The following is a 136,380-nucleotide window of genomic DNA, read 5'->3' as shown; positions in this document are numbered from 1 at the left end:
TCTTCCTTTGCTTTCCTCTCAACTTCTTGAGCTTCTTTTAACTTTAGGGCTCCTATCTCTGCGTACATGCATTCAAGAAACTTTGCAGGCTCCTCTGCTTCTTTCCTTGTAGGGTTCTTGGTTCTGGGGTCCCCTTGTCTCTCTTGGAACCCACCTTTTCGGGTCCTCACCTGCAGCTTGGTGGCTTCTTTCATAAGTTTGTTTTTCCCTTTCAAACCTCGCCTTCTTTTGGTGAGGTTCTTCTTGATATGCAGCTACTGCTTTCATCTTCATCTCCTCAATTCTGGCCCTTCTTTCCTCATTGTGTGAACTCTCACTGCTATGAGCTTCATGAGAGTCTTCTGCAGATTCTTCGTCTGACTTATACACTCTTTTGGATGAACGTGTGGTTCGTAGAGAAGGTTGTGCAGATACAATCCATGTGTTCTGATCTGGGACTGGTGGAAAAGTTTTGGTCATGCCAATAGTATGATATGCTATTCTTGTCAGTACTTCAAGTGCGCCTAGATAGGTGATTTTTCCTTCTTTCTTGGTGCCCTTCAGCGTTGTCAGGACATACTGTGCATGATCAATTGGCTGCCTAGTTGTTGACTTCAACACTTGGGTGAAGGTGGTTGCAACCACATGGTTTGGGGTGGTGTATCATGGCGGTCTCTTTGCTAAAAAGCGAAATTGCTGATGGTATAGGTGTGCTAGTTCTTCCACTTGCCTTTGGATGAGGTTGGCAAAAGTTGCAGCAGTAGTCTCTTTGGTGAATGTGTTTGCTGTCTTTCTGTCTCGGACCCGCATTTTCATCCCTTCAGTCGACAGCTTCAGTGCCTCGATCGCAATCTCTTTGGTGATTACTACTTTGACTTTCTATCCTTGTTGGTCGGTGATTTGGGCTGACCCATCCTCTTTGATAGTAGACAATAACTCATAGGCTTTTTGGAAATCTATGCCTCATGGTTCCTGGTCGTAGAAGTCCTTGAGGCCCAACCTTCTGTTGGCTTCTTTTGTTTGGCTTAGTAGCTACATTATAGATCTCATTTGGTAGCATCTGCAGCTCTACTTGGTGTCCTTCTTCACTCTTGAACCTACCTGTGAAAATCGTGGTGTTGTTTTCTTCGAGCTGTTCTCTTGACAAGTAAGTTGCTTTGGCCGTCTTTACTGAACTTGGGTCCAGTTGGTAGGGTGGTAGTTCTTGCAACTTTTTCTTCTAAGACACCCTTTTCTTGGCCTTCTCGACAGCTTGCATTGCTCCTATTAGGGGAATATAGTGCCAAAGTTAATTTTTTTTGCAAATTCTGCTCTAAAATGCCCCTGAGTCTGAATTGCTGACAAATTGAGTCCAATTTGCTTCACATCAATTTTGGAGCATGCATAGATGCATAAAAACATGTAAAGATCAAAATCATACAGTTCAAGCAAAAATTTGCAACAAAAGTAAATAATCACGATTATTTATAACTGGGATTTTTTTCCAACTTTTTGCATTTTTGAATGATAGGCTTGAAATATATAGCATTTAGGTGCTCTGTGTGAAGTGTGGACTCAATTGAGTGCACTGGGAGGAAATGGTGCCATATCTAGGCTTTTAGTCTCTGAAAATATAGATATAAAGGGATTTTGAGATTTTGAGATCCAAACTTGCTCAGACTTGGTCAATGGGCTTGGGACATGTTTTGCTTTGGTCCCATAAAGTCAAAGTTGCAATTTTCTCCCATTTTGGCAAGAAAATAAATAACCGCAATTATTAACTTTTGCATCAAAATGTGCATTTTTTGGTGCAACTTGGTTCTAGGCATGATATAGACTCTATGTATGAGATATGAGCTGATTTGGATCAAAAAATGTGACAGATAACTCAAAAATTGGATTGGACAGACTTCTTTGTGTTTTTTTGACAATTTTCGAAGTTTTTCTTGATTATTTTGGCTCATACTTGAAATGTGACATGTAATAGATGTGTACAAGTGATAGGTGAAGTGAAGGTACCATTTTCAAGCCAAAAAAGTACAAAAGTAAATAATCGTGACTATTTACAACAGTCATTTTTTTTGCAAAACTTGACAATTTATGACCTAAACATATTCAATACATCTATAACAAGTCCTAAAGTGAATTTGGTAAATTTTTGTTGTGTCGGCATCACTTCGTACTTTGTGGACTCTAAAATCACTGATTTTTGTGACTAGATGGCCTGTGGAGTTGGTTAGTCACTTTTTGAAGCTATAAACTTGTCCCCTACATAGTCCTAAAGCTACCCATCCAGTTTTGGCCCATTTGGAGTCAATCTGACTTCATATGTCAAAAATGACGCTTTGCAGCCTTTGAGCTGTTTTCTCTTGTTCAAGAGATTGCCTTGACTATTTTCATGAAACCATCCATGTACATTGTGTATAGACCCAAGCTATAAGCTGTTTGTGGAATCAGAATGCAATTTTGGCATCTGGTAAAAACCTAGAATTTCTACTTGGGACCCCCATTGACCCTTGTCAAATGGCCATTTGGTGATATAGAAGTGTTCTATTATATAGGGGCATGCTACAGTTCAAGCCTTGTCCAATTTGGTTGAGCTAACAGGCTGCTATGGTCAATTTTTGGTCGTAGGACTTCGTGCACTGCTCGATTTCTATGGTTTTTTTCTTGAGCCTAGACTTGCTACCGGCCATTTAGAATTGATCATTCATAAGCTTAGAACTTATCCCTCATGTCTCATGTGAGACGACGTTGTAAATGGGCAATTAATGAAAATGAGACCATTTTTTGATAGTATATACACTATTTACACTCATTAGGGAGATGTTATTAGTTAAATTAGGGAGACTTACCTCTCTATTGGTTTATTGGTTTTACAATTTGTGGAGAAGATAAGTGCTCCTTTTTTTTCCAAATCCATTTTGTTTTAGGTTCTCTGCTCGAAGATACTCCTCTTTGTGTTTTGAACCTTGGAACCATCTTTGGTATAGTAGATGATGTTTTGGGCACCCAAATTTGAATCGGCTTGTCCTTAAGCTGTGCTTTTGGTACCCAAATTTTCTTGACTCTTTGTATGCTACTTGTAGCATTTTCTTGTCGATAGGATAGAGAAGATTGATTGCTTCGTGGTTTGCTCTGTTACTGGTAGCCTCCTTTTCATTCCTCCTTGCTTGGTGCAATTGGAATAATGAGTTGTCCGCCTTTAGGTGATAGCTTGAGCTGATTGGTATCCCAATCTGGTACTACCTTGTAAGTCCGCATCCATGAGATTCCAAGAATCATTGTTTCATTCATGTGTTCATCTGGTAAGCATACAAATTGATGTGGACATGAACATCCATGTACTATCACATTTAAGTTGACTACTCCTAGTGTCGGTGTTGGGTTCTTGTTGCATCCTTTAAAAGTCGATATTTGTGTTGTCAAAGACTGACTTGTTGCTCTTGTACGTGGAATAACTGACTGCATTTACTCGAGCTCCTGTATCAACCAATGCATTGTGCTATGATTGTTCAGTTGTATTTTGATGCAAAGGTCCATTCCATCTAACCATTCATCATCTGTCGACACTGCATCCTTCTGTAATTCCCATAGTCGTTCATCTAATTCCAAAGTGTTGATGGAAATAGGCATTTGTTGATTTTTGAGAGCAGCTTTCCTTTTGAGTACTCGAAGCTGAGCTTCCTCTTGGGCTTCATCAATAACCTGTTGTCGTTTTATCTTTCTTTGCTTTGCTGCATGCATCTTTTCTAGCAATTCATTGGTTAGTGGCAAATTGTACTTTTTTAAACAACATCCACTAATCCAATTAACCATTGGTTCACCATCTAGGATGGAAAACTTAACTGCTCTACTTGGAGATACATCTTCAATGATAAACGGTCTGTTTTCCTTTTTCTCAAACTTGGAAATGTGTTGCTTAAGGGAATAGACTAAAACTAAGTCCCCTTTTTTGAAGATTTTTGTGACTAGATGGGAATCAAAAAATTGTTTTTGCTTTTGCTTTTGTGCATAGATGTGAGCTACAGCAGTTAGTCTTTGCTCATCACGCTTTCTAAATCTTCAAGCCTCTGTGACAGTTCATGTCCATTCCACTCAAGATTCTTAGCTACCCTTAGTGTAGGCAATAGAAAGTCTATCAGCAGTATGGCATCAAGACCATAAACAAGGCAGCATGTGCTTGTTTTGTAATGGAAATATACTCGTATTCATTTGCACAAATACGCAAATGTTGTTTTTTTTCTCTTCAATACAATTGGTTTCAATAAGAGCATAGTCTCTTGCTTCAGTTTCAATTGCCCTTTGGCGGCATTTACTCATATCCTCAGGAAATGTTCGTCTTGATAAGTAAGTAACTAGATAGTTACTCCACTTAGGAATAAGTGATATTTGGAACAATGTCACATCAGGTATGGGTGATTGTTTTTGGCATTGAGGACATTTTTTTACAAATGAGTGAACATCACTCCTCATTGTTGGCCAAAATACTCCAAGTCTCAAGATCCGTTGCATAGTTTGATCTTCCGCAAAGTGAAGTCTTGCTATGGTAATATGTGCTTGACTTAGGTATTGGGTTTTCTCCTCAGGATTAAAGCATAAAAGCAATATTCCATCTCGATTTCTTTTGTACAACCTTTCAGCTAGTAATTGATACATAGCCGATTTCTCAATTAATCCAGTTGTAATAGGAAGTGATATTTGTGAATCCGCTTGAGCTATGGTCATCAAGGACACCATATTTTTCGACCATCGAGGTATCATTTCCACGTAGAACAGATATGCATCCGATAGATCATTGTCTACTCCCTTTGGTGGTTCTCTTGATATAATCCTTGACAAATGATCTGCTCTTTTGTGAGCGGTGCCCTTTTTCACAACTACAGTGAAATCAATTTCCAAAACAATGATGAACCATCTCACTATTCTTCCAGTGTTGCATAACTTGTTGACCGAGTACAATAAGGCTTGGTGGTCCAAAAAGAACACAAATTGTTCGCTAATAGGTAATGTCTACACTTTTTTACGGCATAGATCATTACTAATCCTTCCCTTTCAATGGTTGCATAGTTTTTCTTTGCCATATTCAAGTTTGCTAGCATAGAAATAGGAAAATCAATTTTCTTGTCTCCTGGTTGAGCTAGGATATACCCAATGGCAAAATTGGAAGCATCTACATGTATGTGGAATATCTTATTCCAATCTGGTCCACAAAGAACACAAATTTGTTTGCTAATATGTAATGTCTATAATATTTTTACAACATAGATCATTCCTAATCCTTCCCTTTTGGTGGTTGCATAGTTTTTCTCTGCCATATTCAATTGTTTGCTAGCATAAAGAAATAGAAAATTCAATTTTCTCATCTTCTGGTTGAGCTAGGATACACCCAATGGCAAAATTGGAAGCATCTACATGTATGTGGAATATCTTATTCCAATCTGGTGCTTTCAATATTGGAGCTGAAGTGAGAGCTTGATTAAGCTTCATGAAGGATTCTTCACACACATCAGTCCATTCAAAGAGTGTAATCAAGCTATACATGGGTTTTGCAATTATAGCGTACGTGTAAATAATCGTCTGTAATATCCACAATGTCCCATGAAAGCTTGAACCCCTTTGACTGTTGTCGGTCTATGCAACTTAGAAAGAACATGAATTTTATCCATATTAGTAGCTATGCCATTTTTAGACACTATATGTCCAAGAACTTTTCCTTGTATGCCCATGAATGTGCACTTTTCAGGATTTAAGAAAATCATATAAAGTCTACATTTTTTGAATACCTTTTTGAGATGTTCAAAATGATCAGCTCGGATTGATGAATGTACACATAAATCATTCATATATACTTCCAAGAAATTCCGAAGGTATTCTTTAAAAGCATGGCTCATCAATCTTTAAAAGGTGGTAGGAGCATTAGTTAACCCAAAAGGCATAACCCGATAGGCAAAAATACCCCATTCAGCTGCAAAGGCAGTTTCATGTTGATCTTTGGGGTCAACCAAAAGTTGATTGTATCCCAAAAAGACATCTAAAAAGCTGTAAGCTTATTTTATTGCAACTCATTCTAAAACATGCTCAGTGATTGGAAGATAAAATTTGTCTCTAATGATAGCTGCATTCACTTTCTTGAGATTGACACACATTCTTAATTTTCCATTTTTCTTGGGTACTACCACAATTGAAGACACCAAATCTGTGTGTTCAATTTCATAAATGAATTGGGTCTCCTTTAGCTTTTCAATCTCTTATTTGATCTTCCTGGCAAAGGTTTCATTATATGTGTATGGCCTTTGTCTACTTGGTTTTGCATCATCTCTCATAGGTATGGTATGTTGACAGATTTTCTGGATCAACACCCTTGAGATCCTTATAAGTCCAAGCAAAGATATCTTGGTATTCTTTCAGTAAGCTTTAAAAAATATCTTCTTCTTCTTCCGTAAGGTCATTTGCAATGTAGGTAGGTCTAGGCTCTTCTCCTGGTTCGGCCAGATCTTTTTTTTTTTGGGTTTTCATTGTTCCCTGTTTTTTGACTTGCCTTGTTTTCATTGTTCCCTGACAGGTTGTTCGACTATGATTTTTTGGTCTTGGAGAGTATATTTTTGTTAATGGGATGGAACACTCATTACATTTTTACCTTCCTCCTCAGTGGTTTCCATTTCAGTTGTATATATCTCCTTTAGAGCTTTTTTCAACTCTTGATATTTCTTTCTTCGTTCGACTCGTGTCATGGTTGAATCCTTGTCCCGGTATTTAGGTTTTGCTTGAGTTTTCTTTCTTGTTTTTCTCAATATTTTTGATATTTCCTGCTTTTCGTTTAAAGGATATCTACCAGTGATTTTGTCTTTGACATAATCATGTGCATCTATATGCATCAGAAACTATGTTCTATTGGAGATTGATGGCATAGGTCTAGCTTTCAAATTTCTTGTGTCTCTTTTTCTTCTATACCATTTTTGTCTTCTCGGTTTCTGGTTTGGGAAGTAAAAAAACTTCTCCTCCCCTCCTTTCATGAGTATTTTAGCTCTCACATGTTCTTTTTCTGACCCCGAATCATTTGAGGTAGCTAAATGCTCTTCTAACTCATTTGTTGCATCATATAGAGGTATGAAAAGACTTGTTGAGCTTTCATTAAGTCCTTGGATTCTTGAAGTTTTTCTTCAATGTGAAGGGTTGAGATCATTTGTATGGAAATTATGTCATAGTCATCTTCATTGCAAAATTGAGTAGGCATAGACGTATTTACACATACATCCATTGTTGCTAGAATTTGAGTCCACTCAAATGGCTCAAACAAATGCTCTGGAAAGGGTTCAGGTACATAGGCTTTGTCTGTGCAATCCCTTTCTAAGATACATTCTTCTTGTTTTAAGCTCTCGTCCGCACATACAAATAAGTGTGTCTTTGTTCAACCAAGATGAAAGCTTAGTTTCATCCCAAGAGACTGAGTCAAATTCTTGTATGGGTGTTTTCATGACATCTCGATAAGTGTGATCTTCTAGATTAACCCTTATTTTTTATCCCACTTGCTTCAAGTACAGATAGTTGTTTTCCCAATCTTGGATAAGTTGTACTTGTCGCATGAAAGGTCTTCCCAAGATGATTTCATAATCGAGTTTCCAAATTCCACTATTGCAAAAGTGTGTTGATATTCAATTCCACAAGAATTAACTATCACTTTTTTAAACAGTCCTAAGGGTCTTTCGATGTGTCCATCAGCCAATTGCAATTTCATTTGAGTTTGTCTAATGGTTGGTTGTCCCCATGATTTCCATACTGTTTTTGTGGCTATGGCTATGCATGCCCCTCTATCCACTACTGCCATGGTTTCTATATCATTATATCTCACTGGAAGGGTTGCATTTCCTTCTTCTCCTTCGTAGTATTCTTCGCCTTTGTTCATTGGAACAGATCGAATCTCTTTGTTATCCAATTCATGTTTCAATTTTCCCAAATTTTTTGCGATTAGCCCTGTTATCATCACCTTCTCTAGAGTTTTTTGTAGATCATTTCATAAATATAGTCTGATTTTTTAAAGTTCTCCTAAAATAAGAGTGCATTGAATGGGTGTAGACATGATTGAATGGATGTTGTCTACCTCTAGGGTCTATTCCTCTCTCTTTACCTGAGTGGTTTTACACACTATGGATTCATCTTCGTTTAGACATTCTTGAAGCTTCAGAGCCGCAATCCCCATACAGGGATTGTACATCCATGTCCATATCATGAGGTAGATTGTTTAACCAAACTTCCTCTATAGGAGCTGACTTCAGAGTTAGGCTCCCATCATTAATCTCTCCAACTTTTTTCCATAAGTGTCCTGGCCAGTCTTCTTCTACTAATGGAATTCCATCTAAGGCATCTTTGGTGTCAGGCACTATGAGTTCTGGCTCTTTTGTTTCAAGGTGGGGTTCTACCACCACTTTTGATTTCTCTTTATTGGTTCCTACCACAAGCTCCTCAAGTTTTGCTATACTCCCGAGCTTGGGTTTTCGTTTTTTTAGCATCTCTTGAGTAATTCTTACCAAATTTTGATAAGCTTCAAGCTTAGCTACTTCCATATCCGGAGAAGGATAGTTTTTCCCATTTGTTTTTAATGTTTTGGTCTGCTTTAAGTCCCGCTTGGTAAGCTTCCAAGGCTACATTGATTGGCTCAAAAATTTTGTCTACCAAATTTGATCCTCCAGACTTCACTATGGTTTGCTTGATTCATTTCCAGTTTCTTTTTTTTCTTGGAATAGTTTCTTTGCTTTCTCTTTGATTTCAGCCCTTTGTTTCCGTTTTCTCATCTCACACCTTTTGCTTCTACTTCTTTTGGTCTTTTGAGAGAAAATTTTTGTATTCTCCAAATAATCAGAGGAGTTATGTTTCTTTTTCTTAGCCTGGACTCTGGTGATTACCTTGATCGAAACAATCGATTCACTCTTGAATGAGCTACTAGGTATCACTTGGACTACGTTCACTACTATTTTATCCTTGTTTAAAGGATTTTTTTTGACAATCTTCAGGGAATTATCCTCCCTTTTTGCAACATTGTATGCAATAAGCTTCAACTCGCTTAAGGTTCTTGTCAGGATCTGGTCATCCATTTTTCCAATGATCATCTGCACCACAATTATGACAGTTTCCAGTTCTCGGCTTAATCATGGGTCTTATTATCGGAGGTCTAACACCTTGATTAGCTACATAGTACATCGGTGCAAGCTCTGGTGTAGTATAAGTCACACGTTCTTCCATTGGTGGGGGGATGTGAATTATACCAATCTCCTTCTACCATTACTGTAGATGGACTAGGCTCAGCATAGGGTGTAACAGACACTAGTGCTTGTTCATCTATAACTCCCTCTGAATGCATGTAGTTTACAGGCACTGCATTATGTCCAAGATATGGAGGTTGTTGACCCAACACAGGTTAAGGTCTTTCCATACCCATCGGTGGTCTTTGAGCTGGGGCCATATTAGGCTGATATCTGTACATGGGTTGTCCTTGTGGCCTCATAGGCACGTATTGAACATTTCCATCATAATTTGGTTGGTAATAGCACTCATTAGTCTCATGGTTGGTCCAGTTTCCCTCAATTGCACACCATTTTTGTGGCCTAACTGGTTGTCCCTGTTGAGGTATCCCTTGCCATGTTCCCCTCATAGGTGCTTTTTGCATGTTATTCATCATTTCATTCATCCTTTTGAGCATGTCTTCTATGGCTGAAAGCGATGCTGCAACAACCATCCCTACTTGTGTCGGTTTGGTGGATGTTGTTTTCTCACTTTGGGTATCCTTAGGGACATCTTTTTTATTAAAAATATCACAATTGTCTCCTAAGTCAATAGCATCTGACGCACACTCTTCTAGGGTCATATACTTCACTCGTTTTCTTCTGTCTTTTATGTTTTTGAGAGCCTTGATCTTAAGACTTGTCTTGTCTACCAATCATTCTCCAAATCCTAATCTAAATTTACAATCCTGCAATCCTAAAGGCACTCGACAAGTACGATTACTTCCAAGCTACCTCTCCACAGAAAAAGATGACAATCTTAAGCTATGCGGTTTCTAAACGAAAGTTTTACCCTAGGTGAACCTAGAGGAAGTTAACGGACAAGTACACAAGACGCTCATGTTTTCCCTAGTTTAGGTCTTTCGTCCCCGATAACAGCGCCAAATGTGGGACGCATGTCTAACCTCACCATCCTATCTTATTGCAGTATTAGTGAGAACCACGATTAATTTGTCAAACCATGAGACGAAGCTGACTTGACTAGTGCATAGATGCTACAAGAGGTTGTCAATCTCTTGGAAAACAACTAACAACTCGCATCTAAGTCAAGCTACACTCAAGTGACTCAAATCACCAAAAGCCAATCGCTCATCGGTAAAGCAAATCACATCCGTTACAGCATCAAATGACATCCAAACGTAACGAAACTTCTAGGACAAGTTTATAAGACCTAATTGGTCATATGGATCCCTAGATCCACTTTATTTTTTGACCCATTTTTGAAAATCAGCTGGTCTGACACGTCTATTTGGTTCAACTCTCGGTCTCCTGACAGTTGGTCTTGTTCCGAGTCCTTCAAACCAGTTTGTTGGAAATAGTGACTCATGTAGCACTGGACTGGCTTTAGTGTTACCCAGTTTTCTTCGTGATGAGGCAGTTTTTGGTTTCTTAACACTGATCTCATAAGATCTCTCGTGGAGTTCATCTCTTGGAATAGTTTCTGGTCCTTGGCCCAATATCCAATCTCTTATGGAGTACCCTTGGTATTTGGTTTGTTCCACCTCTTCAAGAGTCATCATAAAAAAATTATTGTGATAACAATCCCTAAACAAATAGGTTGGTAGATTTTTTGAACACTTGTGTTTGATTTTAAAGATATAGATGATCTTCATAGGCGTTAACTGTCCTGATTTGGCATGAGAAGTCCATAGAAGATCTTTGACGTTTCTATCCTCCCAATAATAGACTCCGATCTTAGGATTATCCGTGCTAATCCGTTTCAGAGGTTTCAAATCAACTTGATCGTATCCCTCAAATTCTAAAGTCGATGATCCTTCTTTTGCTGCTATATTTGGAATTATGGTATTTACTTCTAACCCCCAGTTGTCTATCATGTCAGGGTTTTCAACTTGTAAATATTGAGTTCCATTTTTATCCAAATACATTTTTCCTTGTTCTTTTGCCCTGATTTCCTCTTCGAACTCTATGTCATGGTCATCAATGCGAATGGCATACTCTTCATTAGGATACAGGTAAACCTGAGCTCCATGGCGATTAGTTTTATAAAAATATAAAAAGAGAGTATGTGCTTATATTGCACTGTCGTTCTGGTTTTTGAATGAGCTGAATAGGAAGACATTTCAGATGTTGATTTTGAAAAAGTGTCTCAAACTTCTTCAAAGATAGTGTCCAAGTGATCGTCTTGATTCACACTCTCTTTGGTGGATACTCTACTAGTAGTCTCCCCAAATATACCTTGATTTGCTAGTATACGACCAGATCTAACGTTCATATAGACTTGTGAAGCCTTAGATAGAGTACTTATCATCGGATTGACTTGTTGTCAACTTCGTCCACTTGGCTTGATTGCAACTTCTCTCAAGCTTTCAATTCCTTGTGTGCAACGTGATCCTGTATCAGTTTTAATCAAGTTAGCTAATCTTTCACAAAGACTATACAGTTCTTGCTAACTATTGTGACTGGTCTATGTGTATCACTTCAATTTGAGCTAAGTGAGTCAGCAATTGAGATTTTTAGATTCTACTTTTGCAAAAAGCCCAAAGAACTAATCTGCCACTTGGAAATTGAGTGAACATGTACTAATTTGGATCCGATTGAACCCACAATTGCCCCGTGGCCTTGTATTATGATGATCTAACACTGTACAAGTTCAAAAGTCAAAAAGTCTATCTCTGTGTATCAGTAGTAAATAATAGCGATTATTTACTTTCCTCAATTTCACACTTTTTGGCTTGATTTGCCAAGTATGCAACTTGTTAAGGTCTCTCGACAAGTTTCACTAAGTTTGAACAAAATTTGTTCAAGTTATCCCAACTATTTCGTATCCGCAAACTCAATTTTTGAGAATCTGACTTAAGTCTCACTTTTATGATCCAAATTTCACCAAAATTAATTTGTGTGGTCTACTTGACATGCTTTACCTTGGGGTATACTCAAATAAGCAAAATATCAAATTTTGTAGTAGATGTAAATAATCGTAATTATTTACTCCTGCTATTTTTATGCAATTTTTTACCACAATCTTGACAAAGATCAGTTAAACAACTCAACTTAAGCTCCCCAACCAAGTTTGGATAGTTTTCTGCTCAAATGGTCAACAATTTTGTGTCTACAAATTGACTTTGCAAATTTGGCCACAATTTTCAATCCAATGATCCAAATCTTGCCAAATTTGGTTTGTGGGCTTAATATAACATGTTAAAACTAGTGGTATGCTGGTTTGGTAAAAAAAATAAAAAATGGGACAAAAGTAAATAATCGTGATTATTTACTATTGGCAAATTTTTGCATCTTTTTGGTTAACTGAGCATGTACACTTGTTTAACACATCAATATAAGCCTATAAGTCAAGTTTCACTGAGTTTGAATTTTTTTTTCCCAATTTATACTCAAGTTCTCCACAGTTAGTATAGAATTTAGTTTTTGCCAAGTTTTTGGTCAGTTTGGTGATCCAAATTCTATGGGCCTTTACAAAAGATATTTGTACACATGCACAGAGTCTCTGGTGTCAACCTTGGTCACTTTTGAGCTGAAAGTAAATAATTGTGATTATTTACTTTAGGCCTAAAATGAGCACTTTTTTCAATTTTTTCATTGGACAGTCTTTACATGAGCTATTTTAAGCCTCTGAGTCAAGTCAAAACTTAATATGGCCTAATATGTCAAGGAAAAGTAAATAATCTGAGTTTTTACAATCTCTTGAAATTTTTACCTCAATGCGTCCTTAAGCTTACCCACTGGTTCATACAACTTTTAAAGCATACTCTCCAGTTGGATTCAATGGTTGACAACCTTCTGGTGCTATTTCTAGCCGTAGACCTGAAATTCTGCAACTTCACATAAACAACTCACAATTAATTCTTTCGGAGAGAACAATGTTTTGAAATCCCACCTAAGATTCTACTTACCCTACTCCTAGATTATACTAAAATGGGGTTGTGGAAAGTGTCCACAAATACTCGTTTTCTTGTTTTTTTGGGTTTTTTGAGCCTTGATCTTAAGACTTGTCTCGTCCATCAATCATTCTCAAAATCCTAATCTAATCTTACAATCCTACATTCCTAAAAGGTACTTAGCAAGTACAACCTACTTCCAAGCTACCTCTACATAGCAAAAGACGACAATCTCAAGCTATGCGGTTTTGAAAAGAAGTTTTGACTCTAGGTGATCCTAGAAGAAGTTAAAGGATAACTTCACAAGACGCTCGTGTTTTTCCCTAGTTTAGGTCTCTTCGTCCTCGATAGCGGCGCCAAATGTTGGACGGGTGTCTAACCTCACTCCTATCTTATTGCAGACATAGCGAGAACCACCAATATAATTGTCAATCCATGGGACGAAGCTAACTTGACTAGTGCATAGAGGCTACAAGAGGTTGTCAATCTCTTGGAAAACAACAAACAACTCGCATCTAACTCAAGCTACACTCAAATGATTGAAATCACCAAAAGCTAATTGCTCATCGGCAAACAAATCACATCTATTACAGCATCAAACGACATCCAAACGTCACGAAACTTCTAGGACATGTTTATAAAACCTAAGCACACATGCTTATGGTCTCAAATTTCACTTTAGGTGAAGTGCAAAAATTGCAATTATTAATAGCAGTGAGTTTTTGACCTAGTCGTTTTTGACACAGAATGCATCTAAATGCTTAGCAATGATGCCCCAATACCCGGCCTATAAATAGTTTTTTAATTTAAAGCTTAAATTTCTACTTATGATGAAATTAGGCCGTGGGTCGGCGACGCCAAAAGCTACAGATTATCATGAAATGCTTACGTCGATGCGTAGAGCTCTTACTTGTGGTTGCAACGCAACAAATTGCACTACAAATGTGACAACCGGGAAGGGAGTAGGAAGCACGAGAAGGAGAGAAGTGAGCACCGTTAGCTCACGCTGTGTTTCTATTATCCAAAATTTATAAAAAACTTACAAAAATTGGCTTTTATACCTTAGCCAATCTTTTTGTGGTCAAAACTAATAATCTGGGAGCTCTAACTAAAGACAGGTTGATACAATTTGGAAGCTTGTAGCTCCGGCTCATCAATTATATTTTTTATATGGAAAGTAGGAGTTACAATATTCTCGAATCATCAAAATAATTAGTGCTTTTACAATGAAAGCTCCAAAAAATGTTATTCGAGTTAGCTTGCTGCCAACAAGGAGAAACAAAGCAAGAACAACACGTGCTATATAGCACAAACTGTAGAAGACTATAAGGGACCTGTTATGCAAAAAAAGGCATTGACAAAAAAATTGCACAAAATGAAAAAATAGCCTGTGTAGTACTGTTTGTAGTGGAAACGGAGGCCGAAATGAGTCCAAAACAAAATTTTGAGAAGACCGAGCTCTTTGAGCCTTCCCAAAAAATCTGTTGACCTGCAAATACTTGCCAAAGCTCACTGAACTCAGAGAAAGTGAGCAGGCACGTGTTAGAGCTGCTGGCAACTGAGCCCGAGAGGACGCAACCTGATCTGATACCAATTGTTGGAACTAGGGCTGCAAGAAAACACACATAGCTTAGAGAAGATAGAGAAAATTCAAGGCACACAACAGAGAGTGTATTACTTAGTGTGCGATGGAAAAATAGATAGCCCTAGAATGATGGACGTATATACGATGCATGGGGAAAGAAACCTCCTAAAGAGGGAAAAAATGCCTCAGTGGACCTAAGTGTGTTCACACACATCACTACCACATGTATATGGTAACAAAACTCTCCATGGAAGATTCTTCTCCCTTAGTCTACATCAAAAAGTCACAAAACTTGTGGGAAGCTTAATTTTCTTGTGTAACACTAGGTCGGATACTTCTTTTGTAGTACGTGTTTTAAGCAAGTTTTCCAACCAACCAAGGGAATCTCACTAGAAGGTAGGTATGTATGTTCTTAAGTACATCAAAGGTACTTTGGGCCACAACATTGTCTATGGCATTGGCACAAATACTCTTAGTGGATATTATGGATCTGATTGGGCAGGAGATTGTGATTCTAGAAATTCAGTCTTTGGATTTTGTTTCTCACTTGGTTGGAGTGTTTTCTTGGATCAATAAGAAGCAGATAACCGTCACTCTTTCTTCAACGAAATCAGAGTGCAAAGCTACTTGTTTTATATCTTATGAAGTAGTTTGGCTCAAGCAAGCTCTCATGGACTTAGGTGTTTCTTTTGATTTAGCAACAACATTTCAATGCGACAACTAGAGTTGCATGGCGATTGATTGTGTAGATATCTTCACCAAAGCTCTAGGGAAAGACCAGCTACTTCAAATCTTCATCAACTTGGAGTTGGCACACATCCAACATAGAGCAGCTTTGGGTGCTCATGGAGGGGGGTGTTGGTATACTTGCATTGTTCACCTCTCTCAAATTTTCCACCTCAATATATGTTGCACAATTTCTAAGGCCCCCATATGAGGAGAAGCCAATAGTGCACACATATTTGGTGGATTCCAGGTTTGCATGCTAATGAGATCTTTATTTGTGATCATGGATGGTACGGAGCAAATTTAGGGCCAAAATATTTCATTTGTTGGAAAATCTTGACCGGATGGTGACCAAAAGACAATCAGAAAATGATTGTCCGGTGGGCGGTTGTCTGTGGTCTTTGGCAGGTGGCCGAGTTCTAGGTGGACTTGTCTACCCAAAATCAGCTACACATGGGTGCATGGTAGATTCCTACTTAGACTTGGTTACATAAGGGCAACCACACACATGGATGCATGTCCAATTGCTACTTGGACTTGGCTATCTAAGGGAGGATATATATGGGTGTTTAGAAGCTCCTTTACATTTATATAAGGAGGCCTTCTCCATGAATATTTTGAGCACTATACATTAGAGTTGTGAACACTTGACATACACATGCACATCCTTGTTGAAGGATTGTTAGCCCCTTGTTTTTCCTACTTGCTCTAGTTGTCTAAATCGCCATCTAAGCTCTATCTTGAGAGCACATGCGTGGATGCTGCCATCACTTTGTAATTATGTGTTAATCTAAAGTTTTTAATTTGCCACTAATCTACTTTTCATCGTATCTCTCTCTACTCTCCTTGCTACTAAATCCTTATTGTATTCCACATTTCTTACAAAAAAGGTGTTGACACATGCAACAAAAATATGTCTTTGCAGGTAGGTATAAAATAATGAATGTTATGGTACGCCATTATCAAGTTCAGTTTGAGATCTAATGATACAGAAACTATTTCAAATGGTTAGATAAACATAAATTCAACATTAAATGTGTCAAAATTTTATGTATGTTTCTAGATGAGAAGAATCTAGATAGCATTTTCACTCCTATGCAGCTTGTAACTTCAAGAAAACCTTATACACAACTCTATTGTGGTTCTTGGAGTCATCAGGAAGAGGATGGGATCTAGTAGGGCCTCTTTATCTACCATGAGATTATGGAGGTGATTAACATATGGATGAATAGATACATTCCATGTGTGCAAGAATGGTGGGTGTGTAAGAGAGGTGTAAGAGTGGTCAAAGGATGCACTTCCCCCCTTAAAAGGGGGAGGAGGACAAAATTATGATTTTTAGCCTTCCATAACTCCCACATATGATCTCCGATTTGAGCAGAGATTATAGATCTAGAATCTACACGTCGAGCTCTTTCCATCAATATGTTACTTGATATACTTTTTCTCGCTAGATTTTAAATTTCATTTTGGGGGGAAAATTTGAATTCAAATAAACTAGCCGTTTTACCTATTTGAATTCAAAAGTTGTCCTTTGATTTGTTTCTTAATACCAAAGGTTTGACTCCCTTAAACTGCCAAATAAAGAGTCCCTCCTAGACTCCATTCTCTTCCTAATGGAGGGTACCTTTCCTCCAAGCAATGAAATGACACATAACAATGCTGTGAAGGAAAGGGGGGATTGTGCTCGATAGGCATCATAGCATGTACCTCCCTCAACAACCTCACAGTTTATTGTAGCTCAAGAAACCCTTGCAAAGCCAACAATTGTTGAGACTAGTGTGCAGGTTTCAAAAAGAGATGATATAGCCACTATATTACAGGTATGTAAGTGATGAGCATATCCAAACATACTCTTGGTTTACTACTCGTCACATAATTTACTTGCATTTTGTTTCAATGTAGCTTGAGGGAAATGCACAGGCTGGAGGTTCACAGCCGCATGTTTGCACAAAGGAGAATAGTAGGTTATAGTGCAGTTTATTGTTGTGAAGATTCTTTGAAAACGAGACGGGACTTTGAAAGGGGTTTCATTGCTTTTTGGTACTTTGTATATTGAAGAGAGAGGAGTTTGGATTGACTTCAATGGAAATTATCGATTTTGCAAATGAGTCTAGAAATAGAGATAATGGATGTGTTGGATCGGGCAATAGTGATGTGCTCATCATCTAGTAAGTCTCCTAGTATCAGAGTTGATATATCTGTTGAATTGCATACTTGATTTTGACTGTGGTGTATGTTGAATGATACCTAGTTGAACAAAGTGTGATGTTTGTAAAGTTTCAGGTACTAATGGTGATCGTGTTCAAATTGCACAGTATAATTTTGGCAAGGCAAAGGAAGAGACAAAGAATGCTAGTATTAAGTATCGTTGATCCACATATAGTCGAGAAAGGCCTCTGTCCACTTCGTGAAGAGATGTCAATAGTAGGTTCCATGGTTCATAAATTATGCTTTGATTTTATTCCTTCTCACCAATACTCTTGTGCAGTTTACAAAAAGGACAACAAAATTATGTGTTCATTGCTCATCTCCATAATAATGAAGAGTCATTCACCGTCAACTATGTCCATTGGATGACCATGAGAGGACGACTCGTTTGATCCACTCAAGGAAGGTAAATGGACAAAACAAGAAGATGGCACACCATTGAGAGGTAAACTGGAGCATTGTAAACAAGTAGAAATGAGGTTTGATATTATTTTCTGAGCAAGTTTGATTTTGTAGGAGGTATGGAATGCGGGCATGGACTTATGTGATAACTTCTTACTCGGTACACAAGCAAACAAGGAGTAGGGGATTGGAGGAAGCTTCTCGAGGGAGCTTTTTAGAAAGCTTTTCTTAAAAAAATAGAAAAATTTATTATTTTTCTGAAACAGCTTTCTCTATAGTTGTTTTAGGGGATTGAGTCAAAAAGACAAAAAAGCTCTCTCTCTTATCCATGTAGCACCTACTTAGGACAACCATAGTGATTAATTGTGCTTACAAAATAGCCAAAAATACACGTAGTATCCAAGAAACCAAAAACAAACAAGTTTTTACATCCTCTTTCATTGTACATGATCTGGTTTATGACAACAAGTAAACTCCATCTTTACAAGTATTTGTGAGCAAACAAAACACATCTATTTATTCACAGAATGTTCAAAGCATGCGTATATAGACGCAGACCACAAACATCATCGTCTACAAAATGTGAAGTATCTTGTTGTTAGTCTACACTATTGGATGGGCTAGTGGATCCAATTCCACAATGTTTAGATGCGGCTCCACAAGAGATGTTGCCTTCAGGGAACGCTCCACCTCATCTGCTAGTCTCTTGTCTTGCTCCTGAATCTTTGGTAGTTGATGGGCTTGCATCTCCAAAACATTGTTTAGTCTACTAAAGACATCCTCATTGCTCTCAAACATTGTCATCATACGGCCCATATGGCTATCCAGTAAGGCCAATGCACCGCAGTCACCCCTGTATTGAATGAAAATGTTGTTCTTATTTGTGTATTGTGCTAGCAACAACCAAAGTAACCAATGCCCACGTTCCATAACCCCTACACAAAAAATATTTGTCAAAGGATTTAATAATAGTACATAGGTAAACTATACATATAGCCAATGAATGACGGATTGTACCTCGCATTAGTGTCCCATCCTCCTCTCGCGTCCATCATCCTCTTACAACGAATCGTACTAAGCATCGTCTGATGGAATGTCAATGGCCTCTAAAGTCCAAGTCTGCTCTTTTCTCATTGATGACACCAACAATATGTTCACGGTTCTACTTTTTGTCTTGCACAGAGGTGTCTTACACAAAACCACATTCAAGTGATATTCTCGCCAACCAACAGTGATGCCATATCATGCACCATTCCATAATTATCTAACGGACAAACAACCACGATCATAAATTTGTCATCGGTTGTTTCCAATGCAAGCCCTGCTAGTCGTCCAAAATGGCATGCTTCCATCTTGTTCCAATCAGGGACTTCTGTTTCAGACAACCCATACACATGCATGTTTGATGGTAGGAAAAGAATAGATGCGTTCATCAATGAATCAACACAGCCGACCCAACTTGCAATGGCAATAACACTTCTCCACCACGTGAGGCTTGACATTGCTCAATAACGCATTTTTCTTGTCTTGTTACAGTCAAGATGCAAAATCTAGACACCGTCACCACAGCTAGATGCAAAACAAAAACATGAACTGAGCAAACAAGCTCTTGAATCATTCCTAAAAAACCATTCACTCGAGATTAGAAATTACCAATAGACGGTATTGTAACTAGTGGCAAGTCCGAGACATGCAATATTTCTATTTCCAGAATCGTGGAAAAGTCTACCACCTCCTCTGCAGACATCTCACTTCTTTTTTATGAACAACAAGACCATATTAATAAGCTAAACAATCAAGAATATGATGCTTACGAACATCAAGAGAACTCATGTTTTTCTTTCATTCTAGCCTCTTGTTGTGAGCTGGAAGAGCGATTGGAATGTTCGATCTGCATAACGAAGTCGAATTGCTTAGTGAAAATGAAATGCCACCATGTTGACCATGCTTATAAGTGAAGAGTTTTAAATCATGGAATGATGGTACTTGTGAAGTCGTATCAAATCCTCCCCTCGAGGACATTTCACACTAGACTCTACTACTGTGGAATTTTTTTTCCCTGCATGTGCTTTTTCTTCTCTTTCCCTCATTGAATCGTTGTGTGCTTTTTCCTCACCTATAGGGAAATATCCCTCATCATACTCCAAGAACCAAGGTAGGTCTTGGTAAACTCTCCCCTTGAAGTTACAGGCCACTTGCAAAGGGTTGAACACTTGCTCTGGTTTACTAATTTCAAGGACTTTTTGCAAGCTTGGAACACCTCTGATGTTGAACTTACACTTTCGCAACCATCTAGTCAGGTTACAAAATCACAAGTACTCAAAAATATATTTTGTTTCTTGTAGGCAATAATATATATTGATATAACCTGCAAAGACATCTTTTCCCTACGTTCGCCAACGCTTTGACCACCTCTGATTGAGTTCCCTTTTTCATTAGAGCCAGGTTATAAGCGAAGCTCTTTCCTCTATGAGTAAGCTTGGCATCATCAAGGAAGGAATAAAGGTCAAGACCAGGCATGGATGTCAAATTTATACTCTGGATGCTTCTTTGTATATTCCCTACTTCTCTTGCAATCAACGACCAAAAAACCTCAACCCACAGCCACTCCCTAAACACAGCTGACTCTCTTGGGGGGTTGTGAAACCATCTGCCATGATAATTGGATTCCATGCCAATCTGGAGAGGTAGATTGTTAAGGCAATGGCCAAATGTGCTCACCTGTATGCGGTATGTCCAAACTCTTAATGTATGACTGGTCAGTAGAAGCCATTGCACGGAGAGAGAATGTTTTCTTCACAGGTAGAAGATCCGCACATGCCAACCCATACATTTTTTCCTTAGTTAGCCACTTTGGTCGACTGGTCCTAAATTGAAGCCAACAAGGATCGATTCCATATTTTTTAGCACATGGGAGGTCAAAACAATATACCTCCACCAATCATCTCTCAAAGTTGGATCAACAATGGCCAATGTGTTTCTTGTTATCTTTTTAATTGGTGCATCTGTTTCAAAGAATGCCTCTTTATAATTTCTTTGAAACTCCAAAGGAAACATTCTATCCTTTGCGGTGACGATCGTTTTCAATGCAAGAGTGTACTTTTCCTGCATGTATGGTATTATTGATAAATACATGTTGCAAGATGCAAAATCTTATGCAAACTCTTGTAAAAAAACTACAGTGGCACTCACTAGATGTAGAAGTTGAGACATCAAAGACACAAACACATTATACCATGCTTTTCTCCCTACCCTCTTGTCAATGTTTGCCTGCATTTAGCTGTAGACCACACATGTTAATTTCTTCATGATTGCCTCCTTCAAAGCAAGCCCCATCGCCCACACCATCCATAACATATCATTGTAGGATGTTGCAATGTATCCCGTCTCATTCAATCTAAATTGGATTGACAATCATATAATGATAGTATTATTTGATTGTAAAAGCAGCACTTGAATTGAACCTGCCTAAAGGTACTTACTTGTTTATACGCATCACAATTTTCAACATGTCAGCCTCATTTGAATAGCCTACCTCCACAAGCTCGACACAAACCCTTGGATGAAAATCGCTATCTTTTTCATAGGCTACGCCTACAATCATACGAAAGATCACAAAGTAGTAAACCCAAAAATGTGCATTCAAGTTAACCACATAGAGAACAAAACTTACCATGTTTAAGAACTTCCATCCAAACGGCTAATCCATTGTTCCCATCCCACATATATAACATATTTCCACAAAGTTCACCCCAACATGTATCTTTGATTTTGGCCTCAAACTCTTCATTGACCATTTTCCACAATGGATCCCACGTTTGCGTGATAGCATCGTCAACACATGATGACGTTGAGGGAGAGAGAGAGAGAGAGAGAGAGAGAGAGAGAGAGAGAGAGAGAGAGAGAGAGAGAGAGAGAGAGAGAGAGAGAGAGAGAGAGAGGGAATAGAGGAGGGTAATAAAGGGAGCAAGTATTAGTTTCAAGGGGATCATTACCAAATAATCACGTGCTCAATGTTACCTAATCTTGCGACTCTCAACATATCCATGATGAACCCCTATATATAGGCATTTTCCATTGCTCTATGACCATATCCTCTTGTGTATATCTACCTCTCTCTCTCTCACCCTATTTCTCATCATGATGTCTGAACGCAAGGGAAAATATCACAAATATGGAATTGAAGGATAACCTGGAAAAATAATCATTGACTCCCTTTGCTTGCGAGCGGCCTTCAACTCCCCTTGCGAGCAATTTCTCTCTTCAGATTCACTGACTAGTGTTTTTGGTGCAATCTTTATGATAAGTTTTAGTGAGAGAAAGAGAGGGTGATCTTTGCATGAATAGAGTGTTATAGAGGGAGGGAGAAAATAAAGGGGAATTCATCACAAACAAAACCTATATCATAATCCATTTCACCTTAATTTCTCTCGCTCTATCCCCATCAAGCTCTAAACTTATCCCTTTCAAAATCTAGCGCTCAGCCCACATGAAGATTGTGATGGGGAGAGACAGAGAGATTTTGAAAGTGAGAAGTATAGAGGGATCATGTTTGATTGCAAGCACAATCACTCTTAAGCCTTGCCAGCATAAAAGTACTTGCATGAAGGACAATTGCTAGATATAGTTATAAAACATGCATAATTAACAGTACCAATATCTCCCTCTCTCTCCCTCAAACTCATCATGAAGTCTGAGCGCTAGCGCTCAGACTTCATTATGAGTTTGAGAGAGAGAGAGAGAGAGAGAGAGAGAGAGAGAGAGAGAGAGAGAGAGAGAGAGAGAGGGGGGGGGGAGATATTTGCAAGAGTTTACTGTGATAGAGGGAGTGAGAAAGACTTTAAATTGGAAGTAAATAAATTTGAATTGGCTCTTTTGTTTTCTTTGGCTACACCACTATCTAGTTGTATTTATATATCACTAGCTCCCTAGGCCCGAAATTCTATCAAACATGTCAATGAAGCACTTTCTCCCTCCCTCTTTCACCCTACTCTCTTCCTTATCAACCTTCATGAGATGACCTTGAGGGAGAGAGAGAGAGAGAGAGAGAGAGAGAGAGAGAGAGAGAGAGAGAGAGAGAGAGAGAGAGAGAGAGAGAGATTTGTCCATCTTAAAAATTGTTTAAGCAATCAAGTCAAGTATCTCTCTCTCTCAAAGACTTTCACCTTAAGCTCTTGCATCCTAATCTCTTGCTTATCTCTCTCTCTCTCTCTCTCTCTCTCTCTCTCTCTCTCTCCATCACTCTATACAACAACATGCAATTGTAAGCTCTCCTACGTGAAGACATACACATATACTAATTGAATGATTGATAATATCTTCTCAGCACTAATCAAACCATAAAAGAGTGGTGAAAGAGAGAGAGGGTTGTGGAGTGTGGACGAGAGAAATTTCATTTGTTGAAAAAAAGAGAAGAGATATTTGTGAAAAATTTGACTTTTGGTAAAATAAAGAATAGAGAGGAGTCAGTTATAAAGATTGAGGGAAAAATTTAACGAGAGGGCTAGATAATAGAGTATATTGTGAAGAGAAATAGATAGAGATCAACAAGTAGGAGTGTTAGATATATAGAGTTAGGGTGGAAAATAGTGAGAGGTAGAAGAAAATGATAGACAAAGTGACGGAGATAGATAGAGAGAAAGTAAAGGATGGTTGAAGTAGAAGGAGGAGAGTTAATGAGCACTAGATGGATACAGACATAAAACTTAGAGAAAAAGGGAAGAGGTGTCTGAGATAGAAATTTAGGGGTAGAGGAAATGGGAGATAGGGAAAGGGTGTAGAAAAAGTGGATAAGAGAGTAAGAGGGAAATGGGAGTAGGGGAAATGAAAGATACAGAATGGGTGTAGAAAAATGGGATGAATGAAGAATTGGAGTTAGAGAGATTGAGATAAAATTTAGGAGACTGAGGTTAAGAGAGTAGGAAAGAGGGAGAAAAAACCAGAATATAGGTGGGGGTAGAGTAACTTATATGTATACGGGAGTAATTGATACTAATATGGTCTCTGATTTCCACATCTAATTTATGATATGATAGATTGAGATTCCTCATCTTTGATTGAGTAACTCATATTCCTATAAATATATGGTAAGGGGGAAGCTTGGACATTCACAGAAATCCATTTGCATCTACTAGATTTGTTGAGCAATGGCTTCATCCTCGCGGGGGTTGTTGGAAATTTCCATTGCTACTTGATTTCCCAACAAGATATTTGATGGTGAATCCTAGGGACTACTATGGGGGTTGTAGTGACAGTGAGTTGTTTGCCATCATTTAAACTCCGGAGGGTGACATTCAAAACAGAGGTAATGCAAATAGGTCAATAGTTTCAATTTGTGTTAGATTCAACCTTACCTTCAAAGTTTCATAATTTTGGTAAAGCAAAGAATAGAGAGGAGTTAGTTATAAAGATTGAGGGCAAAATTTAACGAGAGGGCCAGATAATAGAGTATATTATGAAGAGAAATAGATAGAGATCAACAAGTAGGAGTGTTAGATATATAGAGTTAGGTGGAAAATAGTGAAAGGTAGAAGAAAATGATAGACAGAGTGAGGGAGATAGATAGAGAGAAAGTAAAGGATGGTTGAAGACAGAGTGAGGGAGATAGATGGAGGGAAAGTAAAGGATGGTTGAAGTAGAGGGAGGAGAGTTAATGAGCACTAGATGGATACAAACATAAAACTTAGAGAAAAAGGGAAGAGGTGTCTGAGATAAAAATTTAGGGGTAGGGGAAATGGGAGATAGGGAAAGGGTGTAGAAAAAGTGGATAAGAGGGTAAGAGGGAAATGGAAGATAGAGAACGGGTGTAGAAAAATGGGATGAATGAAGGATTGAAGTTGGAGAGATTGAGATAAAATTTAGGAGACTGAGGTTAAGAGAGTAGGAAAGAAGAAGAAAAAAACCATAATATAGGTGGGGGTAGACTAACTTATATGTATATGGGAGTAATTGATACTAATATGGTGTCTGATTTACACATCTAATTTATGATATGATAGATTGAGATTCCTCATCTTTGATTGAGTAACTCAAATTCCTATAAATATATGGTAAGGGGGAAGCTTGGACATTCACAAAAATCCATTTGCATTTACTAGATTTGTTGATCAATGGCTTCATCCTTGTTGAGCAAGGTGAGTTTGTTTTTGAATAATGTTGGCGATGTCCATTGCTACTTGACTGCGCAACAAGATATTGAATGGTGAATCCTCGGGACTACTACGGGGGTTGTAGTGATAGTGAGATGTTTGCCATCATTTCAACTTCAGATGGTGACATTCAGATAGAGGTGAAAGATGGTGTGCAAGTAGGTCAACAGTTTCAATTTGTATTACATTCAACCTTGTCTTCAAAGTTTTAGAATTTTGGTAAAACAGAGAATAGAGAGGAGTCAGTTATAAAGATTGAGGGCAAACTTTAACAAGACGGCCAGGATAATAGAGTATAAAGTGAAGAGAAATAGATAGAGATCAACAAGTAGGAGTGTTAGATATATAGAGTTAGGGTGAAAAATAGTGAGAGGTAGAAGAAAATGATAGACAAAGTGAGGGAAATAGATAGAGAGAAAGTAAAGGATGGTTGAAGTAGAAGGAGGAGAGTTTATGAGCACTAGATGGATACAAACATAAAACTTAGAGAAAAAGGGAAGAGGTGTCTGAGATAGAAATTTAGGGGTAGGGGAAATGGGAGATAGGGAAAGGGTGTAGAAAAAGTGGATAAGAAAGTAAGAGGGAAATGGGAGTAGGGGAAATGGAAGATAGAGGACGGGTGTAAAAGAATGGGATGAATGAAGAATTGGAGTTGGAGAGATTGAGATAAAATTTAGGAGACTAAGGTTAAGAGAGTAGGAAAGAGGGAGAAAAAACTATAATATAGGTGGGGGTAGACTAACTTATATGTAAATGGGAGTAATTGATACTAATATGGTCTCTGACTTCCACATCTAATTTATGATATGATAGATTGAGATTCCTCATCTCTGATTGAGTAACTCAAATTCCTATAAATATATGGTACGGGGGGATCTTGGACATTCACAGAAATCCATTTGCATCTACTAGATTTGTTGAGCAATGGCTTCATCCTTGTCAAGCAAGGTGAGTTTGCTTTTGAATAATGTTAACGATTTCCATTGCTGCTTGATAGCCCAACAAGATATTCAATGGTGAATCCTAGGGACTACTACGGAGGTTGTACTGACAGTAAGATGTTTGCCATCATTTCAACTCCGGATGGTGAAATTCAAAAAAAGGTGAAAGATGGTGTGCAAGTAGGTCAACAGTTTCAATTTGTGTTAGATACAACCTTGTCTTCAAAGTTTCTGTTGGTCACGCACAACAGCATGAAAATGTCCTCAACACCAAAGGTGGCAATAGTAGAGTTGCCTGACAGCTCCATTGTAGAGCAAGGAGAAAGGTCCGCCGAAATTTCATTTTGTAAGACTAAAGATTCCTTTTATGACTATAATGAAGGAACGGCAGGAAAAATTAGGGAGGATAAAACAAAAAACAAAAGAAAATGGGGCAGGTTTTGACCATGTGGAAAAAACCCATAGTACATTAGATTATATTGCATTAAATAGCCACACGTACCCCAAGTTAAGCCGAATGATATTTAAATGTTCAATTAAGAAGCATGTTGATGATGTTCCTCAAATATACAATGGGGACTGCGTTTATGAGCTCGGTGTTGTTCCGGATGGCATTCCCAAAATGTTGGGGATGGATCAAAAGTATGAATTGCCATTGTTTGGTTAAGCCCGTCCATTGTAGAATGAGGTATCTAGCTTTGATCAAGAGAAGTAATGTGGTGGGTAACACATTTGTAAGAATAGATCATGCGCAATAAATACAATGAATGGGCTACCAAACGAGACTTCTTGGATGGGGAAATTGCTAACATCAAATGCTTTGGTTGGTATATTTAGCTCAAAAAATGGAACACTATGTTGCTTTCATTGTGGTAGCTGTCCAGTTCTTCTTCAAGAGTGTCCATGCATTGTTTATTACCTACTAGCTAATTACAACTAGACTTGGTTATTTATCCACATCAGAAGGCATAATCATACCGTAGCAAAGGGAGTTTTGCAATCAGCAATCAGACAGACTAGGAACTTGTGTCACGTGTGTTGTCTAAAAGCCCAGTGTGACTGGCCCTAGGCATTTGCAATGAAATATTGCAAAGCAGATGGTTATGGGGGCGGTGGTAGGAGAAAATGGGGAGTAGTTGAATAGCAATGATCTCATCTATATATTAGAGGAGATGCAGCCATTGATTCATACACAGAGGTATTGAATTTCTATCTGATATATGTATCAATTTTGCTCCCTCTGCGAGCTCTTACTTGCATCTTTGTTGTTTGTAACTTAGATTCAAACATTGGATGCAAGAAGCTACAACTGCACGGATTGGTGTTGGTGTAGAGTCCCAATTGATTCGACTAAGAAAAAGTTGCGGCTACAAGTATTTCCATGGTTTTCTTTTTCCGAGACAATCCACAGATCATAGCAAAAGATGTCATGTGTTCAAAATGTCAGTCAATGGCCCAGGATTTGGTGTCAAGCTTGTAAACAAAATGCGACAAGACGATAGTGGAGACCTCCATAATAGTTGGGTTTGCTTTGATCACATTCATAGTGTAGCAGGGTGGACAACAATGGTAGCCCATGTCTACGACCCTGCGTAAGACCTACTAACATATCATCCCTCTTCTTTTGCTTTTTTTGAGACAATGCATAATCAATGCACTTTGCAGGATCCAAGAAATGCAGACAATAGCCATCTTCAAGATGAAGGAAGAGGACACACATGTGCAAACCATGTTTTGGGAAATGATGAATTCTGTGCTTTTGGAAAGTGGGCACCTTCTAGCAGATTTTAGAGGATTCATGGAAGATGAGGTTGGGGCAAATTGGAGAGCTGTTTATTGTATTCAATGGAGGGCCTGACAATATTTATGGAGGGAAGAGAACGTTCTTGCTTGTTTCATTGGGAGCAAAGCTTGCACATTCACATCATGCAATACGTGCATAAAAATTTCCAAGATGAGCACAAGCGTCTGTGTAAACTTTGGCAATGTGCAAGGAGCGAGGAGGAGGCAACAAGTTTGTACAGGACTATTCGAGCTTGGTGGGCAACTGAAAAAGTATTTGACAATAACTTGTCGTAGATGGATTGTTGGCTCAATTGGTGGCATGTGCATTACCCTCATTGGAGAAAGCACTTTTTTGGGGTAAAACTATGTGGGATGCTATCTTGATGGCATGTATAATTATTTGCTTCAATGCATTTACAAGATTTTTTTTTGTTGCAGGAAGTAGATGATTTGTCATACATTCCAACTACAAACCTTGCAGAAATAAAGCACGCAAGTTGGCTTGCTAGCGAGGGAAACAAAGAAATGTTGAGCTTGTACGATGCATGCGTTTTTGATATATCAAACATGTTGTTGCAAAGTTGAAGATGCTTACTTTATCGAGGGTAGATATCAGAAGCAGGCAGGAGCAGGCCCTTCAGTCGAAAAACTTGGTCTCGGCGTGCACAACAAGAAAGAGCACCGAGTGTAGCAACTATTGCTAAAGAGATTAAATATGGGCTAGGAGGTACACCCCTCTAAGCAATGGAGGGAGATAATATTATAGTAGCTAGAAGGCCCAATAGTGTGGATCACACATGGAAAATCTGTAACACAATCACTCAATGTCTTGCAAGAGTACCCAAAAGTTGTTCTGTGGAGAAGGGAACAAGCATAAATGCCTGGAGCTATTGGATTTGGAGACAAGGGCCTTCACCATAAACAAGATCGCAGCAAGGGAGACCAACAATGTGCGTTATCGACCAGGAGTATCAATTCAGGCCTCTAAGATAATTGAATTGGTCGTAACCATGGAGGCACATGTTGTTCAACACACTATTGTAAAGGCAAGCATGCATGAAAAATTCATGGTGGAGACATCTTCTTCTCAAGTTCAAGGAGAGAGGCATAAAGTTCATGTTACCCAATAAAGTGATGTGTAGCTAGGAGACTTTTTAGAACAAGTGGCACAAAGTAAACCATATATGGCCTGCAAGCATATTTACTATATATTCCTTCGCTATTTTGTCTTGGATTTGAACCACAATATGTTCGTCCATCAGAGCAAGATGACAAATGAAGATTTGCTACATGTGTTCAATTGTTGACATGCAACATAATTGCCCTTGAGTGCTTTTAATTTTGTATGTAATTGTGGGTTGATTTGGTATTGAAACTCTTTTAATGAGAATTCTTGATTCGGGATGATGTAATGTCTTTTGTTTTTAAAATCATCGACTATGTGCATAACATATTTCTTTGTTAATGGATGCAATATGCTGAGTCAAAATTGTTTTGCAGTGTCTACTTTGAGCATATCATATTTCTTTGTTTGTTGATGCTATGTGCTGGGTTGAAATTGTTTTATAGTTTGTCTACTTTGTGCATAACATATTTCTTTGTTAGTGGATGCTATGTGCTGAGTTAAAAGTGTGGTTTGTGTTGGGGCTCACATGTCCTAAAAGTGTGGATTGTATCTTATTGTCCTTCAAATATGTTTCAAGCATAATTTTTATCAAAGAAAATGGTAGTTTGAATATTCTAAGGGATTGATAAATAACAAAAAAACCTCCCTCCAACAAGTTCTCTTCAGCCACCACAACATGGAGAGCTTTTGGCTAGAAAAGATTGCCCAAGTAGAGGAACAGAAAGAAGCTCCCTCAAAAGCTTCCTTCAAAAGCTATCTCAATACCCGTCCCCAAAAACATGACATTGTTGAGCTCTAGGACTGGGCATTGGGGTGGTGGAGAAGAGTAAAATGCAGATTATGCTCACTACAAGTTCAAGATTTTGAGTAGCACACACTATTTGAGCTATCAACTTTTGGTCACATCCAAACTTGCTTCCCTCACATTTTCACCCATGACTTAGACCTACACACTTTCCTCTCCCAGCCATAGTGTGGGCTCTCCATTGTGACTCTCATCACCACAATTTTGGAGAATCGAGAATCACTCATCACTTGCACAAATACTACATCACATGTAACTTTGGTCCCGTAGGTCATATTTGAATGAGGATGATAACAAAATACATATATCTATCTATCTCTATGCATTGCACAATGCATAGAGAGAGAGAAAGAAAGAAAGAAGAAGAAGAAGAAGAAGAAGAAGAAGAAGAAGAAGAGGGGGAAACTATCAGAAAGCTAGATAGGAAAGAAAGAGGTAGAGAGACAAGATTGCAAAAAGCAACTCAAAAAGAGTGATTATAGCTTTTTCTTAAATCTATATAAGAGTAGTGGGGGGTCTTTTTTACAAAGGTTTTTTTTGTGTTGATGCAAACAAAAGATAAGTGCTACATCAAGGTATTTTTCTGTTTTGTTTTTTTGAAACACCTCTCTCTCTCTCTCTCTCTCTCTCTCTCTCTCTCTCTCTCTCTCTCTCTCTCTCTCTCTCTCTCTCTCTCTCTCTCTCTCTCTCTCTCTCACTCACACACACACACACACACACACACACACACACACACTGTGGTAATACTATGGAGTTAATTTTGTCCTCCTCCTATGGGGTTTTTTCCATAAAAAACCCCCTTCCCCCCCCCCCCCCCCCCCCCCCCCCCCCCCCCCTATTGGCAAAATAGGGCCCTCATTATTTCACTGTGCCACCGACTCTTTTTGATATGGGATAAAATATATAAGGACTCTTTTGTAAAAGAGCAAGAGGAAATCCTCAGCTATCATCACAAAGGGAAGGCGGCTCCTTCCACCCTCGGACCATGTACTGGCGCTCTCTCCCCAGGCAATAATATCTTCTGACGCCTGAGGGGATCTCACAGCAAAGGGCGGCTCTGCTCTTTCACTTCGGGCGCTCAGGAGGCGTGCAAACCAACCTATAAATACTAAGGTGAGGCCACTCCTTAGCCCTCACTTAGCTTGAGATTTAGTTTCTGGTTGTAGTTATCCCGCTCTGTGTTGTTACTACTTGAACTTCCTAAAGCTATGGAGCTTGCAGCTCAAACTCCTCAGGTACTGTGGTCTACCTAAACTCTCGTTTGCTTCCTCTATGATTTACTATCAGAGACTGACTGTCTTTACATAATGGGATTGATTGGCTCCTCTTGATCCGGGCAATGAAAAGAAATAGAGGTAATACCATGGCATATATTGGTGATTAATGGTTGTTCTGCTGCTTGGTGTGGAAAGTAACTAAGAACTGTCGAACTCATTAATTGCTTATGATCATAGGAAAGGATGTTTTGTTAATCCATGTGCAGGAGAATTCCATATACAGGTTTTTTCTCCACTGTTTTTTTCTGCATAATAGCCGGGTCTTGCCACAGGATTTTTTGAAAATGGCTCTATAAAAAGCAGCCGAAGTACTTCACCTATGCTTAAATGAATAGGTTTTTATATGAGGCAGGATGTATGTGTATATAGGGGTATATGGATTGAAGCATGATGGGTGGTTTGGCTTATTGGCTGCTCTTAAACATCAGCGACATCAAGATATTTGCATAGGAGTTGGTTGCTAAAAGTAGTTGATATCCACTGTTGGATTACAGTCGAGGGGTTTCTGCCTACTGGTTTTCTGGAAAGAGACTGCATGCAACACATACATCTCTCTACTATGAATTTTTTTTGGTAAAACAGCGATGCTGATTAATTTGGTAAACTGTCGGGGCCTATCGGCTCTTCATACTATTTATAGTTGGCACCTCTTAGGCCAGTAAAAGAGGAATTGGCTGGAATGATTTGTCATACATTGGTAGATAGGTTTTTTCTGCTATTCTTTTGGAAAGGCACTATGTGCAGCAGGGCTGAAAAGCTGCAATATGATATTATAGATGGGTTTCCTTTTAAACCACTGCAGGGCATCACCATCTGCATGCTGTACCTAATTTCGGCATGACTGGGTTTTTTTTTCTCAAAAAAATGGGGTTCTAATAACTAAGGCGCTGTTTAAATTTGCTTTACTGTGGGTTCTCACATTCCCTAGTATCGGCATAACTGGTTTTTTTTAAAAAATGAGGTGACTCCTAGATTTTATAGCAAAACTGAGGCACTAAGTACTTGTTATCACGGTGCTTGCTCACATTCTAAGGAAAGGATCATCATCTATATTTGAAAATAAAGTTGGATATAACCCAACGTTTTGGGTTTGCTTATGGTTTATGAAATGGTTCTCTATTCAAACGGTTGGTGAAGGTAAGTATATGGCAGTTTTTGGCTTCAACAGAAGCTCGAAAAAGAGTATACCTAGCAGTCTTGCTAACCGGTTATGCTAGCATCTTATTGGTGGTTTGTTTAAAAAAAGTGAGGTAGGTATCACCCTCATTTGGTACCATTGGTAGACAAAAAGTAAGTCGGATTTCACATCTCCTTAGCTAAAGGAGTACCTTTGATACCATTTGTTTTAATTCTGAAGGTAAGTATATGGTTACTGAGCTATGGATCTTGAAATAGTTTTGACTCTTAATGGACTTCACCATGTAAAAAAGTACATTATAAACACTCGTTTTTGAAAGAATAAGAAAAGATTGCTAAAAATACTAATTTCTAAATAACCTAGCTTGTCTAAAGTAACTAAAACTGATAAGATGGACATGGATAAAACCTAATATGGTCCATTAATACCTATAAAACACATCCAATGCTAACTGAATTGTTGTCTTGTTTGGATGGATGCAGGTAAGGACTCTATCTTATCTTGGAGGGTTTCTTTTCTTTGGCAAGCAACATTACTGTTATGAAATATCCACTGAAGAATGGGGAAGTTTTTTTTTACTACCAACCCCACTGAAAGAGGACCTCTTTCTTACAATCATTGTACTTAGATAATTCTGATACTGAGTTATTTTTGTACAAATCAGTGCATTGTTCCTTGGCCAGTTGTCTTTTGAATGTAGAAGTTCAATTATGTCTTATTAAGTAAGATTTAAACAACTACACACACACAGGGAGGGGTAGTGCCCACCTCTCTCTCTCTCTCTCTCTCTCTCTCTCTCTCTCTCTCTCTCTCTCTCTCTCTCTCACACACACACACACACACACACACACACACACACACACACACACACACACACACGCACACACACACAGGGAGGGGTAGTGCCCACTTGCTCTATGCATGAAGAGAGAGAGAGAGAGAGAGAGAGAGAGAGAGATAGAGATAGAGAGAGAGAGAGAGAGAGAGAGAGAGAGAGAGAGATAATTATCATCCTCGGAGGTCAAATATGACCTATGGGACCAAAGTTACATGTGATGTAGTATGTGTGCAGATGATGAGTGTTGTAAGTCTAAGTCATGACTAAACATGTGAGGGAATCAAGTTTGGATGTGACCAAAATTTGAGCACTCTAGTAATGTGTGGTACTCAGACTCTTGAACTGCACCAAGCATAATGTACAGAATCAATTTGACTCTTCCCCATTGCCCCAACACTCTATCTTGCATCAAAGGGAGTGGGACCTAAGCCAAATTGCTACGCTAGTCCATATCAGTGAGAAGGGAATAGGCTCAAGCATATAAAGGTGAGTATGGTTTCCTCTTTCGCAAAGAACGTGGTTTTGTAGTTGATGGCAATATGGGTGGTATAATGTATAAAGTGTAAATCCACCGGATTCCTCCCAAGCCATAATACATTGGCATTGTAGAAAAGCTTCATCCACTTGAGAGTCTATTTAGGCATCATGTAGCAAGTGTAATGCATCCCATCTCCCAAACCACTTCTTCATGTCTTGCATCCATCTCGTGCTCAAGATCTTGCTTTTATGCATCTTTTGATTTTTTTTTCTTGCTTCCCATGAAATTGTAGGAAGTTGATGTCATGGGTTTTGATGCATCTTTATCAAATACTCCACAACCCTTTCCATGCCCATAACCTCAATTGGAAGAGATCCTGACTCAAGAAGTAGGAGCATATATGGTGTTTGTGTCTTAACTTGGAGAAATTTTGTAAGAAAACAGTTTTGGACATTCTCAAACTCTTTCCAAGTAGACTTTGAGATTCTCCCACCCCACACTTCAACTCCATAAAGAAGAACCGGTGTCACCAATGTGTCAAAAATGTACTTCTTGAGAACCCAACACTTGATGTTTCCTGCATTACACATGTTCTCAAATGCATAGTACGCTCTCTTTCCAGCTTCCAAAAGACACATAGCACATTCATTCATGCCACTTGTAATTGGTCGGAACCTCATGACCAAGGTACTTATAGCTCTCACACACTTCAAGGGTCTCATTGTTGTAAACAATGCATGCCTTCTCCATATGGTTGGTTTTCACAAGCATAACCTTTGTTTTGAATTCATTCACAAGCGACCCACTATTCAAGCCAAAGTTCTCAAGGATAGCCATAAGCTTTTGTGCATCGTCTAAAGTGTGTGCTAAATGTTGGGGTATAAAGCCCAATGTGGTCGCCCAGGTAAGTGGGCGGGCCGCCAGGTATGTACACATATTCTTTTGTAAAAACCTAATAAGAACTCACTATGCTCTACACATTACAGTAGAGCGAGTTCACCATATCGTCGTGCTCTTCTTCTCGCACTCTCTCTCGCGTCGCACTTCCGCTCGTACTCCTTCAACTGGTATCAGAGCTCAGATCGAGGCTCGGGGCAGCACTGTAGGAGGCTAGAGTCACCAACTCAGATTGGAGTGAAATTTGACAGGTGAAGACATGGCCCCAAATCCTGTCAGAATTTCATTCTGAGGTCATCTCGGCCACCGTTCGGCTTCGACAAAGGTCTGCGCAGGCCATTTTCGACTATGTGGTCTCGACGGGTGCAGATCCGACTCTGCAAATTTGGGGTTTTCGGCCTACGACTACAGGTGCTGAGGATATCGACACTCCCAGAGTGTTGATTTGTGGCTGTCTACACATCGAAGGACGGCTCACAGTTCTTGGAGGCGTGTCACATATGACACGGGCGCATCTACACACAGAATGTAGGCGACATCCATTAGTTCATCAGGTAGCTTGTGTTTGCTGCTTGATATTCCAGATTTCATCCTGACATTGCAGATACTTCCACATGGGATGTATTGTCAGAGATGATGTATGTCTGTTGAGGGTTTGCTGGCTGTGAGTCACGAAGCAAACAACCGCCGCAGCGGTTACAGCATATAGTGGGAAATTTGTGGATGTATGACTTTGTGGGAAGTCTATGTACTGTCAGATTTACTGCAGCCTTTGTTGAGGGTCGAGTGAGGTTTTATTGAGCTGGGGGATTCTCGAATGTTAAGATCCTTTCAGTGATACAGGTCTTGGAGCGATCCCTCGAGCACCCTTAGATAGGCAGCTAGGATGTATTGACTGTGAGTTAGACAGTTGGGATTGCATCTTTGCTTTACTGCCGTTGAGGCATTGTCGCAGTCTATGCTTATAGGACAGTGACAAGACAGTGAGAGACAGTACAGGTGCAGGACAGGTTTACCCGCATCTTACAGTGTCAGAGAGACAGTGTTTTTTGAGCTGTTTTTTGGTCTGTTTTTTGAGTACACCAGAGCCATTTTACAAAGGAGACTCTGCCGAAATTTATGCAGAATCTGAAGCTTTCTTGGTTCATTTGACAGGTTGATATTGGTTCAGAGGTCAGTTTACAGGGGAAACTCTGCCGAATTTTTCCCAGGAAAGTAAACCACTGTGAAGCGTAGCTATGGCTGGATCACAGGACACTGCTCTTTACAATATCAAGAAGCTGGATGGAACCAATTTCCCATTGTGGAAGAAGCAGATTTGGCACGTGTAGGTACAAAAGAAGCAGATAAAACCTATAAAGCTCAAGGGGATAAAACCAGAAGATATGGACGAAGATGAATGGAGCGAAATAGATGAATTGGCACTTTCTACCATTATGCTGACTTTGGCAGAAAGCGTTTACTTCAATGTAGCAGACGAGATGTCGGCTTATCAAGCATGGTTAAAGCTGAGTGATCTTTATGAGAAGCAGAGTGCAGCTTCACAGGTATACTGGCTTAAGAAGCTTGTTGACTTGAAGATGAAAGAAGGGACACCTATGTCCAATCATCTGAATGAATTCAACACAATCTATAGTCAGTTGTCAGCTCAAGGTGTCAAGTTTGATGAACCTGTTAGAGCTATGTTCCTGTTGATCACATTGCCGGAAAGTTGGGACACTTTTCGCACAGCTTTGAGTAATTCTGCACCTCCAGATGGTTTGAACATAGCAGGTGTAGAAGGAAGTCTGCTTACTGAAGAAACCAATAGAAAGACAATGGACAAAGGCAAAGGAACAACCTTAGTTGTCAGGGGAAGGACCAAAGAAAAGTACAAAGGTGGAAAGAGGAATCAGTCTCGTAGCAAGTCCCGCAGTGCTAAAGGCAAGAGTGACATAGAATGCTACCATTGTGGCAAGAAGGGTCACATGAAAAGAGACTGCAGAGAATGGAAAGCAGAAAAAGGCAAAGAGAAAGCTGAAGACCATGGTGAGAAGAACAAGTCCTCAGTGAAGATTCAAGAAATAAATGTGACAAACACTGTTGCAGAGGATGACAGTCTAGTGTCAGGAGACATCTACTTCTTGAAGAATACAATGGACTCAGCTCTTCTTACAGCATCTGATGGAAATGCACTGAGTGGCTGGATTATAGACTCAGGGGCATCACTTCATGTGTCTCCAAACAAGGAGTGGTTTACCTCTTATGTGACCACTAAAGATCATGTTCGGCTAGGCAATGGGCAGACATGTGAGATCTTAGGTGTTGGAGATGTTCAATTGAAGTTTCAGAATGGCTCTTCTTTCACGCTGAAGAATGTGAGACATGTTTCCGCAATTACAAAGAGCTTGATCAGCACAGGTTTACTTGATGATGCTGGCTACGTCACCACTTTTGAACAGAACATGTGGAAGATATCCAAGGGTTCTATGACAGTAGCACATGGAGTAAAGTCTGGAGGACTTTACATGATTTATCTCTCAAATGTCTCTAAAAATGTAATCAATGTAACCGAGCAGCCGAACGTTTCTTTGTGGCATAGCCGGTTAGGACATATGTCCAAGAAGGGAATGGAAATCTTGTCTCATTCTGGTTATTTGCCTGGCTTTTCATTTAATGATTTTGAATTCTGTGAACATTGTCTGTATGGTAAGCAAACACAACAGCCACATAAGCATAGAAGCAGTAGAAGAGATACACAGTTGGCACTTGTTCATAGTGATTTGTGTGGACCTATGCCTAACCTATCTCTAGGGGGAGCTTCTTACTTTATGACATTTATAGATGATTACTCGAGGAAAGTATGGGTTTACTTTCTCAAGCACAAGGATGAAGCGTTTAGTGTTTTCAAAACGTTTGTGACACTTGTGGAGAATCAGAGTGGCAAGAAGCTTAAATGCTTACGCACTGACAATGGTGGAGAGTATGTTTCAAAGGCCTTTCAGGACTTTTGTGAGTCAAAAGGTATAAAACGTGAACTTACTGCTCCTTACAATCCTCCTCAAAATGGTGTTGCTGAGAGGATGAATAGGACCATACAAGAAAAGGTCAGAAGTATGTTGTCTAATGCACAGCTGCCAAATGGGTTTTGGGCTGAAGCTGTATCAACAGCTGTTCATCTTGTAAATAGATCTCCTAGCAAGGTTTTGCAGAAGGATTCAGTGCCAGAGATGGTATGGTCAGGCAAAATGCCCTCATACAAGCATCTCAGAGTCTTTGGCTGTGAGGCATATACTCACGTTCCAAAGGAATTTAGGAACAAACTTGAGCCAAAGAGTAGAAAGTGCATCTTTCTAGGCTATGGTAATTCTGGTGAGATGGGGTACAGACTTTGGGATCCCGAATCCAGAAAGGTTGTCCGCAGCAATGATGTCACTTTAATGAATCCAAATATCATTCTAAACCAGAGAGGGTTGAGGAGATTAGAAGAGTTGTCTTCCAAGAAGATGGACCTGCACGTGCAAGACAAAATGTCAGGGCTCAAGAGGAGCAAGGACAGGATAGAGTGGAACCACAGGTTGTGGCTGAGCCTGAGCCACCTATTGTGCATAGATCTGGACGTGTCACGCGACCTCCTGATAGGTTTGTTCCATCTATGAACTATGTCATGTTGACTGATTGCAATGAGCCTTCATGTTACAAGGAAGCAGTGCAAATGAAGGACTCCAGGAATTGGCAATTGGCCATGCCGTCAGAGATGACAGATCTGCATAAAAACCAGACATGGAAGCTAGTTAAATTACCATGGGGCAAAAAGGCTCTACCTTGTAAATGGGTTTACAGGTATAAGATCACCGCTCATGATAGTCAGCCAAAGTACAAAGCAAGGCTTGTTGCCAAGGGCTTTAAGCAAGAACAAGGCATTGACTTTGATGAAGTCTTCTCTCCGGTGGTCAAGATGACTACATTGAGATGCTTTCTTGCATTGGTTGCCATATTAGATTTGGTGTTGCACCAAATGGATGTCAAGACAGCGTTCTTGCATGGTGATTTAGATGTGGAAATTTACATGCAGCAGCCATAAGGATTTGTTGAGAAAGGCAAGGAAGATTGGGTATGCCAGTTGTTAAAGAGTCTTTATGGCTTAAAACCATCACCGAGGGCATGGTACCATAAATTCCACAAGTTTATGCTTTCTCAAGGCTACAAACGTAGTGAGTTCGATCACTGTCTATATACAAAGAAGGCTAAGGATGCCAGCTGGCTGATCCTTATTTTGTATGTGGATGACATGTTGATTGCTGGCAAGCACTTGGAAGAAATTTCAGCTTTGAAGTCAAAGATGGCAAAATCGTTTGACATGAAAGACATGGGTGAGGCAAGTCATATACTTGGTATGCGCATTGAGAGAGACAGATCAAAGAAGTTGATTTGGTTATCTCAAACAGAGTATATTGACAAGATTTTGCAACGTTTCAATATGGAGAAGGGAAAGGCATTGAGTGTTCCATTGCCACCATATGTGAAACTTAGCAAACAAGATTGTCCTGTGTCTGAGGAAGAACATGCTGAAATGGATAAGATTCCATATGCGTCTGCAGTGGGTAGTTTGATGTATGCAATGATTGCTACTCGCCCAGACATTGCATTTGCAGTGGGAGTAGTAAGTCGATACATGTCAAACCCAGGCAAGAAACATTGGGAGGCAGTGAAAGGAATATTGAGATACCTGAAAGCTACAAAGAGTATGCGTATATGCTATGGGAGTCAGGAGCTAAGTGTAAAGGCTTTTACAGACTCAGATTATGTAGGTGACTTAGACAACCGAAGGTCTACGTCAGGGTATGTCTTTACATTGGCTGGTGGAGCAGTATCATGGCGTTCTAGATTACAAGATTGTGTTACTCAGTCTACTACAGAGGCTGAATATGTTGCAGCATCAGAGGCATGCAAAGAATCAATTTGGCTTAATCGACTAGTAACAGATTTGGGAATCAAAGAAGAGATGCCTGTGTTATATTGTGATAGTCAAAGTGCTATACAATTGGCTCGCAATCCAGTTTATCACTCAAAGACAAAGCATGTGGATGTGAAGTATCATTTCATCAGGGAAATGCTCGAGGATAAGCAACTTCAGCTTGTCAAAGTTCACACCACAGAAAATCCTGCTGATCTACTTACAAAAGGACTTCCCTCAGAGAGCTTTGCGCATTTTCGCAAGCAGATAGGTGTAGGGTAGTACATCACTTCTCTACATCTCTTGTATATTAGCTTGTATAGTAGCTTCTCTCACACTTAAAGTACCACATTGGACTTTAAGTGGGAGGTTGTTGGGGTATAAAGCCCAATGTGGTCGCCCAGGTAAGTGGGCGGGCCGCCAGGTATGTACACATATTCTTTTGTAAAAACCTAATAAGAACTCACTATGCTCTACACATTACAGTAGAGCGAGTTCACCATATCGTCGTGCTCTTCTTCTCGCACTCTCTCTCGCGTTGCACTTTCGCTCGTACTCCTTCACTAAAATCACTACAGCATCCGCATAGAACAAAAGCATGATTACCGCATTGCCAATAGTGACTTCTTCAATGCCTTCTTCTTGCATAAAGTTAAGTAACATTTGTTCCAATCAATCGATGCATAGATCAAAGAGAGTTGGTGACAACAGACATCCTTGTTTGACCCTAATGTGTGTGATAATGAGACTCAAACTTGTAGTGAGCATAATGTGCACAATGGATTTGACTCTTCTCCATTGCCCTCTTCAATGCCTTATTCTTGCATAAATTCAAGTACCATTTGTTCCAATTGATTGATGCATATAACAAAGAGAGTCTGCGACAATAGACATCCTTGTTTATCCCCAAAAGTCCTTGCAAAAATTTCTAAAATTCCATGCAAAATTGACATGTCACCTTTTCATAGATTCAAGAAACCGCAAGCATAAACTCACTTGGCACTTGGATTTCTTCCATCCTCCACAAATTGTTATGTGGAATCACATCAAAGGTTTTTTTTTGAAGTAGAGAGAGAGGTAGAGAGTGCGGAAGAGAAAGAAATAGGGAAAGCGGGAGGGCAGAGAGAAAAAGAGACAGAGATAGAGAGAGGGGGGTGAGAGAAAGAGGAAGAAAAAGAGAGAGAGAGAGAGAGAGAGAGAGAGAGAGAGAGAGAGAGAGAGAGAGAGAGCTTTTGCTATTAAGCAAAAGCTTGGTGTATGAAGCTTCCATCTTCATACCGCCAAAGAGGTCTCAAGGAACACAAAGATTGTATTCTACCAAGTCTCTCTTAATGAGAGAATCTATAATACGAATGCCTTTTGGAGGGGGGACCGGCTCCACATAAATCCGGTCCTCATCTGTTGTCATATTCTCTAAACTCTCTCTCTTGCAAAAGTATTGCTCATGCCTAGTTAATTAAGTGCTATGATTAAGTTGCTACTACCAATTAAGTTCACCTTCTATGCTCTCAAAGTTGCTCACCTAATTCTCTCAATTCCGCTTTTCTCTAAGTTCATAGGCCATTTCCATTACATGGTATTAGTTTTTTCTTATTTTGTTATTGTAATCCCATAAACATCATATTAAAAAGCCTCCTTGTTGCTAGAAAATTGAGTATCCATATACAAATTCAATTTTCTCAATTTTTGAGTTCTCATTCTTGGGCCCTCAACCAAATACCTTATTTTCATGTCTGCACTAAGAGGATGCTAGATTAAATGGTCACTCATTAACATCATCTCCAAGACTGGTAATCTAGTACATTCCTTGCAAAGTAAAAAGAAACTTGACAAGTGAAATGCACCTCAAAACAAGACATACGTTCAAGTTTTTGTGATTGGTGATGTTCACTTGGATTTCAAGAGTGAAGCAACACCTGCAAATTTTTTTGCAAGAGTAAATCAAGCTACTATATAAGATCATAGTGTGTTTCTTTTCTTACTTAGGAAGGGAAAAGAACTCTTCTTTGCATGGGAATTTTTCCTTCTTATATGCATGCCACTGTGAGACCTCACCTTGTTTAATAGTAGCGAAAAGTAGCTTGATGATCGTTCAAAGCCTCCACTGCAAGACAACATTCAAGGAGCGAGTCCTAGTAGTAGCTACTATATTGAAAGTGATCGGCACCAATGGAAGCAGCGTCCACCCAAGCAAAAGAAAGGTGGAATCATAAGAGAAGCATGCGGCACATGGCAAGACAAGAAAATGACATGCGATGAGCAAGGTTTCCTTTCACTACCTAGAATGTCACATAGGGGCCTCCAAACTTCACTCGGCTCCTGACAAAAGGTCTTCTTTGGTGAAAGGTTGGATAGCACTCCACGTGGCCCTCATGTATAGAAATTGGCATTGTTGTGAATCGACAGAGCAAAAGCTTGCATTGGCATGTTGCTGAGAGAGAGAGAGAGAGAGAGAGAGAGAGAGAGAGAGAGGCTTCCACAATTAATGGTAGCTACTACCCATAATAGCTTTGCACCAGGGATAATTAAGGGACTCACATAGCAAAAGAAATGTAGGACCATGAAAAAGGGGGCGAATATAGAAGGGAGTGTAGCTACATAGATAATGATATAAGAACTCATAGAGAGCATGATGATCGTAGGGATAGATAGAACAAAGTCATAGAAGAGATGATGATGGAGATCAGGATAGACATAATCGACACAATCATGGAGAATGCGGTAGACATGATCAACATGAAAGAAGGTATGAAAGACAACGAGACCATGACATGGAGGATGAATATAGAAGGGATTGTAGACCCATGAATAATGATCAAAGGAATCATAGAGCGAGAGCAATGTAGGACCACGATAAAGAGGATGAATATAGAAGGGATCATAGGACCAAGATAATGATTGAAGGACTCACATAGAGCATGATGATCACCGGGATCCCGGGGAGGTCACCTAATAAAAATGTAACATATTACGTGAGTTCAACAGAAGGGTATTTAAAGTTCTTGAAACTTACAGAAATATATATACAGAAGGGCATTATATTTTTTTCAAATTCAAAAAAAACTTACAGATTTTAGAAGAAAAGGGTACATCATATTCTTCACAAAATTCACAGATAAGGGGTTTTACAAACATGTCTTGAACGCACGTGATATGGTAGTTTTACACATAGTGAACCCCCCGAGACCGGGATAGATACAATGAAGTTGTAGAAGAGATGATGATGGAGGTCGTGGTAGACATGGTTGACACAAATGATGGAGATTGTGGTAGGTATGATCGACATGAGAGAAGGTATGTTTTTCATGTCGCATACATCACGACTCATGGTGTCAAATTTCTTCTCTTTCAATACATGGTCATACTCCACTTTGCTCATGGAATGCTTCAAAGCATTCAAGTACACAAGAGAGAGTTTACATTCTTTGACTTCCTCTTTCAAATTTCTTCTTTCAATACATGGTCATACTCCACTTTGCTCATGCACTGCTTCAAAGCATTCAAGTCCACAAGGGAGAGTTTACATTCTTTGACTTCCTCTTCAAGTTGTATCACACGTATTGCTTGCCTCTCAATGTTCTCTGAGATGCTCATTCTCAATAACAAGAACCCTTAGCATGCCATTCTCCATTGCAAGTTCCCTTAAGTCTTCACCTTGCTTGTATATGGTCTCTTGCAACGATATTAAGTATGTCATAATCATGGTTTTTGATGTTATTGGTGGAGTGGTTGTGTTGCTATCTCCATTCTTAGGAGATTTTGGATCATTTTCTACAATTATTATGGACCTTGTTGAAGAACAAGAACTCTTATGAGTGCTGGAAGACATTGTATACAAAATAAGAGATGAGAATCAACTTCTTTGAACTTGTTCACTTCAAAAATGCTGATGTAAAAAAGCCTTCCAGTGGTTTTTTTTTTTTTAACATTAATGTGTAGAGGCCGTTGTTCTCTTTGATTGAAGCTATATATGACTTGAATATGAGTTTGGATGAAGAAGTTATAATCAAAAGAGTGAAATTGCTATCTACTGGGGGGGGGGGGGGGGGGGGGGGGAGAGAGAGAGAGAGAGAGAGAGAGATTGAATTATCGTCCACGGAGGTCAGATATGACCCATGGGACCAAAAACAAACATCACAATGGCTTCTTCTAAGTGAATGCATCAGGTACATATCAGTTTAGGACTGAGAGTCCATCGAGAAGGTAAACAAAAAGAAAAGAAAACCTAAGGGGGATCAAGTGCGGAGAGGCCTAGTTTGGGATTTCAAAATTCTTGGATGATGGCTTTCCCGCCGCGATAGACTGCCCATTTCCCTTGCTTGCGAGCTTCATGCATCTCCTTGAGTTCGCTTGATTTTATCTTGAGTTGAGCCATGGTCAATTCCTTGGCAATCCAAAGCTTTGTGCCCTTCAAGATTCGGGATTGGCGTAGCAACTTCGTCCGTTCTCTTTATCCTTGCAAGTGAGGATACATTGCTTGGGTGGCGCCTGCTTGTGTGTGTTGTTGATCCAGGACACAATTTTGGGTTTAATGTTGATTGGTTGAAGAATGTCATTAAGCTTGATGATTGCTTCTTCTAAACTGTGCTCGTCGGTGCACCATGGTGGATCAAGCCCCCTACTCCTGACTTTGAGCCCAAAAGACTCTTGAAGTCGGCATTCTTGAATGGCTGCTTATATCTTAGTGTTAATCTTTTGATGTGCTACCTCGTGGGCTCCTTCCTCAATGGACATGACAATCTCGGTGAGGGAAACCTTGGCTTTGTCTACTTCAGCCAGACTCTGTGATTCCTTCCCATCTTCAAGTTTGCGCAGGCGCTTCTTTAGTTTTTCATTCTCCTCGATGAGCTCTTGAACTTTGGCCTTCAAATCTGTAATCCTTGCTTCTTGTCGAGTGCTTGGGTCTTTCCTTGGCGCAGCTGCCACCGCAAGAGAACTCTTGCGGGTGTTGGAAGCCGGAGTACCAAAAGAGGACATTGCATTGAGGCGTGAACAAGTTATTAAGCTTAATGAAAAATTACTTTGAAGGTTTAAAATAAAGAAGGTAAACGTTTGGGCAAATGAAGTAGAAGCAAACGCAGGGGCTACTGGCGATGAGTAGATGAGGTGGAAGCAAACGCAGGGGCTGCTGTGTACTATACCCGTAGGGCGCCTGGCTATTGTTTCTGCTGCACCCACAGGGAATTGCGTCGGATGATGCAGGGAGAGAAGGATGGAGGAGCTTGCGGCTGCTGTACCCGCTAGGGTTGAGAGAGAGAGAGAGAGAGATTTGGACACTTTGGTGATGATTTTAGATCTACATATCTATACATTAAGGTTGTCCATCTATGGAAGAGGGAAAAAAAGTAGGCGCTCATGCTTGCAATACCTGTAAGGTTGTAGTGGAAAAATGAGGCAACTTCACCCATAAGCAACATTACTCACCATATTTAGCAATCAATGAGCAAGGTTTGATCCAATTTTGTCTCAGCAAAGTGGTGTGCAATGGCCTCTACTTCAGCAGAGCAGGTGCCATGGTGATGACCCCATAACACTAGATGGTGTTGAATCCATTCATAGGAAGAACCCTTCCATTGCTCTCTCTCTCTCTCTCTCTCTCTCTCTCTCTCTATATATATATATATATATATATATATATATATATATATATATATAGATATATATATATATATATATATATATATATATATATATTTATTTATTTATTTATTTATTTATTTATATTTCTCTATTGCTCTGACTGTGTTGCCCACTGTGCACTGGCCTGAAGTGGGATATGAGGACACGTGTTTGTCAAAATCACTCCCCCATTATATCTAGTATACTCGCAAAAATGGCATCACAAAATCATGGTAAAAACAAGAAGATAACATAGATTATTTTCTTTACAACATCAATCCTGCATTTCCATATATATTTTTATATGTGTATTTCTATAAATAATTTCTTTTATAATGTTAATGGCAATCAATTTTATTTTAGCTAGTACGTGTGCACCACCTTACGCGCACATGAGGCGTTCATGGTTCGGTCGTTGGCACCATGAATGTGCTTGGATTGACTGCTGCTTTGCGCACATGATGTCAACCGTTCGTGCAAAGCTGGAGATGACTTATTGATGACCTTCAAGGCACAAGGCAGGCAAGGAACTAGCGAGCTCCACGTCAGCCGTGTCATAGCTTTTGCAGGCCTCCCATATCCCTATGTGCATACGAGGAATCAAGTCGGTCGAATCACATGTTGAAGAAATTACGATCACTCCCTCCTCTATGCAAGCATAAAAGTCCATGCGACATGAATGTAAGGCATTTTATTGTCTGGACAAACATCAAATGCAATGTTGCACAAAGTGTTATAGAAGTTATGCAGCATTGAGTCAAACCATCATGAGCTTATGTTTGATACCAATAAAAATGTGCAAGAAATGTAAATTCAATATATATACTACTCATGTGTGTTGTTGATCATGTGTTCTGCAAAATACATGCTAAAAATTAAATATGGCAAAATTATATGTATCTATGTAAAAGGGCTCAAGCTTATCTCTTTGCTCATGTTGGAGGAGCATTCCATATGCATGTGCTTTCCCTATCATCATCATGAGAGGGGACATGGGCTACACATGACCTTGCATTGAGAAACTGACAAAACTACTACAAACGTACTGAAGAGTACCTTAGCTCGATGAGTTGCCTGGAATCATGAATGATGCCGTGGTGAGGGCTTGGCAGAATGGATCGAATGCGCAAGCATTGAGGAAAGGTGAGAGGGGCGATACACCCATCAAATAGCTTTCAATTTACCCCTAGAAAGCAAAATAATATTCGGCAGATAAGTGAACGGTGATGCTAGTGTCGAAGCAGCAACAGAAGATATGCAAGCAATCTCTACGGATGTGTTGCTTATAGTAAGACCCATGTATCAACATGATAGTCTTCCCCTTTGCCGATTTCCCTCTTGCTCTTTCTCTAGCCTTGGCCTGTGACTCTGCATGAGCTCCACTCCCAGCAGCTTCAGCCAGTCTCTATTCCACATCTTTTACCTTCACAAAGGGCATATGAAGATCATGGTCCATTTTTTGGTCATGCATATGTTTATGGGCAATCTCGTCCCCGACCATCACTCCCTTTATGGGAGCTTCATCAATGGAAACCTTTGCATTCTTGATCAACCAGGTCATAGCTTTGCCCATTTTTTGTTCATGCATAAGTTTATTGGAAATCTCGTCCCTGACCATCACTCCCTTTGTGGGAGCTTCATCAATGGCAACCCTTGCATTCTTGATCAACCAGTCCATAGCTTTGCTAGGCCGATCACATCCAAGCTTGTCCGAAATACGTACATCAAAAAATTGAAGCTTGTCCTGTATATGTACATCCAAGCTTTTCTTGTATACGTACATCAAAAAATTGAATAGGCGCGGTTGGGGCCAACAGTCTTTCCCACCAGTCACGAAGCCCCTTGTACCTGTCCGCTGTTGCAAACAATCAAAGCCGACAAAGAACTTGAGAAGAATTGCGTACGAGGAGGTCGACCTCTACAGGCTTTGCGCTCCAAACTTAGCTTTACGAGTTTGCTTGTGTAGAGAGTATTGATGCCTCTCAAATCAACGCATGCCAAATACTACAAAAATCGATATTACAAGTAGAGGAACTAGAGTGCTTCGTTAGCCGCATTTGTATTGGATTGAAGGGAGTCCAAGAGTAAGAGAAAGCAAGAACCTAGAAGAGAAGCTTGAGAGAGAGAGAGAGAGAGAGAGAGAGAGAGAGAGAGAGAGAGAGAGAGAGAGCTTGTGCTTTGTTTTCCACAAATCTTGTTATCTCAAGTTGAGATGGTCTTGTGTTCACAATGCCATGATCTACATGCCCCAACTTTGATATGTCTAAATTTGTCCTTAGTTTTTAGATTGTATTGAATTTTTAATTCAATCTCGCCCTATTGTATGCATTGTTGTCATTTGTGTAAGTGTGGTTGTGTAATATGAAGATTCAACAAGAGAGTATGTCCTTGAAGAAGAAAATGGAAGAAAGAAAGAGCTTGTTACCTTTCATCAAAGCATGTTTCCTTGTTTTTTGATTGATACCTTCCTTAATACAATACGGAAGCCCCAATTTTGGTCAATGTACCTCGCAAAAGAACCATGCAAATGCTATAATTTTTACTGTGGATTCTCATCTGTGTGAAGGTCTTGTGTAAGACCACAAGCTTTCAAAGAGCTGACCAAGCAGAAGGATGATCAGATGATGACGTCAAGGCTGCATTTCGAGAAAGACCTTCCCTTCCCTTCCTTTCCATAGCCACGTTGGACATATCTTGAAATCAACACGCTTTGGGAGACGGTATCACAGAGATGCCCATCATGAAATTCTTGCGCTTTTGTGAGGGAACCACATTTGGCATACATAGCGAGCAAAGATTCAACAAGAATGACATCCTTCTCCATCAATGCGTTCCAATGGAACAGTCGGAGGATAGGAAGTCCTTCAAGCAATGCGCCCTCTGTTTCAATGGCACCAATGCACCCTACCTTAAACTACAATTTTCAGACAGATGCAAGTCCTTAAAGAGTAGTGGATCCCACCATTTGTCTCACAAAGAGTCGGCATGTCTTTGTCTTGTCATAAGTTCTCTCCCACATGTGAGTGTCTTGCATTAGGCCATATGCCTTCATGGTGCAAGCATAGGTGATTGAATTAGGAGAAAAGTACTCTTCCCTTTACATTTGGTTAAAGCCACTTAGAGCTTCCTTGCCATAGCCATGTTGGACATATCATGTGGTCAATACACTCCAAGTGATAAAAGTCTAGAGAGAACAAACCACAGTGTCACCAAGCATGTCATTTTTCATATGGAAAAAGGCCTTCCCTTCGCATCCGGTGTGCGTCTTTTCCACAACTGTGTTGGGCATGTAAACCATGAAATTCAAGAAGCCCATCGAGAACGAACTTGTGCTTTCGTGAGGGTACCATATTTGGCATACATACTCACTAATGTGCTTCTTAAATATGTGTCTTTTTTAAGTAACCCGTTGTTGAGGAGCTCACTGTTTATCCTCTTGACTTGGTACAAATCCATCCTCTGAACACTTGCATGTACTGCAATGATCAATCAATACTCTCCATGAAGAAATGACTCAATAAACAATGTTGATGAGGTGACCTTGTGTTACATCAAAGAAAGAGTTCACAGCTTTCTTAATAAGATCGAGTTGGGTATCAAACTTCTATAAGAGTACTCCAAGAGCTTTCGCCTAACAAGAAACCATCAAGATGAAAGTATAGGTGACTAAATTTTAAGAGGTATACTTGCTTTGCATCCGCTAAACACAACCTAGAGCTTTTTATCCCTGCTCTTGTCGTGCATATCCCCCAATCAGTGCATTCCAAGAGGGGACATTCCGGACGGGAGCTCCTCAAGCATTTTTTGTGCTTTCTCAAGTACCCCACATTTGGCATACATATTGACAAAGGAGTTGCCAAGCACGACATCTTTTTTTAACAACAGCCCCTGACTAACATTATTAGCCTGAATTTTTGTGCCCATATCAGCATCTTGTGTAGAGCCATATGCTTTCAAGATGCATGCATAGGTGTTTGTATCTGCTAACATAGACAAGAGCTTTCTGCCGTGGAGAAAATCGTGCAGACATTGCATTCCAAGAGTCCACACTCTAGCTAGGAAGCTGAAAACAACCTAGAGCTTTTTGGCCCTGCTCCTGATGTGTGTATCCCGCAACCCGTACATTTCGATGCTTTGCATCCGCTGGAAACAGCCTAGAGCTTTCTAGCCCTGATCTTGTTGTGCGGAAACCGCAATCATTGCATTCCAAGAGGCGACATTCCGGACAGGAAGCTCCTCAAGCACTTTTTGTGCTTTCTCAAGTGCACCACCTTTGGATTACATATCGACCAAGGCATTGCCAAGCATGAAACCCTTTTTCACCGACAGCCCCTGACTAACAATATCAGGCTGAATTTTTATTGCTATATGAGCATCTTGCATAGAGCCACATGCCTTCAAGATGTGCACAGACTAGAGCTTTCTCCTATGGAAAATCTTGCAATGGGTGCATTCCACAAGTCCACATCTAAAGAGGAAGCTGAAAATAGCATAGAGCTTTTTGGCCCTGCTCCTATTGTGTGTATCTTTCTACCAGTGCACTTCGATGCTTTGCATCCACTGAAAACAGCCTAGATTTTCTAGCCCTGCTCTTGTTGCGCACATCCTGCAATCAGTGCATTCGAAGAGGCAACATTCCCGATAGACCTTCTTGTGAAACGTGCACTACATCTGGCATACATATTGACCAAGGCATTGCCAAACACAACATCCTTTTTCATCAACAGCCCGTAATAACAATATCAGGCTCAATTTTGTGCCCATACAAGCATCTTGTGTTGCGATTGAAATGATGCATGCTTTCCTGGCCAGCCGATGGAAGTGGTGGAGAGTCGTTTCCAGTCCTTGACCCTGGTAATATCTTGGATCACCCAAGGCTCCTTAATGAGATTCAGAGTCAGCTTCAGAGCTGTAGAGATGAACATAACCACTTACCTAAGAGAAGCACTTCAGAAGTTCATATCACAAAATGATCTGGCAACTGATTTGCATGCATGTGTCCTTTGCGAATCTTGCACAATCTAATCAATTTTTTAAAATTTAATGAAACCTCCTAATTCCACCCGGGATGCCATTATTTTGGCCCAGGCCTGACAATTAGAGAGAGGCCTTTCCTTCACATCTGGTAAAAACAGCCCAGAGCTTTCTTGCCAGAGCCAGGTTCGGTATATCTTGCAATGAGTCTGGTCAGAAAAGAAAAACCCGTTCCTTCTAACTCCTCATCATGTTCTGCTTGTCTATTTTTCAACAGCCTCTGACCAACAATATAATTGTGAAAGATGTAAGCATAGACTTCAAGACGAGAGTGTAGGTGACTAAATTTGCATTTGCTGAAAATAGCCTAGGTCTTTCTGGTCTTGCTCTTGCTGCGCATATCCCGCAATCAGTGCATTCCAAGAGGCAACATTCTGGACAAGAAGCAGCTCAAGCACTTTTTGTGCTTTCTCAAACGCACCACATTTGGCATACATGTCGACCAAAACAGTGCTAAGCATGACATCTCACCCATTGAAAATAGGTGAGAGCTTTCTGGCCCTGCTATTGTTGCGCTCATCTTGCAATCAATGCATTCCAAGAGGCGACATTCGGAACAGGGAGCACCTCAAGAACTTTTTGTGCTTTCTCAAGCGCATCATATGTGGCATACATATCAACCAAGACAGTGCCAAGCACGACATCTCACCCACTGAAAATAGCCTAGAGCTTTCTGGCCCTGCTCTTGTTGCACATCCTGCAATCAGTGCATTCCAAGAGGCGACATTCTGGACAGGAAGCACTTGTGCTTTCTCAAGCGTACCACATTTGGCATACATGTCGACCAACACAATGCCAAACAGGGGGGAAATTCTTGCAATCAGTGCATTCCAAGAGTCCACACTCTAGACAGGAAGCTCCTCGAGCACTTGCATAGAGCCACATGGCTTCAAGATGTAAGCATAGCCTTCAAGACAAAAGTGTAGGTGATTGAATTTGGAGAAATACACTTGCTTGGCACCCGCTGAAAACAACCTAGAGCTTTCTGGCCCTGCTCTTGTTGCACACATCCCACAATTAGTGCATTCCAAGAGGCAACATTCCGGACAGGAATCTCCTCAAGCACTTTTTGTGCTTATTCCGCACAAGAAGCACCTCAAGCAGTTTTGCCAAGCATGACATCTTGTCAGTTGAAAATAGCCTAGATCTTCCCCGCTCTTGTTGCGCACATCATGCAATCAATGCATTCCAAGAGGTGACATTCTAGACAGGAAGGATCTCAAGCATTTTTCATGCTTTCTCAAGCGCACTATTCATATCGGCCAAGAAGTGCCAAGTACAACATCTCACCCGTCAAAAATAACGTAGAGCTCTCTGGCCTTGCTCTTGTTGCGCACATCCTGAAATCAATGCATTCCAAGAGGCGACATTCTGCTTGTGCTTTCTCAAGCGCACCACATTTGGCATACATATCGACCAAGACAGTGCCAAGCACAACATCTTTTTCCAGTAGCCTCTGACTAACAATATAATTGTGAATTTTGGTGCCTATATCAGCATCTTGCATCCACTTGAAGCTTTTGCCAAAGGCCACATGGAGAAAGGTCTTCCCTTCATATCAGGGTGAAATAGCTTCCTTAATGCCAAAGCCATGTTGGGCATATCCTACAATCAACGCATTCAAAATGACGACCTTCTAGAGAGGATGCCAATTAGAATTTTTTGTGACGCACCACATTTGGCATACATATCAAACCAAGCATCGTCAAGCACATTTTTCTGCAACGATGGCCCCTAAGTAGAAATCTGATAGTGAATTATCTTACACGTATGAAAATCTTGTGTATGCCCACATGCCTGGAGGTGGAAACATAAATGATTTTATTTCGAGAGAGTCCGCCCTCCTTTTGGTATTGGTGAAAAGAACCTAGAGCCTCCTTGCCGCATCCATGGTGGGGCATATCCTACAATCAATGTTGTCCAAATAATGAGATCCTGAATAGAATGTGCATCGAGACCATTCTTTCTTTCGTGAGGCACTTGCATTTGAAATACATATCAACCAATGCATTGTTACACACGACATCTTCATACAGCAAACCCTGACTAGCAAACCCTGACTGGCAATCTCATTCTGAATAGTCTCACCCATGTGAAGGTTTTGCCACATCTTTAAGGTGAACAACCATAGCTTCATTTTTCCTAGCCATGTTGGGCATTTCTTGCATTTGACTGCATTAGTATCGACCAAAGCACTGCCATTGGACATCTTCCTTCAATAGCCCTTGACTACAAATCTCATCATGAAATCTCTTGCCCATGTGAAGAAGGCCCGCAAGGAAAAGTGATTGCATCTAGAGGGAGGCCTTGCCCTTGGAGTTGGTGGAAAAGCCCAAAGCTTCCTTGCCACAACTATATTGGGCATATCCTGAAATCAATGCGACCTAAGTGATGACATTTTGGAGAGAAAACCTACAAAAACCTTTCATCCTTTCGCAATGGCACCACATTTGGCATACATATAGACCAAAGCATTGCAACAACGCATGCTCTTCCTGTCTATGCTTGACTTGTGTAGTGAATATTGCTTCTTCTCTATAGTGGATTTAGTACCGTGGATACAAAACGCGTGATTCTTTTCAATGGAACAGAGAGGCCTACACCAAAGTGCTTTCTTGCCACTGCCATGCATTCCGGAAATCATTGCATAACAAAATTCAACATCCCGGATAAGAAGCCTATCAAAAACTTCTCAACATTGTGCTCTTTGAATATGCGTATATACTATTGTGAAGCTCAATCACCAATTCTTCTAGCTCATGTCCTGTTTGGGGGGGGGGGGGGGGAGAGAGAGAGAGAGAGAGAGAGAGAGAGAGAGAGAGAGAGCAGTGCATGCGTTTTTTTTTAGGGCACAGCGAGAGAAAATAAAACAAGAAAGCCAGAGACAAACCTGTAGACAAAGCTCGGAGCTGCTTCTGGCAACCTGCAAACTGCTTGTGGCTACAACTTGCGAACTGCTTGTGGCTGCTTCTGGGAACCTGCTTCTTGATAGGCTTCCCGGCTAAGAAGCCTATCAAGAACTTCTCAACATTGTGCTCTTTGAATATGCGTCTATACTATTGTGAAGCTTAGTGACCAGTTCTTCTAGCTCATGTCCTGTTTGGGAGGGGAGACAGAGAGAGAGAGAGAGAGAGAGAGAGAGAGAGAGAGAGAGAGAGAGAGAGAGACCAAGCAGTGTGAAGGAGTACGAGCGGAAGTGCGACGCGAGAGAGAGTGCGAGAAGAAGAGCACGACGATATGGTGAACTCGCTCTATTGTAATGTGTAGAGCATAGTGAGTTCTTATTAGGTTTTTACAAAAGAATATGTGTACATACCTGGCGGCCCGGCAACTTACCTCGGCGACCACATTGGGCTTTATACCCCAACAACCTCCCACTTAAAGTCCAATGTGGTACTTTAAGTGTGAGAGAAGCTACTATAAAAGCTAATATACAAGAGATGTAGAGAAGTGATGTACTACCCTACACCCAACTGCTTGTGGAAATGCGCCAAGCTCTCTGAGGGAAGTCCTTTTGTAAGTAGATCAGCAGGATTTTCTGTGGTGTGAACTTTGACAAGCTGAAGTTGCTTATCCTCGAGCATTTCCCTGATGAAATGATACTTCACATCCACGTGCTTTGTCTTTGAGTGATAAACTGGATTGCGAGCCAATTGTATAGCACTTTGACTATCACAATATAACACAGGCATCTCTTCTTTGATTCCCAAATCTGTTACCAGTCGATTAAGCCAAATTGATTCTTTGCATGCCTCTGATGCTGCAACATATTCAGCCTCTATAGTAGACTGAGTAACACAATCTTGTAATCTAGAACGCCATGATACTGCTCCACCAGCCAATGTAAAGACATACCCTGACGTAGACCTTCAGTTGTTTAAGTCACCTTCATAATCTGAGTCTGTAAAACCCTTTACACTTAGCTCCTGACTCCCATAGCATATGCGCATACTCTTTGTAGCTTTCGGGTATCTCAATATTCCTTTCACTGCCTCCCAATGTTTCTTGCCTGGGTTTGATATGTATCGACTTACTACTCCCACTGCAAATGCAATGTCTGGGCGAGTAGCAATCATTGCATACATCAAACTACCCACTGCAGACGCATATGGAATCTTATCCATTTCAGCCTGTTCTTCCTCAGACACAGGACAATCTTGTTTGCTAAGTTTCACATGTGGTGGCAATGGAACACTCAATGCCTTTCCCTTCTCCATATTGAAACGTTGCAAAACCTTGTCAATATACTCTGTTTGAGATAACCAAATCAACTTCTTTGATCTGTCTCTCTCAATGCGCATACCAAGTATATGACTTGCCTCACCCATGTCTTTCATGTCAAACGATTTTGCCATCTTTGACTTCAAAGCTGAAATTTCTTCCAAGTGCTTGCCAGCAATCAACATGTCATCCACATACAAAATAAGGATCAGCCAACTGGCATCCTTAGCCTTCTTTGTATATAGACAGTGATCGAACTCACTACGTTTGTAGCCTTGAGAAAGCATAAACTTGTGGAATTTATGGTACCATGCCCTCGGTGATTGTTTTAAGCCATAAAGACTCTTTAACAACTAGCATACCCAATCTTCCTTGCCTTTCTCAACAAACCCTTCTGGCTGCTGCATGTAAATTTCCACATCTAAATCACCATGCAAGAACGCTGTCTTGACATCCATTTGGTGCAACACCAAATCTAATATGGCAACCAATGCAAGAAAGCATCTCAATGTAGTCATCTTGACCACCGGAGAGAAGACTTCATCAAAGTCAATGCCTTGTTCTTGCTTAAAGCCCTTGGCAACAAGCCTTGCTTTGTACTTTGGCTGACTATCATGAGCGGTGATCTTATACCTGTAAACCCATTTACAGGGTAGAGCCTTTTTGCCCCGTAGTAATTTAACTAGCTTCCATGTCTGGTTTTTATGTAGAGCTGTCATCTCTGACTGCATGGCCAATTGCCACTTCCCGGAGTCCTTCATTTGCACTGCTTCCTTGTAACATGAAGGCTCATTGCAATCAGTCAACATGACATAATTCATAGATGGAACAAACCTATCAAGAGGTCGCGTGACACGTCCAGATCTACGCACAATAGGTGGCTCAGGCTCAACCACAACCTGTGGTTCCACTCTATCCTGTGCTTGCTCCTCTTGAGCCCTGACATTTTGTCTTGCACGTGCAGGTCTATCTTCTTGGAAGACAACTCTTCTAATCTCCTCAACCCTCTCTGGTTTAGAATGATATTTGGATTCATTAAAGTGAACATCATTGCTGCGGACAACCTTTCTGGATTCGGGATCCCAAAGTCTGTACCCCATCTCACCAGAATTACCATAGCCTAGAAAGATGCACTTTCTACTCTTTGGCTCAAGTTTGTTCCTAAATTCCTTTGGAACGTGAGTATATGCCTCACAGCCAAAGACTCTGAGATGCTTGTATGAGGGCATTTTGCCTGACCATACCATCTCTGGCACTGAATCCTTCTGCAAAACCTTGCTAGGAGATCTATTTACAAGATGAACAGCTGTTGATACAGCTTCATTCCAAAACCCATTTGGCAGCTGTGCATTAGACAACATACTTCTGACCTTCTCTTGTATGGTCCTATTCATCCTCTTAGCAACACCATTTTGAGGAGGATTGTAAGGAGCAGTAAGTTCACGTTTTATACCTTTTGACTCACAAAAGTCCTGAAAGGCCTTTGAAACATACTCTCCACCATTGTCAATGCGTAAGCATTTAAGCTTCTTGCCACTCTGATTCTCCACAAGTGTCACAAACGTTTTGAAAACACTAAACGCTTCATCCTTGTGCTTGAGAAAGTAAACCCATACTTTCCTCGAGTAATCATCTATAAATGTCATAAAGTAAGAAGCTCCCCCTAGAGATAGGTTAGGCATAGGTCCACACAAATCACTATGAACAAGTGCCAACTGTGTATCTCTTCTACTGCTTCTATGCTTATGTGGCTGCTATGTTTGCTTACCATACAGACAATGTTCACAGAATTCAAAATCATTAAATGACAAGCCAGGCAAATAACCAGAACGAGACAAGATTTCCATTCCCTTCTTGGACATATGTCCTAACCGGCTATGCCACAAAGAAACGTTCGGCTGCTCGGTTACATTTATTACATTTTTAGAGACATTTGATACATAAATCATGTAAAGTCCTCCAGACTTTACTCCATGTGCTACTGTCATATAACCCTTGGCTATCTTCCACATGTTCTGTCCAAAAGTGGTGACGTAGCCAGCATCATCAAGTAAACCTGTGCTGATCAAGCTCTTTGTAATAGCGGGAACATGTCTCACATTTTTCAACGTGAAAGAAGAGCCATTCTGAAACTTCAATTGAACATCTCCAACACCTAAGATCTCACATGTCTGCCCATTGCCTAGCCGAACATGATCTTTAGTGATCACATAAGAGGTAAACCACTCCTTGTTTGGAGACACATGAAGTGATGCCCCTGAGTCTATAATCCAGTCACTCACTGCATTTCCATCAGATGCTGTAAGAAGAGCTGAGTCCATTGTATTCTTCAAGAAGTAGATGTCTCCTGACACTAGACTGTCATCCTCTGCAACAGTGTTTGTCACATTTATTTCTTGAATCTTCACTGAGGACTTGTTCTTCTCACCATGGTCTTCTGCTTTCTCTTTGCCTTTTTCTGCTTTCCATTCTCTGCAGTCTCTTTTCATGTGACCCTTCTTGCCACAATGGTAGCATTCTATGTCACTCTTGCCTTTAGCACTGCGGGACTTGCTACGAGACTGATTCCTTTTTCCACCTTTGTACTTTTCTTTGGTCCTTCCCCTGACAACTAAGGCTGTTCCTTTGCCTTTGTCCATTGTCTTTCTGTTGGTTCTTCAGTAAGCAAATTGCCTTCAACAACTGCTATGGTCAAACCATCTAGAGGTGCAGAATTACTCAAAGCTGTGCGAAAAGTGTCCCAACTTTCCGGCAATGTGATCAACAAGAACATAGCTCTAATAGGTTCATCAAACTTGACACCTTGAGCTGACAACTACTGTAGATGGTGTTGAATTCATTCAGATGATTGGACACAGGTGTCCCTTCTTTCATCTTCAAGTCAACAAGCTTCTTAAGCCAGTATACCTGTGAAGCTGCACTCTGCTTCTCATAAAGATCACTCAGCTTTAACCATGCTTGATAAGCCGACATCTCGTCTGCTACATTGAAGTAAATGCTTTCTGCCAAAGTCAGCATAATGGTAGAAAGTGCCAATTCATCCATTTCGCTCCATTCATCTTCGTCCATATCTTCTGGTTTTATCCCCTTGAGCTTTATAGGTTTTATCTGCTTCTTTTGTACGAACACGTGCCAAATCTGCTTCTTCCACAATGGGAAATTGGTTCCATCCAGCTTCTTGATATTGTAAAGAGCAGTGTCCTGTGATCCAGCCATAGCTACGCTTCACAGTAGTTTACTTTCCTGGGAAAAATTCGGCAGAGTTTCCTCTGTAAACTGACCTCTGAACCAATATCAACCTATCAAATGAACCAAGAAAGCTTCAGATTCTGCAAAAATTTTGGCAGTCTCCTTTGTAAAATGGCTCTGGTGTACTAAAAAACAGACCAAAAACCGCTCAAAAAACCACTGTCTCTCTAACACTGTAAGCTGTCGGTATACCTGTCTTGCACCTGTACTGTCTCTCACTGTGCTGTCACTGTCCTGTAAGCATAGACTGCGACAATGCCTCAACGGCAGTAAAGCAAAGATGCAATCCCAACTGTCTAACTCACAGTCAATAGATCCTAGCTGCCTATCTAAGGGTGCTCGAGGGATTGCTCCAAGACCTGTATCACCGAAAGGATCTCAACATTCGAGAATCCCCCAGCTCAATAAAACCTCACTCAACCCTCAACAAAGGCTGCAGTAAATCTGACAGTACATAAACTTCCCACAAAGTCATACATCCACAAATCTCCCACTGTATGTTGTAACCGCTGCGACGGTTGTTTGCTGCGTGACTCACAGCCAGCAAACCCTCAACAGACATACATCATCTCTGACAATACATCCCATGTGGAAGTACCTGCAATGTCAAGATGAAATCTGGAATATCAAGCAGCAAACACAAGCTACCTGATGAACTAGTGGATGTCGCCTACAGTCTGTGTGTAGGTGCGCCCGTGTCGTATGTGACACGCCTCCAAGAACTGTGAGCCGTCCTTCGATGTGTAGACAGCCACAAATCAACACTCTGGGAGTGCCGATATCCTCAGCACCTGCAGTCGTAGGCCGAAACCCCAAATTTGCAGAGTCGGATCTGCACTCGCTGAGACCACGTAGTCAAAAATGGCATGCGAATAACTTTGTCGAAGCCGAACGGTGGCCGAGATGACCTCAGAATGAAATTCTGAGAACTCCGAGCCCTTCAAGCTCACCCACAAGATTTGAGGCCGTGTCTTCACCTATCGGATCTCACTCCAATCTGAGCAGGTCAAGTGTGAAGGAACTGCCATTTGCAGCAGTAAGCACAATCTTTCCAACTCCCTGAACCGGATAAGAGGCATTGTTAGCACAAGTGGCTGAATTCCCATGAGGGACAGACTCAAGAGAGGTAAACAATTCACGATGTGAGGTAATATGCTTTGTAGCACCACTATCAAAATACCACACATATGAATATGTAGCAATTGACAAGCATGCATCATGGACAGGAGGATTGTAAGTGCACTCTACACTAAAAGCCCATTCTACATCAACATCAGCAACACACTCTCCTTTACATCCCAACGAGCTTGTTCTATTGTAGGCAAAACAACTCTAATAGCAGCAATCCTTGCAGCAAGACCTGCAACATCCTCAACATTGTCTGCATCCTTAGAACCAGGACGTACATCAATGCCCTGCACAATGTTCCAGACGCCCTTTGAAACAAGAACATGTTGCATCATATAAGCCCACATAGGGTAGTTGTCCCCATCCAACCTGTCCTCAGCAGCAAACATCTTGAACACATCTGTGTTTTTGTTGTCAGCCATGGTAAATGTTGCACCTGATGTGAAAACTGCTCGAAAATAGGAGAAACGGAACAGGAACAACACGTGCTGTATAGCACAAACCATAGAAGACTATGAGGCACCTGTTATGCAGAAAACGGCACTGACAGAAATTCTGCACAAAATGATGAAATAGCCTATGCGGTACTGCCTATAGTGGAAACGGAGGCTGAAATGAGCCCGAATCAAAAATCTGAGTAGAATAGGCTCTACGAGCTCCCCCGAAATATTTGTCGACCTGCGAACGCTCGCCAAACCTCATTGTAATCGGAGAAAGTGAGCAGGTGTGTGCTGGAGCAGCTAGCGACTAAGCCCGGGAGGACGCAACCTGCTCTGATATCAATTGTTGGAATTAGGGTTGCAGAGAAACGCACATAGCTTGGAGAAGACGAAGGAAGCTCAAGGCACATAATAGAGAGTGTGTTACTTAGTATGCAATGGAAAGATAGATAGCCCTAGAGTAATGGGCGTATATACAATGCTCGGGGGGAAAAACCTCCTAAAGAGGGAAAAAATGCCCCGACGGTCCTAGTGTGTTCACACACATCACTACCACACGTATATGGTAACACGAGCAAAAGCAACAATTTTGTGTGGGATGACCTGAAGAGGTTGCCAAGTACATCAATTCCCAATGGCCTGGTTCTATCACCGAAGTAATCCACCACACTATGGTTGCTTTGGGCATCAATTTCCAACAAGAGGCTAGAAGGAATGTCAAACCCATGGAAAACGAAGACAAAAGTGATGCAAAGGGGAAGACCAATGCCCAAAATTCTTCCCAAGGCAATTCCAACAACAACAATCGGTCCAAGGAGAAGGGAGTTTACAAAGGGCAAAATAAGCTCTCTTATGAAGAGCTTGACGCTTTTCGCAAGGACAACAAATGTTTTAAGTGTGGGGAGCAAGGACATGGCTATTGTTCTTGCCCCAAGAGAAATGCCGCAATGAGACTCCTATAGATTCCGCCATCGAAGCTCCAAAAGAGGATGCTCATTGCAAAGGATCACGTCTTTTCTATGCTTGGGGAAAGGTAAGGGAGCATGATGCCTTCATCTTCTTTGACCCTGGCTCTACTCACAACTTCATATCAATGGATTTGGCCACCAAGTTGGGCATTCAATCTTTCAAGATGGGAGATGTTGTAACCATGGATGCCACCTTCAAGGGACAACAAGCCTCCGTTACTCCCTTGATTGGGAAGTTGAGGCTTCATGTCCAAAGCTACATCGACAAAGAAGACTTCTTTTAATCTCTCCTCTCCATCCTAGGGGCACCATGGTTCACTCGCATGGCTACCACTATGAAGTTCCCTAAAAGGATAATGTATTTCAATGACAAGAAAAAAGCCATGTATATAGATGCTAATGAATCGGGGAACACCATATCCCTGGTAAATACGCTTGCTTTTGATAAGTCCATGAAAATCTCTACTTCTACACATAAGATTTTTGTTGGAGAATCTGTAACTGATTCCAATGTTTTCACAAGTAGCAATAAAGGAAATCAAAAGGATTTAAAGTTGTCTAATTTCCTAAATGGATTCCAAAATGTTTTGAACGATGACATCCCTAGTGAGCTACCTCCAAAATGAGGGATGATGTCCATGCAATAGAGCTTCTATCAGGAAGCTTGCCTAATAAACTTCATTATCGAGTTTTATAAGCTCAACAAGAGGAGATCATGAGGCAAGTGCATGAATTGGTGGAAAAAGGGATGATTAGGCCTAGTTCCTCTCCATTCTATTCACCAGTACTTTTAGTGCAAAAGGAAGACATCACATGTCACATGTGTGTTGACTATAGAGCACTAAATAGGATCACTATTGAAAAAAAAAAAAAAACTCGTGCCACGAGTAGAAAATCTATTTGATAAGTTACAAGTTTTGGGCTAACAAATGCTCTAGCCGCTTCAAACTCATGATGGAAAAAAATCTTCAGGCCACTCAAATTCTCTTGAGGAGTACAAGCGACACCTACAGGTAATCTTTCAAGTTGTGAGAGAGAATAAGCTTTTCATTAATCAAAAGAAAAGGGAATTTTTCCTACAAGAGATTCAATATTTAGGTCACATTATCTCTAAAGATGGCACCCGTATGGATCTAACAAAGTTAGAGGTAATAAAAGGATGACCTAATCCAAGGAATCTACAGGAGGCACAAAGCTTTATAGGTATGTGTGCATACTATAGATGATTCAAAAAAAAAATCTCACTAATAGCAGGCCCATTACATGACTTAACAAAAAAGATCGTTTTCATGGACTACAAAAGTGCAAGAATCTTTTGAGAAGCTTAAGGAGAAGCTTATCTCTCAACTTGTGCTCACACTACTAGATCTCTCAAAGCCATTTGAGGTCCAATGTGATGCTTGTGGCGATTGCCTTGAAGTAGTTTGCTTCAAGAAGGGCATGCCATAGCATATGAGAGTCAAAGATTCAACTCTAATAAGCGAGTATTGGGCAAATACGAAAAAGAGCTACTAGTTGTTCTATAGGTCCTAGACATGTGGAAACACTATCTCTTGGGGACTCCATTCATCCTACGAATGGATCACAAAGCCTCAAGAACTTCATGACGCAAACCAAGCTCTCCGACAAAAAAAATGAGGTGGGAAAATTCTCTTTTTCAATTTAAATTTCATATTGCCCACATTGCTAACAAGTACAATCAAGTGGTCGATGCACTTTCGCGCGACTGCCAAGGGTAAATGTGGTGTCAATATCAACTCACAATGATCTATCTTTTATGATAGATGAGTATGCTATTAATCGAGACTTCAAGTATGTAATTATAGCCTTTGCATTAGGGAAGAAGAACCGTTCACCTTGGAGGATGGTTCTCTTCTAAATGGCAATAGGCTCACCCATACAATAAGAAAGTCATGTATGAATCCCATGCTTCTCTTTATGCGAGGCAAAGAGGGATTCCATAATCTACTCGTCGAGGAGTAGAAATGTATTTCTGTTGGTCTACCATGAAAAATAAACATAGAAGAATATGTTTCAAAATGCGTGGTATGCCAAAAGTTGAAATTTGACCAAGGGAAGCAACTTAGATTGTTTCAATCGACAGCCTTAGCAAGAAAACACACTCTATGCCTGTTAAAAAGACTATTAAGGCACATGGTGTCGGAAATAGATCCTAGAATAACCAGTAATTTCTAGAAGGGTCTCTTTGAGAATCTAGGAAGTAGATTCAATTTCTCTTTCGGCCTATCATCCACAAACGGATGACCAAAGTGAAATAACTAATCTAACGAGTTTTGAATCTACTAAAAGCCTATGTCATGGAAGTAGATCAACGTTCTCAATGAGAGAAGTACCTACCTCTTTTAGAGTATGCGTACAATGACATGTACATTGTGCACGTCTGTCGCACGTGTCAATGCAAGAAACTTGCCGATACATTGTGTGCGAGCCACAAATGGCTCCAAGCACGCAACTAGCCTAAACTAGTAAGCTCAAAGATGGCGATGGTGTGTCACTGACCGCTCTATGCTTGCTGTCGTAGAGGATTCCTCGCCGCGAAGAAGAAGGAGACACTCTGGCTACCTGCAAATGCTGCCCCGAGCCTCGATCTGAGCTCTAATACCAGTTGAAGGAGTACGAGCGGAAGTGCGACGCGAGAGAGAGTGCGAGAAGAAGAGCACGACGATATGGTGAACTCGCTCTACTGTAATGTGTAGAGCATAGTGAGTTCTTATTAGGTTTTTACAAAAGAATATGTGTACATACCTGGCGGCCCGCCAACTTACCTAGGCGACCACTGAGAAGTTGCCTGTTGAGCAAGGTGCTCCTGTTGCCTCTTTTGCCAGAAAGTGCTAGCGCTAGGTTTTCTTATATACAACTTAGCAAAATTGCGCTACCTACTTTCCAACAAAAGTCACTTAAAAAATAATAAGTGAAAAATGTCAAAAATAGGGAAAATAGGTCTAATGCACTGGAAAATTCTCTTGATGGATTCTGATGGGAATGCTTATGATCATGCTGTGTGCAACCGGAGGATATGCATCTAATCTAAGTGACTGGTCATGCACGGTCTGCGAACAGACTCACAAAAGTGTCAGATCACTTCCTATTCTAGACTGACTTGATGGAACTGAACCCTGGTCATGCTGTAGCTTGTCCACGGACACATAGGGTTCGATGTGTCACGTGACATCCCCTCCTTTTCAAAGTGAGGTACTGGTACCGAACTGTATGGCGTCGAGGGAGATCGCCAATAGCATCCGAAATCCTGGAAGGGACTCTTCGCCGGCTCACTCTGATGTGTGGGTTGTGCGCTACTTGAACTTCATAAAGGTCTGCAACTATTTGCTTCTTTGGGCCACGCCGAAAGCGACACAAAGTCTTTTGTGGCTCCTTCAATGCTTCAACTTCGTTTAGAGTCATGCTTGTTTCTGCTTCAAGAATCTCCATGGCTGAAAATTCCTGAAACCACTTCCAACACAAAAACATGAACATACCTATTCCATGTAAAGTGACTAGAAAAAATATTCTCCCACAAAGACTGTGCATGCAATGTAGAGGAACAAAGAAACGGAGTGCCAAACCGTTCACCACACATACGCAAACAATGAGATCGAATCTTTCTCTTCTGGTCTAAAGCAATCAACTGTGGCAATTCACAACGGAAATGCCCATGCTTGGTGCTCATACTTTCATGCGCTCTTTCTACAACTGTGTCGTGCCAAGGAAGAGACATGGAATGTGACTTCCTTGAATGCATACTTTTCAGCTTTTCATGAAGAATCCACATACATCCGTGCTCGTCATGAGTGAGACGTGCTCAACGTACAATATGTCATGCCTAGGAAAAGGACGCTGACTAAAATACAAGAAACGATCATGAATGAAACACTCGAACAATGCATGCTGACTAATTATTCGAAGACATAGTACTTCCTGTGGGGGTTCTTTGGACCAAGGCTCGAGAGCCAAGATCGGTTCTTCGTGTTTGATCGAATCTGCAATGAGGTTAGCTTCGCTAAAAAAAGTATCCACTAACTCATCCTTCTTGTGAACAATTACATCTTCTTCATGCAAATCATCATGCTTGTGAGAAATCACATCTTGATCATGCAAATCATCATGCTTGTCATTGTCATCCAAATCATCATGCTCATCATTATCATTCAAATCATCATGCTTATCATCATGCAAATCTTGTGTATCATGCTTTAGAGAAGACGAGAACGAGAGAGTCTCCTTCTCCTGAATCCGTTCAATCTTTGCCTGCACATTAGAAATGAGAGATGGAGAATGAACGACTTGCTCCCCACGAACGACAATGGGAGAGTCACTTTTGGCATTGAAAGTGAACGTATTTTCCGCCCAATCAATGAGAGGGTTATGCTCACGAAACCATCGAATGCCCAAAATCATATCACATCCCGAGAGAGGAGAGACAAAAAAAATTCTACGGAAAGCAGCTTGTTGAACTGTAAACAACACATCAAGGCACTCTTTTGTGATGAGAGAGTCCATACCGGGAGCCTCAAGAGGAGATTTCTGACTAACCTCTAGGTGGGCTCTCTTAACAAGAGGCACTAATCACATCATGCATACTATCTGGGTCAAACAATATGACAAAACGATGCCCCTTCATATGACCATAACATTTAATGAGAGACTCATCAATGGGAGGGTCATGAGAAACTTAGGGCACACTCGTGTTGTCATTGATTGCATTGACAAAGGAAGTGGGTTCTGTGGATTCTTTAGATTCATTAGAGTCAAGCTTAGGACATGTTCTTTTTATGTGACCCTTAATGTGACAATGAAAACAACGACCTTCCTTAGAATAAGTGCTTTGCTCTTCCGACGTGATGTATCCTCCTAAAATTCCGTGTGCTACCTTTTCATCTGGAGTGAGCTTAGGTTTAGCAATTGTGTTAGCCTTACCCTTAGGTTCACTTTGAGAGTTCTTTTCTGAGAGACTATTGGAAGATTGGTTAGAAGAGATACTGTTCTTACCATTCTTACCGTTCTTACTGTTTTGAGGGTTCTGAGAAGTCTGAGAGGTACTTGTCGAAGTCTTGTTCTCCTCAGGCTTTCCCTTTTGTGCTTTATCTCCTGTGTGAGAGCAATCGCTACCTCCTTGTTTAGATCGATTGGATCGAGCACCTCGACATCATACTTGATATACTCGTCCAATCCATAAAGGAATGCCTCTTTGCGCTCGTCATCCAACTTGCGTAATTGGGTACCTAACTGCAAAACACGATTAGAAAAAGAAATAACTGGCATACCATTTTTCTTGAGACCGTGCCGATCGTCCTTCAATCGTGCGAGGTACTGAGGTGGCATAAACCGCGCCTTGAGCTTGTCTCGAAAACCCAATTGAAGGAAAGGGGCGTGAATTCGTCGGCTTCGTCTAGGTGCACGGCTAACTGTGCCTCTTGCCATGCGTAGTACCAATTGATGGCATCATCGGTAAGGTACATAGCTGTCGTCAAAACCTTGCTATTTCCTGCCTTCTTAGTTCTCGCAAAATAAGTATTAAATTAATGCAACCAAGAATGAATAACCGTAGCATCCATCTTACCATCATACTTACTAAAAGTCAACTTCTCTGTGACTTGGTTTTTGGAGTCCGAATCGCAGCTTGCGCCACTTGAGGAACTACCAACATCTTTGGCTGGTTTGGACTTCGAAGCAAGAACCTGCCGAACCAATTCTTGCGTGCGTAGGTCTCTCTGAGCCTCACAATCGGCCTCAAAGACCGCTCGTCTTGCTTCGGCGTCCTCCTTTCTTTGTGCTTTTCTTTCTTTTCGTGCATCGCACTCGCGTTCCAAAGTAATGCGAGTCATTTCTTGTTGTGCCAGCGCAACACGATCGCTTCTTGTTGTTGTTCCAATGCAACGCGATTTGCTTCTTGTTGTTGTGCCATCATGTCCATCATTGATTTTACCAAGGGCTCCATAGGATTTGGTGCAATCCCTGGCGTAGATGGCGAAGGGGGAGGGCCAGGAAAACCTCCATGGTGAGGAAATTCTTCTACATTACTTTCATGCCCATCACCTCCATGCGAAGTATCCATTCCGCTTCGGGTGATGACCACGCACTGTGATCTTTGGTTCTTAAGTTCACGAGGACTTGGGTTCTTGGGGTCTTGAAGGTCTTGAGTTCTTAGGGTTCTTGAGGTTCTTCTTTCGCTTGCAATCTATGTTAGAGAAGGATCTTCTCTTCACCCGAGTTCTGCTCTTTTCCGCGGGCACACCCCTTGGCAGCCTTGCGCTCACACCAAGGTTTCTTTTTCCCACCTCATGTCGATTGGTCGGTCGCTAAGTGCACGATCCGCTCTCAATGAGTAAAAAGAAGGCACAAGGGGAGGCTGGACAAGCCCTTCTTTCTTGGGTTTCCTGTCACTCTTCAAAAACATGATTAGAAATCGACACGCCCAAGTGAACTTGGGTTCGTGCTACCTCAACAAGCAAAAAAAATTATGTGGTTCTTTTCTTGAGTGATACAGAACACTACCAAAGCTTTGATACCAATGTAAGGTGCAGCGGAATGAATGCTATACTTTCCACAAGATGAGTGTAGCGGAATGAATGTTATACTTTCCACAAGATGAGTGCTCCGAATTGTGCTCAAGGTTCCTTTTTCTTATGGAAGGGAGAGCCTTCCGTTCTTAATGAGAGAGTGCAATGGACATAAACAAAGTGAATGGACACTGTGAATGGAAGTGCATGAGACTGAGAGATAGAGAAGAGAATACGACACCAAAGACGTTGTAAAACCCTCCTCCAAGGGCCCCACTCTCTATGGCGAGAGCGGTCTACTATTGATTGCACACATCTCTACAATGCTTAGACTTGCCGACGATGAGGACGACGACGAGACAGACTGAAATCTAAAAACGCTAAGGGCTGAAATCTGCAAATCTTTATCTGCTGAATTCTGACTCTATGTCGGTGACGATGTCGATGACGACAATGCGACGACGACGCACTAAAAACGCAGATGCTGAAATCTGTGTTTTTCGAGCTGAATCTGTAAACTTCGCGGAATCTGACCGTGCGGCGAGGATCTGCGAGGTTCGGGGGTTCTACTGCTGACTTCTGAAAACTGAAAACGCTGGTACTTAATGAGGTTCCGTTGCAAAGATCTGCAAAAACGCTGAGTTGTCTGGCAGATCCAAAAACGCTAGGGATGATCTTTGTGCTGATGCAAAAACGTTGGCTCTCCTGCAGTTCTGCTAATGCTAGGGTCTGTCTGTCGTGCGGGCAAGTCAACGCGGTAAGGATCTGCTACCACAATGGCTATGCTGCAAAGTCGTACGGCTGAAAACTGAAAAACGCTAGCAGACTTGCACCATTTAAAAACGCTAGGGCTGATCAGTCTCTGACGGGGGGGTCTTGCTGAGAAGTTGTCTGTTGAGCAAGGTGCTCCTGCTGCTTCTTCTACCAGAAAGTGCTAGCGATAGGTTTTCTTATATGCAACTTAGCAAAATTACCCTACCTACTTTCCAACAAAAGTCACTTAAAAAATAATAAGTGAAAAATGTCAAAAATAGGGAAAATAGGTCTAATACACTGGAAAATTCCCCTGATGGATTCTGATGGGAATGCTTATGATCATGCTGTGTGCAACCGGAGGATATGCATCGAATCTAAGTGACTGGTCATGCACGGTCTGCGAACAAACTCACAAAAGTGCCAGATCACTTCCTATTCTAGATTGACTTGACAGAACTGAACCCTGGTCATGTTGTGGCTTGTCCACGGACACATAGGGTTGGATGTGTCACGTGACAATATGCCAACACAGTCATAATTAGGTGGAGAGAGTGAGACCATGTTGCATACTACTATTGTCAATCCTTCGCACATATACCAGAGGAAGGAAAATATTACAAAAGGGTTAGCTAGAAAACAAGTAGCAAAAACGGATTCAAAGTAAGAGCTTCACAAGGAGAGTTAAAAGCGTACATTGAGGAGGACACTAATGCGAACGAAGAGTTTTCCATAAATAAAGACGTAACTCTTTGGCAAGAAATTCTTTTAACCCATCTCACAAAATTGAAAATAAATAATCTTTTTGAATTGTATTTTTTTCCATGTATCTATATTTATTCTTCAAACCTATTTTAACTATTCTTTACCCAGGATGAGTGTGACATGCCATTACCATGGGTGTTGCTTTTTCCTCTCGTGAAATTAAAAAAGGCAAGGCAAGTTAGATGGAATCCTAGAAGGTTGCAACTATTGGTCGAATGTTTTTGTTCAAGGGACACTTTGAAACCAAAGGTTTTCTTATTTGATTTATCGATGCATTTGGCTACCTATCAATCGTAGTAAACAACAAGATCATGGAGCAATGGGACCCACTATGGCTGCTAGCCAATGAAATTTTAAGTATGAAATTGCAAACGCTTGATGGAGAAACTTGGCTAGGAAGATGTTATGCACTTTGATGTAGACCATTGCGTAACAGCCTAGATAAGAGTTTTGCAAACATATGTGTTCTTGTTTAAAATGTTAACATTTGGTAGTTAGAGTCTCCCATGTATTGCTTAAAATTAACTACGTGCAACATTGGCATATCACGACGACGCTTCACCTAAAAATACAAGTGTAACTCGTGAAGGTGGACGAGTCCAACAAAATTGACATGTTGAGCACAATAATGTGCATTAATGGGCTAATATATTTTCCAACAAGCAATTAATTTGATTACTTAGTACTCGCAAAATTATACATTACCTTTATTGGTTTGCTATACATGCTAAATGTGTAAGGTTTCCACCTTTCAGGAATTAGGAAAGCAACTCTTGATCTGAAATTGAGAACAGTAGACCAACAAATTGTTAAACCACTATCTCAAAAGCAGCCAAAATTGGTATTTTTGGAATCATAAGCACGACAATATTATAACCAAAAATTTTCAGAACTCAATTCAGGCAAAAATTGACCCTGCTATTCCCTTGAAAGAATTCTTGGTCACTTTAATTAAATTAAAAATTTAGAAACATTAAAAGATAATTATTCTACATGGCCTAGAAGATATTTAGTCACATGGCCTAACACATGATTACCAGATATTTACAAAAAAAGCATAAAATACACCCAAAATGGCAAAATTCACCAACCAAGCTGGGCACATGTTAGAAGGTGACATTATCAACTTGCTATGGACAAAAATAGCAGTAGGGGGTGCTAGGAGCAGCTGAAGGTTACCTTGGAGAGCTGGACTGCTAATTGTAGGCCCTTGCTGCCAGAAACCTATAAATAGAGCCCTAGGCTTCACTTTTTCAGTCGGACTCCGAGACCTTGGCAAAATCTCTCGTACTTAGAGAGTCTCTTCTAAAAAATCACTCAAAGAGCAAACCTCTAGTGGTTAATCAAGGTAATTAGTGCTAATCTAAGTTTATTAATAGAATGAATGTTAATTTATGTCTATTTTTTTTTAATTATATAGCTAATTAGGAAAGAATAAATCTTTCTCTACTATTAATTATTCTCTTATATTTTAATTACACTAGTAATTACTTAATCTCTAACTATAATTAATAATCTAATTACTTATATAGCCTATATTAAGATTGAAAATAAATTAATTTTTTTTAAAATTAACGAAAAATAATTAAGTTTAGTTAATTACGAGTTATTTTTTTGAGCTTGTACACAATGTTAGAAAGCTACGAAAATTATGGTGTAATTTTTAAATTAATTTTAATATTTAATTCGGCAAAAATTATCAAGTTTTAGTCTTTTTTTTAAAAAAGGAATATAGTTTATTAAATCATTATGTAATTTTAAAGAAAGATGAAACTTGTGATAATTATTTGATAATTAGATAATAAGTTTTGCTAATTATCATTGCTTAAATACTCTATTTTTAGCTAAAAATTAAGCAAGATAACTAAAAAATGAGTTTAAAAGTTAGTGAGATAATTTTCAAAAAACAATTATGATGTTAATTATCCATGATAATTATATCATAATTATTTTATTATTGTTGCTAATTATTATAAAAATTAAGCAAAATAAACATGTTTAGAAGTTAGGGAGATAATTTTTCAAGAAAGATTATAGTGTTAACAACTTATAATAATTATATCAAAATTCTTTAATTAGTTCAAAATTCAAGCTGAAAATTAAGTAAGATAATTAGTAAATGTGTTTAAAAGTTAATGAGATAATTTTTAAAGAAAGATTATAGTGTTAAGAAATTATGGTAATTATCTTATACTTAGTTAGTTGGTTTTAATAATTATTCTTACTTAAATACTCTATTTTTATCTAAAAATTAAGCAAGATTATTAGTAAATATATTTACAAGTTAGTGAGATAATTTTAAAGAAATAATAAATTGTCAAAAACTTGTGATAATTATCTCATAATTAATATATCAATTTTACTACTTATCCTTTTTTAAATACTCTATGTTTAACTGAAAAGTAAAGAGGATAATTAGAAATTTACTTTAAAAATTTCTAAGATACTTTTTGGAGATATATTACTATATTAGAACGCTAGGATAAATATATCTTTATGAGATAATTACTCTAAGAAATATTAAGCAAAAGATAATCCATTTTTTATCTTATTTAAAAGAGGAAAATTAGGAAATCGACTCAAAATATTATAAGATAATTACTGGAGCTCACAAATATTATACGAAAGTTAGGATAAAAATATCTTACGCATATAAGTAGTTAGAAAATTACTATGTCAAGAAGTTACTAATTCTAACTACAAACTACAAGAAAAAGCTAGCAGATTAGTTTCCAAAAATTAGGCATAGATTCTTAGGGCTAAATTAAGGTATAAGGGATCTCGAGAATGATATCAACCCACAAGAATCTACTTATAATATTATAAACCGATAAACTGTACTGCGCTTTTAGTAAAAAGGAATTAGGAAATTCATGGAAGTACGTTATGAAAATTCTATGGTAAGTTCGAGTTTTGGTAAATTACCTAATGGTTAGAAATCTTTTTATAATGATAAAGATCATGGCTCCCAAGAGGATCCGGGCAAATCAGTCGACAGAAGAGGATGATAGCAACACAAAGAGGACCAGGGCTTCACATGATCACAAGGCCGGTCCGAGCAGCAAACCCTCGGATGAGAGTTTGGGAACGTGAACTTCAACAGATCCTGGATCAGTCACATGTGGGTCTTGGTTGAAAATTAAGTTCATAAGTAGTTCAAATTCTTTTTAAGTTATAACATTGCATCTGTTAAAGAGGGGACAAAGTAAGTAGGAATTATTGAATAGACCGAAAACGGAAGGGTATTCTTCCAAGAAACATCGGACACTTGTTTGTAAACTAGGAAAGAAATGTTTGGATTAGCCCGGATTGAACTAAGAAAGATATGATCCTTAACACAAGAATGGTAACACGACACTTTTATGTCCTTGGACACTTTTGTGTCCTGTTATGTGACCATTTTGCTTGAATTATTTGAAGAGTATGAAAATGATATTCTAGGTGCTATATATCCACAAAGTTGCCTTACGAGCTGAAAAAAACTTAGCATTTTTTTTGGAGTATCGATCTCATCATTAACCTTACTCTTGCACAACATTTTTGAACCTAAACTGTGTGAAAAAATAGGTCCTGTTTTTGGCTTTTTTTTCAATTTTTGGCAACTATACCACTCTAAACTTCATGTTTGTGACGTTTAGATGGCTAGAGGTTAGGCCTTCATAGTTATCAACATGTTTTGATGCTTGTAGGGAGAGCTAAGTGTTAAAATTGAAAGTTATGACCAATTTACAAGAATTGCATAATCCTGTTTTTTGGCCAAAATTAGCACTTTTATGATTTTTTTGGTGGCTTTCTTGATATCCAAATTCAATTTTGATTGTGTAAGTGTAATGTATAACATAAAGCTAATCTTCCTTGAGTTTTGGGGGACCTAATATGCTATATAGCATAGTATATGATGATGGTCGAGTTTTTTGATTGCTGAAGAATACGATACATTTTAGAGTAGCAAGTATAACTTTCTCAATATTGCTAGTTTCTTAGGTCAATTGTGTGTATTTTGTAGGTAGTAACCATATCTAATCATAGACTACAAACTTGGCTAGATATTAAGTAGTTTCTATGGGTTTCTGAGGTCATAATGCTAAACCCAGTTTTTTCATGTTTGCTGTATTTAGCACTTTATCATTACCCCCAAGGTTCCAATTGTAAGAGATCCATTATCCTTTTGACATGCTCCATGGCTCCTTTTGAATCCAAAGGCCGAAAGGGAACGAAGAAAACATGTATATATTATCTGTATTGAGCATGACTATAGAAACTTTGATGATAGATCCACAGAATGGCAAAAATGCAGCTTTTTTGTACCTATTTTTTTTGCCCAAAAAAAAAATTAGTGAGGTAAAAGCAACCATATGTTTTGGTCACCAACCCATTGAAGTTAACGGGGCATTTTATCTCATGTCCTACAAAAATCCCCACTCTTATTTATATGCAATCAACCGTAAGAAATTGCTGTTTTGGGCAAAATGCACTGGTCCATCAACTTTGGAAGCTTGTAGTGACCAAGGGATGAGAAAAATTACAAGTTTCTCATTTTTTCCATATGTAGTAGTTATTGAACTATAAGCTCATGAAAGGATTTTTCAAAATGAGTGGATCTACTATGGTTTTGGAATTTTTTCCCAAAACCCTGAAAGGACACTTTTATGTCCTGTTAGGTTACCATTCTAATGTTAAGACAACTTATCTCAAGACACCTCCAACTCCTTGGTATATTTGATGAATAAGGATGGCTATAAGGTCACTTTTAAATCGATTACCCCCATGAACAATGAGTCTCTACTCTGTCATGTCTTGATTAAGTACATGCAGTAAGTTTGTATTCATTAGGGAGAGAATGAGGTCTAGGAGGGCCTCTTTATTTGGCAATTTAAGGAAGTCAAAGCTTTAGTATTAAGATAGTAATCAAAGGACAGCTTTTGAACTCAAACAGACAAAACGTTAGTTTTTTTTAATTCAAAGTTTCCCCCCAAAATGGAATTTAAAATCTAGCGGCGGATAAAACCATATCATGTAGCATATCTCTGAAAAGAGCTCAACGTGTAGATTGCAGATATATGATCTCCGCTCAAATCGGATATCATATGTGGGAGTTATGGGAAAAGTGCCTCCTTTGACCATTCTTACACATATCTTACACACCCACCATTCTTGCACACATGGCGTACACCTATTTGTCAAAATATTAATCACCTCCATAAGCTCATGGAAAATAAAGAGGCCCTCCTACACCCCATCCTCTTCCTAATATAGTACGTACATGGTTATTTATATTTTTTCATAAGAACATTAACTGCTTATGTGCTTGGCCTGAGAGGTATATTGATTCAGGAGAGTCAACCTTTTTTTTGGGAATGGTTACATATTGAGGTTTTGTGGTCTTTGATTGAGAGAGAAGCTCAAGACTGTACAACTCGATTAGGAGCATTTATATGAAACCTATTGAGGGTGCCAATTTGGACTTGTTTCTAGAAGATGCCAGGCAACAACACAAGAATAAGTCATTTTCTTACAAGCTTGGTACGAAGAAAGGAACATCAAACGAGGTGAATAAGGTATTGATGAATGCACGAAAACAATATCTTTACAGGTAAGTGTGTCACAATGTTAGGGTTCAATACTACTAAGTTCAACTTGAGAACTAATGTTTCTAAATTGCTTCAGATGGTTGAATAAACAAAAATTTAATATAAAAAGTGTACTAAATTTGTATAAGTTGCTACATGATAATAGTCCGGATAGCATTTTCACCCTTCTGTAACTTGCTCGCAACTTCAAGAAGACCGTATGTACGTCTCTCCCTTGGTTTCTTGAATATAGCGAGGGCATCTTGCCTCCGAACGAAGAGTTGGCACACAACGATGTTGTTAAGAACAAAGAAGAACGTCCTCGCCAGCATGCTCCTCTCTCAACCACCTTCGAATTTACTACTGCTCAGGAAGTTCCTGCAAACCCTACAACTACAGAGTCCAGTGTGCAGGTTTCACAAAGAGACAATACGACAACTACATCTCACGTGTGGAATTGAATACTTTCATATCAAAATTGATGATTGACTGCTTTTCGAGATGCTGTTTTGATGTTAAGTGACTCGCAGTATACTTCTACTATGCAACTTGAGCAACCCACAGGGACTAGAGGCTCACAACAACAAGCCCGCACAAAAGCAATCAGTAGGTTTCAATGCATTTTTTCCCTTGTGTACAAATTGTTATAGAGATACCATAGCTTGAGACGAAATTGTTTTTTGGTCTTCTTTTTCTATTAGGGAGAAAGGTGATCGGCATGACCTCCAAAGACATCATTGATTTGCGACAAGTATGGAAATTGAAATACTAGGTGTATCAGATCTACCAATAGTGATATACTCACCATATGGTACGTCTTCTTATGACATAGTTGGTATATTCATGAGATATCTTATATAATTATAAATTAGGTGTTTTTTTGAGTTGAACCTGAACCTGGTACATATGATATTTGAAATGTTTTAGGTACTAATGGTAGACGTGTTCAGATTTCACATTATAGTCCAGACAAAACAGAGGAAGAGACGAAAAACGCTCTATTACGCCTCATCGACCACATGACCTCGGTACAATTTGTGATATCTCTTTGGATTCTGCGAGATTAATGCTTCAATTTTGTTCCTTTCGATCAAGAGTCTTATTCATGGGTTGTTAGATCGAATGATTCCGCATGGAACAACATGGATGTGTGCAGCTTGCACATGCAACGGCCGATGATAGAGGAGTTTTTGTCATTGTGTGCCAAGCAGATGATTATGCAATGGTGAGAGACATCACAAGAGCTTCCGGATGGCTAATGTTGACGTAAGCCTTAGCTTACACTCACAGTGAGAACACTCCCTAAAAGCCAAGCATGCACCATTTAAGTGCATAGTCACCTTCTCCTACGGAACCTACAAAGCTTCACACATGCTACTCATTCCTTACACACATGCTACACACTTGATGGCCACATGCCATTTGTGGTAGCTCACATGACCCTTGCCATTTCCACTTGTGGTGCATGTCCATCCAATCATCGAATGCACTCCTTCTCCACATTGAGCCTATAAATGGCAACTATCCAAAGCTTGTAACTCTCTCTCCAATTCCAATTAATCAAGCAAGTTGTTTTCATTATATATTGTGTATTGAACTCACTTTTTAATCTACTCCTAATTTTCTATTGGCTATGGTGCAACCATGAATGCCTCATTGGTCTACCCACTATAGCTTTACATATGGTATCAGAGTCTGCAAGTAATTAGTATCTTCTGATTACATTAGTTAAATCCTTATGCTAGATTTAGAATTAGAGTCAAAAACGACTCAAAAAGGATTGTGTAAGGAATTGGTTAACTTGCTAATTAGCGGAGTCATTGATGGTCAAAACGGCTCTAAATTTTGCCGTTTTGAACATTTAATGCGTATCTAGGTACATATCTCTAGAAATTAAAAAAGATATCCTTTTCACATTATTCCTTTGTGGTACATCTCGAAGTTTGTTCTTAGGGCAAACAGCTGTTTCTTCACTTTTGAATCCTCTCTCTCTCTCTCTCTCTCTCTCTCTCTCTCTCTCTCTCTCTCACTCTCATCCAGATGTACATGAAGTACTTGATGAGGAAAGGGTTGAGAATGAGCAGGCCAGAAGTATGCCAAAATGGTTGGTGCATACTTTGTGTGACAGTAAATTGGATGCACCTTTGTCTAGTCGTACTTGTTCAGGTTCTCGCCATGCATCTTATGCATTAAATTGCTATGCTTTGGATGTGTCTAGCTTATGTGATGTAGAGGAACCTCTGTCTTTTGATGAAGCACAAAATTCAAAAAAATGGATGGCTACCATGTTGTCAGAATATGATGCACTTATAGAAAATGACACATGGACTTTATGTGATTTGCCTACTAGCAAAAAAACCATTAGTACAAAGTGGGTTTACAAGTTGAAACGCAAGCCGGATGGTGAGATTGATCGCTATAAGGCTCGATTTGTTGCAAAGGGTTATGCACATAGAAAAGGCATAGATTATAAAGAGACTTTTTCTCCCACTTGTCATATGATGCGTTTTCTATGTGCATTGGCAACTCATTTTGGTTGGGATGTACATCAATTAGACATTGTTATTGCTTTCTTGAATGGTGACATATTTGAGGAAGTTTATATAATGCAGCCTCGCAGTTTTGTCAAGAAAGGACAAGAGGATAAAGTGTGCAAATGTAAGAAAGCTTTGTATGGGTTGAAGCAATCTCTTCGTGCTTGGTATGAAAAGGTTAACACTCATTTGGTCAAACGAGGCTTTCGTAACAGTCCAACAGAAAGCACACTTTATGTAAAGCGTGAGGGTGATGTACTTCTCATTGTCGTTCTCTATGTGAATGATTTGCTGATCATTGGACCAAATGGGAAACATATTGCTAAATTTAAGGCTGATTTGAATGCTACTTTCAAGATGAAAGATTTGGGGTTGTTGCATCATTACTTGGGCATACGGTTTAAGCAGTGTGATGGTGGTATTGCCTTGTGTTAAACAAGTTACATAGAGACATTGCTATGTAAGTTTGGACTTGAGGATTGCAAACCTATTGCCACTCCCATGGAAACAGGTTTGGAATTGAGTCTTTATGATGCTGGTGATCCTGTCGATGTCACTCTTTATTAAAATGTTGTTGGTGGTTGGCTTATTTATGTATGCAACACGACTGGATATTCAGTTTGCAGTCTCACAGGTCAGCAGATTTATGCATAGCCCAAGGTCTAAGCATTGGCAGGATGTCAAGAGAATTTTTCGCTACTTGAGTGGCACTTTACATTTTGGTTTGTTTTATCCCAAGGGGGATCATTGCCACCGGACTTACATGCTTTTTCGGACTCAGATTGGTCTGGTTGTTTTAACACGCGAGTGTCCACGAGTGTTTTTGTTTCATACTCGGCAGTTTATGCATATCATGGTTGAGCAAGAAGCAACCTACTGTGGCCACATCTAGTTGTGAGGCTGAGTACATGGCAGTGTTCACAGCTACGGTTGAGTGTGTATGGTGTTGGGGTATAAAGCCCAATGTGGTCGCCCAGGTAAGTGGGCGGGTCGCCATGTATGTACACATATTCTTTTGTAAAAACCTAATAAGAACTCACTATGCTCTATACATTACAGTAGAGCGAGTTCACCATATCGTCCAGCTCTTCTTCTCGCACTCTCTCTCGCGTCGCACTTCCGCTTGTACTCCTTCAACTGGTATCAGAGCTCAGATCGAGGCTCGGGGCATCACTGCAGGAGGCTAGAGTCACCAACTCAGATTGGAGTGAAATTCGACAGGCGAAGACACGGCCCCAAATCTCGTGGGTCATCTCGGCCACCGTTCGGCTTCGACAAAGGTCTGCGCAGGCCATTTTCGACTACGTGGTCTCGACGAGTGCTGATCCGACTCAGCAAATTTGGGGTTTTCGGCCTACGACTGCAGGTGCTGAGGATATCGACACTCCCAAAGTGTTGATTTGTGGCTGTCTACACATCGAAGGACGGCTCACAATTCTTGGAGGCGTGTCACATACGACACGGGCGCATCTACACACAGACTGTAGGCGACATCCACTAGTTCATCAGGTAGCTTGTGTTTGCTGCTTGATATTCCAGATTTCATCCTGACATTGCAGGTACTTCCACATGGGATGTATTGTCAGAGATGATGTATGTCTGTTGAGGGTTTGCAGGCTGTGAACCACGCAGCAAACAACCGCCGCAGTGGTTACAGCATACAGTGGGAAATTTGTGGATGTATGACTTTGTGGGAAGTCTATGTACTGTCAGATTTACTACAGCCTTTGTTGAGGGTCAAGTGAGGTTTTATTGAGCTGGGGAATTCTTGAATGTTGAGATCCTTTCGGTGATACAGGTCTTGGAGCAATCCCTCGAGCACCCTTAGATAGGCAACTAGGATGTATTGACTGTGAGTTAGACAGTTGGGATTGCATCTTTGCTTTACTGCCGTTGAGGCATTGTCGCAGTCTATGCTTACAGGACAGTGACAGGACAGTCAGAGATAGTACAGGTGCAGGACAGGTTTACCCACAGCTTACAGTGTTAGAGAGACAGTGGTTTTTTGAGCTGTTTTTGGTCTGTTTTTAGTACACCAGAGCCATTTTACAAAGGAGACTCTGCCAAAATTTCTGCAGAATCTGAAGCTTTCTTGGTTCATTTGACAGGTTGATATTGGTTCAGAGGTTAGTTTACAGGGGAAACTCTGCCGAATTTTTCCCAGGAAAGTAAACTACTGTGAATCGTAGCTATGGCTGGACCACAGGACACTGCTCTTTACAATATCAAGAAGCTGGATGGAACCAATTTCCCATTGTGGAAGCAGCAGATTTGGCACGTGTTGGTACAAAAGAAGCAGATAAAACCTATAAAGCTCAAGGGGATAAAACCAGAAGATATGGACGAAGATGAATGGAGCGAAATGGATGAATTGGCACTTTCTACCATTATGCTGACTTTGGCAGAAAGCGTTTACTTCAATGTAGCAGACGAGATGTCGGCTTATCAAGCATGGTTAAAGTTGAGTGATCTTTATGAGAAGCACAGTGCAGCTTCACAGGTATACTGGCTTAAGAATCTTGTTGACTTGAAGATGAAAGAAGGGACACCTATGTCCAATCATCTGAATGAATTCAACACAATCTATAGTCAGTCGTCAGCTCAAGGTGTCAAGTTTGATGAACCTGTTAGAGCTATGTTCCTGTTGATCACATTGCCGGAAAGTTGGGACACTTTTCGCACAGCTTTGAGTAATTCTGCACCTCCAGATGGTTTGAACATAGTAGGTGTAGAAGGAAGTCTGCTTACTGAAGAAACCAATAGAAAGACAATGGACAAAGGCAAAGGAACAGCCTTAGTTGTCAGGGGAAGGACCAAAGAAAAGTACAAAGGTGGAAAGAGGAATCAGTCTCGTAGCAAGTCCCGCAGTGCTAAAGGCAAGAGTGACATAGAATGCTACCATTGTGGCAAGAAGGGTCACATGAAAAGAGACTGCAGAGAATGGAAAGCAGAAAAAGGCAAAGAGAAAGCTGAAGACCATGGTGAGAAGAACAAGTCCTCAGTGAAGATTCAAGAAATAAATGTGACAAACACTGTTGCAGAGGATGACAGTCTAGTGTCAGGAGACATCTACTTCTTGAAGAATACAATGGACTCAGCTCTTCTTACAGCATCTGATGGAAATGCACCGAGTGACTGGATTATAGACTCAGGGGCATCACTTCATGTGTCTCCGAACAAGGAGTGGTTTACCTCTTATGTGACCACTAAAGATCATGTTCGGCTAGGCAATGGGCAGACATGTGAGATCTTAGGTGTTGGAGATGTTCAATTGAAGTTTCAGAATGGCTCTTCTTTCACGCTGAAGAATGTGAGACATGTTCCCGCAATTACAAAGAGCTTGATCAGCACAGGTTTACTTGATGATGCTGGCTACGTTACCATTTTTGGACAGAACATGTGGAAGATATCCAAGGGTTCTATGACAGTAGCACATAGAGTAAAGTCTGGAGGACTTTACATGATTTATGTATCAAATGTCTCTAAAAATGTAATAAATGTAACCGAGCAGCCGAACGTTTCTTTGTGGCATAGCCGGTTAGGACATATGTCCAAGAAGGGAATGGAAATCTTGTCTCGTTCTGGTTATTTGCCGGCTTTTCATTTAATGATTTTGAATTCTGTGAACATTGTCTGTATGGTAAGCAAACACAGCAGCCACATAAGCATAGAAGCAGTAGAAGAGATACACAGTTGGCACTTGTTCATAGTGATTTTTGTGGACCTATGCCTAACCTATCTCTAGGGGGAGCTTCTTACTTTATGACATTTATAGATGATTACTCGAGGAAAGTATGGGTTTACTTTCTCAAGCACAAGGATGAAGCTTTTAGTGTTTTCAAAACGTTTGTGACACTTGTGGAGAATCAGAGTGGCAAGAAGCTTAAATGCTTACGCACTGACAATGGTGGAGAGTATGTTTCAAAGGCCTTTCAGGACTTTTGTGAGTCAAAAGGTATAAAACGTGAACTTACTGCTCCTTACAATCCTCCTCAAAATGGTGTTGCTGAGAGGATGAATAGGACCATACAAGAGAAGGTCAGAAGTATGTTGTCTAATGCACAACTGCCAAATGGGTTTTGGGATGAAGCTGTATCAACAGCTGTTCATCTTGTAAATAGATCTCCTAGCAAGGTTTTGCAGAAGGATTCAGTGCCAGAGATAGTATGGTCAGGCAAAATGCCCTCATACAAGCATCTCAGAGTCTTTGGCTGTGAGGCATATACTCACGTTCCAAAGGAATTTAGGAACAAACTTGAGCCAAAGAGTAGAAAGTGCATCTTTCTAGGCTATGGTAATTCTGGTGAGATGGGGTACAGACTTTGGGATCTCGAATCCAGAAAGGTTGTCCGCAGCAATGATGTTCACTTTAATGAATCCAAATATCATTCTAAACCAAAGAGGGTTGAGGAGATTAGAAGAGTTGTCTTCCAAAAAGATAGACCTGCACGTGCAAGACAAAATGTCAGGGCTCAAGAGGAGCAAGGACAGGATAGAGTGGAACAGGTTGTGGCTGAGCCTCAGCCACCTATTGTGCGTAGATCTGGACATGTCACGCGACCTCCTGATAGGTTTGTTCCATCTATGAATTATGTCATGTTGACTGATTGCAATGAGCCTTCATGTTACAAGGAAGCAGTGCAAATGAAGGACTTCGGGAAGTGGCAATTGGCCATGCAGTCAGAGATGACAGCTCTGCATAAAAACCAGACATGGAAGCTAGTTAAATTACCACAGGGCAAAAAGGCTCTACCCTGTAAATGGGTTTACAGGTATAAGATCACCGCTCATGATAGTCAGCCAAAGTACAAAGCAAGGCTTGTTGCCAAGGGCTTTAAGCAAGAACAAGGCATTGACTTTGATGAAGTCTTCTCTCCGGTGGTCAAGATGACTACATTGAGATGCTTTCTTGTATTGGTTGCCATATTAGATTTGGTGTTGCACCAAATGGATGTCAAGACAGTGTTCTTGCATGGTGATTTAGATGTGGAAATTTACATGTAGCAGCCAGAAGGGTTTGTTGAGAAAGGCAAGGAAGATTGGGTATGCCAGTTGTTAAAGAGTCTTTATGGCTTAAAACAATCACCGAGGGCATGGTACCATAAATTCCACAAGTTTATGATTTCTCAAGGCTACAAACGTAGTGAGTTCGATCACTGTCTATATACAAAGAAGGCTAAGGATGCCAGCTGGCTGATCCTTATTTTGTATGTGGATGACATGTTGATTGCTGGCAAGCACTTGGAAGAAATTTCAGCTTTGAAGTCAAAGATGGCAAAATCATTTGACATAAAAGACATGGGTGAGGCAAGTCATATACTTGGTATGCGCATTGAGAGAGACAGATCAAAGAAGTTGATTTGGTTATCTCAAACAGAGTATATTGACAAGGTTTTGCAACGTTTCAATATGGAGAAGGGAAAGGCATTGAGTGTTCCATTGCCACCATATGTGAAACTTAGCAAACAAGATTGTCCTGTGTCTGAGGAAGAACAGGCTGAAATGGATAAGATTCCATATGCGTCTGCAGTGGGTAGTTTGATGTATGCAATGATTGCTACTCGCCCAGACATTGCATTTGCAGTGGGAGTAGTAAGTCGATACATGTCAAACCCAGGCAAGAAACATTGGGAGGCAATGAAAGGAATATTGAGATACCTGAAAGCTACAAAGAGTATGCGTATATGCTATGGGAGTCAGGAGCTAAGTGTAAAGGGTTTTACAGACTCAGATTATGCAGGTGTCTTAGACAACCGAAGGTCTACGTCAGGGTATGTCTTTACATTGGCTGGTGGAGCAGTATCATGGCGTTCTAGATTACAAGATTGTGTTACTCAGTCTACTACAGAGGCTGAATATGTTGCAGCATCAGAGGCATGCAAAGAATCAATTTGGCTTAATCGACTAGTAACAGATTTGGGAATCAAAGAAGAGACGCCTGTGTTATATTGTGATAGTCAAAGTGCTATACAATTGGCTCGCAATCCAGTTTATCACTCAAAGACAAAGCATGTGGATGTGAAGTATCACTTCATCAGGGAAATGCTCGAGGATAAGCAACTTCAGCTTGTCAAAGTTCACACCATAGAAAATCCTGCTAATCTACTTACAAAAAGGACTTCCCTCAGAGAGCTTTGCGCATTTTCGCAAGCAGTTAGGTGTAGGGTAGTACATCACTTCTCTACATCTCTTGTATATTAGCTTGTATAGTAGCTTCTCTCGCACTTAAAGTACCACATTGGACTTTAAGTGGGAGGTTGTTGGGGTATAAAGCCCAATGTGGTCGCCGAGGTAAGTGGGCGGGCCGCCAGGTATGTACACATATTCTTTTGTAAAAACCTAATAAGAACTCACTATGCTCTACACATTACAGTAGAGGGAGTTCACCATATCGTCGTGCTCTTCTTTTCGCACTCTCTCTCGCGTCGCACTTCCGCTCATACTCCTTCATATGGCTCAAACGCCTTATGGCTGATTTGGGTGTTGGACAGGACACTGCCAACACTATCTACACTAACAGTTAGAGCGCATTGGCAGTTGAGAGGAACCCAGTTTTTCATCCTCAAACGAAGCACATTGAGGTGCATTACCGGAGAGGCTCTCAACAGGAGAGATCAGCTTGGCTTATGTGCCAACACAGGACAACCTTGCAGATATTTTCACAAAGGCCTTGTCTCGTGAGAAGTTTGAAGCTTTCCGCAAGGTTTTAGGCTTACTCCCCATTGTGGACTGATCATGTCCTCACAGGGCATGGAACTTCCCTATACTCTACGTGTCATCTCTCGTTCATCAGATCACTCCAAGGGGGGATTTGTTACCATATACATGTGGTAGTGACGTGTGTGAATACACTAGGACCGCCGAGACGTTTTTTTCTCTCATCAAGAGCTTTTTTTCCCCATGCATTGTATATATGCTCATCACTCTAGGGCTATCTATCTACCTTTCCATTGCACACTAAGTAATATACTCTCTGTTGTGTGCCTTGAGCTTCCTTCGTCTTCTCCAAGTTGTGTGTGTTTTCCCGCAACCCTAATTCCAACAGTGGGACAGGGCCTCTAGATGCCTTTTTTTGGGCCTAACAGTCTCTCCGGGTGTCTAAACGGGGCATGTAGCCGTCGTTTCTGGGGGTTTTGGGCGTCCTGAACGCATTGGTGATGTCAAAAACATCAAGTTTATAGCTTTATATATTGTGAGGTAATTGAGATTTCATGTTTATGAACTAGACAACCATGATTTTTGGGGTAAAACTTTTATCTTGTTTTGTTAGAAAATAAAAACCTCTACGCGTGCTCATTTTTCACCGACCACAAAAACTCTCACCCTTTATTTTTGAGCATTGCTTCATTCTCTATGATACGGCCATCTCGTACTTTTAAAAATCCCTCTATTCGCTTTGTTTGGGCTACATTCCTTATTCCCCGTACAACGCAATAACACTCGTTTGTGATCCCTAGAAGCTCTCTCATCGTGTCGTTCGGACTTATGGACTCTTCCTGATGACACTGTGGGCTACTTAGCACATGTTCCTCATTCAAGTTTGTCCCCCTCCTCGCACGACACAGTAACGGGTGTTTGTGAATCCAAGAAGCTCCCTCCTTATGTCGTTCGGGCTACTAAACTTTTCTCGGTGAACGGGCCCTCCATTCCACTCACACTAAAATTCAAAGTTCAGATGCGTCGGTCATCTAAGAAAGTAAGGGGCCAAGCTTGGCTCCCCTTTCAATCTTCCAATCATGTCTGCCAAGATGGTTGCCAAGTCTCCCAAGCCAACTCCTCAGAATCCCAACTCACCACCCTTAGGGCACCCATTGCAAAGTCTAACAATCCAACCCCTTAGGAGCCCAACTCACCACCCCCAAGTCTTCCATGTGAACCCCTCGCGAGCTCAAGTCACCAAAACCCCCTCTTGAACCTCTTTCAGTAACATTTGATCACAACAAACAAGAAAGGAAAAGGGTCCCTGGAGATCTTAAATCATCCCATGCAAAAAGAAAAGTTGATTTGGTTGGCTGATTCCACTATTCCACAAGAGTTGTATATAGTTTTGTTCATTTTGTCCATATGAAATTTGATGCTGATCGCTGATGTAAAAACGATAAGGGTTGAAATCTGACGCTGAGGCTGGAAGTGCTAACTCTAGGGCTGATTATCGGTGGGTTGATGAGAAATGCAAAACTTAGGCTGATCTGCTGGCAAATGCTGAAAACACTGGAACTTGGGTTGTAAACTCCAAGTGTTGGATGGAGGTGAAAACGAACGGGTTGTTGAGGGTTCTCGCTGTCCATGGGATACTGATGATCTAATGGGCAAAAACTAAGCCAAGGGGTCCCCTTTATAGCTCCAGGGATGCTAGGTTGAGCAGTAAATCCCCCCAACGACTTCTATTGGCAAGGTCCCTTATAAACAATAATATTATTATTATCAATAAGGGTTGCTTCACATGCTATAACTACCTAGGCTTATTTCTAATGACTAGGGTCCTATAATGGGAACACTCCCCAATGACTACACCTAGCAGACAACAACGGTGCATGTCTGGTGCCTGGACATGCAGGACCTATGAAAAGGCTCACAGAGGTGCCAGAACACTTCCTAGGCTGTCCTAAACCCTAGAAGTAGAAGTTACGGCTTGTCCACATGCACAGAGGGTTAGATGTGCATGCGACATGCAGAGTACCGTCACCTAGCCACTAGGTATGAGCACGCTGAAATTCGTTGTACAGCAACTTTTTCAGCCCCTCATAGGTTGATTTCGGAGCAGACGCAGGCAGAAAATTACCCTTTGTGCATTGGATTCAATTACCTCCTGACACGACACCATCTGGTGGTCTTCTGTACGGTCTATCGATGATTGTTGCAACATTCGATAGCCTCTATCTTGGCTTGATCTTTCACATGGGCATGTGATCCTTCAATCCATTCATTCCAATCCAATAAACATCAGCTGTTGTTGACTCGAGAGGGGGCAGAATTTGTGGATTGCTTTGGAGCGTACTTTGATATGGCGTCCCCATTGCAGGCATTCCCTACTTTTCTAGCTACGACGAAGTTGGATGAGACCAATTACACCATTAAGGAAAACTGTCACAAACTACTGACGTGTCAAGTCCCTGAAGAACGGAGCCAACCTTCAGATCCCGGCCGAGGGGCCTAAACCCTAAGTGAAGAAGCAATAGCAGCATAAGAAGTCTTGCCGAGAGGCCTATTTTTAAAGAGAAGTTCCTGCCAACTTATGGGACCCTGTCCGATGGGGCCCAAGTAACCCAAAGACATTAAAACAAAGCAAGAACAACACTCACACATAGATATTTGCGTAGCAGTTGATGATGTGGCAACAGTACGGACGCTCCGCAAATTGCGCTCACATGCTGACGTGGCAGCTTGTATGGATTTCCGCAAAACGCGGTACCTGTTTTTGGGCTCGGCTCCAGCTTTTGAGCCAGTTGCTTTTGAGTTTCAAGCTTTTCATGTAAACTGCTCTTCAAGGCCAAGGCCTTTAAATAAGTGCAGAGGGCTCAATCTCTGGTACTCTTCTGACGGAAGGTGCTGAGCGCGAGTACAAGTATTGTACTGAGTTCAAGTAATATAAAGAAATACTGAAAGGGGCACCAAGGTTTGGGGCCAGTACTCTCTGGGGTGAAAGTCCACCACTCTGTGTCACGTGTGCTCTCTCTCTCTCAATTTGGTTGTTATTGAAGTGCTAAAAGTTTGTTCAATTTGTTCTTTTCTATTGGCACGTGGTGCCCATCTTGTGACAGTGGTATCAGAGCATCACGAGTGCGCTTTTCTCAAAGCGTACCGGTCCTAGAAAAGAGCAAACAGAGTAAACCGGCGCTTCCAAAGGCTACTGGAATTTTATTTGAAGAATCTTCGTGCTCCGACCCCGAACTTATTAGCCACTCTTCGTGAATCTTCGTGCTCCGACCCCGGACTTATTAGCCACTCTTCGTGAATCTTCGTGCGCAGACCCCGGACTTATTAGCAACTCCCACCCTTACCTCATCGCGCATCGGGCGCGCTCCCATCTTCACCGCTCTATCTTACAGGGCATAAGCCATAAAGACATGGCATTCATAATTTCAGCAAAATATTTGCAATTTGTTCTCGACGAGCTTCGCGACATTCTTTCACGGCATCCTCCGTAGAATCTTCCGATGTTGCATAGTTTTCAACAATTTTTGGATTACATGTTACCCCCTCTGATGCCCCAGGTGGTACCTCCTACCCGGCACCAGAAAGTGCGAGAGCTTCCAACCGGCAACCTTCCCATCCGTCTGTTTCGATCGGGGGGGTCTTCAAGAATATGGTGCAACCATCTGACCCTAGTGCAACCACCGTTGCCCCCACCTCCACCACCGCCACGAGGCTACAATGGTTGGAGCCCATATGGATACCCTTATTATCGGTACCCGCGATACGTGCCTAGCCAACCCAAATATTTCAAGGATGGCGGCATGTCAATCAAATTTTTCACTTTTTCCGGAGTGAAAGATCGGAAGAAAGCATTGCAATTTGTACAACAATTCGGCAACATCTATGCCTTGGAGAACTATACATAAGAGTCCAAGATTTCTCGAGCAGCAGGATTTCTTAAAGATAATACTATGTAGTGGTGGAGTTCAATCGCGACACAACCGCATGCTCCAAGGAACTGGCAAGCTTTCAAGACAGTATTTTCATGCAGTTATATGACTTCTTTGTTTGAAGTCCGGATCTTGGGAAAATAGGGCAATTTCAAAATTGTTAGACTTACACCACTCTACTGCTTCACAGGTCTAGGGCATACATGTACGGCTAGTGTGCCTCCGAGCTGGCCACCCTTTGCATATGCATTTAGACTGCATTGTCCGGCCGCCCACCTTGTCCGGACGCCCTCATATTTCATTTATTTCTTGTTGAGTCATGGGGGATTTTTCCAGGCTTTGCCCTACCTCCCCTTGGGCACCTATTTATAAGGCCAGGGGAGTACCCACTTCAACACTATCGCCCTTTTCATTTGTCAAAGTCGCTTTCTTTGCCCGATAATCGACCACGGCGTTGTTCTTATGGTACCAAGGCTCAGAGGAGGACGTCACAGCCTTCCAAGGGCATTATGTAAAAGTCCTCGGGCCCCAAATACCCTTGACAATGCAACCGAAGTTTGCCAATGACAGGTGTAATGGCTATGTCCAGTCCAGGTGCCGCTATAATTGCATCTGCTGGTGGTGCCATCCTGTCGGGTGTAATCTCGAGCTGTGCCGCCAATTCAGGTGAAATGAAGGTGGCCTTGGCTCCTCCATCAAAGAAAATCCGGGCTTCTTGATCTTTCACTCAGCCCCCAAGCTCGGCAAAGTTCTATACTTTCATCAATCAGGCTTGGGTCAGTACCCATGCAATCTGGTACCAGTCCTGTTTTTATCTTGCTTTTTCTACCACATTTCTCTGCTGCTCTCGAACTCTCTGGTCTGCCTTCAATTTGTTCTTACTGTGCCTTTTCGGGGCACTTTGCGGAGATGTGCCCATGTTCCCCGCAACCAAAACACTTCCCCTCTATGTATAATTGGCCCTCTCTCAAAGAGTGAGCTGGGGTCGTATATCTTATCCTTCTTTCCTTGAGAACTCTTTTTCTTTCTACTTCCATTGTTGGAGGTCTGTCGGGTTCTCTGAGTCAAAATCTCATCAGTGGGGTAAGTCAAATTTCCCAAATGTATTGAGAAACCCCGTTTTGCATGACCCATTAATTCTTGAACAGAGTTTGACTTTTGTTCAAGGCAGTAATCTCGGATCTCTGTAGGGAGTCCGCAGCAAAACCGTTCAATTTGTTCCTTAAAAGAGACCTTTTAAATGAAGAGGTTGGTAGAAAAGAGTTCCAAAATCTCTCGCACCAAAGAATCTCCCTTGGTCATCCGAAGATGACCAAGGGAGTCGGCAGCAAAACCGTTCAATCTGTTCCTTAAAAGAGACCTTAGATGAAGAGGTTGGTGGAAAAGATTTCCAAAATCTCTCGCACCAAAGAATCTCCCTTGGTCATCCGAAGATGGTTCCAAGCAGTTCGTATATTTCGTTCGTACTCCGGAGTCAGCCAAGAACATATAAAGAGCCTTTTAAATTTCAACCACTTGACTGGAGCTTCCTTCCTCAGAAGAAGAGTGGACCACCATGTTCGAGCATTGCCTTTAAGAAAAGATGTAGCCCTCCTAATCTTGGAGTGCTTTGAGTAGTGCCCTCCAGAGAAGGCTAGTCAAACTGCTGAATGAAGGCCAAAAGCCTTCGGAGCATCTTGGAACCCAGAAAAGGATTCAAATTTAATCGACTGTCCACCTTTGAATTCTTTTGCTTTCTTGCTTTTGTCTTCGAAGAAGTCACATTGGTTGGCTCTGTAAAAATGCTTCTTCTTTGCATAAAACATATGGTCATCGGAGTCCGAACTGTCAGAGGATGACTCCTCTGTAGAACTGTCAAAAACTAGGCAAAATCTAGGTTTCTTTGCCTTTTTCTCGCCCTTTCCGAAGCTTTGCTTTTTGCTTCCCTTTTTGCCCTTTCTGTCCTCATCGCTCGAGTCAGAAGAGCTAGAAGAACTGACAAAAGAAGAAGAAGAAGAAGAAGAATTGGGTAGTCCTTCAAAGCGTACTCGCTTCTTTTGCTTTCTTGCACATGCAAAAGAAAATTGACGGCCCAAATAACCACGGTAGTCAGTCCCCTTCTTGCGCTTTTTCACTTGCTTTTTGGATTGGTTGTTCACGTCCAAAAGCCAACTCATCTGAGTCTGAACCACCTCCTGTAGTTCTTGTTCTGTAAACATCCTCGGAGAAGGAGGTTTCTTGATTGCCGTTTTAATAGGTGGTTCTGTGGCTTTCTGCCACTAAGTGTGCACTTCTACAATGGACTACTGAGACAAAAAATTTGCAAACTGAGGGTCCTTCGCAAATTTGATCATCTGCTGTGTGCACTCGTCAACCTGTTGTTGACGTTCCATCTCTTGAAGTCCGTACTGAGTAGGCCGAGGTGGCCCGTACTCTTCCTCTGTTGATTCGGTTGAATCTTCTTCGTGATCTCCTCCCGCATCAGCAGATGCAGAAGAAGTTGATTGATTCTTCTTGGAATCCATGAGTGTCACGAGAAAAGGATCGGATTTCCTGGTAGAAGAGAAATCTGCCGCACTCTATACCACTGTAACAAACTTGGACATCCCAAGTCAAGATTCTACCACGACACAATAGAGATTCACTTTAAAAGAGTTCACAAAAGACGACACCCCCGGCGTAGTTCCGTGCCAAGAGGTATTGGCCCCAAAGGCTTGTGTGCAAAGTACAAGAGATTCCACGGGAACTCACACTCAAACTTTGCGTCCAAATGCTCTGAGGAGTGAGGCCCTTGGACTTACTTATTCTTACAAGGGATGCCCAAAAGCAGAGCCCCAAAATCGGTTTAAAATAAAAGCAATTGATCTCCAAAAGCTTCTCAACTCAAAAGCATTCATCCCCAAAAGTTGGCCAGCATGATTTGCGAAAATCCGTACTGTCAGTGTAAATCACAGAATTCCGTACGCTGCCACGTCAGCATGTCAGCGCATTTTGCAAATGTCCGTAGGTGCAATTCCCGGGCTGCTGCCACGTCAGCAGGGTGTGTGAGTGTGTCCGGGGACCTACCACGTCACCAGTTTGTGACACGAGGTGGCCCGTACTCTTCCTCTCTTAATTCGTTTAAATCTTCTGCGTGCTCTCCTCCCGCATCAATGAATGCAGAAGAAGTCGACTGATTCTTTTCGGAGTCCATAAGTGTCGCGAAATAAGGGATCGGATTTCCCGATAGAAAAGAAATTGGTCGTGCTCTGATACCAGTGTAACAAACTTGGGCACCCCAAGTCAAGATTCTGCCCGACACAGCAGAAATTCAATTCAAAATAACTCACATAACAAAAGAGAGTCGACACGGCCGGGCGTAATTCAGTGCCAAGAGATATTGGCCCCAAAGACTAGCGCCCTTTCGGTATTTATTTTTATATTACTCTTTGAGCAAAGTACAATTGAGCCCGTGGGTGCTCGCTCTCAGACTGTCACAAGCCGGGGACCACGTGCCAATAAAAAAGAACAATCTGAACAGACTTTTAGCACTTCAATAACAACTAAACTGAGAGAGAGACGACACGTACACGGAGTGGCGGAATTCCACCCTAGAGAGTATTGGGCCCAAACCTTGGCGTCCCTTTCAGTATTTCTTCATATTGCATCAACAGAGCACAAGCCGGTACTCCAGACTCTGCACCTTCTCCAGGAAGCATGCCAGAGAATGAGCCCTAACCTCATCTTTAAAGGCCCTTGGCCTGAAAAGCAGTGTGTAAGCCTTCAAACCTCAAAAGCTTCTGGTTTAAAAGCAATGCCAAAAATTTGCCAGTGCGTTTTGCGGAATTCCGTACAATTGCCACGTCAACCGTCAGCGCAAAACGTGGAGCATCCATACAACTGCCACATCATCAGTTTTTGCGTGTGTGTGTGTGGGTCTTGCTTTATTTTTTTTCCTTTATGTCACTGGGGCCCCATCAGACCTATAAGTTGGTAGGACTTCTTCTTCTGTTACTTGTTCTTCTTAGGGTTTAGGCCCCTCGGCCGGCATCTGCAAGTTGGCTCCATTCTTCAAGGCTTTGACACGTCAGCAGTTTGTGACATCTCCCCTTCTTGAAAGAGAGTAATCGTCCGCGATTACAGCATATCTGCAAAACAACTCAAGTTAGTTCAAAAATTTCCGAGGGACATTCTGAGGGACAATCAGTTTGCTCTTTTTGTTAAGGAGTTAGCTTCTCCTTTCGGCTCTTTTGATCAAGGAGTTGGCTTCTCCTTTCGTCCAAATCGGAACTCTTGATATTCCAGCATAGTAAAATTAGCCATCACACCCAGACCGTACTGATCTTCTACGGGTGTCTTGATGCACTAAAATTACATACCCAGGCAATCTCATCCAATTAGGAATATTCAGTGGTTGGCACATCACAATGCAACACAAATACTCACATATGCATGTTACAAGACATAGAAACATAAAGCCGTCGATGAACACTCTCCTCGCAAACAACCATCCAGGTCCGGGCCATGAGCTGTTAAACGACTCTCTCATCACTCCTCCCGCAAATAACCTAAAAAGGTCCGGGCCATGAGATATAAAGGCCTTTTACAACCAAACGCCCCCCAGACCGCAACCTGCGTCGTTTGAAGGTGCTGAGAGTAACCACTGCTCAGACTTCTTAATACTCCCCCCGTAAATAACCATGCAGGTCCGGGCCATGAGTAAAAACAATACTTTTCAATCATTCAATACTCCCCCCGCAAATAACCACAAGGGTCCGGGCCATGAATATGAACAAGCATTCTCAAACATCATTTCTCACCCTCCACCCGGAAGTAAAATCACCAATCATTGAAACCAATATTAAAACCAGAGTCAAACATTTCAAATTGGCACCAAGACAGGTTCAAAAGAGATACCATCCATTTCAAACAAAGTTTCAAACAATACTTTCTCAAACAAAGTTCAAAAGTATCTAACTATAAAACAACTAGAGAGTTCATTCAGGGTTTTGTTTGGACAACAAAACTTTGAGGACGACTGGCTTGCCCTTCTGCATCGTGGTGATGGTTCGGTTCCAAACCTGGAGAATCGCATCATTCTTGTCATGCCAAGGCATGCCTAATAGAACGTCACAATTGCCCTAACTTCATAATGTGGAAATTGGCTTTTCCATGATAATCTTGGATAGTCACTGGAAGAGCACCGATGAGTGGTACCACTTTCTAAGTTTGCCCTGTGTCTATTTCAGCTTCAATTTCTTCACCCTCTACATCATAATCAAAGTCCATCTGCTTCAAGAATTGTGGATGGATGAAGTTCTTTGTAGCTCCTTGGTCAAAGAAAATTAGGGCTTTCAAACCGTTGACTTTGCCATATGCTCGACACAATTCATTTGTACTTTCAAGGCGTATGCCATAGATGTCAGGTACTAATCCAATGGCCGGTTTAGCCCGTTTGGCTGGAGATGGTCCTGGGTATCTGTCGATCGTCGACACAAGAGTCAGCTCCGAAAGTCTGTCAGTGCATTGGGGATAACCAAAATAGTTATGTCCTATTTGAAAGCATCCAAAACATCGGCCTTCTTGTAGTAAGATGTCTCATTGTTGAGGTGTCAAACAAGACCTTTGTGGTTGACTTTCACAAGACTCTTGAGAATTTGTTCTTTGTTGGCGAGAGTTGTAGTTAGTGGCCGGAGGTTCTTCTATGGTAAATTCTAGCTTTCCCTTCATCAGTTTGTAGCCGACCGAGGCATGATCCATAAGCTCTTGCATAGTAAAGACTTGCTTGGAGAGACAATATTCCTGCAATGGTGATGGTAGTCCAATGGTGTAGCGCTCGCACTAGTCCTCCAAGGAAATGAACTTAAAGAAGGACATGGGAAGGTACACGTCAAGATACCTTTGGTTATAGTCGTCCATGGTTTCGGTGGCAAGCATTTTCAAGTTGCCCCACTCTGCCAAAATCCGGACTTCAAACATAGAGGTCATGTAACTGCGTGCAAAAACTGTCTTGAAAGCTTGCCAGGTCCTTGGAGCATGCGGTTGTGTCGCGATTGAACTCCACCATTGCATAGCATTATCTTTAAGAAATCCCGCTGCTCGAGAAATCTTGGATTCTTTTGTATAGTTGCCCAAAGCATAAATGTTGTCGAACTGCTATAGGAATTGTAATGCTTTCTTCCGATCTCACACCTTGGAAAAGTAAAAAATTTGATTGTCGTGCCGCCATCCTTGAAATCTTTGGGTTGGTTAGGGGGATATCCCGGGTATGGATAATAAGGGTATCCATATGGGCTCCAACCATTGTAGCCTGGAGGCGGTGGTGGTGGTGGTGGAGGTGGGAGCAACGGTGGTGGCAAAGGCAGTTGCACTGGATCGGGGTCAGATGGCTGCACCATATTCCTGAAGACTCCCCCGATCGGAACAGACGACTGGGAAGGTTTCCGGTTGGAAGCTCTCGTACTTTCTGGTACTTGAGGAGGAGGTACCACCTGAGGCGATGAAGATGGGAGCGCGCCCGATGCGCGATGAAGTAAGGGTGGGAGTGGCTAATAAGTCCGGGGTCGGAGGCCGAAGATACCTCATATAAATTCCAGAAGTCGTCGGAGGTCGATCAGACTCTGCACCTTCTCCAGGAAGCATGCTAGAGAATGAGCCCTAACCTCATATTTAAAGGCCCTTGGCCTAAAAAAGCAATTACAGTGAAAAGCATTCAAAACTCAAAAGCTTCTAATCCAAAAGCAATGCCAAAAAGTTGCAGCGCGTTTTGCGGAATTACGTACAACTGCCACATCAGCAGTCAACGCAAAACGTGGAGCGTCCGTACAGCTGCTACGTCATCAATTTTGCGTGAGTGTGTGTGTGGGTCCTGCTTTATTTTTCTTCCTTTATGTCACTGGGGCCCCATCGGACAAAGTCCCCATAAGTTGGTAGGACTTCTTCTTTTGTTACTTGTTCTTCTTAGGGTTTAGGCCCCTCGGCCGGCATCTGCAAGTTGCCTCCATTCTTCAGGGCTTTGACATGTCAGCAGTTTGTGACACAGACTCTGCGTCCAGATGCTCTGAGAAGTGAGCCCCTAAGGCCACTTATAAAGAATTTACAAGAGATGCTAAAAGCAGAGCCCCAAAAGCTTCAAACTCAAAAGCAATGATCTCCAAAAGCTACCAGAGCTAAAAACTGCAAAAAAAGCTGTTAGCGTAATTTGAGAAAAATCCGTACGCCCTGTCAGCGCAAAAGCGGACGTCCGTACTATCTTCCATGTCAGCACCTGTCAGCGCATATCGCGAAAATCCGTACAGCCAGTTAGCGCAAGTCTCGCAGAATTCCATATTGCAACATCAGCCTGTCAGTGCATTTTCCGGGGCCTGTGCCACGTCACCAAGTGCGTGTGTCCGGGTGGCTCTGCCACATCACCAACTATTGACCTGATTCCTGGAAGCACACCACCGAACCGGTCACCCTTACCGTGTTAGCTAAGCCCAGAATGAAGAGATCATGAACCAAGTGAAAGACCTCCTGGAAAAGGGCCTTATCCAGCCGGGTACTTCACCCTACTACTCTTCTTAGTATTAAAGAAAGACGGATCTTGGAGAATGTGCATTGATTATAGAGCTCTCAATAAAATCACTATCAAGAACAAATTTTCGATTCCAGGGATGAATGATATTCTTGACCAACTTCAGAATCCTCTTGTTTCAGCAGGATTGATTTGAAAAGCAGATATCATCAAATCAGAATCGCTCCGGGAGATGTCTACAAGCCAGCCTTTTGGACAAGTTTCGGTTTATATGAATTTTTGGTGATGCCTTTTGGACTCACCAATGCTCCAGCCACTTTCAACCGAATGATGGATAGGATTTTCCGATAGCATAGATCTTTTGTGGGCACTTTCTTTGATGATATTATAGTTCTCTCCAAGGATGAAGCAGATCATCGACACCATCTGCTACAGGTCTTTGAGGCATTGCGTGATCACATATTAGTTATCAATGCCAAAAAAGAGTGAATTTTTCTTGCTGGAAATACACTTTCTGGGACACATCGTTTCAACAACAGGAGTATAGATGGACCCGGCCAAGATTGAGACTATCCGCAATTGGCCATATTTGAAGAATGTTCATGAAGTTAGGAGCTTCTTGTGCTTGTGTTCTTACTACCGGTGGTTCATTCGGAGGTTTGCCGAAGTAGCTTTCCCTTTGCACATAGACTCAAAAAGGAGTCCCTTTCTCGTGGGGACAGACAGAGGTGACTGCCTTTCAAACACTTAAAGAAAAATTGACTACTGGACCAGCGTTGGCTCTGCCAAACTTGCAAAAGTCATTCGAAGTATATTGTGATGCTTGTGGTCGTACTTTGGGAGCGGCCTTAATGCAAGAAGGCCATGTGATTGCCTATGAAAGCCGATTGTTTTCAAGGCCAGAATTGACAACACAGATTTATGAGAAAGAGCTATTGGCCATGATCCATGCTCTTACTCAGTGGCGACATTACCTACTTGGAGCCGATTTCACGGTCTTTACTGATCATCAGAGTTCACGCTACTTCTTGCCACAGAAGCAGCTTTTGGAAAAGCAGATGCGGTGGGCTAACATCTTGTCACAGTTTCAATTCCAGATTGTCCATGTTCAAGGACATAAAAACTTGGTGGCAGATCCATTGTCTCGGAAGCCCCTACTCTTGGCTATTTCCGGGATTCATCATAGAAGCTTCGAGGATATGATTGATAGTACGCCACCGATCCGGATTTTTTCAATGTATTCACTCGAATACAGAATGGGGAGGACTCAAGCTGCCCGATACTTGGAAGATTCACAATGCATTCCATGCGAGTCTATTGAAGCCTTGTAAAGGTGCTGTGCTAGTTGACGGGGAGCCTGATGAGCAACCCAAAATGGAGGAAATCGAAGAGATACTCATTCCAAAACAGATTTTGGCACACAAGGAAAGAAAAATAAAAGGCGGTTCTTGGTTAAATTCAAGAACTATCCCGCATTGGATGCGAAGTGGAAGGAGGAAGAGGACCTAGCAGATACTCCTCAGATTTTGGAACTTTACCTTAAGCATTCGGTTTAGCATAGTCTACTTCGATAGAACCATGAATTCAGCAAAGGTGAATCTAGTGCAGCGGATTTGCACAAGAGGGGAAGTCACTCCGCTCCTTTGTCAACAGATCACCCCGATTTTTTTAATAAGGTCACTAATGTCCCCTTTGAGTTTCAGGGATACTAATGGGCTAACCAATATTCTGCTGTATGACTTTACAACATGGAATTCTCGAAAATGAATATGATTGATTTGTACTCTCTCACTTGATTTGTTTGAGTGCAGGAACTGAAAGACGAAATGATTGTAGCATTTTGGTCTAATAAATCTCCATAGACATGATCGCAATAAGGATTAGTTAACCGGGCATCAGTGACGTCCGGACTGGATCTAGATGGGATTACTAAATACGCTGCTTGCAGTCATAATCTGAGATTTGGAATGAATTTTTATGTGATTTGTCATGTGATGTCTTGCGATGTCGAATGATGTCCTGTGATGTGACTGTCGTTTTGTACAAGTGCTAGATGTGTCGCGTTAGTTGATGAAGCTTATGGTGGATGGTGCCGGATGCAGTCCATGGCCAGGAGCAGGTGCAATAGAGCGAGGACAAAAGAGAGAGAGAATTCGACACTAAGCAGCAAAATCACACGCTATATTCATATCTTTGTAAACCTTACAAGGTATATAGCCAAACTTGCCATGCACACTTCTACAAATAACTGACTCTTAACTGCATGCCTTATGAGGCTTGTTCCCACGAGCTTGGAAACCTAACTAGAAACCTAACAGTGTTTAGTGCGTCGATACTAACAGTCAGTGTCTACTAAGACAATTTATGGCCTCTATCTATTTTACAGGAGTAATTAAGGGTGATTACAATTCTTTCAAGAGGGGAGTATGTCACAAATTGATGATGTGGCAGTGCCCGGACACACATACATGCTGACGGGTTGGCAGCACGGACGGGCTGACATGGCAGCTATACGGAATCCTGTAATTCACGCTGACAATACGGATGGGCGGAAAAAGCGCTGACTGGCTGCTACCATGGCAGTGCGTACGGATTTCCGCAGCCTACACTGACTTGCTAACGTGGCAGTCCGTACGGATTTCCGCAATTACCACTGGCTGTTTTTGCTGGCAGATTTGAGAGAATATGCTTTTGGGAGCCATTGCTTTTGATTTTTAATGCTGTGACGCCCCAGTTTCTGGGCGCGTCGGGGAGGGGGCCCGGCGGGGATTCATACCCGCACGCAGCCGAGGAAACTTCTGTCTTCAAGGGGCCCGGCGGGGATTTAGACCCGCGCGCGGCCGAGGGGACTTCTACCTTCAAGGGCCCGGCGGGGATTTATACCCGCGCGCAGCCAAGGGACCAAGGTGTTGCTTCAAGGGGTCCTGGCACGGACGGCACCAGCTCAGGAGGGCCCGGCTCGGACGGGGCCGGCTCGGGTCAAGTTGCCTTCTCGGGGGCCCGGCTCGGACGGGGCCGGCTCGGGCGTGGTTGCGTTCCATGGGTCGACAGCCGTTTGTGTTTCGCGGGTCTTCGCGGGTCTCGCGTCTCGGGTCCCTAGCCCCACGTAGCCTCAGGCTCCGCCGCACCGCCGACGGGTCATAGCGTGCCCCGGGGAACCTTGCGTGGAGTCCCCACGGTGCGCGAGTGCGTGGAGTGAGGCTAACGTGCCTAGGTGGGGGGTCCCCTCCCGTGGCCGGTCTTCGGGAGGCTCATACCCCTTATATACACCCCCGTTTGAAGAGAGTTCGACGACCGCGTCGAACGTGGAAAAAGAGTGCTCGGCTATGCATGAGGCCGTGGGGACAAAGGGGTGCATATAAGTGCAAGTGATCAAAAACTGTTCCCAAATGCAAGTAAGTAGGCATGCTTTGTTTTTGTACTTTTTGAAAGTGAGTGAGTGTATTTTTGGGGTTTTGGCAGAAGGCTGAAAAAGTATGCTTTGAACACCCAAGTAGAATTCCCCGTACTTGAGCGTTCCCCGAATAGGTAACCCGATGTGCGCGGAGCCACCTGCTGCGTTGGTCCGCGCGGAGGCTTCTTGAAAGCCGAATCTGAAAGAGCGTTCCGTCGCAATGCAGCACTTGCGAGTTGGTCCCTGTTTGGACGTCGTTTGGATCTTTAGCTCAGCATGGGCCACAAAACGTGGCCGGGGCGCGACGAACACCGTTGGCTTGGTTCGTCGCGTTTTTGGTGATTCTCTGTTTTTGTCATAAAGAGCCCTGTCTGGCTCGCATCTGCCTTTTCTTCGTGTGGAGAGCCCTGTCTGGCTCACATCTTTGCTTTTTGTCATATGGAGGTGCCCGGCTCGGATCGGGGCCGGCGCGGGTCACGGGTGACGGCCCGTTGTTTGGACGCGTCACGAAGAGCCCTGTCTGGCTCGCATCGTTCCTTTTCCTCATGGAGGTGCCCGGCTCGGATCGGGCCCGGCGCGGGTCACGAGTGACGGCCCGGTGTTCAGGGAACGCGTCACGGTGCGGAGGGTGTGTGGTTGCTTTCTGGAGCTCTCTTCACCAGGATTTTGACGACCCGGGCCATTGCGGTTGGAGTAGTCGTGAGTATCGTGCGCGTCGGGCACGTTAGTCTTCGGCTCGTTTCCAGGAGCTCGTTCTGGAGCTCTGATACCAAGTGTGACGCCCCAGTTTCTGGGCGCGTCGGGGAGGGGGCCCGGCGGGGATTCATACCCGCACGCAGCCGAGGAAACTTCTGTCTTCAAGGGGCCCGGCGGGGATTTAGACCCGCGCGCGGCCAAGGGACCAAGGTGTTGCTTCAAGGGGTCCTGGCACGGACGGCACCGGCTCAGGAGGGCCCGGCTCGGACGGGGCCGGCTCGGGCGTGGTTGCGTTCCATGGGTCGACGGCCGTTTGTGTTTCGCGGGTCTTCGCGGGTCTCGCGTCTCGGGTCCCTAGCCCCACGTAGCCTCAGGCTCCGCCGCACCGCCGACGGGTCATAGCGTGCCCCGGGGAACCTTGCGTGGAGTCCCCACGGTGCGCGAGTGCGTGGAGTGAGGCTAACGTGCCTAGGTGGGGGGTCCCCTCCCGTGGCCGGTCTTCGGGAGGCTCATACCCCTTATAAATGCTTTTGGGGCTCTGCTTTTAGCAACCCCTGTAAACCCTTTATAAGTGACCCAAGGGGCTCACTTTGCAGAGCATCTGGATGCAGAGTCTAAGAGCGAGCACCCGCGGGCTATTGTACTTTGCTTAAAGGTTAATATAAAAGAAATACCGAAAGGGGGGCCAGTCTTTGGGGCCAGTACCTCTTGGCACAAAACTACGCCAGGCTGTGTCGACTCTCTTTTGATTTGTGAAGTGTTTTGAAGTGAATCTCTACTGTCACGGTAAAATCTTGACTTGGGGTGTCCAAGTTTGTTACAGAGGGTGTGTCATTGCTTGCTGCAACAGAGACAGCTATCACTTCGTCTCACTCGGGAGCTTGGATTGTTGACAACGGTGTTATAACCCACATGACTCCCATGAGGGACTGGTTTTGCTTTCTTCAGCGTCCTCATGGACAGTCTTATCACTTTGAGTGATATGCATGAGGTTCCTGGATCCGGTGCAGGCCAGATACCCATCTTCTATTCTTCGACCGATCCTAAATACAGTACTGTGGAGTTGAGCCAATATGAACAAGACTATAAGCGGTCTACAGAATCTGAGGATGTCAAGACACATGAGTAGGGGAGTGTTCCCTCCCGTGTGGAAGCAGACTATAAGTGGTCTACCGAAGGATGTCAAGACACATGAGTAGGGGAGTGTTCCTTCCCATGTGAACGCGCTAGTGCAACAAACATCAAGTCAGCTAGAGTTGCACATTATTGCGAGAACCAATACATAGCTATTTGGTATGTCTTGACAATCAAAATAAAGGGTAACCTTTCTTAAATTCTTGCCACTATAAGCCTTAATGTTTGCTGCACTTCCACAAACAAATTTTGCACAAAATGTTTTGGTTGTAAACATCAAAAACAAAACCAAAAAAAGGAATTGGATAGAAAATTTCATTTCAAGTGTCCTTTTTATTTTTGAAATATAGCATAAGCTATAATGATCAAGGTATATAATTATAGTTGACAAAATCAAGCTATTGTTTGCATTCTGTATATTGCTAAAACAACAAAAACTGAATTCTAAATCTTGTTAAGCTACTAGATATCCAAGGATGTTCGGGTCTTACCAACTTGTGCTGCCCATGCCATTTGCTGTAAGGCTCCTTTGATCCCAAGCATTTAGCCTTTTATGCCCTGGAAAAAGCATTTATGCTCTCAGAAATATGACAGAACCTCTTCCATTACAGAGGATGGAATCAGTTGCATGATATATCTAGCCAAAGAGTAAAGTAGATTGCAGAAACTTTTCCAAGAAACCAGATGTTTGGAGCCAATGGTACCAACATCTTTCAAAAGTTGTCTAATTGATTCAGCTGTTCCTCCACCGAAGCTGTCATGTGCTTCTTCCTACGACTCCTTGGTCACCAGAGAAGGAATTGAGTGAATCTTTCCATCTGTGTGTCGTTTGGAACACAGTGCAAGATAATTAAAAAGTTTGCAAAGAGTAAAAACAACTGGCCCCACACCAGTGACATTAAATATGCAAGTAATAGGCACCTTACCTAGTCGGTTCAAGTCTGCAGGTAAGCTCATAGTACAAGTGTCTTGAAGGGCGAGGCGTACCTAACTTTCCTCCTTACAATGTGCTCATACTTGAGCTAGCTTACAAACTGGCTGAGATGTGTTTGGGGTTTCATCTCCTTACTGTACAGTTTTCGTTGTCAAAGGTGGGTTGTTTTGTAGACTTGGGAAGCTTTTCTTCATTTAACACGAGATTCTTCATTACAACCATCATTGTGCAATCATCTATTGAAGACTTCCTCATCACTTGAGGAAGAGGTTGCAGATTGGCTGCCATAAAGACTCTTAGACGTAAGTATCCAGAAACTAGCTAGCAGCAAACATTCCTGCAAGCATTAACAATGGAGCTGAGTTCTCATTGTCCCACTCCGATAGCTTTTCTGCAGCATGCAGAGCACGTTCATAGTCATTATGGATCCTACAGGCACCAAGCAAGCTCAACCAGGCCATATCAGCCTTTTGAATTGAAAGATGCTGCAATATATGCTCCGCCTCTTCCAGCTGCCCAGCACGACCTAGAATGTCGATTACACAAACATAATGATCCTCTACATGCAGCATTCTAAAATCTGATCTCATGCGAGAAAAATAATGCCTGCCAGCATTGATCCATCCTGCATGGCTGCATGCTGTGAGAATTGAAACAAAAGTAATCCCATCGGGCTCGACACCCTTATCGAGCATTTTATTGAAAAATCCCAAAGCCTCCTCTCCTTGACCATTGTGAGCAAAGGCTGCAATTACTGCATTCCAGGTAGCAAGATTCGGTTCAGATAAACTTTTAAAAATAGCTTGTGTCCTTTTCATATCTCCACAATTGCCATACATATGGATCAAAGCATTTGCCACCATGGGTTCTTTTTCGCGCCCTTTCTCTTGAACAGCATCATGTATTTCTTCCCCCTGGGCTAAAGCTGCAAGGCTAGCACATGCATCAAGAGCACAAACATACACCGTGTCATCAGGCTGTAGGCCCTTCCCCTGCATTTGACGAAAGACACTCAATGCTGCCTCACTAGAACCATTCTCAACATAAGCTCCAATCAAGGCTGTCCATGACACTACGTCAACCTCCTTCATATTTTCAAAAATATAGACTGCATCGTGGGTACTTTTGCACTTGCCATACATTTTTAAAAGTGCTGAGCAAATCATGGGATCTTCTCCACAACCACTTTCCACAAGATTTGCATGAATTTCCTGGGCTTCTTTTAAATCTGCAAGCGAAGAACATGCCTCGACAGCATATGCAAATGTGACATTGTCAGCTTCTATACCTGCCTGTTGCATGTTCTGGAGAAGAACTAGGGACTCCTTTGCAAGACCATTGCTGACGTGTACAGAAATTAGAATATTCCAAGAAATTAACTGATAATCTGCCATGCCATGGAAGAGATAGTTTGCATCATGCAAGCGTCTACTTTTCCCATATAGGTTGATAAGAGAATTTGTGAGCATGACATCACCAAAAATTTCACATTCAGCCATGGCCATATGAATTTCCTGACCTTCCTCTAGAGCACCTAAATTGCTGCATGCATTTAGGGCACATAAATATGTGACATTGTCTGCTTTGATAGCATGAAGGGGCATCTGCCAAAACAGATGCATGGCTTCCTTATTGCAATCACTCTCAACCAATGCTGAGATCATGGCATTCCAAGAAACAACATCCCGATGTGTGAAACAACCAAAGACACTCTTTGCATCCTGCAAATGTCTACACTTGCCATAGAAATTGACAAGGGCAGTTCCCATCATGAATTGTTGCACTAGTCCCTCCTCAACAACAACAGCGTGAATGTGTCTGCCCTCTTCAAGTAACAATAGGCCACTGCACGCGTTGAGTATACAAACATAAGTGTGACTGTCTGGAACTATTCCTTTATTTTGCATTTCAAGGAAAAGATACAAAGCCTCTTCGTGATGCTCATTCTGAGCACATGCCGTCATTACCGCTGTCCAACAAACAATGTCCTTCTTCTTTGTTCTAAAGAAAACAGCCTTTGCATGGGCAAGGCTCTCACATTTCCCGTACATGCTGACAAGGGATGTCGCTACCACAGAATCGTCTCCAAACCCATTCTCAACAATGGCAGCATGAATCTCCTGGCCCTGAGTAAGGGCGGAATAACTGGAACATGCATCAAGGACCCGAAGGAAAGTGACCTGATCCACTTGCAAACTCTGTGTGTGCATACGGTAAAACAGTTCTAGTGCTTCCTGGCCACGGCCATCATGTGCCAATGCAGCGATCATGGCCGTCCATGCCACAATGTTGTGATACGGCATGCATTCAAATGCTTTACGTGCATCATGCAAAGCACCATGCTTGATGAAGGCCTTCAAAAGTAAATTCCAAGTGTAAACATCAGGGTTAGGTGTTCGATTGAACAGGTTTTGGGCATCATCAGCATTCCCATTAAGCGCATAACTTCTGATCATGAGGTTATAAGAGTAGAGGTTGGGGTTTTGGATGTTGTCGAAAACAGAGCGAGCATCTGCAATGGTGCCACAATTGCCATACATTTCAATAAGACAGTTTCTGAGAAAAGTGATCTGGATTTGCCCATGTTGAACGAGGTAATTGTGCAAAATCTTCCCTTGAGAGGCAGACCTTGTGTGCTTGATTATAGACGCAAGAACGAAAGTGCTAAGAGAATCTGAGCCACTGACATTCTTCTTTGAGCTGCTTCTCATACCCCGTGCACACACGCTTCAACACAATCGGCCTTACGCATTTCGTTCATCAACGTCTGTTTTTTTTTTCCTGCCTGCTAAAAATTCTGCAAAAGTCTGTCTGACAAGGGCCATCACTACCGCGCTGACGGCGGCACTGCCTGCTGAGAGAGAGAGAGACTCTTGACTGCTTTACAAGGCAAAGAGCTGTAGACTGGGGGGCAAAACGCGCTTGAGCCTTGTACTGAGCAGCAGTTTTGGGATCTCATCTCATGCTTATTTACGTTGGTTGATGTATGTCAGCTAGGAGAGAAGGAGGCGGGATGAGACAGACTTGCGTGAAGCAAGCCTGCCGGGGGCTACACCCGGCCAGCCAGCCAACAAAAAGTGCTCTCCACGTCAGCACTCGACCCGCAGACCTCCATTCTATGTGCTCGCTCTAGCCATGCGGCCAGTTAGCGCCGAGCGGCCAATAAAATATACTGTGGCTAATCGGCAATCTCTACTTGTTTACTTCGTTAGCGTAGCAGGCTCTTTTGAATTCTCCAGCTCAAAAGCCTCCACTTGTCAAGATTTCGAAACACGAAAGTAAAAAAGTCTTCGTTATTTTTAACATCGATCAACGACAGCTCTATACCAATCGTCGTTGCACCAATGACTGTCACAGATGTCTATCAATTGTAGTCTGTTTTCAGCAAATGCGAAGCAAGGGCCCAAGAATTCGCATTGCATGAAAGACAGATGCAATCACCTATGCATGCATCTTGAAGTTGCGCCAATGACTGTCACAGTTGTCTATCAATTGCAGTCGTTCGGTATTATGTTCCCTTTCAGCAGATGCGAAGCAAGGGCCCAAGAATTCGCATTGCATGAAAGAGAGATGCAATCACCTACGCATGCATCTTGAAGACATGTGGCATTGTCTTTGTCGATATGTATGCAAAGCAAGGGCCTCTCTCCAAATGCAATCACCCACACATGTATCTTGACGGCATGTATCTCTACACAAGATGCTGATATATGGCCAAAAAGCTCTGGGCTGTTTTCAACGAATGCAAAGCAAGGGCCTCTCTTCAGATGCAATTACCCACGAATGTATCTTGAAGGCATGTGGCTCTACGCAAGATGCTGATATGGGCACAATTATATTGTTAGTCAAAGGCTGTTGAAAACATATGTCGTGCTCGGCATTTCCTTGGGCGATATGTATGCCAAATATGGAGCGCTTGAGAAAGCACAAAAAGTGCTTGAGGTGCTTCTTATCCGCAATGTCATCTCTTGGAATGCACAGATTGCAGGATGTGCGCAACAAGAGCAGCACCAAAAAAATCTACAGCATTTCCATCGGATGCAAAGCAAGTGTATCTCTCCAAATTCAGTCACCTATACTTTCGTCCTAAAGGCTATGCTAACATCTTGAAGGCATGTGGTTCTACACAAGTGCTCGAGGAGCTTCCTATCCAGAGTGTGGACTCTTGGAATGCATTGATTGCAATATTTGCCCCACTCAATATGGCTAGAAAGCTCTAGCCCGTTTTCAGAAGATGCAAAGCGAGGGCCTCTCTCTAGATGCAATCACCTACGTATGCAGGTATGAGATGGGAGATGGTTTGACACTCCTCGAATTGACAAGTAGATTTTGTCGGAGGTACTAGCTATAAAAAAGATATCGTGCTTGGCATTGTCTTTGTCGATATGTATGCAAAGCAAGGGCCTCTCTCCAGATGCAATCACCCACACATGTATCTTGACGGCATGTGGCTCTACGCAAGATGCTGATATAGGCACAATTATATTGTTAGTCAGAGGTTGTTGAAAACATATGTTGTGCTTGGCATTGCCTTGGTTGATATGTATGCCAAATGAGGGGTAACCTTGCTGTGGCAAGAAATCTCTAGGCTTTTTTTACCAGATGCAAAGGAAAGGCCTTTCTCTAATTGCCTGGCATGGGCCGAAATAGTAGGAGCATCAAATTTTCCTAAAGGACGCATGCAATGTGATGACAAGGAATTTGCCAATGTGATGACAAGGAACTGCAAGGGAAGTATGCATCATTTTAGCCGCAACACAAGATGTTGTATGGGCACAAAAATTCAGCCTGATATTATTAGTCAGGGGCTATCGATGAAAAACGATTTCGAGCTTGGCAAAGCCTTGGTCGATATGTATGCCAAATGTGGTGCGTGTATCACAAGGTGGTCCTGACAGACATGTCGCCTCTTGGAATGCACTAAGCGTGGGATGTGTGTAACAAGACCAGGGCTAGAAAGTTTAGGTTGTTTTTACTGGATGCAAAGCATCAAAATGCACTAGTCATGGGATACGCACAACAAGAACATGGCCAGAAAGCTCCATGCTATTTTTAGCTTCCTATCCGATGCGCTTGAGAAAGCACAAAGGAGCTCCCTCTCTAGAACCATCTTGAAGGCTTTTGGGTCGGCAGCACATGCAATCACAATCACCTACACAGGCATCTTAAAGGCATATGGCTCCATGCAAGATGTTGATATGGGCTTAAAAATTCACATGAACATTGAGCTTGACAAAACTCCAACACTCCTTGTGGTTTTTGGCGAGGTACCCCTCTGAAGCACTACGATCGGTATCCAATTTATGCGGAGGTACACTTGTGAACCACGACAATCGGTATCCCAAACACTCTCAGGTAGAAAAATCTAACACGCTTTCATGAAAAATCTCTCTCTCTCTCTCTCTCTCTCTCTCTCTCTCTCTCTCTCTCTCTCTCTCTCTCTCTCTCTGTGTTTCCAATATTTTGTTCGATCTCAATTCAATACAAATGCGGCTAACGAAGCACTCTAGTTACTTCGTTAGCGTAGGGGGCATTTTCCTATTCCTGGCCTCTCGTTAATCGATGTGGCTCCTCTTATTTTTCAAAAAACCGAACGATGAAAAGCTCTTAAAAAAACTACGTTGTCTAAAGCTACCAAGTGAATAAAATGAAAAAAGCATTCCTATCCGTAGCCTCTCGTTAACCCACGTGGCTCCTCTTATTTTTCAAAAAACCCAGCGATGAAAAGCTCTTAAAAATATTACGCTGTCAAAAGCTACCAAGTGAATAAAATAAAAAAGGCATTCCTATCCCTAGCCTCTCGTTAACCCACGTGGCTCTTCTTATTTTTTTTAAAACAACGATGAAAAGACCTAAAAAAAACTACGCTGTCAAAAGCTACCAAGTGAATAAAATCAAAAAAGCATTCCATGTTGCTCTCAGCAGCAATTCGATCTTCTCCACAAGCAGTTTGCAGGTTCCCAAAAGCAGCCACAAGCAGTTCACAAGTTGCAACCACAAGCAGTTCGCAGGTTGCCAGAAGCAGCTCAGAGCTTTGTCTACAGGTTTGTCTCTGGCGTTCTTGTTTCTTTTTTTCTCTCGCTATGCCTTTTTTTTAAAAACGCGTGCACTGTGTTGGGGTATAAAGCCCAATCAAGACCTCCCCTGTCAGAGACTGATCAGTCCTAGTGTTTTTGCATGGTGCAAATTTGCTAGCATTTTCCAGTTTTCAACCCTACGACTTCATAGCATAGCCATTGTGGTAGCAGATCCTTACTACCTTGACTTGCCCGCGATAGAGAGACCCTAGCGACAACAGAACAGTAGGAGAGCCAGCGTTTTTACATCAGCACAAAGATCATCCCTAGCGTTTTTGCAGATCTTTGCAACGGAACCTCATTAAGCATCAGCGTTTTCAGTTTTCAGCAGTCAGCAGTAGAACCCCCGTACCTCGCAGATCTCGCCTTCCCGCAGCAGATCCTCGCTGCACGGTCAGATTCCGCGAAGTTTACAGATTTAGCTCGAAAAAGGCAGATTTCACCATCTGCGTTTTCAGTGCGTTGTCATCGCATCGTCGTCATTGACATAGAGTCAGAATTCAGCAGATAAAGATTTGTAGATTTCAGCCCTTAGCGTCTTCAAATTTCAGCCCGTCTCGTCATCATCCTCATCGTCGTCGACATCGTCGGCAAGTCCCAAGCATTGTAGATATTTGTGCAATCAATAGTAGACCGCTCTCGCCATAGAGAGTGGGGCCCTTGGAGGAGGGTTTTACGTCTCTGGTGTCGTATTCTCTTCTCTATCTCTCAGTCTCATGCACTTCCATTCACATTGTCCATTCGCTTTGTTTATGTCCATTGCACTCTCTCATTAAGAACGGAAGGCTCTCCCTTCCATAAGAAAAAGGAACCTTGAGCACAGTTCGGAGCACTCATCTTGTGGAGAGTACAACATTCATTCCGCTGCACCTTACACATATCGGTTGGAGTCTTTGTTGATACATCTACTTGATGTTTTGCAAAGGTTTTGAGGTTTTGCAGAGCAATTAGTCTCTACACTCTCATATATGATGACAATAAGATAACATGATCTCAATTCTCAATCAGAACACCACCACAATAAATCTTTATCATTATGTAAAGTTAGAATTGTAGGCTAGAGGTTGCATAGAGATCTTAAAACTTCCCATGCAGTAAGCTAGGGTGCTAGGCACCCCACCCTGCACCTCACTTATAGGATTCACAAATGGATATTTTTATTTTAAGCAAGATGAATTTGATACGATAAGTAGCATGATATGGTTATGTGGTGTGTCCAGGAAGTCTTTGAGGATTGCTAGGACTTTAAGCGCCCCAACCTACCCCCTTATTACTTAGGTTTCATTTTCCCATTGCTAGGGTGTTACATGTCCAAGCCTACTACCTTCACTAGTCTCAAAAGTACCTCTACAATGGTATATATGATGACAATAGAACAACATGATCTCAATTGTCAATCAGAACACCACTTCACATATCTAAGAAGTACCTCTACAGTGGTATATATGATGGCAATAAAATTACCATCAAATTCCTCTATCCCGAGGGCATAAATTTTTCCTTTGCCAATAGCCTATAAATGCGTACTAGTGATTTCAAGAAATGTATAGCTGAGAAATGTGGAGAGGGCATGTTGGTCGGATATTGGATAGAGAGCATAAAACTTTCCATGTAGGAAGTTTCACAAGGATTCCTTGTGCCCTAGAAGTACCTCTACAATGGCATATATGATGGCACTATCACACATTTTTAATCTAGAGATTTTACAAGGATTGACTTATTTGTTGTTGTGGCTAAGATAAAGCTTTAGCATTATGAGCTGTTAGTGTTTTATGATTGTAAGTTGCATTGGGAGCATAAAACAACATAATATAAGACCACCACCACAAGTCCATTTATTTGTGACAAGAAGTAAACAATTCTTCACAATATCCAACACATTTCATTAAAATCACTAGCACACTTTTCTTTTAAAATAGCTACTACATATTTCTAGGCTATTGGTAGTAGAAGATTCACGAGGATTTCTTGCGCTTTAGACATTCCTCTACGATGGCATAAATCACCACCACAAGTACATATACTTGTGACACTAGTTATTCACAATAGCCAACTTTTTTCTTTGAAATCATTAGTAGACATTTCTAGGATACACATTTAACTTAGAAGTGCAATATTAGTTGTGGCTAAGATAAAGCTCTATCATTATGAGGTGCTAGTGTTGTATGGTTGGAGATTTCATTGAGAGCATAAAACAACACAGTCTTAGTTCTCTATTAGAACACCACCATCCATTTATTGGTGACAGTAAATAAATAGCTCTTCACATATCCAACACATTTCTTTAAAATTGTTAGCACACATTTCTAAGCTTCACATTTTTTTTCAAAATCATTAGTACATGTTTCTAGGCTGTTGACACGTGAAAATTTTAGCAGGCTTGCCATATTGGTTGTGGCTAAGATAAAGCTCTATCATTATGTAAAGTTAGTGTGGCATGGTTGGAGATTTCGTAAAATTTCCCATGAAGGAAGCTTAACAATGATTTTTTGCAAATGGCAATATGATGGAAATAAAACGACATGATCTCAATTCTCCATCAGAACAAGTACCACAAGCCCATTTATTTGTGACACTAAATAAATAGCCAACACATTTCTTCAAAATCACTAGCACATATTTCTAAGCTACAATTTTTTTTGTTATCAGTAGTTCAAATTTCTAAGCTATTGACATAATTCACTATTTCTATTGTGCATATAGAAATGCACATTCTAAGTAAAATGAAATTTTTGGTTTTCATAAAGGCTATTGGGTTGTGGTCGGTGGATTTTGACACTTTTGGGCTTACTTTATAACTAGAGATTTCTTCGGCATTCTTTTAAGAGGTTACTAGGAAGCTTTGTTGGAGAGCTGAAACAAGAGTCACAAGTGAAGGATCAAAAAATTATATTTGTGTAGCAAATCTCCAAGAAGATGTCATAACTAAACTTAGGGAGATTAAAGATCGGCTAAGAATCTCTAAAGTCGTCTCCAAGATGGTCCAAGGTGATCCACCATTACAATAGAGGGCCAACCTCCCCATGTAAGTGCTATGAAACATAGAGGCTCTTTGCAAAGTGAAATGGCTAAAGCTATGAATCGTATTACTTGCAGCTAGAACTCATCACATTATCAATGCTTTGAAGGTAATACAACTTCAGACCTCCTATGTATGCATGTCAAGATATAAGATGCATAATAAAATGATGACCATAGTCAATTTATATACAATTTCACTTTAGTAAAGAATAGAGAAGCTACCAGGTTTATGGATTCGTGAGCTGGTCTCATGTTGTTTGATAATAACTTCCAAGAAACATCGTCATGGAAAGCACTTTGTAGTGTATTATTTTGGCTAGGCATAAGTATCATACAATAAGTAGAATTATTTCAAGTTGCACAAATATTGAACAAGTTGAATAGATTCTTCAACACTATTATGGTAATTGTGTGTATGAATCGTTCCCACTTCCTCTCGATAGTTCAATCATGGTGAGGATGAAACAAAGGTATGATGAGAATTGTTGGGTGGAGCCAGTCCAAACAAGAGTGAGGTCCCCTACTATGATAAGGCTAATTAGATACGAAGGTCACCTAATGTACAATAATGGTGTATATCCCATTAAAGCCCATACGGGTAGACCGAACAAGACATCATGGATAGAAAATGTAGCGCAAAAGTATTCCAAGAATAGAAATAAGTACACCTCAAAATGAGACATAATGGACAGAAAATGTAACTCAAAATATTCTAAGAAATGAAGCAATCACCTCAAGCACCAACCATAATGTTGGAGGAAGATAACAATGATGAGATGGTTGAAAATCCACAGTCAGCAATTCTCAAAGAGTCCCTAAAGGTAGTAGAGAATGAGGTCAAGGATGGTTGGGTGGGCAAGTTGGAAAATATAAGAAGAATCTTAAAACTATGGGTATTGGCACTATAACACCATCATTTTGGAGTATTAGAACTTGAGACAATGGAAATGAGGGTGGGAGGGGACAAGGGACAAAAGTTGAGTACATGTGATTTTGCAACGATAGCGTAGACCACCTTGGGCTGCCAAGTTCATACGCAACACGAAGCAGCAGTTCGACTACTAAAGCTCAACCAAAAAGGCTTGCACGAGGACGTGCAAAGGCTAGGAAGGGAGGAATGTTTGGCAAAAACATTTAACGGGCACCCTCTTAGTCTACCACACCTCCTCTATGCCCACAATTTTAATGTACTCATAACTTTTTTTTCAAAAATCTATGTATAAAAGAGACATCATGAAGCCATAGGTATAAAGTTCAAAATCTCTAGTTTGAACACACCATTGTAGCATTATCTAAGTTTTGGAAGAGCTTTGTACGTATGACTGTGAACGGCAGATCAGCAACGCATTGCTATCAATTTTTATCCTTCTCTGGTAATCAAAATTTAGTTTCAAAAAATTGCATTGTGTTCCTTATTTCTTGCTCTTTCATTTAAGTATGATCATTCTCAATTTTGTTGTGGTTTGTGACTACCTATCTGTGAGCTAAATCTGCAATTTTGAGTGCAAAAAATGGTTGGTTTTTGACTTTTTGACCATAGGAGAGTGTTTCTAGACCATAGGGAGACCTTTTTGGATAGCTTTGTTGTAGTTTTCATGACTTGGAACATGATGGGTCGAGATTTTGGTACCTTGTCGGATGACTGCAGATGACCACCAAACTCTGTAGGATACTTTTCCTAGGCCTATTATAGCTCCTCCTAAAGTTTTATTGCATTCTGAGTACGGATGGTCGGCAAAATGGCGTGATGACCTAGAGAAATGAGATGGGATAGAGGTAGATTTTCCATATTAGAGAGTGATAGATTTTCTCGTGGTGATGATATCTTTTGACACACTTAAAGAGTATCCATGCCCCATCTGAGTCGCTTCCCTGAGTATTGATATTATGTTAGTGCCATCCAACTATGTTGCAGACGTTGATCGCGGCTACCCGCTAATAAAGAGAATATACAATGGAGGCCCACTCAATGTTATGGAAGGTAGAGAGCACTCTTGCCTTTTTCACTAGGAATAGATCTTGCAAAAGTACACTAGAAAGCTGGTGCATGCACCAAAGCAAAAATAGCATATTGGGATATGTGAAGCATGGATATGCTCAACAACTACAGAATAGGCTACAATTCAAGCGAGGCATACCAGAGATTGGCGGTTGGTCCATGTGTCCCAAATGAAAATATAGAGGCACTAGATTGAAGGTTTAAATAGTGGGAACAATGAATTGAACATTTGGGAAACATCAACAAGAATGTGAGTTTATATTTATTTTCTTTATGGTCCAAGAAAAGACATACCCAATTACTCAACTATGGTTTTATGAATATGCTAATAAAATTCCATGGGAGCATGCACATATTTCAAGCATAAAATTGTTTGAGAGAATCCATGCTAGTTGGTTAGCTTGTGAAGGGGGGAAGAAGAAAGATTTCATTATATGATGCATGTGTTAGTTATGTCTTAATATCCTATATACAATGTGCAAAGCGTTTGAGATTCTTGACATGCTATTTTATAGGCATTGGGCCACTTGGGCCAATGCTCTCAAGAGAGGAGAGATAAAAACCTCAAAGTCCAGCTGTTGTTACAAACTTGGTACAAGGTTCTATCGTAGACACCCCAACATATGAAGAGCCGACACTACATGGAGTCGAAACAGTGCAAAGTTTGGGGTTGTCCACAACATATTAGATTTAAAACCATGGACTCAAGCAATAGTAAAGAAGATATTGAAATAGATTGTATCCCTAGAAATTAGCATTTGACATACAATGAGGACAACTCAAATGCATGCAAAGGAATCTGATGTTCCCTAAGAACAATGGGCCTTGCGTAGGATATCCATTCATTGTAGTAGGAAGTGTTTTGGTGTAAAAGGCTTAAAAAATTGTGATAACCTCTTAAAAGTTGAGGTAGAGGTTTGGTTGCACCATACTTTTGATTCAAAAGATCCTAAAAATACAAAACCATAGCGCAATGGCTACAGTTTTGTAGTCATGATGTGGACTACACAAAGGTAGTTGAAAGGCAAGTGAAGGAGGTTTTGATTGCCCCTATGCTCTTGCCTATTGCAAGGGGGACAAAAATGTTCAAAGAAGAGTTGTATTTTCTTACAATGGCGGGTTTTCAAGTTTCTAGCCTTACTACACCAGATTGTTAGGAAAATAGGGTTTCCTCGCAATGTGGAGAAGGAGGTTCAAGTAGTAGGTGATGACAATGGAGGCATAGTATTTCAAAATAAGCACAGAAACAATTGAGATAGTTGGAAGGATGGTTGCAACCTTCTTAGAGGAAGTCTCTATGATACTAAAGGAACATGTCATGTTTTGTGTACTCACTGGAAGTTGTTATGATGTTCACATCAAAGGTGAGCCAAGTTGTACATGTCCAAATTTCTAGAAAAGAGTGATAGCCCAAAAGTCATTCGTTGCTTGTAAACACATGGATTATGTGTATGTGCATACTTTGGGCCAACAACCCAAGGAACACGTAGTAGTCCATCAACCTACATTGACCCTGATGGATGTTTCCTTCCTACTTCATCAACCCCATATTGCGATCCCGATTATGTGAAACTGTAAGCTTTTATTCCACAAATAGGAAACCCTATATTGCCACTCTCCCCCTATTTAGTGAACCCTTAATCCTCAAGTTTTTTATCACACAAGATTGGTTTTCTAGTAGTTTTTATGTTGAATGATGCAACATGTAATTTTTATGGTTTTTTGGCTCATGAAATTTAGTGTGTTGATAGTACCATTGTGCTTTTGTGCACATACTACAAGACACAAAACTCAAGCATAATCTTGTCATGCAATTTTGGTCCTATTGTTTATAACATACATAATTGCTCTACAAGTAAGCTTTTGCATACTACTTGGGTTTTATGGTGCTAGAGAATGACTCAAAAAAGCTAAAAAAAACCACAACATTTACAAAACACAATAAAAGAATCTCATCAAATAAAGGCACGCATTGCTTCAATGGGTGGAATGGAGGTTTGGTGCTCCTCTGGTACGTTTCAATTTGCCATTTTATTTATTAATGAAGTAACACCCTTCAAGAGAGGCTTCTACCAATGATGCATGAAAGATGGGAAGTGATGGTTATTGGGGTAGATTATCTTGCAATCTCTATTGCTAGAGGGGTGCTAGAAATGTCCCACAAGTAGGGTATGCATGACACTTGCCATAAATAAACCTATGTCAAGAAGGGAAAGACTATTCACAATCACAAGATTTATTGAAAGATAAGAAGAGAAAGTATCACCAAGTATCTTTTCAAATCTAGAAAATTTATGCATGGTCTCAATGAGAATGGGTTGTGCAATTGCATGGCATGCGTTTCACAACACCGACATGTCAATAAGGTGAACCCTTTTGTAATGAAAATGGCCTATAAACTTTGAGAATAGTGGAATTAAGAGAATTAGAATGAGGTTTTTGGTGAGACTACTTTGAAAGCATAGAGGGTGAACTTAATTAGTGGTAGCAACATAACCATTATACTTAATTAACCATTATACTTTTGCAAGAGAGAGAATTAGAGAACATGGCAACAGTTGAGGACCGGATTTATGTGGAGCCGGTCCCCCCTCCAATAGGCTCTTTTATTATAGATTCTCCCATCAAGAGAGACTTGGTACAATACAATATTTGTGTTCTTTGTGACCTAGGTAATGCAATGAAGATCAAAAGCTTCATGCATCACAAGCATAACATAAACTTTGTAAAAGCATTAACCATCCGTGGCCTCAGTCCCAAGGCATCAAACACCTCAAAGGTGGAGAGATCTAGCGGGGAATGAGGGTAGGGAAGATGAATAAGAAGCATTCATAGGAGAAAGAAATAGTTCCTCACTTATCATCACTCTTCTTGCTTAGCATGCATAATAGCAAAATAATGAAGATGGAGAAGATGGCAAGCTGAAGCATTGGAGCATGGCTCTTGGTTGGATTTGCATTCCATAGCGAAGAGTGTTGGTGTAGCCTCTCAACTTCTCAACAAGCTTAGAGAAGGAGATGGAGCTCTTGCACTTTGCACCTCACACAATGAGAGAGAGAGAGAGAGAGAGAGAGAGAGAGAGAGAGAGAGTGTATGTGTGTGTGTGTGTGTGTGTGTGTGTGTGTGGGAGAGTATACCCCCCAAGCTAGCCCCCTACTTGCTTTGGTTGACCCCCTCTTCTAGCTCTTGGTGGAAGCTCATTGGACCCCTTCAAGCCTAGCCAATCACATATAGAGTGCATATCAAGCAAGCATGCTAGCCTTGGGACAAGTGTCCCCCTATCCCCTTTGAGAGAGAGGACTTGATAAATTCATACATCATTAATTAAATTAGGTAAATTATCATTGGACCCCTTGAGAGGCCAACCAATAGGCTTTAAGCACCTTGTGAGTGCAACATGGAGAGGAACTTGACATGTGTCCTTGTTGCTTCATTAGGCAAGGCTTGACTTGTGTGAGGGTGTGTATGTTTTCTCTCTAAGCTCCTACAATGAGGGCTCGCCCCCCTTGAGTAGGGATTTTGTTGACTTTTTTGGAACACCTTGAGCTCTTCAAGCTTTGGCAAGGTTCTAACCTCAAGCTCCGCCCTAGCACCTCAAGCACGACAAGCACCTCAAGCACCTTAGTCAGCAAGCACGACAAGCACCTTAAGCTTGGGCCAGGTTCCCACCTCCAACACAGCCCTAGATTGCCTAAGGTCAAAGGACTTATAACACTAACCTTTGGAGGTCTTTGAGCTCCATTAGGTAGCCTTGCTCTTTGACAGACCCTCTCGCATTTGGACCCCTTTAACCTTGGCCCCGTGTTGAGATGGATCCATAAGCACATGTCAATATTCTAACCCTTGTTCCCGTTTATTCTCCCACATTAAATGATCAGTTTAATATGGGAAAATCATTTGGGTTGGCTAGATATTAGATTTTATGACACCTTTTGTCTTTTTATGTGTTGCATTGATCCATTGCATGTATGCTAATAATATTAGTTCACGTAGTACAAGGGGTGGCTATTGATAGCATATCCACTCCTTACGTTTTAGATTTTGAGACAACCTCAATCTTCTAACTAGTGAAAGATGCTTTGCATTATCTAACCTCCCCTGAGTGATTTTGATAGAATCCTACATGTTTGGACCTACTTATACTGCTCTTTGACTTTTCTAGTAGGTCTAGATCTCTCTTATGATCCAGTCAGGAGGTAATTACGTGAATAAATCCTTCTAAATTCGTGAGCTTCCCACATTGAGTTTTTATGAATCAAAACTCATTACAAAGTATGTCCGTCTGCTTTTGAACTCACATCTAATTTGACTAATCTCCTTATTTTCTTCAAGTTGAACATTGTACAATGCAAATTATAATCGTGCAAGGTATGTCAAGAAGTGCCATTAACTACTAATCTTTGATTAGTTTCATTTTGAAATTTAAAATTAATCAATGTATGGTCTTTTTGTTACCCTTGTGGTGGGCCTTATGGGCCTTCGACATCCTACAGGCCCATAAGAAATGGCATGTTTGGAAGATAAATCTCCTACCCATATCTAGGCCTACATTTGCAACTGAGCAAATGTAAGTGACAACTTAGCATGAATGTGTGCATGTAGTGTACCAAGTTTCCATCATCAACCCCTTTTAGTAAAGAAATATTCAAGACATCCAATTCTTGGACACTGGTTTACAATGCCACCAATTTTAATTATTATCGAGTGATGCAAAACAAGCCATTCAATGGCACTGATTTCAACAAGGAAAACGGCTAGCTTAAATAGAGAAAGCTAGTTCTTTTCCCCTAGCATGTAGTAGGCTAGTTATATGCATTTTTTTTTCATGGCCAACCAACATTGCATGCATGAATTATGCAACGTTACCATCGTGAGAAAGGTATCTCTATAGCCATTGCCTATGTACAAAACTTGGTGTGATAGCTTTGGAGTAAGTATGTCCTTGCAAGTTTGGATAAAGGACTTTTTCAAATTATTAGCTCGGTACTCTTTTAATGGTGTTGTAGCTTTAAAAAACTCTGCATGAACCATTAGATATTTTGGGTATAATTTTACTGTGGAGCAAAAGCATTGGTGGCTCTTTTAAGTGCTATCTTCTTTTTCCTGTTGAAAGATGTCTCTTGTATTTATGCTTATCTAATCCTTTAGAAGCCTCTTGATATTTGAGTTGTGAGGCTTGCTTTTCATCTTGCACTTTCTCTATACTATGTCTTCTCTTGAGAAAACTAGGAGTGTCTTTCCCCTTGTGTGTTTGTAAATGGGAGGATCATATCGTAAGGCCAAGGGACACATTAATTGCTTACCTTTGTATATGAACAATCTTTGTCACTCTTTATGTCACATGTAGCATTTTGTAGTAAACAACATCACTAAGGCCAGATAGATTTGGGCTTCTGATGGAACTGGAATGGAACTAGGGACCAACCCCTTGATGTGGCGTGGCTGTCAAGGCTACATGGGTGTAATATTCATGTGGATCTTTGCCCTCCATGGGATATAGAGGCCTCACTTTTTGTTAGGAAATAAGACGTAGCTAAATAGATAATTGAGTAGATTACTTAATGGAGAGAGACAGATTTATATACACGAGATTATAGAGTAGAGAGAGAGAGAGAGTACACACGATATACGTGGTTCATCCAATGTGGGCTACGTCCACGGGAAAGCAGCCACTCAATGGTTTTAGTACTTCAAAACAAGAAGTAGTTTACAAAGGGATTATACCCTTAATGGAGCTCCCGCCTTGCTTCACTCTCACCACCTCACACTCACCTTGTTGCATCAACTTCACACTATGAAATGTGTGTAGAAATGGCCTCCTTTTATAGGCCAAAAGGGCTGCCCTCTCTTATGAGAGACAGCCATGTGTAGCCGCCCTTGTGCGAATAAGTCCAAATCGGACCCTCCAATCCGCCCATGTGTGGCCGCCCTTGAGAAGACAAGTCTGCTTTTGAATTCGGCCACCGGCCACTGGCCACTGACTTCCGACCACCAGCCACCGGCCATTGACTTCCGACCACCGGCCATCGGCCATTGACTACCGGCCACCAGCCAACCGACCGGTTGTTTTTCGACCACTTTTCGGCCGCCGTCCGGCCATAATATTCCGGCGAAAAAGAATATTCCGACGAAAAAAAAAGTATGGGGGGCTTCCGCCCCCGAGGCCTTTAAAGTTTCCCCTGATTCTTGTCCGTGAAAATTTTGGTTTCCGGTGAGTGATTTTCCTTCACGCACGATGGCTTCTCCTCATAATGAGGGCCTTACAAATGTGCGCTTTTACCACAGAAAATTACAAGGGTAAATCAGACTCCATACTTAACACTTTTATGCCCATGGGTGGCCAAAGGGCATAAAAGTGAGCCAATGGTTGCTTCATTATTGTTGCTAGTGACACAAACACCACGCACCTAAGGTTGCGTAGATTGAACCACAAGGGTCAGGAGATATTTCAAGTGTGCAAGCTATTGGGCACCTTATGTGATGTAAGAGAATTAATTTTAACTTAATTAATTGGTGACAATTATAATAAAAAACACTGCAAATTAAGCGCTTTTTCGACACATTAAAAATTGCAATATAGATAAGAAACACAATATAGAGGATTGTATTTTTTGAGGGTAACTTCTCCTTTAAAGGAATCTTTTATAACTACCTTGCTCATGATTACATGAACCAAGAAAGTGAAATCCTTAGAGCTCCTTGTTCATTACTATGAACCGTAAAGGCGTACTTCACATGTAATAATTTTGCCATAACTACATGAATGGGTTCTTTCCTTTATGCATTGTTGTTTGTTGTTTGTCTTATTTTTTGAAGTGCACGTTTTGAGCGAGCTTTGCGAGTGAGCTATGAAAAATCTTTTTAAACTTTTCTATGCGACACGGCCTTTCCCTTCCAAAAAGGCTCACTAACAAAGATCACTCCTAGACTTACAAGATAGTTCCATGGACATCATATGGAAATCCACATGCATACCTACAAGAGATGAACACACCCCACAATCACGCAATATGTATATAGCTTCCATAGATATATAATCCATCAAGTATTCTTAAAAATTATAAGATACATCACTTTTTTGACGTTTATATAAGCATGAGACTAGGAAAAGATTACATGGTAACAAGCTGATCAATTTTAAATAATTAATCAGTATCACAATAGCTCCCATAGCTCTATAAATCATCAAATATTCCAAAAGGTTACAAGGTGCAACACTTTCTTGACATTGCTATAAGCAAGAAATTAGGAACATGGCAACATGGTAAGAAACTTATAGCTTTTCAAAAATTGATCAACACTTTTTCAACATTGATATGGGTATGAGCGTAAGAACAAGACTACACTGTAAGGGACTGACTATTTTCAGATAGTTTACTAGCACCACAATAGCTCTCATAGCTATATACTTCATGACATATTCCAAAGGTTACGAAGTACAACACTTTATTGACATTGCTATAAGCAAGAAAAATAAGAACATGACTAAATAGTAAGGAAATAACCCAAATAAACAATTTGTAGAAGAATGGGATTAGCATTGTGACTACATGGCAAAGAACTGACCACGTTCAGTAAATTCACTAGCACCACCATTGCTATGAAACACCACAGTAAAGTTCCTATCAGTCAATCTAAATCAATGACAAGAAAACTAATCGTTAATGATACAAATATTAAAAGTTTTAAAAAATGATAAAATTCCAGAAAGCTACAATGTGCAATGAACATTGATCACTCTTGCAATGTCCTTTCTAAATCTCTAAATTTTGTGTGACCTATAATGTGCAACGAGCATTAAACGTCATGATTGAAAATATGCCATGATTGAAAATGGTAGAATCCATTTCAAATAATCCCGTCATGTATGCCCATTCGATGGTTTTCATATAATAGAGGGCAGAAACATAATCTGTGCGTGCATGTATGTTTTTGTTGGGGACTTCAATCTCTAGGTTCCATGCGATGCCTATAGTTGGCATGTGACTTCAATATCTAGCATTTGGCATGTCAAAATGGCACATCTTTCATCTGATTAATAATTGCTTGCATAGTGTGCACCATGTAAGACTCTCTTGACTTGTAGTTGTTCATGAGCTTTGACAACATTGGGTAATTTAGCACTAATGTCTTGCGACTCTTCCATATAAAGTAGCTATCAAAGAACCATTGTCAAGAAATTGGGCAAAATGTACGGTCAATCTTGAGATGATTTGGTGCATTTTTGTACATAGTCTCATCTTGCCGCCGCTTCTCGAATCACTTTTCCTCCACAAGAATTGACTTTCTAAAATCAGGAGCACCTGATCCGTAGTGACCAGTACATCCTCGTAGTCCCCTTTTGCATTTGGCTCTAGAGAGGGTAAAAGTTTCTTTCTCTAAAGGAGGACTTCTTGTTTCATCAATAGGAAAGGGAATCGTTGCATGTCCAAAGTTCTTGACCACTTCATCTGGTTTTATCATTAGGAGGGCCGCTGACTCGAGCACTTTGAGATGATAGAGTATATATTCTTTATGTGAGTTGTCAGGAATGTCCTCCATCCACCTCATGAGCTCCTCATTGGCATTTTCTTTCTCAGTGTCTTCAACAAAATCATGTAGCCCACCCCTTGTAGATGTGCTTGGTAGGTCCAAGGGGGGTAGTTCTGCTCTTTCAAACTCTACTGCAGATTGTGCGGTTTGTTGGACCGGTACTATTCCCTTTGATTACAGGGCACTGATTGCCAAATCTTTGCTTTGCGATTCTTGAGCATACTTTTTTGCTTGGCTGGCTAGATCAACTTTAGCTTTTGTTATTTGTTCTTCTAACTCTTTGATCTCTTGGTCTCTTTGTGTCTGTGTGGCCATTTGTCCTACTAGTATCATTTGGCTTTGAAGCTTTTCATGTGCTAACTCCGCCACTTTAATCTCCTTTGGTGTGGTAGTAGGAGCTTGAGAGGTTGAGGCAGGAGTGAGGACATCTTACATGGCCAAGAGGGTTGACAAGGTGTTCTTAAAACCATCATACGAGTCGCATAACTTTTTGTATTTCTTTTGTTCTCCAGCCAGAGTTTCTTCTAAGGCCAACTGTCCCACTTGAAGCTCATTATTCACTTCAATATGATAAATAGTAGGTCTTAAAAGAGGCTAGTCACATCTCTTTTTTCACGTTCTAGGGCATCTTGGAGATTCTATTTATCCTCTTGGAGGCACTTTGTATGTTGTCATAGTCTCTCAATCTGTCTTATAGCCGCATCGGCCTTAGCTTTTGCATCCCCTGGCATCCAATTCCCTCATTTGTGAAACTGCTCTTTGGCACTAGAATTGGAGCCAAATCATCTCCAAATGTTCCTCTATCTCAAACTTGAGAATGAGCTTGCTGGCCTCCTCAGTTGTGGCTCTTGATATCTACAGATCTTCTCTCAACATCTGAGTGGTAGGTTGTCAAGAAGTCTCCGACATAGACTCTTTCTTTTGCGCATCTTTCTTGGGCTGGTCTCTTGGTTGCTCTTGTTCCCTTTCTTGTTGGTCTTGAGCAGTCTTTGTCTTCTCAGTTTCTTTTTGTTTTGCTTGCTTTCCTTCTTGGTATTTCTTATCCTCTTGATCTTTCATCTCTTCTTGATTTTTAGTAGCAGGAGGAGGAGTTGCCAGTTTTGGGGAGACTTATTATTGTTCGGTCTCCATTTCTGTCTCCTATTGCTGGTCACTTATAGCTCCATCTTTAGGAAGATCTTCATGCATAGATTGTTGACTTTTTGATGAATCTATTGAGGACTCTAAATCTTTGGTCCTTTGACTCTTGGAGTCTTGTTCTTCCCTATGTTTAGCTTTTTGCTAGATCCAACTAGCTCTGCCTATTCATGTGCCTACTTGCATCTATGTCACTTTATTTTCTGAAGCTTCTCGATTTTGATCTTTTTGAGCTTCTTGTTGAGCTCAATATCATCCTCTTTGTCATCTTTTGAGACAACTGCTTCAACCTTTCTCTTTTCAAATGCTATCATTGCTAGCCGTTCTCCTCTAAGTCATTGAGATTCTTCCATCGACCTTTGAACTTGAGTCTTTGGGATATGTTCAGTTGGTTGGGTTTTTTTGGAGATCAGTGGGACTGTAATATCATCCTCTTCATCAATGGATTGATACTTCAAGGGAGTATCACGGGGTTCCTTCCCTTGATTGCTCTGTTGAGCTCAAAATCTATGTTTGTGGCCTCAATATCTGTTGTCTTGGCCCTTAAACCCCTTCCCCTTGTTTTTCTCTTTGTCATTGTTGTAGAGGAACTACCCATAGATTGGATAGCATGTTTGGCTTTATGTAGGAAGTCCAAATGTGATTCTACTGCAGGTAACAGATCAATCATCCTTAGGTCATGATAAGCTATTCTAGTGAGAACTAGACCAATATTCATGTAGGTCTCATCCTTGTTACTACCCTTGAGTTTAGCTTCATCTAGATTCTTGAGAATGTAGTTCCCGAGATCACATCGGATCACCCTCCTCTTTGCTAGCCCCATTGCCATCATTGCAACAATGTGTAGATTTGTCTTTGTGTATTTTGATGGCTTCTATACTTTGAGATGTTGTGAAATTAGCCGTAAAGGTAGCTCAATCTCTGAGTAGATTAGATCCTTGTATGTAAATTTGTGACCTTGCCTTGTCGTTATCTATGAATTTGGTTTTGTTCAGCAGATTGTGGTTTCCATTGGGAAAATGGAGAGCTTGGTTGATGAGCTCATTCGTGATTCTCAGTTTGACAATGACATCATCTGTGTCCATCAGTTGGTCTAACTATAAGCATCTCAACCCTTCTATAATTTCTCTTTGTTGGTGCAATGTACACATCTCTCTTGGAAAGATGGTGGTTTTGACTTTGGTGGCATTAGCTACTTGAAACTTCTCGATGAGCACATTTGTGGGGATCTTGGCTAGCTCTTCATATGTGATATGTGTCTTTTCATTTGGTGATATGTCCATCACCTCACGAGGAGCATCTTCCCACTCGTTTCGAGCTTTCCATCGAGGAACTTTGCTATCAAAAATTCAACTATATAGCTTAAAAAACTAGTCAAAAGGTTGTCGAGAAAGTTTTTAAAAAACACAAACTTGACCATAAAATGGAAATTGAGAATAACTTGATCAAAACGACTTCAAATCTAACTAAACTTCACCAGTGCAACTAGGAAGACTTTGGGCACTAGGACATTGGTTTATAAGTCAATTCTGGTTGGAACACATTTTGAAAATATGCTTGCACCATTTGATAAAGTATGTTATGGTGATGCCATGGCTTAAAACTTTTGTGATTTGGTTCATTAGTTAGAGATCTATGACAAAATTTGGAAATTTTCCACAAACTTAGAGGATTTTGGTAATTTTGCTAGGGTTTTGATGTCCAAATGACTTGATACTCTAAAGTTGGACTTTACTTGGCATTTAGGAGTTGTTGGTTAGGTTTTGGCTCGAAAAAGTGAAAACGATACATGGATCGTCACATTTTGGGATGAAACTTTGTAGGCATGTCCCTATAGCCTATCCTAGCACACTGGTGAAATATTTTCAAATTTGGATATGTTTTTCCTAAGTTTACCCAATTTCCCACTAGATCGCCCAGTTTGTTTTGGCTTTGGCTTTGCCATATTGGATTTTTTATGCCAACTTTGGTTGATTCTTGTGGCTAGACTAATTTGAGTTTTGGAGTTTTCATGATTGGAAGTTGAAGTTTACTCTCAACTACCTGTGTGTCAATTTTCAAATCATTTGGAGCTTGATTGGATGTGCTAGCCAAAATTTTCCATCATTTTTGCATCACATTGTGACATATTTGGGCATACCATACTTTGGATTCCATTTTCTTTGCAAATGTTTTTGAATGTAACACTTGGCACTCTAAAACTGCTCAATATTGAACTATAAACCAACTTTGCATAAAACCTTGAGAACTTGCCATACCCTGCCATCATTAGTTTGTACAAGCACTACTACCCAATTTCTGCCAAAATTGCCCCTCAGGTACATGGATTGCAATCCATGCTTTGTGATCAAATCTCACCAAACTTGGTGGGAAGGTTCCTACTACTTCTCTTGAGCTATTGGTCATAATATTTTGGAGTTTTGGTCACTTTTTCATTTCCAGTGTCAAAATGACATTTGCAAAACTCACTTTCCATTTCACCAAGTATTTGGGGTCAATTTGTTTCCATTTTCACTCAAATTTTCAAGGTGACATCTCCTAGCTGATATTTGCATTGTGATTACATGGCCAGATTTTGTCTAGTGTTTTGATCTATCGTAAGTTATCCCAAATTTTTACTTGTGCTAATCCTTGTGGCTCTACTATGCCAATGAAAGAGATGCATTGGGTAACAATATGTTGTGCAAGATGCGTGTATTGAGCTTAATTTTCAATGGCTTTCATTGGTGAGGTTTCAGTTGAGTTGCATTTTTTGAATAGAAGCTGTTGAAGATGGCGCGCCCTTTCTTTGATTGAGTACCCTTGGCTAGATGATTGTTTGGCCTTGTTTATCTTTCGGTACCCACTTATGTTCTTGTTGTAGAGATGGTGAATGTTTTTGTATATTTGATTGCTTGGGTCTCCATTGCCAAGTTGGTTTGTTGTCGGTTGGTTTTTTCCTTGGTTTGCATTTGGGAATCCATTTATATCTAGGTTGGTTGGATACATTGTTGGTCCACTGTTTTGTCTTGCCTTTCTAAATATGACTTTTGTGAGGGGTGCGGTTCTATGCTGGTTGTTGCCGGGTAGAGCTTGAAGGAATAATTGAAGCTTATTTCTTGGGTAACCACATCTTCGTTGGTTTGTTTGCCATGATTTACTTATTTACCTAGACTTCTTGATTTGTTGACCATGGGGTGTTGAGCACATTTAGGCTACGACTCAGGCTGTTGTTTTGTTTGAACTCATTGTACATTCCAAATATGATATATTAGTGTCAAGGGAGTGATATAAGAGGTTCCCTTAAGGTTGGACTTTAAGGTGTCTTCCTGCCAATCTGGAACTCCTTTGTACATTTGCATCCACAAGACTCCCAAGATGATTGCTTCATTAAGCTCACTATCCGTCATTACGTGGAATTGGTGTGGGTACTGATGGCCGTCTATGTTGATGGATACATTGGCTTGACCTAGGCTAATCGTTGTCCCTTCTTTTGTTACTCTAAGCTTGATCTTGATTGGTGTCAATATTTCCTTGGATAGCTTGAGGTATGTACAGTATTGCATGGCATTAACGTGCACCCCAGTATCAACAACAAGTGCCTTTCTATTGATCCATCAGCTAGCTGGATATTGTGCATGCAACCATACCTCCAAGCCAATTTAGCTTTGTTGGAATTGCATTGATAAGAGGAGATGGGGTTTCTAGTTGTCAAATTTTTGGTTGTGGTTTGTCCTCTTTTGGGCTTGAAAATCTACAATTTTTCTTTCTCGTTTGCGTGGGCTTCAATGGCTTGAGGAATTTGCTTTTGCTCTACTACTTGATGAATCTAGTTAAGCATTTCAACAATTAATTGTAAATTGTATCTCTTTAATTTACAACCATTAATCTAGTTAGGTGTTTCCTCTCCCTCTAATGTCGCAAGTTTTATGGCACCACTAGATGATATGTCCCTATTCACAAATGGGCCATTACCTCGCTTTTGCAAGTTTTTGGAGTGTTGCTTCAAGGTGTAGACTAATACATAGTCCCTCTTTTAAACCTTCTTGTTAATCACATGTTGCTTCAAGGTTTAGATTGATACATAGTCCCCCTTTTGAAACTCCTTGTTGATCATGGAAACCCTTTCATGTGCCGTTTTTGTGCATAGATGGCAGCAACACTTTGAGTTGCAATTCATCGAGCTTTTCTAGCTCGACAACCTTGTCAAATAGTTCACAACCTATCCATCCTAAGTTTTTGGCTACTCGTAGTGTAGGAATCAAGAATTTCAAGGGCAGTATGGCATTAAAAAGGTGTTGTCCCAAGTGTTGTTTGGTATGTAGCTCAATACACCCAAAGAGCTAAATGTAACTTTTGGTCCCAATCTGTTCTTGCTTCATCCACTATTTTTGTGAGCATTGTGCATAGAATTTTGTTTGTGCTCTCCACTTGTCCATTTGCTTGAGGGTGATGTGGTACTCATTTACAATGGAGCACCATGAATTCCGACGATAAGAATTCAATCATGTCATTTAGAAATTGAGTCCCTCAGTTGCTCACTATCTCAATCGGTAGCTTGTATCTTGTGAAGATATTTTTGTATAGTAATTGTGTTGTTGTTTGTGATTTGGCTTCTACCCATTTGGCTAGATAATCTGTGGCCACCATTATAAATTGAACATGCATCCTATAAGCAAGCGGTGTGATAGGTCCAACAAAGTCTATCTCCCATTTGGAAAAATCTCTTGCTCTCATCAAGGTCCTAATGGCATTTTTGAAGAGTGCATAGTGCTGCGAAATGTGTGGGATGTGTTGTGTGCGGAAAGGGGAGAAGGAGAGACTAGACTACTATGTGGGTGGAGTAGGGCTCAAAATGAGCTATTCCTTATTGTTGTATATATGTACACACAATAAGGTGAGCAGTGGGCGAGCGCCTATAGCATGGGCGACCGGGCAAGGCACGGATGCCTTTACACTAACAATCTCCCACTTAAAGGTGAATGTGCCCATAAGTGGGTCCTACTAGATAAACTACTAGTATGTACAAGAAAATAGGTAAGAGACCCTCTCAACCTACACCCACTTGATCGCTCAGTGAATCTACATGCAACCGTTTCAGCTCTAGTGGAAGGCGAGCGTGTGTACCCATGCTAGAGTTTGCATGTAAATCCTACCGACAATATTTTATGATCTACGACTCAATTATGCATCATGCTAGTGTCAGCCATCGTACAATTGACAATCCCTGCTGCAAATGCTCCCACTACAACTGCTAGTCAGGCCTCAACACTAGTAGGTCGTACATGAGATGCCCAACGCTAATGAAATATGTGCAAACCTGGAAGAGGTGTGGTCAGACCAAGATGTCTGGACTGTAACCATCTTGTATGAAGAAGGGAAGCTAGACCAATCTATCTACACCGTCTTGCTGTATCTCCTGCCTCCAATGTTAACCAAAACATAATCCACGCCAACAATGCCACCAAACCACATCTAAGTGTGGCTCTCAATGTGAATGAGTTGGGAGTGGCCTACTTCCCACGTCGAGGAATAAGTATGTTGTAAGGTTATCGAGGGTGATTGTAAGTAAATGATCACGAGTGTAGAAGAGCAACTGCACTACCATCCAAGGCAACCTCCGAGTGACTCCGGATCACAGGATGCCTGATCTCCCGCATCTAGCAGGTAAACTCTCCAAGAGAGTCTAAAGAACTGAAGTCCAAGCAATGAAACTGTCTAAGAAGAGATCCAAGATCCTCTACCTAAGTCCATATAGATGCTTCTGTGTAAGCAAGTGATCTGACATGTCAAGGTCAAGTGGTAAGTGACTGTCCACCAAAGATGGTGGTGTCTTCTCTTGAAATGTCGGAATCCCATATGCTATGAGCATGGTCATATCTTTTTGAACTCCTCTGATGAGTGCATAGGTGTGTCCATAGCAAACCACAAGTCACCACCCCCTCTAGAGTGCGCAACCACCAAATGATGGCTGGAATGAATGGATCTCCCAAGGATCATACGCACATAGATGATCAAGCCGATGTCAAAGATACCGTGTATTGCAACAGTCATTGAAAGACTGCACGAACCACCACTAAATGGTGTCCTAGCAGGAGATAACTTCATCCTCTATGAAAAACACAAGCCATGTGGCTATTGTCCACCCAAAAATGCAACTACGAGGTGATAAAAACACTATTTTCCATTGATTTTTAGTGTGCTTGTACACTCTTGGCAAGGTCCGAAGCGATGCAAAGGGTCTGGAGATGGTGGTGAATCAAAGTCACTGCCCTTGATGGGCTGTAAACAAAGAAAAAAGCAGGTGTTTATGGCTGAAATTTGAAGGATTGAAGAGGATTGCACCAGATGCCAAGCCGGGTAGGAAGGCAAGATCCAAGTGAGTGTGTCTAGCGCTCCCCCTCTCTTGCAAAAATGTTGCCCTGTTGTCCCAAAACGTAGACATTTCAGCACTAAAAACGCAGATTTGCCAAAAATGCAAATTGCTGGCTAAAAACGCAGGTGGTAGAGAGGGTTTTTCAAGGACGAAGGTGCTTGAAAAGGCTGGTGCTGACTGCCAGGAGGGTGATCGCCAGATGTAGAGGCCAAAATGCAGGTGGAGATGGAGTCCTCCATGACAGAAGCACCGGGAACTCCTTCACTTTCCTAGCTGTGCCTAAAATGCTGGAAAATTTTGTAGAAATGCTGGTTGATCAAGCCCATGGGAGAGAAACCTGATGTGCATGAAGCACCTGGTCCCAAACCACGGAAATCTAACGCTGTTGATACCATGTGAGAGTACGCATGTGCGAAAGCGTGAGAGAGAGAGAGAGAGAGAGAGAGAGAGAGAGAGAGAGAGAGAGAGAGAGAGAGAGAGAGAGAGAGAGAGAGAGAGAGAGAGAGAGAGAGAGAGAGAGAGAGAGAGTAAAACACAAATACAAAACACTGATATGGGGAAGAGGGGGCAATCAGCCCCCCATGACTACCAGAGCAGAAGACACGTACAATGATCAGATGATCTATGACTGAGAAGTGGGTAGCCCTCTGGCCCTATATATAGGTGCCCAACGGGGAGGTCTAGTAGTGCATGAGATGCCCCCACAACCCAGCATGAAATATAAAGTAGGGTGCCTGGACAAAAAAAAGGCGGCTTGACAATGCAGTGTGTGGCCATCCCGGAGACATACTAGCCGTACATGCATACCTAGACCTGAGTGAAGCAGCAAAGTGGTGTAAATCTAACAAAGAGCTGCAGTCAAAGATTGTGCATGAGGAAGATGAAATGGACACTTTCTTTGCTGGTGTCAAGGATATAAATGAGCAACTTATTTCTGCAGGCAAAGTCATGTCAGACAGTTTCCTTGTGCAAATTGTTCTCGATGCTTTGTTAGATTCTTACCAAAATTTTGCTAGTACTTGGAGACTTATGACTCAAGGAAATCCAGACGTTGTCAAGTTTGATGCATTATGCACATTGCTATTGCGAGACTCACGTTCCAAAAAAAGTAGAGCTAAACAACTTGCAGTTGAATCAGCTTTTATTGCTCCTCGAAGAAAAGGTGGTAACAACAATGTAACCAATTCTCATGGTTCTTTAGCGAGTGGAAAATCTTATGTTCCTAATGCTTCTACTGGTAGCACTTTGTCTAGGAATTCTAGTGATAAGGACAAAAATTAGATGTGTTGCCATTATTGTAAAGCTAATGATCACTTGATCAAGCAGTGTCCAAAATTGAAGGCAAAAGAGGCTAAGAAGAAGGATGCTATATCAACTATAGGGTCCAATACAAGTGCAGCTATTGGTCTTCTGTGAAAGAATATTGTGATGCTAATGTAGATGCACAGGGGGCTTTTAGTGCAGAGTGTACTTATGATCCCGTTGTCCATGATGCATGCATGTCAGTTGCTGCAGATTCACATGTGTGGTATTTTGAGAATGATGTTACAAAGCACATTACCTCACATTGTGATTTATTTACCTCTCTTAAGTCTATCCCTCATGGGAATTCGGTCACTTATGCTAACAATGCCTCTTATCCGGTTCAGGGAGTTGGAAAGATTGTGCTTACTACTATAAATGGTAATTCTTTCACACTTGTTGATGCATTGTATGTACCTATGATCAAGAAAAATCTTTTGTTTGTATCTACAATTGCTAGACTTGGTCTTGCAGTCAAATTTATGGATGATAGATGTACAATTCATGATTTCAGTTTTGGTTATGAGATTGTTGCATCATGCATTTTATGTTGTGGGTTGTATAAGCTCACTTTGTATGACAAGTTTGAGCAAAATTTTGCAAATGCACTTGTGGATTCTAAGGCTATTTCAAATGAAAAACTTTGGCTTGCATGATTTGGGCATCTAAATTTTTATAGTTTGCTGCATTTACAGAAATCTGATATGGTTGCTTCTTTGCTGCCTCTTGAATCACTTGTCAAACATGTTTGGGAAGGCTATATTTTGGGTAAGATGCAACATTCAAAGTTTTCAAATGATGGTTCGATTAGGGCTACAGGCAAGTTGCAACTTGTGCATAGTGATGTTTGTAAATTGATGCAAACTTCATCCTTGGGCAATTACCTTTACTTTGTGACTTTCATTGATGATTACTTCAGGCATCCATGGGTGCATCCGCTTAAAGTGAAGTCCGAAGTGTTTATGTGCTTCAAACAATTTTTAGCAGTGGCTGAAAATGTCTCAAATGTACTATGGGCACCCTCCGTTCAAATTGAGGAGGAGAGTATATGTCTCATGAATTTAATGCATTTCTGGCTAGTTGTGGGATAAAAAACCAATGTAAAGTTCCGTATATGAAGGAGTACGAGCGGAAGTGCGACACGAGAGAGAGTGCGAGAAGAAGAGCACGACGATATGGTGAACTCGCTCTACTGTAATGTGTAGAGCATAGTGAGTTCTTATTAGGTTTTAACAAAAGAATATGTGTACATACCTGGCGGCCCGCCCACTTACCTGGGCGACCACATTGGGATTTATACCCCAACAACCTCCCACTTAAAGTCCAATGTGGTACTTTAAGTGTGAGAGAAGCTACTATACAAGCTAATATACAAGAGATGTAGAGAAGTGATGTACTACCCTACACCTAACTGCTTGTGAAAATGTGCAAAGCTCTTTGAGGGAAGTCCTTTTGTAAGTAGATTAGCAGGATTTTCTATGGTGTGAACTTTGACAAGCTAAAGTTGCTTATCCTCGAGCATTTCCCTGATGAAATGATACTTCACATCCACATGCTTTGTCTTTGAGTGATAAACTGGATTGCGAGCTAATTGTATAGCACTTTGACTATCACAACATAACACAGGCATCTCTTCTTTGATTCCCAAATTTGTTACTAGTCTATTAAGCCAGATTGATTCTTTGCATGCCTCTGATGCTGCAACATATTCAGCCTCTGTAGTAGACTAAGTAACACAATCTTGTAATCTAGAACGCCATGATACTGCTCCACCAGCCAATGTAAAGACATACCCTGACGTAGACCTTCGGTTGTCTAAGTCACCTGCATAATCTGAGTCTGTAAAACCCTCTACACTTAGCTCCTGACTCCCATAGCATATACGCATACTCTTTGTAGTTTTCAGGTATCTCAATATTCCTTTCACTACCTCCCAATGTTTCTTGCCTGGGTTTGACATGTATCGACTTACTACTCCCACTGCAAATGAAATGTCTGGGCGAGTAGCAATCATTGCATACATCAAACTACCCACTGCAGACGCATATGGAATCTTATCCATTTCAGCCTATTCTTCCTCAGACACAGGACAATCTTGTTTGCTAAGTTTCACATATGGTGGCAATGGAACACTCAATGCCTTTCCCTTCTCCATATTGAAACGTTGCAAAACCTTGTCAATATACTCTGTTTGAGATAACCAAATCAACTTCTTTGATCTGTCTCTCTCAATGCGCATACCAAGTATATGAATTGCCTCACCCATGTATTTCATGTCAAACGATTTTGCCATCTTTGACTTCAAAGCTGAAATTTCTTCCAAGTGCTTGCTAGCAATCAACATGTCATCCACATACAAAATAAGGATCATCCAACTGCCATCCTTAGCCTTCTTTCTATATAGACAGTGATCGAACTCACTACGTTTGTAGCCTTGAGAAAGCATAAACTTGTGGAACTTACGGTACCATGCCCTCGGTGATTGTTTTAAGCCATAAAGACTCTTTAACAACTAGCATACCAAATCTTCCTTGCCTTTCTCAACAAACCCTTCTGGCTATTGCATGTAAATTTCCACATCTAAATCACCATGCAAGAACGCTGTCTTGACATCCATTCGGTGCAACACCAAATCTAATATGGCAACCAATGCAAGAAAGCATCTCAATGTAGTCATCTTGACCACCGGAGAGAAGACTTCATCAAAGTCAATGCCTTGTTCTTGCTTAAAGCCCTTGGCAACAAGCCTTGCTTTGTACTTTGGCTGACTATCATGAGTGGTGATCTTATACCTATAAACCCATTTACAAGGTAGAGCCTTTTTGCCCTGTTGTAATTTAACTAGCTTCCATGTCTAGTTTTTATGCAGAGCTGTCATCTCTGACTGCATGGCCAATTGCCAATTCCCGGAGTCCTTCATTTGCAATGCTTCCTTGTAACATGAAGGCTCATTGCAATCAGTCAACATGACATAGTTCAAAGATGGAACAAACCTATCAGGAGGTCGCGTGATACGTCCAGATCTACGCACAATAGGTGGCTCATACTCAGCCACAACCTGTGGTTCCACTCTATCCTGTCCTTGCTCCTTTTGAGCCCTGACATTTTGTCTTGCACGTGCAGGTCCATCTTCTTGGAAGACAACTCTTCTAATCTCCTCAACCCTCTCTGGTTTAGAATGATATTTGGCTTCATTAAAGTGAACATCATTGCTGCGGATAACCTTTCTGGATTCGGGATCCCAAAGTCTGTATCCCATCTCACCAGAATTACCATAGCCTAGAAAGATGTACTTTCTACTCTTTGGCTCAAGTTTGTTCCTAAATTCCTTTGGAATGTGAGTATATGCCTCATAGCCAAAGACTTTGAGATGCTTGTATGAGGGCACCTTGCCTGACCATACCATCTTTGCCCCACTGAATCCTTCTGCAAAACCTTGCTAGGAGATCTATTTATAAGATGAACAGTTGTTGATACAGCTTCAGCCCAAAACCCATTTGGCAGTTGTGCATTAGACAACATACTTCTGGCCTTCTCTTGTATGGTTCTATTCATCCTCTCAGTAACACCATTTTGAGGAGGATTGTAAGGAGCAGTAAGTTCACGTTTTATACCTTTTGACTCACAAAAGTCCTGAAAGGCCTTTGAAACATACTCTCCACCATTGTCAGTGCGTAAGCATTTAAGCTTCTTGCCACTCTGATTCTCCACAAGTGTCACAAACGTTTTGAAAACACTAAACGCTTCATCCTTGTGCTTGAGAAAGTAAACTCATACTTTCCTCGAGTAATCATCTATAAATGTCATAAAGTAAGAAGCTCCCCCTAGAGATAGGTTAGGCATAGGTCCACACAAATCACTATGAACAAGTGCCAACTGTGTATCCCTTCTCCTGCTTCTATGCTTATGTGGCTGCTGTGTTTGCTTACCATACAGACAATGTTCACAGAATTAAAAATCATTAAATGAAAAGCCAGGCAAATAACCAAAACGAGACAAGATTTCCATTCCCTTCTTGGACATATGTCCTAACCGGCTATGCCGAAACGTTCGGCTACTCGGTTACATTGATTAAATTTTTAGAGACATTTGATACATAAATCATGTAAAGTCCTCCAGACTTTACTCCATGTGCTACTGTCATAGAACCCTTGGATATCTTCCACATGTTCTGTCCAAAAGTGGTGACGTAGCCAGCATCATCAAGTAAACCTGTGATGATCAAGCTCTTTGTAATTGCGGGAACATGTCTCACATTCTTTAGCGTGAAAGAAGAGCCATTCTGAAACTTCAACTGAACATCTCCAACACCTAAGATCTCACATGTCTGCCCATTGCCTAGCCGAACATGATCTTTAGTGGTCACATAAGAGGTAAACCACTCCTTGTTTGGAGACACCTGAAGTGATGCCCCTAAGTCTATAATCCAGTCACTCAGTGCATTTCCATCAGATGTTGTAAGAAGAGCTGAGTCCATTGTATTCTTCAAGAAGTAGATGTCTCCTGACACTAACCTGTCATTCTCTGCAACAGTGTTTGTCACATTTATTTCTTGAATCTTCACTGAGGACTTGTTCTTCTCACCATGGTCTTCATCTTTCTCTTTGCCTTTTTTTGCTTTCCATTCTCTGCAGTCTCTTTTCATGTGACCCTTCTTGCCACAATGGTAGCATTCTATGTCACTCTTGCCTTTAGCACTGCGGGACTTGCTACGAGACTGATTCCTCTTTCCACCTTTGTACTTTTCTTTGGTCCTTCCCCTGACAACTAAGGATGTTCCAGGGTCGCAAGGTATATGCTAAGTAACCATTGAACTTATTTTAAATGAATTGCCAAGAATAAATATCTATTGCCACAAGTAAGACTTGAGATTGTTTTACAAAATTGTAACCTAATCTATTTCTTTAGGGAAAGAATATCACTAACTTGTAACGTCATAAATCTATCTTTTTAAATGGCTTAAAAAGGACAATAATCCAGGGCTTTGCAAAAGAAAGTGAGGTATTATACCATGAATAAATGGCTTGAGATTATTTGAAAGCTATATCTAAGCTAGATAGATTTAATGCTATCAATTAATGGCCATAAATGGAAGGACAAGACGATCAAAGAAAAGCCAAGAGGGCACAAAAGAAGAAGAAAACTACAGTACATCTCATAACAAGAGTAATATGCACCAATAGGCTAACAACAAAACAAGAAATATTTGGGGCTAGAGGAGACTAAATCCAAGTTTTGATTTGGACAAGAGAAATATGCACCAACAGGCCAAGAGCAAAACAAGAAATATTTGGAGCTAGAGGAGTCCAAATCAAGTTTTGAGAAAACTACCATGAAACCCAAAGCCAATATTTCCTCACAAAGCTCCAAAATTTGCCATGACACCCAAGACAAAAGAGAGTATGAGCCACTTTTGGGCAAAAGAAAAAGGGAAAAACCATTGTTTGAGGGCAAGCTGAAATGTTCACTTTTGCTCCACAGAAGGTGGGGTGTCTGTCTTTTAATAGCACATTTGACTCTTGAGTAGAGTGCTTTCTAGTGAGCCTTGATAACTTCATGGAGGACCAAGGATTTGATATGGGTGGAGCCCAAATTTACATTGTTGGTTTCATGTGTTGGTTTCAAAGGGTTTGAGGAACATTGTGTAGGGATGTCTCACATCTATGATAGAATCTATAGATATATTTCATCTACATATAATGCAAATAAGTAGGGTAGTGATAAAGGACTTCACATGTTCTGATTCATCTACTACACTGAAGGGATTCATTAGGATGGTAGAGATGTATCAAAAGTTCTACTATTCCACCCAATTGACCCTATACGACAATAAAGGATGCTTGAAATACAATGGAAAATTTGTATCATGACATAAACAAACATTATGTTCCTTAGCATTGTAAAAAATTTGAAAGTGACCATATTAATGAAGGTGATTCCAAGGACCTTTTTTAACAAGGTCCATCATGCTTTGCATCCACAAACTGAAAATCTGTGAAAAAATTGTTTGGAACTTTGTTCTAAGTTGGTGGGTTATGTTTGAAGCGGCCTTATGCAACCCTTGAGGAGATTTTATGGCTTGAGAGTCAATGTGCCAGGTTTTACCTCCTATAGGCCTATAGCGAGTTTGGGAGACTTTTGGGATATATTCTCAGAGAGCTGCCATGTGGCAAGACAATAAACCCACATGTATAATGAAGCGTGGGTTTGAAAAAGTCTAGATTCAAAAGGAGAGCTCTCTTGTGGGCAGCGGAGGAGAGGAGCTCCCTTCAAGAGCTTGCGATCAAAGCAGCCATGTGTATTACGGTTATGACGTATGGTGCCATTCATTGATGTACTTGGGCGGTGTGCTACCGGTTGGGATGTTGTGGCTACTGGATGGCACATGTTCCTCTGTCCATTGATATTGTGGACAACCACCGGCCACTTGGTTGATCTCTTCCTCTTATGGAATTGGTTGGTTGACTTGGGCTTTAAATTGAGTGAGCTCAAGGCAGATTTGAAAAAAAAAAAACTTATTTTTTGGCATACTAGTGGCAACAGAGGAGTAAAGGAAGAAGAGCTTGATCAACGAACTTCGGCATATGTGTAGGAGAATTTTGGCGTGCTTACGGAGGGCTTGACTCGTATCATATCATAGAGGAGGTTTCTTGGATTATCTAGAGGAGCATGGTAGAGGAATTTTGTATATTATCTACATCTATAATTCATATATAACCGAAACGATACAAGAAGGGGATAATCAACTGCCCATCTAAAGCTGTTAACTAAACTAGGTTCTACCATCATAGTGATTGAGCACACATTCAGCAAGATTTTTGGCAAAGTGTGCTAAACGGCCCTAAGATGCCAGCAAAATTGGAATTCCGTCGCACTGCAACATAGCTTAGGAAGGTAGCTCTCTCTCTCTCTCTCTCTCTCTCTCTCAACTAGGTAGATCCAAGAGGCCCAAGATGAGGGGATGCTCCCATCACCAAAGGAGGTTGCAACAGAGGATCAAATCTATATTGGCAAGACATGGGAGATACCCAGTGCAAACTCTCACCATGGAGAATATCGACACGATCATGGACCAACTGATGCGAGCTATCTCCAGATTTTGATACACGCACATCCACCATTTTGTATCTGCCAACTAAGATACACACCCAACTCCTGTATGTGTACCCCTCAAGCTCTTGATAGCCACCTTTTATAGTTCCAGTAGTGTTTCTATTTAGTTGGTCTCTCTCATTTTATCCAGACCTTGTATCAAATTCACCATGATGCAACTCTTTGGTCTCATAGGTCATTTCAGCCTTTAGAAGGCATTAATACAATATATCATTTCATTCATTTCTCTGACACACGCACAATCGTGCACACAAAAAAAAGGCATGTAAGCTGGTCGTAGCCTAGCTGCACCTGATAAAATTCTTCTTGTGCACTCGTCGAATGCATAGACCCTTTCTCAATGATGATAATAGCACTGGAGTATTCCAAAGGTCAACAAATTAGGGATTCTCCGCTTCTATGTGCCCAATGTGAGGCTGACACAAGTGGAGTTCTATCCCAAGA

General features: G+C 41.2%; 3 protein-coding genes across 3 annotated transcripts; all 3 read right to left on the bottom strand.

Moving 5' to 3' along the window:
- Positions 1 to 45,216: 45,216 nt before the first annotated feature.
- LOC147446880 (uncharacterized) lies at positions 45,217 to 100,515 on the bottom strand. Its single transcript, XM_086522823.1, has 5 exons — positions 99,958 to 100,515; positions 68,784 to 68,856; positions 46,426 to 46,857; positions 46,059 to 46,174; positions 45,217 to 45,584 (listed from the first exon to the last, which is right to left on the bottom strand). Exons 2-5 carry the CDS (start codon positions 68,802 to 68,804, stop codon positions 45,557 to 45,559), a joined length of 597 nt encoding a protein of 198 aa, XP_086378949.1. The 5' UTR covers positions 68,805 to 68,856; positions 99,958 to 100,515; the 3' UTR covers positions 45,217 to 45,556.
- On the bottom strand, positions 98,892 to 100,688 carry LOC147446879 (uncharacterized). The gene is made up of 5 exons (XM_086522824.1): positions 100,536 to 100,688; positions 100,393 to 100,453; positions 100,256 to 100,284; positions 100,175 to 100,190; positions 98,892 to 100,024 (listed from the first exon to the last, which is right to left on the bottom strand). Exons 1-5 carry the CDS (start codon positions 100,686 to 100,688, stop codon positions 99,954 to 99,956), a joined length of 330 nt encoding a protein of 109 aa, XP_086378950.1. The 3' UTR covers positions 98,892 to 99,953.
- A 29-nt stretch (positions 100,689 to 100,717) lies between these two features.
- LOC147446878 (pentatricopeptide repeat-containing protein At1g03540-like) lies at positions 100,718 to 103,556 on the bottom strand. The gene has a single exon (XM_086522822.1). The coding sequence runs from the start codon at positions 103,109 to 103,111 to the stop codon at positions 100,718 to 100,720; it is 2,394 nt and encodes a 797-aa protein (XP_086378948.1). The 5' UTR covers positions 103,112 to 103,556.
- Between the last annotated feature and the right edge of the window lie 32,824 nt (positions 103,557 to 136,380).

The sequence above is a fragment of the Adiantum capillus-veneris genome, chromosome 11 (genome assembly GCF_014529385.1).
Source record: "Adiantum capillus-veneris isolate H3 chromosome 11, ASM1452938v2, whole genome shotgun sequence".
Taxonomy (NCBI): domain Eukaryota; kingdom Viridiplantae; phylum Streptophyta; class Polypodiopsida; order Polypodiales; family Pteridaceae; genus Adiantum; species Adiantum capillus-veneris.
This window is presented reverse-complemented; position numbering and strand designations above follow the sequence as displayed.

Coding starts and splice junctions, on each gene's coding strand:
- LOC147446878 (XM_086522822.1), bottom strand. CDS start 103,111: ATGAGAAGCAGCTCAAAGAAGAATGTCAGTGGCTCAGATTCTCTTAGC.
- LOC147446880 (XM_086522823.1), bottom strand. CDS start 68,804: ATGTATAGCAAACCAATAAAG. Junction 46,175..46,425: donor TTCATATGCCCTTTGTGAAG/GTAAAAGATGTG, acceptor GTAAATTGAAAG/CTATTTGATGGGTGTATCGC. Junction 45,585..46,058: donor AGGCAACTCATCGAGCTAAG/GTACTCTTCAGT, acceptor GTATGCACATAG/GGATATGGGAGGCCTGCAAA.
- LOC147446879 (XM_086522824.1), bottom strand. CDS start 100,688: ATGGCAGCCAATCTGCAACCTCTTCCTCAAGTGATGAGGAAGTCTTCA. Junction 100,454..100,535: donor TTGACAACGAAAACTGTACA/GTAAGGAGATGA, acceptor GAGGAAAGTTAG/GTACGCCTCGCCCTTCAAGA. Junction 100,285..100,392: donor TGCAGACTTGAACCGACTAG/GTAAGGTGCCTA, acceptor AACGACACACAG/ATGGAAAGATTCACTCAATT.